Consider the following 144,179-nt stretch of genomic DNA (forward strand, 5'->3'; position numbering starts at 1 on the left):
TTCTTTCCCTCCAGCAGAAACTTTGCCACCCCACCCCACCACACATCAGCAAGGCCTTCAGCCCCAGATAAGCAACCTGCAGACAAGCAGTGGCCGCTGTACCGAACATGGAATACAGTGCAATTTAAAGGGAAGTGGGTCGCGTTTGACAGCTCCATCATACAAGTGCCCTCTCATTTTCAACCCGTTATAGATATCATGGCCATTCACCACCGGTGACTCGGCGTCGTCTAGTTTTGGGAAGGAAACAAACAGGACCCGAACAAATGCAAAAAAAAAACAAAAAAGGGATGGAGAGGAAAAGCCACGGCACTGCATCTGCGCGCACACGCTCCTGCATAATCATTATACACTTCCTATCAAAGTTCACTGCCCTTTAAACAAACAAGCACACGGGCGAAAACACAGAGCCGGGGCATTACCTGCAATGTGGTCCTCCTGCCCAAGCTCTCCCTCTCCCTCCGCAGCCGCAGCCCCGCTCGCGCTCCGGGCTCTGTGATTGAGAACGCGTGACGAAACAATCCTCGGAGAACGCGCGCGCGCGCGCCCTCCCTCCCGCACCGTTCCAAATAAAGGCCCGCCGTTCCCCGGCTGCGGCGGGAGCCAAGAGCGCGCATTCGCCAAATAAGGGTGGGTGGAGACGAGCACGAGCAAAGCTGGGGGAAAGAGGTGCCAGGCTTCTGTTGCTTGGTTGCATGCTAGCCCCTCCTATGCTCGGTTCAAGCAGAGAGTAAAAATAATTCACGTTCATAGACCCTTTCTCTTTTTGTTCTCTCATTGCAGCTGCAAATGGAAATCACCTTCTCCAGCCACACGATGAAAAAGGCGTGGTAATGGATCTTAAGGGTCCATGTTAATCACGAAATTGAGGTCAGAGAGCTCTAAACTCCTTGTGAGTCATGTTTCTGCACCATGACTGCAATTTTGGCTCCTGATGTAATGTTACTTTACTCGCAGAACCCAGAGGTTGAAAACTCCAGTGCAGTACTGAAATATTATCATTTTCTTTCTGCACTCATCCCATTTACCAACATTTGATCTGCAGCTGCTTCGATTATTCAGGTACTTGTCCAGATAGTTCTTAACAGTTGTCAGAGTCACTGCCTCCACCGTCTTCAAGATTACCTTATTGTCGTGATATTACAGAAAATTGCCTCCTGACTGCTGTAAAGCAGACAAAGAGTCACCGTTAATGTTGCCTGATGCCTCTTACAGTACGAGAGAAAGAAGCAAAAGGGAGTCCCTTCAGAATCACTGAGTGTTCATGGATTCGCCTCCAGCTTCCCCGCGGCCTCTGCAGTTGCGCAGACTCCTGTTCCATCCATTGGCAATCCGAACTCCAGATCCAAATCTCCAACACGATGAGGAAGCCTTGAGCGCCCAAGGCCCTTTAGGGGCCCTCCTTGCCCTCAGCATCCTCTCCAATACCTGGTACCCATGAGGCAATCTCCAGCAGGCCGCAGCCCGTGCAAGTCCCCCGACTGCAAGTTGCCCATACCCTGTGGAGGTCCCTCAGCCACTAATCCTCTGCCATGGTCGTCGTCCTGTAGTGTCCTTCAGCCACTGGGTCCCTCATTGATCCACTCTGCTGTGGTTACCGTCCTGTCGGGTCATCTGCTCTGCTTCTGCTTCTTCTCACCAGTGGGTGTTCTCGGTTTTGGTACCCTCCGCTGGTCCTCTGTCCCCAGATTCGGCATCCCCTTGTGGCTTCTGCTGAGCACCGGCATCGCCATCTTTGGCACAGACACGTGGTTGCAGGATTTTAATTTAAAAACATTGACAGCTTCTCCAACAGGCCATTCAATGCCTGTATGGAACTGTCTGTATTAAGCCTGGGCAGTGCTGTGTCTCCACCACACCGCTCTCCCCAGTCCGCATCAGCAGCAGTCCAGTCGTTACACCAGCTCTCGTACCTTCCTTGTTGAGCAGTGTGTTTCTCCTTAGCCCTCATCTTAAATCTACAGCCTGTGGGTTTAAGACACCTCTACCATAGGAGGGAGTTTCTTTCTATCTTTTTAGAACCTCAGGATACCCTCTGAGAAAACAAATGAGAATCAAAATCTATTTTCATGAGCATGTCACAAAATGTGTTATTTTGTGGCCGCATTACATGTGCAAAATGACTATAAATTACATTTTTTTTAAAATAATTACATTAGTCCAAAAACAAGAGTAAATGAGGTAGTGTCTGTGATTCATTGTCCATTCAGAAATCTGATGGCAGAGGGAAGAAGGAACTGTTTTGGTACCATTGGGTGTTCGTCTTTGGGCTCCTGTACCTCCATCCTGACGGTAGCAGTGAGAAAAGGGCATGGCCTGGGTGGTGAGGATCCTTGAGGAAATAAGATAATTTCTTGAGACACCGCCTCTTGTAGATTCCGTTAATGGAGTGAAGACTAATGTCCATGATGGCACTGGCCAAGTTTACAATCTTCTGCAGCCTTTTCCTGTCCTGTGTATTGGCATCTCCATACCAGACAGTGATACAACTGTCAGAATGCTCTCTGTGGTATACCTGTAGAAATCTGCAAGTCTTTGGAGACATAACAAATCTCCTCAAATTTCTCATGAAATATACCCACTGATGAGCTTTCTTCATGATTGCAACAACATGGAAGCCCCAGGATAGATTTTTAAAATGTTTAAATGTTAAGTTAATTCATTTTAATTTTAATTTTAAATTTATATTATAAATGTAGACACACAGCACAGTAACAGGCCCTTTTGGCCCACCACAAGTCTGTGCTGCCAATTTACACCCGATTGACCTACACCCCCAGTAGACTTTGAAAGGCGGGAGGAAACCAGAGCCCCCAGGAAAAACCCACGCAGACAAGGAGAGAACGTACAAACTTCTTACTGACAGCACGGGATTCGAAGCCCAGTCCTGATCGCTGATGCTGTAACAGTGTTGCGCTACTGCTATGCTAACCATGCCACCCCATGTTCAGAGCCGTTGACACCCAGGAATTTGAAGATCCTAACCCTTGGTTCACCCCTGGTTCGTGTTCTCCTGATTTCCCTCTCCTGAAGTCCACAATTACCTCCTTAGTGTGTGCCCTTCCCTTATAAAATCCCCCAATATGCATCGCCTCGCACATATCAAGATTAAATTGAATTTGCCCTTCTCCTGCCCAATTTACTAGCTAATCAATATGATTACCATCAACAATGGCTGATAGTAAATAGGATCAATGTTGTCCAAGAGTCACTCCTGTTTGGAAATCAATTTTCAAGTCCAAATTCTTCACTGAAAATCAGATTACTGGATAAAGTAATGCCTATCTTTTCTTTTCATTTTTAATCATTTGTTTTAATACCCAAGAAGATAGGAAAAGGAATGAAAAGGGAGCACAAACAGCAATGATAATAAACCCATTTTGCAATAATCCCAGAAATGATTAAAAAATAAATTTGAGACATTGTAAAAGGATTTCAATATCTCCATCAGTTGGATTATACTAATATGGCAAGACCAATATACCAATCCATCTCCCATCTTACAAGCTGCCTAAATAGGTTGAGATCTGATTGACGCTTCAAGGGATTGAGGAAGGACTCAGGCCCAAAATATTGGTAATATATCTTTACCTCCTATGGATGGTGCAGGGCCTACTGAGTTCCTCTAGCATTTCTGTGTTTTTACTACAGTCACAGCATCTGCAGACTTTCGTGCTTCACTTTGATCTGATTGATTCAGTTACCATTGGAATTGGTTTTTTATTGATAGTTTTTGCCTAAGTATTTACAAACAAACTATCTGTCTAAAATATTGATACAATTGTGCAAGAGTTAACTCAAAGAATGCAAATAAAACAGTTGATTAAATTGATCCAGTTTACAGCAGATAGACATTCAAAGGAGATCCAAACATGACTCTAAATCAGCCATTCTCAATGGGGCGCCTATGGCTTCCCTCCCCCAAACTCCAGGGGCCACAGAAGTAAAAGCCTTGTTTTCTTTTCACCTCATGCAACCTAAATATTTTTATGTTTCTTATGTAGTCTGAAAGACTAAATTACAGAAGATACCAAAACTTGACTGTTTCACAGGGAAGGGGGCCTGTAAACTTTGAGCAAAGTTCGAAGGAGGCCATAGCCAAAGAAAGGTGAAGAATGGCTCTTCTGAATGAATGTAAATTTGTTTCTCCACTAAACTGAAATTCCAGATGAGACTAGGTGTGAGAACTGATAAAGGGAATGATAATTAGTGACTAAAACAAACACCAAAATTATGAGGTGTTTAACTAGTGGTGAGACTGTGTTGATTCCATAGAGCCTGACAACACACAGTACATTGTGTGAAAACTATTTTCATTTTCACAATGAACTATATTGTTTTAAATGCAAATATTTTCCAAGCCAAATTGTTCATGAAATATAACTGCTTATCCCCTGCCAGCTGTTACATTTCAGTTCCTTGGAGCCTTCATCACACCCCGACTGGAAATCTGCACATAGTTTTGGGCACTGCGCCTCGAAATTGGGGAGAAGTTGGGAGAATGGGGTTAAATAGAAATCAGCCACGATTCAAATGGTGGAGTAGACCCGATGGGCTGAATGGCCCAATTCTTCTCCTAGGTCTTATGGCCTTATGATCTGAAAGGATACATTGGTGTCAGGTGAGATGCAGTTCAGGTACCAAAATAAAACATATTTAAAGGTTGTATACGGTTGTCAGCAAAATCATAGATAGAAATGAGGAAACAGACAGGAGGGAGACAACAACTACCTTGCAGTCAAATGTTAGTAAAATCAAGAGCTGATTGTGGACTTCAGGAGAGGGAAATCAGAAGAGCACGAAATAGTCCTCATCAAGGGGTCAGGAGTGGAAAGGATTAGGAACTTCAAGTTCCTGAGTATCAACATCTCTAAAGATTTATCCTGGGGCCTCCATGTCAATGCAATCACAAAAGGCTCGCCAGCAGCTATACTTCCTGAGATATTTGAAGAGATTTGGTATGTCACCAAAGACTCTTGCAAATTTCTACAGGTTCTGGATACCATGAAGTCCATTCTGACTGGTTGCATCACTGTCTCATATGGAGGTGCCGATGTACAGGACAGGAAAAGGCTACAGAGAGTTGTGAACTTGGCCACATGAGGTGGTATCTTAAAAAAGATGTCTCTATCCTCAAGGACCATCACCATCCAGGCCATGCTCTCTTCACGCTGCTACTATTGGGAAGGAAGTACAAGACCCTGAAGATGAACACCCAGCAGCACAAGGTCAGCTTCTTTACCTCTGCCATCAGATTTTAGAATGAACAATGAACCACAACCACAGAATTTATAGCAATATTTTTGCACCTGTAATGCTGCCACAAAGTATTTTGTGGCACGTTCATGACAATAAATTTTGAAACTGATAAATTAGATTGATATTTTCTTTCCTTCTTTTATATTGCCTTCTACTGTCATCGTAGAGCAACAAGTGTACTTTTTATTTTGATGTTGAAGCAAGAAAATTGCATCTGAAGAGGCAAAGTGTATCACTGCAATATCTCTGATTGCACCATAACATGATCTTTATCCTTAATAGTGCACAATGGAAAAGTCCTTAATATCAATAATGTGGACAGATATTTTTTAGAGATGATTACAACCTCTGCAGGAGATCAAAGCCAGGGATCCTCTGTGGTAATATATCACAGTTTTATTTTTGGTGAGTTGGTTTTCAGGTCTTCATTGGAGTTTTGAATGTATCGCAGGAGAGTGAGTGGAAGGTTCCAGAGGAATTTTAGAAAGTGACCTGGGACATCGCAAGGTCCTGGAGCTTGTGGAGATGTTTCGTTTCTGTAATTCACTAGATTTCAGAGGTCTGTGGCACCTGGTATGAAGATGAAGGAAAAATGTTTTCTGGCTGGGTAGGGACATCCAATGATGTAATGGGATTGAGGTGGACTTCAGCAAGGCAGCCATGGCTGTATCTGGTCCATTCTCTGGCACAGTGAGCACTGAGTAATTGAATACATTTGATTTAGAATTCTTTCTGACTGTAACCATCATACCTTGGGACTCCATAGCTTGCTCTATCCTTTCTTGCACACCAACCTGCCCAAAGCATTTGGCAGATTTGACTTCCTACCATTCTCTCTTCCATCATCCAGCTTCATCATGTTAGCCATCAGATGTAGCTTGAAAGTCTGTGACCTTCAACCGTGTAGCCCAGTATGACAATAACACCATCTATAAATTTGCTGAAGATACCACAGTAGTGGGTTGTATAAAGGAAGGGGATGAGTCAGTATATGGGATGGAAATTGAAAACTTGACTGAATGGCGCACCAACAACAACCTTGGACTCAATGTCACCAAAGCTAAGGAGCTGATCACTGACTTCAGGAAAGTTAGAGGTAAACAATCCAGTGATCATTGGGGAATCAAAGGTGGAGAGGGTGAGCAAATTTAGGTTCTTGGGAGTCACTATCTTGGAGGATCTTTCTTGGACCCAAACACCAATGGCATAGTGAAGAAAGCATGTCAGTGCCTCTACTTCCTCAGGAGTTTGCAGAAGTTTGGTATAACACCAGAAACCCTGGCAAATTTCTACAGAGGTTTGGTGGAAAGTGTGCTGACCAGCTGAATCATGGTCTGGTATGGGGATACCAATACCCCTAAGCGTAAAGCCCTGAAAAAGGTAGTGGACACAGCCCAGGACATCACAGGCAAAACCCTCCCCACTATTGAGTACATCTATAGGGAACGCTGCCATCAGAAAGCAGCAGCGATCACCAAGGATCTACACACTCTGTTCTCGCTGCTGCCATCAGGAAAGAGGCATAGGTGCCACAAGACTCGCACCACCAGGTTCAGGAACAGTTGCTACCCCTAGAGCATCAGACTCCTCAATGACCAACTCAATCAGAGACTTATTTAAGGACTCTTACTTCTGTATTGCACAGTCAGTTTGTTTACATTTGTTATCTGTTTACAGTTCTTTGTTTACATGTTTACACTGCAAGTTTTTTTGCAATACCAATTGGTGGTAATTCTGCTGCACCCAAGTGAACAATTTCATCTTTTCTTTTCATGCGAAAAGCCAGAAGTTCATCTTATAAAGCATTACTAAATTGGGTGCCTATTACAAACATCACTGTGGAAATGTAACAGGTGACCAATGAAAACATTCTACTTTATCACTGGCAAGGATCTGGTTCAAGTCCTCTATGTCCCAGAATTGTCATTGATGACTAATGAATAGAGAGGGATAGCACAGCACATTTCAAAGAAACTACAACAGAAAAAATGCATTTTAAAAAACAACAAGCTGAGACCATTCTGATATTAACCACCACATCTCAGCCATGTAATGACAGCCAATCACCTTTCTAATGAACATTAAATGACTACAACATAGAACAATAGAGCACAGTACAGGCCATTCAGCCCTCAATGTTGAGCCAACCCATATATCCCTTCTTAAGAAAAAGTACTAAACCAGTGGTTCTCAGGCTTTTTCTTTCCACTCTCATACCACTTTAAGTATTCCCTATGCCATAATTTCTTTGCGATTGGTAAGAGATTTCTTAAGGTGGTATGTGAGTGAAAAGAAAAAGTTTTAATCATACCTAATTGACTCATTATGTTCACGGTTTCATAACTCCAAAGGTAATGGGCCAATGACAATTTTCCTCGAGCAAAATATTTCAGTAACAATTGGGTCTGGAGCAGTGGTTCTCAATGTTCCCTTCTCACTCACATATCCTTAATAATCACAGAGCACCAATGGCATATTGGTGATTACTTAAAGTGGTATGTATGTGGAAAGAAAAAGGTTGAGAACAACTGTATTAAACGCTCCCTACCCCATAACCCTCTATTTTTCTTTCATCCATGTGTAAGTCTAAGAGTCTCTTAAATGCCCCCAATATTTCAACTTCCATCTCCATCCCGGCAAAGATTCCAGGCACCCACAACTTTCTGTGTAAAAAACTTAGCCCTGATGTCTCCCCTAAACTTTCTTTCCTTCAAGTTGTACATATGTCCTCTGGTGTTTGTTAATCCTGTCCTAGGACACAGGCAATGGCTGTCCAGCCTATCTATGCCTCTCATAATCTTGTAGACCTCTATCAAGTCTCCTCTGATCATTCTACACTCCAAAGAGAAGAGTCCCATCTCTGCTGACCTTGCCTCATAAGGCTTGCTTCCCAATCCAGACAACATCCTGGTAAATCTCCTCTGCACCCTCTCCATAGCTTCCACATTCCTTCCTATAATGTGGTGACCCCAGAACTGAACACAAAACTCTGAAGTGTGGTCTAACCAAAGATTTGTAGTTGTAACATGACCTCTACGCCTGAATTAAATCCCCTATCAATGAATCCTAGCATCCCATAGGCCTTCTTAACTATCCTATCAACCTGTGCAGCGACCTTGAGGGATGTATGGATTTGGACCCAAAGATCCCTCTGTTCATCCACACTCTTAAGTAACCAACTATTAACCATGTATTCCGCCTTTTGGTTAGTCCTTTCAAAATGCATCACCTCACACTTATCTAGATTGAAATCTATCTGCTGCTTTTCTGCCCAACTCTGCATGTTATCTATATCATCTTGTATTCTTCGACAACCTTCAGATCCATCCATGTGGTTCTATGACATTTTAGAAACATTTGGACAGGTACATGGATGGGAGGGATATGGAGGGTTATGGTTTGGTTGCAGGTCAGTGGCGCAAGGCGGCAAGTTTAGTGGGGCGGCATGGTTAGCATGGCGGTTAGTGCAACGCTATTACAGTGTCAGTGACCTGAGTTTGAATCTGGCGCTGTTTGTAATGAGTTTGTACATTCTCACCATGTTTCGTGGATTTTTTCTGGCTGCATCCTTCAAAATGTTCAGGGTTGTAGGTTAATTGGGTATAATTGGATGGCATGGGCTCATGAGCCAGAAGGGCTGTATGTCTAAATGTAAATTTAAAATAGTAGTTTGGCATAGACTAGATGGGCCAAAGAGCCTATTTCTATGCTATAATGTTCTATGGCATCCTTTGTGGACCTTGACGGTGGTGGATTGGCAGATGTTTTCAGACTGTTGGATATTATTCCTATCAATACATTGACACACTTTTAATTGCCTTTTTTTAATCACATACTGTCACAAAGTAAATCTGTCCGATTAAAGGAAGTGCAGGAAACAGAGCCCCGGAGGGTTTAAGTGAAGAGTTGGAATTAAAATCCAAGGAGTTTAAAGAGAGTGTGATGAGGAAATTGCCAGACGACTGAGATTTCCATACAACAGAATATTAGATTATTCTGAGCAAAGTCAGAATGCCTACCAGGGCACACATGGCTCCTGGAGTTCAAGGATATCTTGTGATTTTGCAGAAGAAAGATGCAGGGTAATGTATCCCTTAATGTAATACAATCCGCTGGAGGAACTGATGAAGGGTTCCAGCCTACAGCATTGATCATTCCTTATGTCCTGAGTTCTGCTGAGTTTCTCCAGCAAGTTGTTTTTCACTTCAGATTCCAGAAACTGCAGTCTCCAGATCCCTAAACATCCCTCATGAAGCCTGAAGAAATATGTACTTGATTACAGTTGTGATAAATTCATTCTGGACTTCCTCTGGCCACTTTGGTGGGCTTTAAAATCCCCCAAGGTTTCAAGAAACTTCTATGAACGATTAAATTGGTGACTCTTACAGCAGGAAGAAGCCAGTTTTGTGTAATATTCCATGTCCTGTCCTATTACATGACATCTGGAATCTTGAAATTTACTCCAGGGCTTGTCATCCAATTTGGAAAGACTGCAATATGCTGGAATTGATGAAGGGTTTGGAACCAAGAAGTCAACAATTTTTTTTTTCTCTCACTAGCTGAGTTCCTCCAGCAGATTGTTTTTGTCAACGATTGATCGAAGGAAATAGTACTGAATTATGTTACATAATTACAGACAACAAATCACATGACATTGTCTTTCTATTTATTGGAGCTCATAGGATAAGTTCTATTTTTATGCAGATTTAGACATAATAACCTCTACCTTTTGTCAAAGCTTTGCTAAATCTTTCTTGTGCCACTGGAGTTTCTAAACTATCTGTGACCACAGCTCTAAAGTCAATGCTGTGAAAGATGCATGTATAAATGCCATAATTTCTCCGGCACTTTTGGAGTTTTGGAGCATCTGGACACTCCTTGTTCACTTCTGTTATTTCTTCCTTTGTTTAAAGGCAGAAAGGTGATTTGGCCTTTCCCAGGAAATGTTATTTTGGGCATTACCATCGATTTGCATTAATTTATTTTCCCCTGAAATGCCGCAGCATTCTGTGCTTGTAAGCGGCAAAGGTATCTCACGTTGCTTCAGTGTTTCAAACGTGTGCACCAGAAATAGGTAAAAATAACCACCCATTCCAGTTTCCACCACCACCTGGCCATAGCACTATTCAGCTAATGACATGGGCATTTCCTCAGCAATGTGCTCAAGTGTGATTCTTGCAGGAAAACACAGGATAAATCTTTCTCTAAAGATCTGAAAAATATTAGAAGGTGATCAAAGTAAGAGCCGTTGCAGCAACAGGCAAGACAATGCCATGCAGCTTGATTGGAACCCCTGCCCTGAAATCACTCATTAACACAGGGGCACTTCAAGGCTGTATGCTTAGTCCCCTGATGTATTCTTTCTAGATCCATGACTGTGTAGCCAACTCAAATAAAATCTATAAATTTGCTTACATCACCACCAGTGTTGACCATATAACAGGTACAAATGCCACCAAAGAGACTTGCAAATTTCTGCAGGTGCACCGTGGAGGACATTCTGACTAGTTGCAACAGGCTGGAGATGCCAATGTACAGGACAGGAAAAGGCTACAGAGAGTTGTGAAATTGACCAGGACTATCATGGGCATCACTTCATTAAGGACATTTTACAAGAGGCAGTGTCTCAAGAAAGCAGCCTTTTTCCTCACCATTACAAGTCTCCTTGTTACCTCCTCTGGAAAGTGGAATACAAACTGATACAAAGGTTGCTCACTGCTCCTATCAAATGTGTTGCTGTGCTAGGTACAGTCAGCACACCATTTCCTAGTCAATGGTGCATCTCTGTCTGTCCCTGAGACAACAAAAGACATGGTGCATTAAGAAGAAAGAAAATGCAACCCAGGGCCTCTTATTCCAACATTTTTTGGTGTGCAAGGTTTAACATGCATTGTGTCCATGAAGAAAAATGTCTCCTGAATATCTGACCCTGTCATCACTGGAGTGCACAGACTTGGGGTTTGTGTATCTGGACTTGGGACCAAACCCACAAATATGGTTAACTGAGGTCAGAAGTGAGCTATGCTTCTCGAGTGCACAGTGGAAGTTAATGTAATGGACAAATGGCATCATCAGCTTGCATTTATATATCACCTTTCAGGTGTAAATCCACTACAAAGGCATGTAATGAGAATGCACTGCAATGTCCAGTCACATAAAAACAGACAGCCAAAATTTAGTCAAGGAGTAATTTCAGATTGAAGATGACTTTCTTCCACTGTAGTTCTTTGCATGAAATCTAATGAAATGGGGAGGGGGAATGTTAGGGGCATTGCATGCCAACTACCATAGGCTCTTGACTGACTGAGGGCCTGGTCCAATATCAAGAAGTGCTGTCAATTAGTAAAGAGTGTTAAGTGTTAAGTATTACACACATGAAACAAAAAATGCTGTAAACACAGCAGGTCAAGCAGCAGAACAGTTAACACAAATGAAGAACATTCGCTCTTACTGAGTTGGATATCCCACCAGTTATCCTTCTCTCTCCATTCATTCCAGAGCAATAGAGCAGCAACTCATCCTTACAGGGGGTGGCCAACCTTTTAATTTAGACATACAGCAAGGTAACAGGGCATTTCGGCCCACAAGTACATACCGGGGGTGTAGGTTAATTGGGCAGCATAAACTCATGGGCCGAAATGGCTTGTACCATGCTGAATATCTAAATTAAAAATTAAAAGGTTAGCCACCCCTGGAGCCTTAGAATGTCCAGATGATCCAGTTTTGAGGTAAAGCTGAAGCCAACTAGTACTAATTGAGTCCATGCCTCTGTGAGATGCATCAAGAAAGTTTAAATTATTTCCCCCCACAATATAAATGTCACCAAGCTGAAACCCCTTGCATGTTACTTAACTTTTGACACAGTCTATCAGTCTCCTTATCTCTCATTTCCTCCTCCTCCTCCTCTCTTCCTCGCACTCCCTATTACACCTCCACTTCTCCATCCCCTGCCCTGCTGGTTTCCCTCAAATTCACAGCCTTTTCCCACCTCCTGAAATACACCAGAAAATAGGAGCAGGGGTAGACTCTCCATATCTGGAAATGACTGCAGTAATTTCCATTTATTTTCCACTGGTATGGATAGAAGTCCACGAAGAGCATTCTAATGCATACTTTGGTCAACCGAAGCTTCATAACCAGCAAGACCCTATCAGAGAATTTATCCACACAAATCAATCCACATTATAACTGCAGACAAGAAATATTATCTGCCAAAATCTCTAGGAATGTCCAACACATGATAACTCTTGAACAACATACAGCAAATTCTAAAAAAGGTTGTTCGATCCACAGCAAAATTGTTATAGTTTCCACCCATACTTACAGAATAGCCACATATAGAAATCACACTTATGAAGGTTGTTTCCTTCACTCTGCATTCATTTTCACAGTAAATGTGGAGACCAATGCCCACACAAAGTGTGAATGAATCATTCATCTGCTCATTGTATAATGCTTGCGTCTTAAAATAAGTTCATTGAAAACTTGCGAAAAAAACAGGACAAATACAAATATCTTTGTCCGCATCAATGACAGGGATCTCCCAGTGGCCAACCATTTCAATTCCGTGCCCCACTCTTGCACCAACTGTCCATGGCCCCATTCACAGCTAAAGCAGGGCCACCGTAAATTGGCGGAGCAACACCTAATATTCCATCTGCGCACTCTCCAAACGGACGGCATTAACCGACTTTCTGCTAGACCACTCCCCACGCTCCCCCTCATCCCTATCCCTCTGTCTCCTTTCCTCCAATTCTTCAAACCCTTCCCTCTCCATTCCCCCAGCCATCCCTCCTCCCCCTGTTTGCTGCTGTGCCCTTCCTCCCTTATCCACCTATTACCTCCAGCCTGTGGGACTGTGCTCCTCCCCCTGATTTCCCCCCCCCCCTCAATTTTATTCAACATTTTGCTCATACCTTGATGAAGTACACTGCTGAGTTTATCCCACATTGTTTTTACAAATACCTACTGCATATCATGTCTTTCATGAACTCTGGATGTCCCCAATACTTTACAGCTAAAAAAATATTTTTGAAATGAAAATAGAAATGCTGGAGTGTCTCAGTGGGTCAGGCAGCATCTATCAAGATGGAAACAAAGTTAATATTTCAGGATGATGATCCTTCTTCAGAATGCAATAACAAGGATGTTGAATGAAAGTAATGTATTTGATTTAACCTGCAAGGTCTTAGACAAGTCTGATGAATCAGGTTGGTCAAAATGTTAAAACCCAAGGGAACCAGCTCCAGTTAACAAAAGAATGTCATATATATGTCCAATTTTATGGAGTCTGTGAGGCTGCAGGAGAGCTAGAGCTGAATCCATAGCCACTCCATGACTTTGAAGGGCTATCTTTTGTGTCCCCTTCTCTGACTGTATGAGGCAGCCAGCAATTTCTGCTGATGGCGAATCTGTCTACCTTCTGCTAGACTAAAGCAAATTTTGTCCAATATTTATTAAAAGACAATAAAGGAATTTTGAAATATGGTGTATTAAGGCAAAGATTGATAGATATCTTAATACTCAGGGTATCAAAGGTTGTGGAGAGAAGGCAGGGGAGTGCAGCTGAGTGGGAAGATGTTGGAATAGGGGAGCGGACTCGATAGGCCAAATGGCCCACTTCTGGCCATATATATCTTATGGTCTTATGGAAATAATTGACAACGTTTAATGATCAATAGACTGTTGACAGCAGGATTACCCACAGCTCATTAACAAATCATTTCATTTTCACCAAATTTAGCACATGGCACCTTTCAGATTTGCCCATTGAAGGGCCTCTAGTATTCTGCTGTGTTCCAGATCATTCGCATTGTGACAGAGATCATATGGGAAGTGTGCTGGAGCAAGGATCGAACAATCTGGTGCAGGAGGGGTGGGCAGGGGCCAAAGAGAGGATCTCAAGGGGAGGGGAAGCAGGATGCTCAAGGTGAGTGTGGCACAGGCGTTTGACCCAATTTAATTTCTTTGATCGATGGCCCCTGGGTTTGGTTGGGCAGATGATTTAAATGTTTTGATGGACTACTGAGGATATGAGCAGAGAATGGGAGAGGTTGCAGGACATTGAATATCCAGGCCCAGGTTGGATGGAATCTTTTAGCAAACAATGAAATATATCTCAATCCACCCGATTAAAACCTGTTCTCACAAAGCATTAACCCATGGTAGAATTATGTGCAAGAGCTGTCAAAAGTGTGATACATCATTTGATGTCATTGCTCATGCCAGTAACAAATATGGCCGACAGACTCCAGCTCTGACCTCACAATGGCCCACTAAAACCAACGCTTGGGCACCCTTCATGTAGACGGATGATTTTGGCTTAAATATATCAGTGGTGCAATTCAGAAATTGGAAGATAACACAAAAATTGTGATTGTTCCTGAAGAAGTAAATTTTGGACTGTGGGAAAATATCACTGGACTGGTCAGCTACATTGAAAAAATGTTAAAAAGGAATTCAGTTCTGAGAAGCATCTAGTAAGGAATTTTGAAGGGGTAATGAGGAAAGAGAATTCCCTGCAAGTGGAAGTGTGCTGAAGAATTGTTAGTGGGGCTGATTGGGAAAATGGATCAGCTTAGGGTTGGGTAGAGGGGCTGAGTTGATGGGCTGAATAGCTTATTTCTGCTCTTATGTCTTATAATTTTGTGACCTTGTGTTTTACTTAGAACAATAAACTGACTGAGGTTTATTGGACATTCACAGATTTTTGGGAATTCTAAATCAGATGAAATGCCAAGAGGTCAGTAATTTAACATGATGGGGAAGGATGAGGGGTAAGGCACTGAAGAGACCATTCTCTCACTCTGAAGGAAATGAGATTGAAATTTAGTGTCTCAAAGGTGATTGGAGCAAAGTGCTCAGGCAGAGGAGGGCAGGTTTGGTGGATGGATTTTGTAGATTCACACAGGATCTTTGATCCACTACTTCATCATGAAGGAGGTACAAAATCAGCTGGGAAATGGCTTCTTCCCACAGACAATGAGATTGATCAATGGCATTCTGAAACCTTGAGACTCTTATAATATGAAATTAGAAAATTATTCCACAATATTTATATATATATTTACATCAGTTCTGTGGCATGTATGTGATTATAATGTGCTCTGTCTTGTGTGTATAAATATGTACTGTAGTCTGGACAAAAGCTGTTTCGTTTGGTTGTAGATCAGGTGATAATAAACTTGAACTTGAATGTGAGGTATTCATAATTTTGGGTGTGAACGGTGCGGGAGGGGTTGGAGGAGAAATCAGTGACTGTCAAGTCATTTATTGCCAAGCATTTGATCAATGTTTTCTAGAGGTTTGGCGATCATTGGAGGAGTGAAGGCTGATGGACATGGAGCAGGAGTTGGGGGTCACTTCCATGCTTTCAGTGATGGAGCCAGGGTTGATATTCATGGAGGACGAGTCAGTAATCATGGTGGAAGTAATGTGTTTTTGAGATGGTGTAGGATTTGGTGAATGGGGCATGTTGTTGATTGCAGGACATTTGGCAGGCATGAAACTGGAAAGCCCAGTGTGATGGCCGGGGAGGGGCGGCAAAGGATGGTAGGGAGGATAGTGTGGGAGGGGGTTGGTTGGCTGTTATGAGTTAGCTTCAAAGATTGTGCATTCAGATCCATTTGATTATTGTACAGGTGCTTACGATGGGACCAGGTTCTGACAAACCTATCGTAAGTTGAAAAAATCATGAGTCAGACCATCGAAAGGAGGAAGAGCACTTGTATTTGCAATATTTGTTTTGGTATTTTTGCCGTGGCACACCTATAACAAACACATGGACCACCAGTGGATCATGGACCAAAGGCTTAGACATACTGGTGTAACATACTTGCCACATGTAACTTTTGGCCTGCACCCGTTTGAAGACAAATGCACATTGCAACAATATTTAGAAAGCAGCTTTCAGAATATCTCTCCCTTTGCAAAGCAGCTTTCTGGACATACGGCAGAGAAAATATAAATTTCTCCCTCAGTTATTTCTTTTAGTAACATATTTGAAAATAACTGAAATTTTTAAATTTAATAATTTTAAAACTCCAGTAGTTGAGAGAGTGATAATGATACAGCAGAAGTCAGGAATCTGGACTACCCGAGAAACTGGACTTTTTGAAAACTCTCAAAATTTAGTGGGCTTTTCTGTGTATGCGCAAGGGTCACAGGTGCACAGTGGCAACTATACATAGCAGACATATGTACAAATCCATAATAATAGATCCTAAAGTAGATAAACCTGTGGTGTGAAGAGAAGGAAGAACACATTGAAACTGAGTGACGAACTTAAAACAATTAAGAAACTAGAACATGGTGTGAGCAATACTGTTCTAATGGAAACACACAACATCAGAAAGTCTACAATATACAAAATAAAAAAGGCTACTCAAAAAAGTCTTTGGAAACAGTTATTAAATTTGTGGAACAGAACCATAGCTACAGCCTTCAAGGCATCATGCACATGCACATGGAACAGAATAATCTTATCACAAATAAATTACAAAGTCGTAAGCAAAGTGATACATGAAAGTATTGAAAGAAATCAAAAGAAGCATCAAGCCGCGCAGCAGATGCAGGAGAAGCTGCAATTTTCCCATCCACCAGCCATGCAGCAGATGCAGGATAAGCTACAAGTGTCCCATCCACCAGCCATGCAGCTGATGCAGGAGAAGTTGCAAGTGTCCCATCCACCAGCAGTGTAGCATATACAGGAGAAACTGAAAGTGTCCCATCCACCAGCCATGCAGCTGATGCAGGAGAAGTTGCAAGTGTCCCATCCACCAGCCATGCAGCAGATGCAGGAGAGGCTGCAAATGTCCCATCCACCAGCCGATCAGCTGATGCAGGAGAAGTTGCAAGTGTCCCATCCACCAGCCGTGTAGCATATACAGGAGAAACTGAAAGTGTCCCATCCACCAGCCATGCAGCAGATGCAGGAGAATCTGCAAGTATCCCATCCACCAGCCATGCAGCTGATGCAGGAGGAGTTGCAAGTGTCCCATCCACCAGCCGTGTAGCATATACAGGAGAAACTGAAAGTGTCCCATCCACCAGCCATGCAGCAGATGCAGGAGAAGCTGCAAGTGTCCCATCCACCAGCCGTGTAGCATATACAGGAGAAACTGAAAGTGTCCCATCCACCAGCCGTGCAGCAGATGCAGGAGAAGCTGCAAATGTCCCATCCACCAGTTGTGCAGCTGATGCAGGAGAGGCTGCAGGAGTCCTGTCCACCAGCCATGCAGCTGATGCAGGAGAAATCCACGTCCTTATGCTGCTGTTGCGGATGAATCTTCATCAGGTGCAGTTGCAACTTGGGTGGCCACAGAGAGGGATCTCCGAGAACCTTATGACACAGGACACGTTGACCTCTTAATTCTCCATGATCATAGGAGGATGTGAATCCGAACTTCATCTATTGGTCATCATACCTTTGTTTGGCCATTTTTGAAGGAACTGTAAAAAAAATTATTGAATACAAAATGAAGGAAAAAGAAATTTGAGATATAACCCTTTTTAGACTTTTAAAAATAGATTTGTTTTTGAGATTAAAAAAAAAATTAAAAGCCTATTATCTCAAGAAACACTGATACTACATGAAAATATAAGTTTTATGTTTGAAACACAGTGTTGCCAAAGAGTAATGGTGCTATTTCGTGGTACATCCGTTTCAAGTTAATGTCTCTTTTAAAAAAAATTTTCATGGTTTGTCTGTGTTTTAACTATAAATATATAGATCAATGTTTATTGACATAAGAATAAAAGCCTGATAACTGTACCTGTTATTATTTGACTCAAAATCTAGTCTATTTCCAAAAGTCTAAAAAAGTTATATTTTTTTAAATGAGTAATTTCCAGAGGAAATTAATATCCAAATCATGATAAGCTCATCAAATAACATAAGAAAACACTAATTTTATTGCAATTTACAAAGGGGGTTTATCTTCTGAATAATTACCATACATAACATGATCTGTTAGTTTATGTTTAATTTATTTCTATCGTGTTGGGATGATTCCTTGAACGTTAAAGGTTATTCATTTGCTCACAACAGCCAAGTAAACGTAACATATGCTACAGTCACGCAATTCCATCCAGGGTAAATCTTCAATGAAAATTTTTTGCAAAAATAATTTATATCCAGTTTTAGAGGTGAAATCTATCATGTGCCTTTTTACCTTATAAACAGGAGCCTCTTGTGTCTTGACTGAAGTGAAGAACAACAAGCTATTAGAAGACAGGAAACACACACTTCTTGTGTGGAGGACTGATGGGAACCATGACTGAGTGCAGAGTACTAAGCCACTTGTTTTAAGAGAAGGCCAGATGACCTCACTGACCTCAGTGGTAGATTGCTCGCCACGCCACCCAAGATCACCTGGGAGGGCTGAGACAAACCTCAGAGGGTTGGGAAGTCTCGGTGACCCACATGGAAACCTGTTGTGGCCATGACCCACCGGCTGATAACCACTAGTTCACAGCATCAAGCTGCTCAGTAAATAGAACAGCACAGTGGCGCAGTTGGACATGGCTGGAGGGGTGCAGAGTGGGCAGTTAGTAACATCAGCCTGTGGTGCAATGCATCCCAGATCGGCCCTGCAAAATGAAGCTAACTAACAGGCTGAGTTAAGCACAGATGAGTCAGCTGGCCTTTGCTGAAGGAAGAACTCCTCCACTTTAGCATTTCAGATGGATCTTCAGTGACTTGCAAGTTTGTTTGCAATGGAGCAGGCACAGTAGTTGGCAAATTGAAGAGAGTTTAGCTGAGAGAGGGTTGTACTAAAAAAAAAGGACACATGATCCTGGCTGAGGTTCAAGCGAGCACCATCACTTGAATCAAAGTGTATTTTGGTTGTACTTTGCAGAGTCTCTGGTATGTTGTAAAGGATGAGGTGGCTTGAAGGCCTAGTCACATTGGCGCAGAAGGAAGATATAAGAGCTTTGGCCAGGAATTCTTACCCTCCACACATTCTAAAGGAGTGCAAGTTTTATGGCAGATGACCGAAGAGCAATGTGTTTGGAAGCTTCTCCAAGGAAGTGGTCTGGCATCTTTTGCAGTGGCAGATCCATGCCTGGGCTCCCCATGGCAGTAAAAACCACCATGGCTCTCAAATTACCAAGTTCAACTTCAAGTTTATTGTCTTGTGATTGCACAAGTACAACCTGAAAAAAATAGCTTTCTCCAACCCTTGGTGCAAAACACACAGACACACAACCAGACATAACATGCATACAGACAAACAGTACACATGTAGGACAAGTATTAATATAACTAACTAAATAAATATTGTTTAGTAAATATCAGAATCTCAGATGGTTAATACAAATACTTCCTTTAGTCGTTCAGCATTCTCATGGCACGTGGGAAGAAGCGGTTTCTCAGCCTGGTGGTTCCGGCTACGGGAGTAGATGCTGTGTGCAGGGTGGTAGTGATCCAAAACAATTTTGCCTACCCTCTTCAGACATCGATTCCGGTAGCACATTGATGAGGGGGAGGGAAATTCCAGTGATCCTCTCTGCCACTCTTATGGTCCTGTGGATTGACCTCCAATCCATTTCTCTGCAGCAACTGTACCACACTGTGATGCAGCTGGCCAGGATGCTCTCAATAGAGCTCCTGTTAAAGGTTGGCAGGATGGTGGCCGGTAGCCTTGCTCATTTCAGTTCAGACTTCTCAGGAAGTGCAGTCACTGTTTCACCTTCCTGACAAGTGGGGAGATGTTGTGCGTCCTCGGCCTAATTCTAGACATCTGTGAAAGAAGTCAGCCACATCTCCAGTGGACCTCTGCATCAGGTAGCTCGAAACATTTTTCAGCTTGAAGACTAGAGATCATCAGGCAGTTCTTAAGGTGAGCCTCAACCCTTGAACACCTGACTCCTGATTGCAGTCAAGATTCCAAAAATCTAGTAAAGAACTTGTGATGATGAGATCAAGTTCAGCAGGTTCAAATGTAACGAGCCTGAATACAGATTAAGTATAAATAAAGAATCTATTAAATTTATAAATTTTGACATACAGTACAGTAACAGGCCATTTTGGCCCACGAGCCCATGCCACCCAATTACACCTGATTGACCTACATGCCTGGTACTTCAAGTAAGTATTCTTATGTTCATTAAATGCTATAAATAATTGCTATCGATCCACCATAGGAAAACTTTAAATCACCATGTCAATTCCCAGCCTCATTCCCTTGCTGACATGATCTCATCATGGTCTTATACCTTGAAACATCGGTAATATATTTTTACCTCTTATGGATGCTACGAGACCCGCTGGGTTCCTCCAGCATGTTTGTATGTTTTTACTACAATCTCAGTGTCAGCAGACTTCTGTGTTTCACTACAGCAGGCTTTAGATCAACTAGGAATTCAATTGAAATGACTGCAAAGTAATGCATTTTGGGAAGTTAAGGTCGGGCAGGAATGGTAGGGCCCTGGGGAGTGCTGTAGAACAGGGACACCAGAGAATACATAAAGTGACACAGGGTGGTGAAGAAGGTGTACAGCATGCTTGCCTTTGTTGGTCAGGGACATTGAGTACAAGAGTTGGGACATCATGTTCCAGCTGTGCAAGACGTCGGTGAGACTGCCTCTGGAGTACTGTGCGCAGTTCTGGTCACCATGCTACACAAAGGATGCAAAAGAGTATGTTGATGGCACTGGAGATCGGATAGGCTGGGACTATTTTCCCTTGTCCTGAGTGGTAACTGTATATAACTGTAACTGTTTATAAAATCATGAAAAGCAGAATAAGGTGGATGGTCACAGTCTTTTCCCAAATGGACAGTATAGGTTTAAGGTGAGAGGAGAAAGATTTAAAGGGCACTTTGGGAGCAGGGTGTTTTTTTTTAAGAAGGGCTCAGGCCCCTTCAGTTATATATCTCTACTCCTATGGACGCTGCGAGACCTGTTGGCTTAGATATTCAGTCAAAAGCAATAGGTGTGAAATATCATTCAAAAGTATCAGGCAATGGCCATCTTCAACAAAATAGAGTCTAAACACTGATCCTTGATTCTCAATGACATTACTACCACTATGATTCCCTGAGAGTGCCCACTGATTAGAACCCCCACAGCCACACAATTACAGAGGCTGCAAAATCAGGTCAAAGGCTGGGACTCCTGTGGTGAGTGACTCACCTCCTCATGCCCCAAAGCACAAGTCAAGAATGTCCGGTTGAATACAACTTAAGGTTCAAGTTTATTATCATCTGATTGTACATATGCAGCCCAACAAAATGGCATTTCTCTGAAGCAGGCACATACACACACAATAAACAGCACATCATTATTGCATATCTACATCAATATAATTTTAAATAAATACTGTGTGCTGGATGGAAAGGGACTTCTATAATTCTTTGAGCCCCATTTAAGCAACAATCCCAGTTCACGTGATTTTCTCAGCTGTTTTGATGATCCTCTGTATTGGCTTTCAGTTACTGACCCCCACAATGAAGCAGCCAATCAGGACACTCTCAACTATGCTCTTGTGTTGCCAAGATGGGGGTCAGTTGCCTTGCCGACCTCAGCCTCTTTAGGAAGTGTAGATGCTGCTGCATCTCTCAGGAATCTAATGGCATCCTGGGCAAAGCAGCCTACATAAGCCATCCCAAATATCCATTTCATCCACAAGAGAAGGACATTGCCTTCAGTGTGCACCACCTACGAAATGGACTTCTATTCTTTGCCTGGGATATTCCAGCGACATCACCAAAACTGGAACTTCTACTGCCAAAAAATGGACCAGGGGCAGCATGCCAATGAGGACGCCTCCACCTGCAGGAACCCTCCATGTCACATGTCATTCTTACTTACAATGTATTGCCATTCTTCATTCCTGATTTCAATCCTGCAGCCCCCAACCCAAAAGCATCATGGAAGTACTGTACCTTCACCAGGACTGCAGCAGTTCAGGAATGCAGCTCAAATGCATGTTGACTCTGCCTAATGCATCCCATCCTGGAAAATAAATGAAAAAATAAATCAGTTTCCAGTTGGAACTTGATCACTAGTGTAAAAAGAAATGTACATCTTACCTTTCACAAGCAACCTTTATCTTTTTGTATGAGAACCACGAAAAAAGATAGATGCTGGGATCTTGATCAAACAATGATTGAGGAACTCGTTAGCCAGGAAGCATCCATGGATAGAAAGTGTCAGTCAACATTTTATCAAGACTAAAGTAAAAAGAAGGGGGGGGGGTTTATAATGTGTATGATGGGGGCAAGAAGCTGGGGAGGAGGCAAGATTATAAAAGGTGGGAAAATGGAGAGGTAGGTAGAGGGAGAGACCCGCAGTAAGTTGGGGCAGGGGTTTGGGTGAGAGATAAAAGTAGGAACATTAGTAGGTAACTGAAATACAAAAGTCTGCTGATGCTGTGATTGTATTAAAATCAGAGTCGCTGGAGAACTCAGCCGGTCTCGCACCGTCCTCAGAAGGTATGGATATATAACTGATGTTTCGGGTCTGAGCCCTTCTTCAAGGTAATGAACTGTCAGTTATATATCTTTACCTCTAGTGAATGCTGTTGGACCTTCTACGGGACCCAGATGTAGACATGGAACTTCTCATGGGGCCCAGCCTGCCTGCATTCTTGTTGGCCAATGTGGAACTGTCCTTATTCCAAACCTACTCTGGCATCCTTCTCCAACATTTTCTTCACAGCTTAAATGACTGCATTGGTACTGCAGAACTCATGAATTTTATCACCTTCAAGATTTCTTTATTGTAATACTACAGAACCTGTAATATTATACGAAATTGCCTTCTGCCTGCCGCAAGGACAAGTATCACCATTAGTGTTGCCAACATCCCTAAAAGTAAGAGCACAAGTGTCTGTGGATTCACCTCCTGTGCTCCCGCACCCTCTGCAGCTGCAGACTCCTGTTTGATCCATTGGCCACCTAAGCTCCAGATTCAACCCTCTGATAGCACCATGAAGCCTTCAGTCCCCTGATTAATCCTGTCTTTGACACCTGCTTCCCATCAGCCAGTCTCCAGCAGCCCGGAAATCGTGCGGGTCCATCAGCTGCAAGTTGCCCACAGCCTGTGTAGGTCCTTCAGCCATGTACTCCCAATATACCTGCTCTCACCCTGCCTCCTGTTTGAACCCATCCTCTTTCCTCAATTTCCCACTCTGCCATAGTTGGAACCTTCACATACTTTACCTCACACATTAGCTATCAACTCCTGTCCTCACCAGACAGAATGAAGTTCCCATAGAGGAATTAGGGGATATGGGGAGAAGGCAGGTAGGTGGAGTTAGGTCATAAATTAGATCAGCCATGATCGTATTGAATGCCGGAGCAGGCTCGATGGGCCATTTTTGGCCTACTCCTGTTCCTACTTCCTATGTTCCTATGGTGCTCATCTTTCACCTCACTGGCCTCCACGTCCATTCTTCATTTCTACCAATTCCAACTCGATCGAACCATCAGTCCCCATCTTCCCATCTCTCCCCTCCACTTCAGCTTTCCACAGGGACCACTTTCACTGTAAAAACACAAACATGCTGGAGGAACTCAGCCAGTCCTGTAATATCCATGGGGACAAAGATACATTACCAACATTCCTGGCCTTATACCTTCGTCAAGGCATAGTAAGAAAACAAAACCGTGTCAAAGGCTGGGGAAAAAAAAAGGAAAAAATGGGAGGGGAGGAGTACCAATGAATAAACAAAAGGTATTAATTAGATAGGATAATAGGACAGAAGAGAGGAAAGGTGAGAATTGATTTAGGCTTTGTACAAGAGAAGGAAAAGGGAAGAAAGAGGGTGTTTTTATGTAGGGCCTCCACTTCATAGCTGGTTCCAATGGCAGAGAAAGATTTGCACTTATCTTTTTACAGAGCAGTGGTAAAAGGCTGCTCCAGCTTTGCTTTTATGTAGAACGATGCCTCGGTGTGTCCTCCAGAGCCGATGCAAGCGGGATGACTGTTGCCGTGGAGCCGCCCATCATCATGACGGCATAAATACACGGCAAGCAATGGCTATCTTCATTACCCGTAATCCCCCATGCAGCTGGAACCATAGGGAAACGCAGAGCAGTTCCAGCTGCATGGGGGAATTATGGGTTATGAAGTCAGCCATTGATAATTCTTCTGCCCAACCGAATCTCCGTTAAAAATATCTAGCCTACCCAATGCGATCGACCCCAGACCGGCAGCGTCTTCCTCCACTTGCTCCTGGGCACATTCGCCTTCAAGGTGGAAATGTGACAGGTCTCGACTTGACTAGGTCCTGGATCGCAGGCTGATGGTGTCATTGCGACATCATCCACCCGCCCCTAGCCAGACACGCAGCAGCTGTGTATTTATGAAGCTACCGCTGGGGCTGCCTCCTGGAAGGATTGGAGTTGTCATCTTGGAGCTGCTCCCAGAACTGTTATGAAGGTAGGGTCAGTGACGTGAGAATGGAGAACCTCCGCCTTTACAATATTTTTTTTTACTCTATAGAAGGACCTAGAGCACACATGTCAAACTCTGGCCCGCAGGCCAATTATATTTGGCCCGCAAGATCATTTCAAAAATGTATTAGAGGTGGCCCGCCCTGCAGCAAGAGCCGATACTGTTTTTTGGTAATGTCACCCCCACCATCCTCCCCCTTAATTGCACATCCTTCCCCATTGTAACACGAGAAATTGTAACATGAGAAGTCTGTCGATGTCATCAGCCGGCAAGCCAGTTGGAAGGCTCCCCGCACAACCAGTCACTTCTCCCACCTGTCGAGCGGTGCGGCGGATGGGCGAGTGCCTGTGATTTCCTGTCGGCGTGATGGGCATGGCAGGCTGCGCACGGCCCCCGGGCAGCGCGAGCCCTGCGCGACTGGCACCGGACGGCCCTTCCACAGCGCGAGCGCACTTCTCCCAGTCGCCACGGCCTTCAGCGCTTGCACCCGCGCGGACCCCAGGGATGGCTGGTTCGGCCCTGCACGTGAAGAGAGAGATGGTGGCTGTCCTCAAAGGCTGATCGGCAGCGTGCTGGGCCTGAGTGGGTGTGTAAGCAGGGGTGGGCAGAGGGTGTAGGTGAGGAGTAATGGGCAGGAGAAGTTATGGTGGTGCGAGGGGCAGTTAGAGGGAGGGATGAGTAGAAGGAGGGGTGGATACGGAAGAGGTAAAAGGGGAGGGGCAGGGTGAGTAGGGGAGGGGTGATTAGAGGGTGAGAGACGGGTAGAGGGAGGAACAGGTTGAGGGGAGAGGCAGTAGAGGGGCGTGCATAGGATGGGGTGGGTAGAGGCAGAGTGAGTGGAGTGAGGGGTGAGTAGAGGTTGGGTAAAGGACTGGTCAGATAGACGGATGGTGGGTCGAGTGTGAATAGAGGCCTAGGGCCAGAGGAGTGAGCAGGAAATGCTGAGTCCTGATGCAGGCCAAAATGGACACAGCCTGTGAATACTGACTACATCTCCAAAGGGACCAAATATGTTTCCCTCAGGTCAAGCAAAGGGTGAACTTTAGCTACGTACTCCTGACCTGTAACATTATCCTCCTAAAGTTATATCCTAAAGTTTAACAAAGAAGAGAAAACATGCAGATGTTGTTGAAAATTTTCAATAAATATTTAGTTCGGCCCTCGACTTAGTCCAAATTTTTAATTTTGGCCCTCCGTGAATTTGAGTTTGACACCCCTGACCTAGAGAGAGTGAGTCAGAGGAAATAAGATTGGATGGTTTAACAGAAACCAGAGAAGTCGGTATTAATGCCATCCAATTGGAGGGTGCCCAGATGGAAGATGAGGTGTTGTTCCTCCAATTTGTAGGTGCTCTCAGTCTGGCAGTGCAAGAGGCCATGGAGATTCATGTCAGCAAGGGAACAGGAAGGGGAAGAAATGGATGGCCACTGGGAGATCCATGTTATTGCGGCAGACAGAGCCGAGGTGCTCAATGAAGTGGTCTTCCAGTCTCTCCAATGTAGAGACCACACCAGGTGTGTTTCACACCATTTTCACTGTGACTCCTTGCACCACTCATCCCTTTCAGTACTTCGGACCACCTGTAAGCCCACAGATCACCAGATAGGGGGAGGGGGGCAGCTGGTAAGCACAAGCCCCTGCCCAGATCAATGATAGGAACTTTGCTCTGTTTTAGTGGGACATTATTGAGAATGTTTGTTTTTTCTTTCAGCCATCGTATTTACCACCTTGTTTCACCTATTATTATTTATTATATCAGCAATATTTGTTTTCAGAATCAGATTTATTGCCATGAACATGTGTGAAATTTGTTGTTTGGCAGCATCAGTGTTGTACAGAACAAGGTGCAACAATTACTCTAATTTGTTGTCTTATGAGGCAGCATTAGCAGGGTTAGAACTTTTCTCTTTGTGGTGAAGGATGGAAAGTGAGGTCTACAAGATTGTGAGGGGCATAGATAAGGTAGACTGCAAGCACCTCTTTCCCAGGACGGGAGCCAAAAATCCCAGAGGATATCTGTACAAAATGAAGGGAGGAAAGTTTAGGGGAGACAACAGGGATAAGTTGATTTTTTTAAACATAGAGTAGTGGGTGCCTGGAATGCATTGCCAAGGGTGGTGTTGGAGGCGGGAATATCAGGAGTGTTGAAGAGACTCCTAGACAGATGGGAGAAAGAAAAATAGAGGATTACCAGGTAGCAAGGGTTTCATTTTTTTTAGTAGAAATATATCAGTCAGCACTATATCGAGGGCCAAAGGGCCTAAAAATTACAATTCTGTAAATACAAGTTTTAAAAATAAATAACTAGTGCAAAAAAGATAAAAAAAGTGAGGTGGGGGGTGTCCATAGCTTCAATGTCCATTGAGAAATTTGACAGCAGAGGGCTGTTTTTGTAACATTGAGTGTGTATCTTTAGGCTCCAGTACCTCCTTCCTGATGGCAGCTGTGAGAAAAAGGCAGGAACCTGGATGGTGTGTGTTCTTTTTTTAATTTTTGTTTAAATTTTTCACGCTATAAACCATATTGACCAAGATACATACAGACATTTTTCTTCTTAAATATATAGTGTCATTTTCTCCCCCTTTCCCCCCCTCCCTCCCTCACCCCCTTCCCCATTTATTTGAAGTTCAATCTATAAGATACATTAAACCCGTTAAACAATGTTGTCACTTAATAAAAATAAACAAGAAATTTTACTGAATCAGTTCTTTTCGTTATCTTCTCCTTCTGTCATTTTAGGTGGTGGAAGTCCATGGTAGGTTTTCTCTATTGTACTTCATGTATGGCTCCCATATTTGTTCAAATATTGTAATGTTATTTCTTAAATTATGTTATTTTTTCTAATGGAATACATTTATTCATTTCTATGTACCATTGTTGTATTTTCAAGTTGTCTTCTAATTTCCAGGTTGATGTAATACATTTTTTTGCTACAGCTACGGCTATCATAACAAATCTTTTTTGTGCTCCATCCAAATCGAGTCCAAATTCTTTATTTCTTATATTACTTAGGAGGAAGATCTCTGGGTTTTTTGGTATATTGCTTTTTGTGATTTTACTTAATATCTGGTTTAGATCTTCCCAAAATTTTTTAACTTTCTCACATGTCCAAATTGCATAAATTGTTGTTCCCGTTTCCTTTTTACAGTGAAAACATCTGTCAGATACTGTTGGGTCCCATTTATTTAACTTTTGAGGTGTGATGTATAGCCTGTGTATCCAGTTATATTGTATCATGCGTAACCTTGTGTTTATTGTATTTCTCATAGTTCCGGAACATAGCTTCTCCCCTGTTTCATTCTTTATCTTTATGTTTAGATCTTGTTCCCATTTTTGTTTAGGTTTACCGTTTGTTTCCTCATTCTCCTTTTCTTGCAGTTTGATGTACATGTTTGTTACAAATTTTTTAATTATCATTGTGTCTGTAATCACATATTCAAAATTGCTTCCTTCTGGTAACCTCAGACTGTTTCCCAATTTGTCCTTCAAGTAGGTTTTCAGTTGGTGGTATGCAAACATTGTATCGTGAGTTATATTATATTTATCCTTCATTTGTTCAAAGGATAATAATTTATTTCCCGAAAAACAATTTTCTATTCTTTTGATCCCTTTTCTCTCCCATTCTCTAAAGGAAAGGTTATCTATTGTGAAAGGGATTAGCTGATTTTGCGTCAATATTAGTTTTGGTAGTTGGTAATTTGTTTTCTCCTAGCTCATAATATTTCTGTTTTGTCTTCATTATGTTCTTCTCCACGTTATATGTTTGTAGTGTTTCATATTTTATTTTTTTATCTGCCAATTCTCTTCTTTTAGTTGTATCTTCCTTTATTGCTAATTCTTTTTCTATTTCCCTTTCCAACTGTTCTGTTTCCTGATTGTAGTCCTTCTTCATCTTAGTTACATAACTTATTATTTGCCCTCTGATGAACACTTTCATTGCATCCCATAGTATAAACTTATCTTTCACTGATTCCGTATTTATTTCAAAGTACATTTTAATTTGTCGTTCAATTAATTCTCTAAAATCCTGTCTTTTAAGTAGCATGGAGTTTAATCTATACATTCTTGGTGGGATGTCCTCTAGCTCTATTGCCAATAACAGGGTTGAGTGGTCCGATAATAGTCTAGCTTTATATTCCATTTTCCTAACTCTCCCTTGAATGTGGGCTGATAACAGGAATAGGTCTATCCTTGAGTATGTTTTGTCTACCTGAATAATATGAATATTCCTTTTCCTTTGGGTGTTGTTTCCTCCATATATCCAAAAGTTGCATTTCTTGCATCGATTTAATTATAAATTTGGTTACTTTGTTCTTTCTGTTAGTTTTTTTTCCAGTTTTATCCATGTTTGAGTCCAAATTAAGGTTAAAATCCCCTCCTATTAATATGTTCCCTTGTGTATCTGCTATCTTCAAAAAGATATCTTGCATAAATTTTTGATCTTCTTCATTAGGTGAGTATACATTGAGTAAATTTCAAAATTCTGAATATATCTGACATTTTATCATTACATATCTCCCTGCTGGATCTATTATTTCCTCTTCTATTTTGATTGGTACATTTTTATTGATTAATATAGCTACTCCTCTGGTTTTTGAATTATATGATGCTGCTGTTACATGTCCTATCCAATCTCTCTTTAATTTCTTGTGATCCACTTCAGTTAGATGTGTTTCTTGTACGAATGCTATATCAATTTTTTCTTTTTTCAGTAAATTTAACAGTTTCTTCCTTTTGATTTGGTTATGTATTCCATTAATATTTAAAGTCATATAGTTCAACATAGTCATTTCATACTTTGTTTATCTTTCCTTTCCATTTCCTCATCACCACCTTCCCTTCTTATCCATTTCTGCTTTCTTTTTTTGAACACATTATAAGACAACATTTCTAAAACATAAAATATTTCCACTATTCTCATATCCAAAATTCCTTTAATCCCAATAGTCCCTCCCCTTTCTGAGTTGCCCTTTGTCCCTTGTCAGGCAACCACATCTCCCCTCTCCATTTGGATTTGCGAATCCGCTCGCAAGCGTCAACTGATTTCGCAGTGACTGTTATTCTTCCCCACCCAGCCCCCCCCGAAAAGATTTTAATCTTCATATATAACAAAGGTCACTCTCTTAATTCCCTCCTTATTCCCTTTCTTTCCCTTATTAGTTCTTACCTATACTCTATTTTATTTATATATATATATATATATATATATATATACACACATATACATATATATATCTTTTTTATATATATATACACATATATATACATACATACACACATCCATATAGTTTGTTGTCATTTTTGTTCTTGTTACATCTCTTCATCTCTCTGTCTATTTTGTAGTTGTTCTGCAAATTTTCACGCTTCTTCCGGATCTGAGAATAGTTTGCCTTGCTGCCCCGGGATAACTATTTTAAGTACCGCTGGGTATTTTAACATAAATTTATAACCTTTTTTCCATAGGGTCATTTTTGCTGCATTGAACACCTTCCTCTTCTTCAGGAGTTCAAAACTTATATCTGGATAGAAAAAAAATTTTGACCCTTGTATTCCAGTGGTTTTTTGTCTTCTCTTATTTTTTTCATTGCCTTCTCCAATATATTTTCTCTTGTTGTATATCTTAAGAATTTTACTAGAATGGATCTTGGTTTTTGTTGTGGTTGTGGTTTAGGGGCTAATGTTCTGTGTGCCCTTTCTATTTCCATTTCTTCCTGTAATTCTGGTCTTCCTAGGACCCTGGGGATCCACTCTTTTATAAATTCTTTCATATTTTTGTCTTCTTCATCTTCCTTAAGGCCCACTATCTTTATATTGTTTCTTCAATTATAATTTTCCATTATATCTATCTTCTGAGCTAACAGCTCCTGTGTCTCTAACATTTTTATCAGATTCTTCTAATTTCTTTTTTAAGTCATCTACTTCCATTTCTATGGTTGTTTCTCATTCTTCCACCTTGTCTACTCTTTTTCCTATATCTGTCATGATCATCTCTAATCTATTCACTTTTTCTTCTGTACTTTTTATTCTTCTTTTTATTTCACTGAATTCTTGTGACTGCCATTCTTTTACTGTTTCCATATATTCTTTAAAAAAATATCCATGCACTTGCCCTTCCCTTCATCTTCCATTTCTCTGTGTTCTTCCTCCTCTTCTTCTGAGTCCACTCCAGGATCTGTGTCCTTTACCTCTGTCTCTTCTGGTTTTCTGTTAGGTTGTTTGTTTTATTTTGTTGGGTATTTTTGGTCTTCTTATTTTTATTAAAAGTGTCTTGGTGTTGGTCTTCTTCCTCTGGGTTGGTCATCTGTTGTTTCTTTGATTTCTTATTTTTATTCTCTTCCTTCTTGTTCTCGTTATTTTCTATGTTTTCCTATTTTTGTCTTGCGCATCATTCGCACATGCGCGGTTGCGCACTTTTGTTTGGCTCCATGAGCCATTTTTGTAGTCCCGAGTTCGGGGTTTCCACCGACCTCAGGGAGCGGCTTCTCTCTCCACGGCGGGCCTCCTCGTACCGATAAGGCCTTCACCTTCCTCCTCTGACGTCCTTCCTTCTTTTCTTCCCGTTGTTTTTGGTTTTTCTTTCTTCATTGTCATTTTCTCCACACTTTCACTTTGTTATGGTTTCCATGTTTGTGCCTTTGTTTTTTCTCTATCTTTTTAAAATTTTTCTGGAGAGGGCTGGAGTTCCCCTACTGGCCACTACTCCGATGGTGTGTGTTCTTGATGTTAGACTGCTTTCTGGAGGCACAGCTTCTTAAAGATACTGTTATGGGGGGTGGGGGGGGGGGGAGGGGGGCGGGGTGGGAAGACTAATGCCCGTAATGCTCAAGTTTGTGACATTAATGTGGGCACCGTTCAACCAATCCAGTTCTCTGCAGCCCTAAAGCTGGGAAATATTGCATTAAAGGATCCACAATAATGGCAGATACTTGTTCTCCCGACCAGCCAAAGCATCCGAAGGGCCAACAAGTGATACCAATCTTTCCTGCATGAAAATAAATGGAAAACACCTATCTTTCCCTCCTTCCATTGGAAGGGAAGGAATGAGGTCAGCCATCCCAAAGGCTGCCAGTTCCATCTCTGTCCTGGCTCTGTGTTGCTCAATAGGAACCAAAGCCTCTTGGTCCTGGATAGTCCAATAAATAGCAACATTTACCTCAATAAATAGTAATTTTAAAATAATCATGGCATATACCTAGAAACAAGCACATAGATAAGATACTACCACAGGACAGCCCATTCAGCACTCAATATCTGTGAACACCAATCCCATCAGCCTAGACATGCTCGAAATTCCTCCTTTTCTGGATATAAATATTGATATATTTAAATTTAAACATACAGAACAGTCACAGGCCCTTCCATCCCACGAGCCTGTGCCACGCAAATACAACCTCCATACACTTTGAAGGGTGGAAGGAAACCCACGCAGACAATGGGAGAATGTACAAACTCCTTACAGACAGCGCCAGATTAGAACCCAGGTCGCTAGCCCTGTAACAGCATTGAGCTAACTGCTGAACTAACTGTGCAATCAGACACACTCCCACCACTTCCCTTAGCAGGGTGTTCAAGGCAATTACCTCACTGTGTAAAAAAAAATTGTCTCTAAAATCTTTAAACTTACTTCACCCCTCCCTCTCACCTTAAACCTACTCCACCACCCACCCCCACCTTAAACCTATGCCTTCCAGTACTTTGTATCTGCATCCTGCCATATACCTCTCACAATTTTAATCACTGCTCCTCAGCATTCTTCTCTCCAGGGAAAACAATCCACCTTGTTCAATCTCTAATCATTGAGCTACCAAGTCATTGTCAATCCAATGTGCCTCAATATTCTAGCTCAGCCTACCATGAGGGTCCTCACTGAATGCTTTACAAATCTTCATGCACACAGCATCCAGTGCTCTATCCTCAACAATCATCAACATACTCTCAACACTGACACCCTGAAGCTGACATCCAGCTCAATATCCAGTTCCTGGCATAAGTATGGTAGACAGTCAGCACCTATTTTCCCAGGGCGGGAGTAGCAAACACCAGAGGACATCTGTACCAAGTAAAGGGAGGAAGGTTTATGAGAGACGTCAGGAGTAAGTTGTTTTTAAAAAAATTTTATACAGAGTGCCTGGAATGCATTGCCATGGGTGGTGGTAGAGGCTGGAACAATAGAGGCATTTGAAAGACTCTTAGACAGAGACATGGATGAAAGAAGAGGGTTATGAGGTCGAGAGGGTTTCATTGTTTTGGTAGGAATATATGGGTCAGCACAACATCAAAGGGTCTACAATGTTCTATGTACAATAAGTCGACTTTTTAATTAATCTATAGGCAATTTGATTTAGCTTTTGTAATCAAACTTTGAAGCAACTCCTCTTACTTAAATTGAAAATGTGTACACAGTACTTTTCCCAGGACATTATTCATTAATCCACACATAATTATTTACATGTTATTGTTGTGTAGATGGCACCAATGTTGGTTCTCCAGGGAATTCTGAAAATGTTCTTCATAAAGATAACAAGAGGAAAATAATTCTCTTCAGAAAAGTAACCAATGCACGATATCTTACCATTCATCATTAAGAGGCAAATGGTTGAAATGAGTCTGTTCAGTTCTTTCAGCATGGATGCTCTTCCGACACCCAGGTTATGGGGGGGGGGGGGGTGGGTGGGTACTGTTATGATTTGGCTAACTTTAAATTTAATTTTAAATTTGGACATACAGCAGTAACAAGCCACAAGTCCATGCTGCCCAATTTACACCATTAATCTACACACCCAATAAGTTTCGAACAATGGGAGGAAACCGGAGCCCCCTGGGAAAACCATTACAGGCACAAACATACAAACACCTTACAGACAGTGCAGAATTCAAACCCCAATTCCTATCGCTGGTGTTGTAAAGGCATTGCGCTAACTGCTGTGCCAACTATGCCTGCCATAACCCCAGAATGTTTTGCGTGAAGAAATCATTCAACATCTTACTAGACAAATGCTCAACTTTCTTATGATCTATTTTCATGTAGGAATAAATTAATCAATTTCAAAAAATGCATGTGTGTAGATTGGGAATTAGCAACCAAGGCAGCCGATGGTGTTCAGATTTCAAATAAAGCACTTCAGAATGGTGCTATACAAATGCAAGGTGTTTGTTTCTTGAGTTTGTAAGTGGCCATCATCCATGTGGTCAGCAGAGGATTTGCTTTCTTCAATGCGTAGAATAGTGGTAACTTCATTTCTTGGAATTACCAAACTCCATCTCTGTGACAATTTTGACTAGCTAACCAGGTAAAATAGGCACAAAAATTGATGTAGAATATCCATAGGAACCGCATGAAATGAAAGATGTTTAAAATGGCAAATTGAATCAATTTTGTTTTCTTTCGTCTCCACTAGATTAATGGTGACCTTTTAGTGGTCCATTCAATACCTCAAATAATAAAAAAAACTGAATATTCAGAGTAAAATAACAAACATAAAACTACAGTAAAACAATTAGAATGTCATCCAACTTATTTTTTTTTATTTTGAATGTTTAGTAGAGGAGAATATTGATATATTATAAAGCAGTTTACAGTTATAGAAACATGATAGTTTACGAAGATTTGAAGAATAACTACAGTTCAGCAACATGAAAAAAAAAATCAAAAACCTTTGTTCATTTCCCTTGTAAGAAAATCTTAGATTATTTCTCCCCTATATATATATATTAAAAAAAAAATCAAAATTTAGAAAAATGACCTGTTGCAGCACATGTAAGAATAGGAACATTTAAGTCGGCAAGTGACTGAGAATTAGAAAAGAGGCAATAGAGGCAGTTAAAACAATCTACAAGCTGAATAATAGATTGAAATATTTCAACAAAAATTCAAAAGTTAAAATGTTTCAATAGTCAGAGGTCTGTATGTGTACAGCTTATAACATTACAATGGAAAAAAACACAAGTAAATATTAATTTAATATCCTAACATTGACAATTGTCAAGATAATACCATTGAATAGTGCGTCATAGAAATATTTTAAATAAACTTGGAGTCAACATTTTGAAGATTGATATAGTTTAACAATATAAACTAATACCTACTTAATAATTTATCTGCAATGAGCTGAATACATACACAGTTTTGCACTCATTTTCCCTTCTATAGTGCGCAGGATTGTAAAAACATCTACAATAAATAATTTTAAAATAGGTTTATAATAATTTTCTAAGGCACAGTTTCAACCAATGACTTAAAATTCACAATTTTCTTTGTTTTTCTTTTCTTTCAATCAATGACCAAATGGACAGATGCAATAAAACAGAAAGAGGAGCCTGTTATTGTCAGGGACTGATCTGATTTCAGAGTCTGAAGTGCTGACAGCAGCGGTTAAAGTTTCCCGAAAAGTGTGACAGGACAAGAGGGATTAAAATGTGACAGGTCATCAAACACACACAAGTGATGCGTATTTCCAGAACTGTCTGCCTTATTGATTGTCCGCACAGCTGTTCTGTGCGTTAAATCCAGATCACCTGCTCAAAGTTCCATTCATGCATATTAGAGAACAATAAACTAAAAAAAAATAAATAACTTCAGCGCCTGTCCATCAGACCACATGGTCATATGCTTTGATTGTTCGATGCCCTAGAGACTTCAGATATCCCAAATACTTTGCATAGGTCAGAGTTTTAAAAAAAGAATGACATTCAGTGCTTTAAAATTCATACGGTATTCATTACCATAGAGTAGAATTGTCTCTGTATCTCACTAACCCCCTGATGTGCACATTTCATATTTTTTTTTAGTTATTATTGCATGTTGCAGTGTTATTGCATGCAGCTCCTGCTGTTGGTACAGGCTGAAAGTATTGCAGCGATTTCCCTGATGAAGAAACAGTGTTCACAAAGCAATTATACTATGTTATATCCTGTTGTTAATGCATGTTAAGTTGCAGACTGGTTGAAGGCTTTGGACTTGTACCTTAACAGATTTTCTTGATCGTAAACAAAAAAAAAACATTTTCTGCTGTTCCATCTTCTCCTATTATGACAATATATAGCACAGTTTGCAGTAATCAAAAGCTGGAAAAATATTTTTTCTCTTATCAGAAAGTAGAATACTTTGTTAACCCCCACCCTCATGTCCATTATCTGTGTTGCGGTAACTGTAATTGGTTGGGGAGTTATGGAATAAACGGTGGCTCTCCAGATTCTAAAAGTAGTGTGCACTTTTAGTTATTTTTTAAAAATTAATGTCCCACTGTTATTGCATGCGATCTGTTTGCAGCTGCTGGGGCTGATATTGGCTGAAGGCTGCAGCTGCAGAGGCCCCGGGTGCTGCACTCGGCAGGGGTTGCTGCACCGCGTAGCTGTACCCGGCAGCGGTGACGTAACCAGCAGCCGCCGCTGCGGCCGCAGGGGAAGCAGCGTAAGGGTACTGCTCGTAGGCAGCGGCCGCGGCTGCTGCAGCCGTGGCCGCAGAATACTGCGCGTACGCAGTGCCCGTGTAGTCGATATAAGGAGACGCGGCGGCTGCAGGTTGGACGTGTGGGATGACGACTCCAGGCTGCATGAAGGCCTGAGGATAGACATAGTGAGCAGGAATCCTGTAGGGAGAAGGAAGAAAATGCCAGTAAAAAAAATTGGCTAGCTCCATTTTCAGCTCGATTTGTCCACACTTTGTTTTAAAAAAGAAAGATTCTAGATGTTATTGTGCATATATAGGGTTGCCACAATAAGGGAAGATTTAATTCTCCAACATTTACCCTCTGAATCAGCGTAACAGATTTTATGGGAATACTTGGCCAACTATGTTGTGATCAGAAATTGAAACATTTGCATATTATGTGATTTTAACACAAATATTGATATTTTTATTTTATATTGATAATTACCTGTTTCGTTTGGTTAGCAGGGTGAATGAATACTCATTCTAGCCGGAAACAAAAATAACATCAAACAAATTACAAACATTCTGCATCTCTCATGTTCCAACAGGTTTTTGGATAATTGCTGAAAATTCAGAATTCTTTCAAGTAATTTCCCTGACAATATTTCACTATCATACTGATAAACCTGTTGATATTTTTGTCTACATTTTTCACTGAAATATCATGGCAACCCTATGTAATGCTTTGCATTTCTCAGCACTCATTAATACATAATCACAGATCCACAACCCCATCACCTAATTAAAAAAAAACACAGGCAAAAAAAAACCAAACCAAATTAAAATAAAGGTACAAAACAAAGGCCACAAGGTGATAAACAAATGGTCACACTGCAAGATCACTCTACACATGTAATCTAGTGAGGCTCTCACTTGTCACCATGGGGCTTCAATAGTGGAGCCACAGACACTATTAAAAAAAACACAGCACTGAACCACAGTACATGTGCATTACATTCAGGGAAAAGGTCACAGGAAGTCCTTGGACATAACGAAAACTTAAGGACCTGGACCCCCATCAGATGGCTGCAACGATCCACCTAATGACACGCAAAAGACAAAGAAAAACACTAAAAGACAAAGATTTTTTGAGGGGGTTATGAAAAGAGAACATATCACAGTGAGGGGGAAGAACTTGACTTGCAGAGACTGAGGGAAAATTATATAATTGTTTGCTTTCAGAAAGCCAATGTGCATTACCCATCACTGAATATGGTTATATCTTCCAAGTTGCTCTACTCCCTAAAGTACCCAGAAAGGAGTTCACCAAATGGCTCCCTGCATTCCACACACAAAATTAGTGTAATGCATAACTTTCCTTCATCAAAAATGTTATTGTGGGGTATGGACTGAACTTTAAAACCCACCATTTTGGCCAGCAAAGAGCTGGATAGACACAGCTTTAAGCTAGATGAGCACCTTACTTGCAGTTTTCTTCAATCATACTGCCTTGCAGTCCTGCTTTATATATTAGAAGCAAATCAATTTCATTTCTCAATGCAGTTCACTGAAAAAATTCACTCAGCTGAATGACAAAGTCCACATCAGCTCAGGTGCTGTTGTCAGAAGCACATGGCATTCACTTTTCCAGTTTCAGGAAAACAAAGAGAGCAAGTGTCTGATTGGGAATTCGTCCAGAAATTCTTTGCATTATTCTGTGTGCAATAAAACATGGGGAAAACCATCAAATTCTGCACGTTGAGCACCAGAAGAATTGCTAGAGAAATTCGGTAGGTCAGACAGTATCCATAGGCAGTAATTTTTTGTTTAAAGACATACAGCACAGTAATGGGATCTTCCAGTCTTCAAGACCATGCTGCCCAATTACCCAAATTATCCTACAACTCCCGCAAGTTTAGAAAGGAGGGAGGAAACAAGAGAACCCAGAGGAGACTCTCACAGACACAAGGAGAATACAATACGCAAACTCCTTTTTGACAGTGCCTGATTCAAGCCTGGGTTGTCTGGCACCACACTAACTGCTGTGCTGTCCGTCAGCCAATACTTCAGGTCAAAACCCTAAAGGGTCCCAACTTGAAATGTTAACTTACCATTTCTACCCATGGATGCTCTCTGACCTATGGAATTCTTCCAGAAATTCTTTTGTTTGCTCAAGATTCCAACACCTGCAGTTTTTAAGTTTCTCTAAATTTTGCAAGTTATTGTCTGTGTAAGGAACAAACAGACACAAAATTTTCAAAAAAATCAGGTGCTTTGTGAATAAAAGATGCATGGAATCCAACGCTGGCCTGGTTCGTAAATTGTATCACTTTCTACTGGTCAATAAAAGAGATTGAAAGCATTAAGGGAAAGTCCCTTAATGTTCTTTCGATTATTTTCACAATATTACTTCTTGGAAAACAACTTTCCTAACAATGCTCAGTGGAAGTTATTAAGTACAATATCATTCTTATTTTCCAACAATAAACACTAGTTGCAATCATAAGATCATAGTGTCAATTATCAGTACACAATCTCCTAGAATCTACATGCCTATTTGCTGCAACAAAAAAAAATCCTTCAATTGTAAAAGGGCCCCTTTCATCTGGTCCACGTTTACGATGATGGAAGAGTAGCACAAGGAGTCCTACATGGAAAACTGGGATCCAATTTAGAAACAAAGACTCCTGAACCATGCCAAAAAGACCATGTACATGAACCACCGTCGTAATTCAGATTTATTGTCAAGAGTGCATCGTTACATGACATCACATACAACCCTGAGATTCTTTATCTTTTTCTACTCTTGTTTACATTAAAACTGCAGGCTGATGTTGCCTTGTTATATAGATATGGCATCTGACTTATTCCCTGTGAAGAAACATATTTTGAATAATTATTAAGGTACAGAAGAAACATATTTTGAATTATAAAGGTACAATTCTTTTGGGTTTTAAGTTACAGAAATAAAATTGTCTCAACTAAAATGGAAACATTTTTTTTTTAAAAAAAGCTCTTCACTGATCACTATCGCCTTTCCTAACATCTTTGATCAAAGAAGAGGAAGGGCAGAGCAGCCTGAAGATACCCAATGCAATCAAAGTGAGGCAATTGCAACACAAGGCAGCACTATCTTTAGTCTTCTTCCAGGCAGAATACTCCAGCACAATGTAATATCCTAGTGAGGCTTCAATAACAGCAGCAGTATTCAAATAATGTCAAGGCTGGGATTCAAACTCTGCCACTTATATAGTTACGTTATAGACACAATTAGATATTATTTATAAAAGTTAGCATTATAAAGATCTATAGTAATACATTTAGTGTTTGATTAGGTTACAGATTCACCAACTCAACCTCAGCTTTGCTCAATTATTTCCCAATAATTAGAGATAGCTGCAGGTTAACACGTGTATAAAACTAGAATTCTCTAGTTCAATAGAACGATTTTCCATCGACTAACTAAAGGTTGCTGACAGCAATCAGCAACAGTGAACAAAAAACAAGCTAAACAACAAAACGAGTTAGGATAGTTTCCAAAATAAAATGCATGTTATATTTCAATCCTCTCGTACACAATTTGAAAGTACCCAAAATAGTCAGTGGTGTTCCCTTAGAGTTCACTGGGTTTATGAAGCAGGAACACAACAATGCCAATCCTACATGTGAAGGCAAAGGGGAAATAGACATCCTTTGTAAGGACAAGTCCTTCTAAAATCTCTTAGGTTGTACCCCAAAAATAGAGGAAACTTTGTTCAGCTGCCATACTGGTCCTTATCAACCAGGTTCACTCGTGATTCTACAAAGTTATTATTTCCAAATCTTTCTAAGGCCTCACTCATTTTTCTATAACTACTACCAGCTTTATAATCCTCTCAAGATCACCTCATTCATCAGACACTGAATTCTTGATTTCCATTGCTTCAACTTTCATGCCTATAGTTCTTAAGCTTAGCTCAAGAACTGTAAGCATGAAACTCCCTAAGCTTCACTAATACTTCCCACCACACTACATTTTGCAACATATCACTACTCTATTACAATAGAATTATTGGTGCATGTTTAGCAAACATGGCACTTCATATAGCTGCTATAAGTAAATGTCTCACTTCTGATATCAAAAAAGCTGAGTCATCTCCTCAGTAATGTACCTAGTTCACGTCCAGCATTATGTTTGGTATGTCAATCCACTGGACGTTGGCCTTTGAAGTTCTACTCTTTGATCAGGGACCCACGACTCACAAGAATCTCCAAAGTGAATCTCGTAATATCTGTGGGAAAGTCTGCTCCATCACGTCGTCACAGAGAAATAGCATCCTCACAGCTGATCCATGCCTCTGTTTCCCATCCACAGTCGCTCATTAATAAACCCCAATAAAAACAGGTTTCCATTCCTCGTCTTTTCATCGTTTGACTAGCTTCTCTTTAAAAATGTGCGCTATTCAATTAATCACTCCTTGGGGTAGCAAATCCCACATTCCAATCAAGTGGTGGACAAAGTTTTGCTTTGAATTCTCCTTTAGATTTATTCCTCATATTAATGACATCTCTTCAGGCTTGACCCACAGTTGCAACAGTTATACTCATTAAACCTTTCCTCCTACTATCCTCAAGGACCTTCACCACCCAGGCCATGCCCTCTTCACACTGCTGCCATCAGGAAGACAAACATCCAGCTGTACAAAAACAGCTTCTTCCCCTCTGCCATCAGATTTCTGATTGGACAACGAATCACAGACACTACCTCACTTTTTCTTTTCTTTTACACCAATCCATCTATTTATTTATTTATGGGAATGCAACTTGTAGCAATTTGGCACAAGTAATGCACTATTGACACTGCTGCAAAACAACAAATTTCATGGCACACGTTCATGACAATAAATTCTGATTCTGAAGTCAGGTTACCACTCACTCTTCTGTTCTGTGGAGAAAAATAGTTTAAGGCTCGTCATTCCCCCCCCCCCCCACCCACACAAACAATTTCTTAATTCTGGCATTGGTTGAGTTTCTCCCCCCCCACCCCATCTCCTCGAATGGTTCAAATCTCTTTAGAATGTGGAAATCTATACTCCCAAGTGTACTTTCAACTTGTTAGTACAAAAATTACCTCTCCACTTTGCATTCTGTCCCCACAACAAATAAACCCATGTTTGGTTGCATTATTTTAAAATAGTGGCTTTATGAAACCATATTGTTACTTTACTCAGTAAAAATTATATATTTCATCTTTATTCTTTCTGCCAAAATATTTTGCCTTGCATTTGTCTATTTTGAAATTCAGTTGCCAATTATATAATTTTTTGCATTTTTTGTGTATTTCTGATGATCTGTCACCAATCTCATCTGTCTGAACAAACTGCAATTCCTGAATCAAAATGTTATTTATTTTACAAAATGATAGAAGCCAATTCCAGCCATTTAAACCCAAGCTGCCCAATTACACCCGAATGTTTTTGGAAGGTGGAGGAAGCCGGAGCACCTGGAGGAAACACACGCAGGTCATGGGGAGAACGTACAAATTCCTTACAGACAATGCTGGATTCAAACAATGGTTCGCTGGGGTTCTAATTGCCCATGTACACAGCAGTTTTGCATCATTTGTGTGAGACTAAGCAACTCAGCATAACCTGTTCTCAGTGCCATTCCCCACTTTCTATTCATTGCTGATCTGTCACCCACATCAAATACTGCAAAGTCAAACCACAGAGGAGGCCTCCTAAAGGGATACGAACCATGAGGTAGAGAATTAAGTTCCAATGTTCCTGATCATCCCACATTACGGAAAAGAATCAGTCGCCCACCCAGTATGATATCCTGCATCATCAACAATAACATACTATTGCAGATACCAAGGAGCAAAACAGAAAGTGTCAATAGTATTTAATGTAAACAAATACTTGTTGCAGAAAACAGGTAATTTGTTGACAGATGTAAAGAAAATGTTACTGGCATTCCCTACTGAAAACTGACATTTTAAACAATATATTTTCTGTGGTACGTAATGTACATGTACAAATAATGCCCAGTGCATTATCCGAGAAGTTACTGCAGACTTTATGCTTTAATCACTGAATTTTCTATGGCAGGTGACAATTTTAAGCTTATATTTCACAACTTGTGAGAAGTAACTTGTTTGTAGTCAATAAGTGGTAATTAAGACAAATTAATTAGAATCCATCTTTTTCCATGGGCATAAATATTGAACTATTGAGTTCGAGCACAAGCACACAGCAGCTCATTTATGCTCCACAGTCACCTCTTTCTACTCTAGATCAATCAACATTCTCTTCTATTGCTATATAACTAAATCATCCCCAAATACTTCCGAGTGGTGGCAAATTTCATATTCTCTCCATGAAGTAAAATAGAATCCCCTTAATTCCTGATGCATACTTTAATAACTATCATAATGCCCTCTGGAATTAGAGTCTCTACAAGAAGTAGTATCTATAAAATCATTAATCTCATCTTCAAGGGGGAAAAAGCCGATTGTTCATTCCTCCTGAAGCTTACAAAATCTTAATTCTGGTATTATCATTGTAAATATTTTTCCTCTTTTGTTGTCAGTATATTTTTTGCTGTGCACATCAACATTGGGCAGAACATTTGGTATGAGTTGCTGTTGTGTTAAGATGTATTTAAAAAAAAGAGCCCTTTATCAGATACTGGTGAGTCTATTTGTGTTGAGACATGGGCGAGAGTTGTTGGACTTTTGCTTGAAACCCACTAAAAACAGAACAGGTGCTGGAATGTGAAACCCGAGCCCCTGAGGGTCATTCTCCTTTAAACTCAAGGGAATTCAGCACACTCCCAAGCCTGTGCCATTTCAGGCTGGCTGACTGACAAGACAGGCTGCAGTATGACTCCCTACTCTATTTTTAATTTTCAGCTGAAGGGATCTATCAAAAGAGGAATATCTGAACAAGGTAAAGTGAGCAACTTTCCTTACATACATAACCCACAAGGATCACAACCAAAAACTGTTCGATCTGCAATTGTCAAACATGTTACTGTAAAAAAAAGTCAATTCTACAATTGCAACATGATCCAGTTGGATCTGGTCTCACCAAATTCTGCGCATGGTTGTTATTGGGAAGAAGAATAAAATTTTGATGTGATCTAAAGAATTGGATACCAAGTATTTTAATCAAATAATTGTTGCAAGTTAGATTGATTTGGACAGATGGCCTGATGAAAAAGATCTTGTGTTGAATTGGATCTGAACATAAAAATTAGATGAGACCTTCGGATCACTGCATATAATGAAATAACCACTCCACCTTTTTAAAACTTAAAGCCACTTGCTATTTTCCATCTGTATCATTGCTTTACTCATTCATTATTTACTGAATTCATTGTTTATAGATCATCATTTATTCATGGGGGGGACAGATTAGAAGACTGAAAATAGGTGTATAGTTCTTTCAAATGTACACCTGACCAACAACTTTTATTATGGGCTTGCAGATGCTCACATTTTATATTCTGCTATTCTTAAACAATGTTAAAAAGTCATGGAACATGATATAGCTGCCCAAAACTTACTGGTAAAAAAAAATAATTTTTCCCTTGCATGTGTTCTACCTTTTATGAGATAATATTTGTGTAGACTATTTAAATGAATGCATAGCTCAAGGCTACAAAATATATATTTTTTTTAAAAAACTGTCAAATCCATTGGTCCAACCACTGAAGTGCTACAGGATGCGCTGAATTATCTTTACAATAATGAGATATTGTGCCTAAACTAGAATTGGACAGACCAATGTTTAAAAAAGTCTTTAGGAAATGTAGCACTTGGAAATCATGCTTAATTATGATATTGTGAATAATGATCAATTATTGTATCCAAGACTTCATAGAACATACAGTGAATGCACTTGTGTTAACAAAATAAAAAAAACAACCAAACCAAAATAAAAATTAAGAAACATGGCAACATGCACGCAAAGAGTGGATTTGGTAATAAAAAAAAGTCACACAAAGATTTAGCACTCACTACAACCCAGAAACTGAATTGTTAAACTGGAAATCAGGCTACAGCAACAAAGCAAAATAAAGTGGGTCCCCCTTGCTCACAATGGCAAAACAAATCAACACTCTTGAACAAAGAAAACTCCCGAAAAGTCCTCACTACAGCTCTCTTCATTAAAAAAAGCACGCAGTTTACTCGTTGAGCTCTAAACACCACTTCATTAAAAGTCAAAAAGCACACGCAGCTCTATTACACTTGAAGAAATAACGTACATGCAACAGTTAATCACCATTTTTAGCTTGTTTGAGTGTTTGAGTCTACTGGTTACAGTTTAAGATCTGCTCATTCGGTAACTATTCCACCTCATATCATCAAATCCTTCTCTCATCATCATGTTATCTTAACTGTAAACGATCCCTGTCAGATCAGAAAGAAATACATATAATTGAGTCAAGCCAAAAGGAGGCAAAGTCGACCTGTTAAAATAAGTACATAAACACCGTTGTACAGCACCAAGGCTTTGCGTCCGGGTGGTCGAACGGAATCGCTTTCAGAACTTGACTCGTTGAGAAGTTGCACAGCACAATACTGTGGATGTAGTTTTCTCTTTCTACAAGCTTTAAGCTGATCATTAAAAGATGCTAAACTACATCCGTCCTGTGACAGAGTGAGAATAGCAGAGCTAAATAATCACTTTCTAGATGACTTTCATTTACAGTGCTGCATTGAGCAAGGCAAGTCGAATTAACCGCAGGTCTGTGGAGTTGGAAGACATTAGAAGTGGAACGGAAAGCGGGTAACTGCAGCGGGAGGAGGGGGTCGGCACTCACCCATAAGGCCGGGGCACAAAAGCGGGGTGAATCTGCTGTACTCCGAAAGCGAAACCTGTCGAGACAACCAGATGCACGCGGTTACAAGGCTGCAGGCACCGAATTCACATCAGTGCCCAGATTCATTTGCTGACCCGAATGAAAAGACAAAACGTTCTTTCCCTACTCAGGACGTTTGGGGTTGAAGCCGGCTTTGTTTTTTTCCCCAATTGGTTGAATGAGGGTTGCTGCTCTGCATCCACCCCTCTGCTCACTCACCTGGTTGCATGATGCGGGGCTTCGCCCCCAGGTACGCCAGGTTAACGTTAGCCTTTCTGCCGTCGATGATGGGATTGGGGTCTTTGCATGCCCGCTCCGCCGCCGCCCGGTCTGCCATGGTCACCTGGATACAAGGTAGAGGAACCGGGGGAGGAGGAACAAACCCGGCGTCAGTAAACACAAGCAGAGCAACAAGGCTCAGGCAGCTGCTGAACCTTCAACCCGCCCCCTTATTACTGAGCGGGCTACTTACAAAACCGTAGCCGCGGGACTTGCCGGTCTGCCGGTCGGTGATGACCACCGCCTCCTCGATGTCGCCGAAGACCTCGAAGTACTTGCGGAGCGACGCGTCGGTGGTGTGGTAGGGCAGGCCGCCGACGAAGATCTTGGTGAAGGTGGTGTCCTTCTGAGTGGTGTGCATCTCGCTCCCGGAGCAGGCTGCAACGAGCACAGCAGGGAGGAAGGGAGGGGAAGGAGGGAGGGGGGGGGGGGAGGAGAGATTTCAATGCACCCTCCCTGCCCCGTGAAATCAACGTGAGGTAAATCAAATGCAAACCACGACTGCAGGTTCCAATGCACTTGTCCCGGCCGCACGTAATCTGCTCTTCCCCGGCGCTGCCCCGGGCTCTTTAAGTGCCTGTCGCCGGTCTGCCTGCTCCTGCCAATCACTGGCCGGTAGCCACGCCCCGTGGTGGCCCCGCCTTCCCTCGTGCTGACCACGCTCCGTGGCCATTCGCCTTGCCCCTCAAAGCAGCACGTCACTCAGCTAAAGCCCCGCCCGTCCGCTGTCAATCATTGGGCCGTGGTGTGGCAAGAGCGGAGCTTCGAGATCAGGTCGGGGAAGGGAGTTTGGGTTCTTAGGCTACAGGGTGAGAGGAGTGGGGGCAGTTTGGAGACATATCACCCGCATCTTTAGCAAAGAGCTGGGACCCGTGTGACCTGATAGAATTCAGTTGGAGACAAAGCGCGACTCGAAACGCAGTCGAACTCAAAATGAGTGTTGCAGCACCTTGGCTACAGAGGATTTGATGAATGTTAACAAAGACGCTGCAGTCGGAGGCAACCTCCGCTTTCTTCCTCTACTGAGTTAGACAAGCAGTAATGCAAAAAAGGTCAAAATAATCCTTCTGATTAAACAAGGATTGCTTCTAAACTGGAGGCAGCAAGATGAGAATTGCACGACGAAGTTTAATGGTCTTCTCAACCTTATTGAAGCCAACGTCCACAATTCTTTTTCTCCCACTGTGGTTGCTGAGTTTTCCAGCAGATTTTTTTTTGCTCCACCCTTCAGCACCTGCAGTCACATCTCTCTCTCTCTCTCTCCAGCCCATGTGGGCTCCCAGTGGATCAATCTCCTCATAACACACACAATCGCTGGAGAAACTCCGCCGGTCTCGCAGCATCCACCGGAGCAAGGTATGAGACATGTGTCTGAATGAATGGCTGAGGCTAAGGGTAGAAAGGGAGAGGGAGGAGTATAGACCACAGACAAAGGGTAACTCGTCCACCACATCTCTGCGTTCATTCTCAAGCCACAAATTAGATGCCCAAGCCTCTCCAGAGGTTAAGTATTAAGAGCTCCTCGACGGTGGCATTACGATTGGCCGTTCAACCACAGAAAAAAACAAATACCACATCTCATTGATGAGTGGCCATGAATGATTGGAGTTTTGCTATATGCTTCTCCATAAACCCATCGAGCAATGGACACACAAGTGCATGTCCTTAGTTAAGAAGAACAGCATGGTGGCAGAGTGTAGATGAACAAGAAGTGGTCTCAACTGCAAAGATTGGATGTAGAAAGGATGCTTTTCACAGGGCTACCCCATTTAGGACTTAAACAAAGATAAATTCTACACTTTAAAAAAACCTCTCGACAATGGAGGGCTCATCCATCGAGTTCAGTCATAACAGATTGATGGATTTTAGTGGAGTGAAAGATTTAAGGTTAGATTTGGAAAGTGTACGGCCATCACTTTGGTAGAAAAAAAATAAACGGGCAGACTATTTTCTAAATGGGGATAAAATTGAAAATGCCCAAACACAAAGGGACCTGGAAGTTCTTGTGCAGGATAGCCTGAAGGTAAACTTGCAGGTTGAGTCAGAGGTGAAGAAGGCAAATGAAACGCTGGCATTCATTTCAAGAGGAACAGAATACAGGGATATGATTTGAGGCTTTATAACACACTGGTGAGCCCTCACGGAGCATTATGAGCAGTTTTGGGCACTTCATTTAAGAAAGGATGTGCTGATGTCAGAGGAGGTTCATAAGGAGGAACGTTTGACAGCTCTTGGCCTGTACTCATGGAATTTAGAAGAATGATGGGGGGTGGGAAGAAAATCTCTTTGAAGCTTTTCTAATGTTGAAAACCCTGGACAGAGAGGAGGTGGAAAGGTTGTTTCCCATAGTGGGAGAGTCTAAGACAAGAGGGCACAACTTTAAAATAGAACAGAGATGTGTATGAATTTCTTGAGCCAGTGGGTGACAAAACAGGCTGTTCTGGAGGCCTGATCATTGAGTGTATTTAAAGGAGATAGATAGGTTCTTTATTAGCCAGGGCATCATAGGTTATGGGGAGAAGGCCGGGCAGTGGGGCTGAGTGGAGAAATGGATCAGCTCATGATTAAATGGCGGGGCAAACTCGATGAGCTGAATAGCCTATTTCTGCTCTGATAGGTTATGGTTTAGATATATGGCAGAAACTATTGGGTGAAGTCAGCAGGTCCAAGAGATATTTGTTCTCCAGATTTCAACATCTGCAGTCTCTCATGTCATCAGTCAGGAAGGGAGTAAATCAGACATGATATAAAGGAATGGTAGATCAGGGGTGAGGGTCAACTCTTATTATTTATATGATCACATTTGTCCTTCAAGTAATTAACTTCCATCCAAATAATCAGTGCCACATTAACTACAGGAATGACTATCAAAAGTAGTTTAAATAGACAGCAGATTTTAAATGTAGATGTACAGCATGGTAACAGGCCCTTCTAGCCCATGAGCCATTGCCATCCAAATACCCCAATTAACCTGCAAACTGGCCCCCCCATACATTTTGAAAGGTGGGAGGAAACTAGAGATATGGGAGGAAACACACGCAGACACGTGGGGGAACATACAAACTCCTTACGTAGAGCGCCAGATTCAAACTCGGGTCACTGGTGGTGTAATAGCATTGCACTAAATGCTACGATTACCATTCTGCACCAATCTTGATGATCTGGATGTCACGTCATTCATCACTAAATATTGAAAGGAATGTTTTCAATGTAAGCCTTTGGTAAAGAGGCATGTCAGCTGAGAGGCAGATACTCAGTGGATTACTGCCCAACTTCCACAAGGCTTCTTCCTCATTATATCATAAAGGCATCTTGCAACGTAGCCCTTGATCTGTCTACAGTCAAAGAAAAGAAATTAACCTGCAAGCACAAAACGCCATCAGGACCAACACAATGATCTGTATTTGTTTAACAAAAAAAATGACCATCCAACAGAAGTGGATGTGAATACTATTTTGGGGTATCCACTGAGAATTCCAAGTCTAGCCATCTTCAGCTGCTTCATCCACACCCCTTCTTCACTAGGTGAAAAGCTTACTGATAATTGTACAGCATTCATTTCAATTCACAACCCCTCAACAAATGAAACAGTCGGCAACTCCACACAGCACAATGTAGCTAACATTCAAGGTTGGGCTATTCATGACAAAGTGGCAGGTAATAACCACCAATGGTTTGAAACTTAACCCGACTGGCCTCGAAACAATGGCTACAAGAGCAGAAAATTCTGTGGTAAGTGACATAATTTATGATTCCTTGTTCATCAATGATAAAACGCAGAATGTGCTGCAACCCCATCATGCTTGAATGTTAAAAATCAATACCACTCTAACAACGTTGCCTACTTCAATCCCATTATCTCCACTATTACAACATTAACCCTTCCACCAATGACATATCATGCCTGCAGCGTGTACAACCTTGTATGTCGCGCAACACAGAAATGAGCTGTGGCATCTCTGACAGTACTTCCTGTACCAGTAGTCTATACAACTTGGAATGAATGGAGAAGCTCCCAAACACATGTTCCTCTCCATGCCATACAGAATGCAGAATTGGTAATACATCACCATTCCTCTGTTCTTGCCAGAACAAAAATCTTGGAAACCTATCCAACATGGATTATAGTGGTTTAGAAAAGTATCATCACCAGCAATTTCTCACCAGCAATTTCTCAATAAGGGCCCCAGCACATAAAAGCCTCATTTTTACACTGCATAATAATTTTTTTCCACTTTTAAAAAATATATACAGGTATGGAAGAAACCAACAAAACTTGACTGCTTCACAGGAAGGGTGCCCATAAACTTTGAGCAGAGTCCTAGGGGAGGGGGACATAGACAAAAAAAAAAGTTGAGAATGGCTGAATTAGAGACAATAGATGCTGGTCCTGTCACAAATGCCCATATCCTGCCAATTATTGTTTATTTTCAATGTGTACAAAGATACATGGAAAAGCTTGGCTTTGTGCACCAGCTCACAAAAAGACCATTCTTCTGCATAATTTTGGATCCACAAAACAGAAATATTCACAATAAACTATCAAATCTGCTTCATTGCTATGTAAGGGAGCTTCTCAAGGCAAACTGGCTGACAGATTTCCTACATTACTACACATTCAAAGTCCTTGGTTTTGCTATTCTGACATTGAGAAAGTCTTTTATGGACCATTGTTTGCTGAGGATAGCCAGGAGTTGAACCACAAACACGCTCACCAGATTTCAGCAAGAGAAAAAATATACACAAAATGACTCAATGGCCAAATGCAAGGGCAGCTCTTCACAGAAACCCAATGTGTCATCACAAATTGGATGCCACCATCTCCAATCCAGTATTGTAGCGAATGTGGATGTGATAACTTGGAAAAGATTATCCATTTTTTGTGGAAGTGAACCCAACTAATTAAAATCAGAATTTATTGTCGTGAACATGTCACAAAATTCGTTGTTTTGCGTAGTATTAAAGCACAAATATTGCTGTAAGTTACATTTCAAAAATAAATAAATAGTGCAACAGTGAGGTCATGTCTGTGGTTCATTGTCCATTCAGAAATCTGATGGCAGAGGGGAAGAAACTGTCCTTGTGTCACTGGGTGTTCGTCTTCAGGCTCCTATACCTCCTTCCTGATGGTAGCAGTGTGAAGAGGGCATGGACAGGGTGGTGAGGATCCTTGAGGATAGAGGCTGCCTCTTGCAGATGAAGTAAAGACTGGTGCCCATGATGTTACTGGCTGAGTTAACAACTCTGGCGTTGTTTCCTGTTCTCTGCATTGACATCTCCATACCAGACAACCCAACAAAATGCTCTCAATGGTACATCTAGAAATATTGAGTCTTTGGTGACATACCAAACCTTCTCAAACTCCTCACATAACCATATAACTCTTTACAGCACAAGGGCCAGTTCGGCCCTTCTAGACTATGCCGAACAATTTCTCCCACTGTCCCACATTCGGCCCATAACCCTCCATACCTCTCCCATCCATATACTTATCCAACTTTTTTCCTTAAATATTAACATTGATCTCGCTTCTACCACCTCTGCCTGAAGTTCATTCCATACCCACCCTCTGCATAAAGAAATTCCCCCTCATGTTTCCCCTAAACTTTTCCCCTTTTACTCTCAATCCTTGCCCTCTTATTTTACACTCTCAATGGAAAAAGTCTACCCACATTGACTATTTGCCCCCCTTATAATTTTGAATACTTCTATCAAATCACCCCTCAACCTTCTATGCACCAGGGAATAAAATCCCAGCCTACTTAACCTTTCTCTGTAACTCAAACCCTGAAACCCAGTCAAACCTCCTCTGCACTCTCTCTATTCTGTTTATATTCTTCCTGTAATTCGGTGACCAAAATTGCGCACAATATTCCAAATTTGGCCTCCCAACTCCTGTACTCAGTACTCTCATTTATGAAACCCAACATACCAAATGTCTTCTTCACCACCCTATCTACATGTGAATTACGTACCATGACTCCTAAAACCCTCTGTTCCACTGCACTCTTCAATTGTCTAACATTTAACATGTATGACCAGTTTTGATTAGTCCTACCAAAATGTAACACTTCACATTTATCAGTATTAAACTTCATCTGCCATCTTCCAACCCACTCTTCTAACTTTCCTATAATCACCCTGTAAGCTTTGATAATCTTCACTGTCCACAATACCACCAATCTTTGTATCATATGCAAATTTACTAATCCAATTTGCCACCCGATCATCTAGATCACGCACGTCAAACTCTGGCCCGCGGGCCAAATTTGGCCCGTGATATAATTATATTTGGCCTGCAAGATCATTTCAAAAATGTATTAGAGATGGCCCGCTGGCTGCCGCGCCAGTATAGTGCATGCACAGTAATACAACAAATCCCAGAATGCATTGGCGTCAGCCTGCTAATTGCCCCCACCTCCTCTGTTTACGTTGCAGGGTCTCACCATGGACTCTGGTTTTGGGGCCTGGCCGGTGTCAGGGGAAGCCAAGGCCGCTTCCCAGCGCCCAGAACCGGAGGCCTCAGGCCTGACCTCGCCAGGACCGTTGCCCACTCCACCTCCCTGCCGCAGGCCGATCCGCGACTCACGGTGACGGGGCCGCTGATCCGCCAAGATGCCGCCCTGCAGCGAGAGCCGATGCTCCCGCACTGTCATTGTCCAACCCGATCGCCCGCAAACCCTGCCCTCCCGCACACAGGCCTGAGTAAGTATTATGAAGTTTAATCTCAGGATAAAACGATCTTCCAATAGTTTCATGTCACAGTGATAATATATTCCTGGTTAAAAATGGTCCTGCACCTGGATACAAGCTCATTAGGCATAAAACTTGAAAAGTGTGTAAATCAAAGGATATTTGTACCAATGGAAAAAGGGCATGGCAAATAACCCTGCTAGAGTTCATGCCCACAATCAGTCACCCATTTGATTGTTTCAGGAATCATGTTATTCTCCCACATTCTCAATAGCCCTCAGATTTTACTATTCGACAGCATACTAGCAACATTTGACAAATCCTCTATAGAGAAATATTATTTATTGAATATTTTATTTCTCATTTGTTAATGCTTCTGGAAAGAGTTTATCCAAAACTATTATTAAACATTTATTTTAATAAGAAAAAGTTTAACATTACATATGTTGAAAGAAGAGAAAACATGCAGATGTTGTTGAAAATTTTCAATAAATATTTAGTTCGGCCCTCGACTTAGTCCAAGTTTTTAATTTTGGCCCTCCGTGAATATGAGTTTGACACCCCTGATCTAGATCATTAATATATATGACAAACAGCAGTGGACCCAGAACTGATCCCTGAGGTACTCCACTAATCATCTGCCTCCAATTCAACAATTTTCCTCCACTACTCTCTTGCATCTCCCATCCAACCATTCTTGAATCCATTTCACTACTTCATCACTCGAGGCGATGCGCAAGCCGGAGGCGATGCGCAAGCCGGAGGCGATGCGCAAGCCGGAGGCGATGCTTCCACCTTCCTTACTAACCTCTCATGAGGAACCTTGTCAAAAGCCTCACTAAATTCCAAATGGACAACATCCACCGCCTTCCCCTCAGCAACCTCTTTAGTAACTTCCTCGAAAAACGCTACAAGATTTATTAGACATGATCTAACATGTACAAAACCATGTTGACTACTCCAAATCAATCCCTGCCCTTCCAAATAGTTGTAAATACCATCTCTAAGTACACTTTCCATGAATTTACCTACCACTGACATCAGACTTACAGGCTTATAATTACCAGGTTTACTTTTGGATCCTTTTTTGAACAGTGGAATAACACGAGCCACCCTCCAGTCCTCCGGCACCTCTCCCGTGGCCAGTGACATTTTAAATATTTCTGTCAACCCCCCCCCCACTATGTGTTCACTAACCTCCCTCAGGGTCCTAGGGAATATTTTGTCAGGACCTGGAGATTTATCCACCTTGATCTTTTTTTCCATATATCCAACACTATCTCCTCATTAATCCTTTTTATTCATGACCTCCCTACCATATTTCTTCACTTCATCTGGCTCAATATTCTTTTCCTTAGTGAATACTGAAGAAAAAAAATCATTTAAAATTTCTCCTATCTCCTCTGACATCTCACAGAGCCTTTCCCCCGATCTTCAAGGGGCCCCAATTTTATCCCTCACTATTCTTTTAATGTACCTATAGAAACCTTGAATTTATTTTTACTTTGCCTGTCAAAGCAGTTTCATATTTCCTTATAGCTTTTCTAATTTCTTTCTTAAGATTTTTTTAAAACACTCCTTATATTCCTCAAGCATTTCACCTATTTCCTGCTGTTTTTACCTAGTGTTCACATCCCTCTTCCTCCGAACCAAGTTCCCAATACCTTTTGAAAACCAAGACTCCCTATAGTTTCTAGCCTTTCCTTTAATCATCACAGGTACATACCAACTTTGTGCTCTCAAAATTTCTTCTTTGAACATCCTCCATTTATCTGCTACATCCTTCCCTGAAAATATTTTATTCTAATCCTCACCCTCCAAATCTTTTCTTTTTTTTTTAAACTTTATTTATTCATTCAAAATACAGATAAGTAACATATATAACAATAAACTAAACATGAACATTTTATATATATATAAAAAAAATATATATAAATATATATATAAATATATATATAAAAGAAAAAAGAAAGAGAACCCCCCCTTTCAGCCAACTCTCCAAAGGAGAGCCATAAAGAGAGAAAAAAATAATTAAGCATACATATTAAAATCTAATCAATGTAAATCAAAATGTAAATATTTTGAATGTAACAACCACTTATTAATAAAAAAACTAGTTATCATGCAAAACATACACAATTTTTTTCCATTATTAAACAATATTTCATCTCATTATGCCATCTATTAATATCAATCATATTTGTATCTTTCCACGTACTAGCAATACATTTTTTTGCTACATATAATGCTAAATATACAAAAGCAAGTTGAAATTTATCTAATCCCAAACCTTTCAGAGGTTGCAAACTACCCAATAAAAATACTGTCGGATCTAAAGGTATTTTAATCTTATACAGGTATTCCAGAAACAATTGTACTTTCTTCCAAAAAGATTGTGTATATATATATTAGCTTTTCAGGTGTTAAGTATAATTGATGTAAAAAATTATAGTTAATCATTGCATTACGTGCATTTATCAGTCAAGTTACACGATCATAACAAATATCTGACCAATCATCCTCGGAAAAAATAAAACCAATTTCCGCTTCCCATTTACCTTTAGATTTATCCCAACCCTTTTTATCCATACCATCCTGTAATATTTGATACATAACTGAAATATAACCCTTCTCTGATACCTTCATAAGAAAAGTCTCAAATTTAGTCATTTCAGGTAAAATCATATCTCTACCAAACACATGCTTTACCAAGGATCGAATTTGATAATAAAGAAACAAAGAATTCTTATCAATACCATAACTGTCCCTCATCTGATCAAAAGATAAAAATTTACCTTCTTTAAAACAATCTCGCAGATTTTCCACACCTTTAAATCTCCAATATAATAAACTTCGATTATGTATTGAGAAAGAAATAAGTTGATTATTTTACAACGGAGTCAAGGCCGACAATTCACCACTAGAACCTATTGTTTTCTTTTTCTTTGTCCATAGCTTCATTAAATGTTTTAATATAGGCACATTATATTGCTGTAACAAATTTACATTCCATCTAAACAAAAATTGATGTATTTCAAATGCAAAAATATTTGCCATCTCAATTTTGGCCCAACTAGGGGGCTGTTCCAAATCCATCAATGAACTAATAAATTTAAATTGGGCTGCTTCATAATAATTTTGAAAATGTAGTAAACGTAGTCCCCTAGGTCATATTTCCAAGTTAATTTATTCAAGGCTACTCTTGAAAATTTACCGCTCCATAAAAACTCCCTAACCATTTTATTACGGAATAGATTGAAATAAATATTGTATACGTGAAAAAAATATTCATCTTAATTGTATTTATTCTACCCAATAAATTAATAGGCAGATCTTTCCATTTACATCAAATCAGTTTTAATTTTTTTAAATTAACGGAACATAATTTAATTTATATAAAGATTGATAATTAACATTCATGATTATACCCAAATACTTAATTCGATCCATCCATTTCAAATTAAGAATGTTTTTATAAGCTGAATAATCTCCTTCACTTACCGGTAATATTTCACTTTTTTCCCCAATTAACTTTATATCCAGAAAGACATCCATATTGTATTAAACACTCCTTCAAGTGCAAAACTGACTGAGCTGGGTTTATTAAATACACCAATACGTCATCAGCAAATAAATTAATTTTATACTCCTCACCTAACCCTTTAATACCCTGTATCTGTGTATTTTGTCTTATCAACTGTGCCAAAGGTTCGATCACTAACACAAATAAAGCTGGTGATAAAGGACAACCTTGACGAGTAGATCGGGTCAGTTTAAACGGTTCCGAAATCAAACCATTCGTCAATACTCTAGCTACCGGTTTACTATATAAAGCCTTAATCCAACCAATAAAAAAAGGACCAAACTTAAATTTCTTCTCCAAATCTTTTCTCATCCCCTCAAAATTTGCTTTCTTCCAATCAAGAATCTCAACCTTTGGCCCATTTCTATACTTTTCCATTACTAGCCTATAAGTTAAAAGTATTGTGATCACTAGACCCAAAGTGTTCCCCAACACAAACCTCTTTCACCTGACCTATCTCGTTCTCCAGTTGGTTTTTCTACATACAGATTAAGAAAACTTTCCTGAACACACTTAAACTCTAACCCATCCAGCCCTCTTACTGTATGGGAGTCACAGGTAATGTGCGTAAAGTTGAAATCTCCCATAACTACCACCTTGTTTATTACACATATATGCAATCCCTCAGCCCATTTGGTGGTCTATAATACACTCCTATTAATGTTTTCATGCTTCTGCCATTCCTCATTTCTACCCAAATAGCCTCGCTGGATGATCCCTCCAAACCTTCCTGCCACAGCATTGCTCTAATGTTCTCTCTAATAAGCAATCCAACTCCTCCTCCCTTTATTCTGCCCCCCCCCCACCCTGTTTTATCATGCCTAAAACAACAGAATCCTGGAATATTTAACTGCCAAACATGCCCAAGTTTCACTGATGGCCACAATATTGTATTTCCATGTGGCCATCCATGCCTAAAGCTCATCCTCCTTATTTATTGGACTTGAGAGATTGTCCTCCACATATATTCCTTTGGTTACCATCTTTCCCTCCTGTATTTTTTACATTCTGTTCCCTCCCAGTCTAGGTGTTTTTCCTCCTCACTCTTCATACATTCTGATTCCCACCCTCCTGCCAAACTAGTTTAAACCCTCCCCACCAGGATATTGGTCCTCCTCCAGTTCAAGTGCAGCCCATCCCTTTTGTACAGGTCTGACTTTCCCCAGAAGAGATCCCAATGATCCAGAAATCTAAACCCCTGCTCCCTGCCCCAGCTCCTGAGCCACACATTCATCCTCCATAACTTCCTATTTCTACCTTCACTAGCACATGGCACAGGTAGCAACCCCAAGATTGCTTTTCAACTTCTTCCCTAACTCTACATAATCCCTCTTCAGGATCTCATCCCCACTTCTAACTACGTGAATTCGCCCATCGTTATTGAATGAAGATCTACTGGGACCAATGCCCGAAGAAGGCGCACAAAATCAGTGAACCGGTGCAGACTCGAAAGGCCAACATGGCCTGTTTCCACTCCGTAAATGGTTATATGGTTATGGTTACGTCACTGGTCCCCACACGGACCATGACTTCTGGCTGTTTGCTCTCCTCTCTAGAATGCTGTGGACTTGATCAGACACATCCCTGACCCTGGCACCTGGGAGGTAACATACCAACTGAGAGCCCTGAACTCATCCAGCAAACCTCCTATCTGCTCCCCAACCAGCGAGTCTCCATTTACAAGAGCCCATCTCTTTTCCCCCACTTCCCTTCTGAGCCAAGGGTCCAGCTCCTATGCCAGACCACTGTGACGTCCCCCGCAAATCATCCCTCCTAACAGTATCCAAAGCAGTATACTTGTTGTTGAGGGGAACAGCTGCAGGGGTACTCTGCACTCCTTGTCCTCCCCTTTCCTCACAGACACCCATTTCCCTGACTCCTGTCTGCTAGGGTTGACTGCCTTCCAATAACTCTTATCTATCACAGCCTCTGCCTCCCTTATGATCCACAGTCCAGTGAGCTGCAACTCCAGTTCCCTAACACTGTCTCCCAGGAGTTCTAACTGGATGCACCTTTTGCAGGTGTAGTCATCAGGAACATCTGTGCTGTCCCTGACCTCCCACAATCAGATCCCAACTGCCTCCATCACCTGCCTCTTTATTTAAATTAGAGTAATTAACAGACTTACCAAACCTTACTTCACAGGGAGCTCTTCCTCAGCTTTTTGAGTCAAAGCTTCAGTACCCCACTCCTTCCCTGATCCACGTACTCGCTGGCCACTCCTTTATCTTACCCTCTGTAGTGTGTCGAATGACACACCCTCCTTTTATTGGGCCTCTACCAATTAACTACCCAATTACTGTCTCCCACAAATCAATTCCTAGCTGTCTCTCTTTTAAACTACCCACCAACCTTCCACTCAGTCTCCGAAAATGAAAACCTGACTCCACAAGCACTCACTCTTTTAAACTATTCACCAACCACTCGCTCCTCCCACTTGGCCTCCGAAAATGAATTATAGCTGCCGGCAAGCCTTCTTTACGATTATATTGATGTGGAGGCTCCAGGACAGAGATGTCGATACCCAGGAATTTGAAGTTCTTGACCCTCACCACTGGTGATCCCTCGATGAGGAATGGTTCATGTTCCCTCCTGGTCCATAATCAACTCTTTGGTTTTGTTCACGTTGAATGCAAGGTTGTGGTGGCATGACTCAACAAGCTGATCTATCCCTCTCCTGTATGCTTCCTCATTGCTGCCTGAGATTCTGCCGATGATGGTGGTGTCATCGGCAAATTTGTAAATGGCATTTGAATTGTGCCTAGCCTCACAGTCATGGGTGTAGAGCAAATAGAATAGTGGGCTAAGCACACATTGTTGAGGTGCGCCTGTGTTGATAGTCCATGAAAAGGAGGCGTTATTTCCGATTCGTACTGACTGACAAATCTAAATTGCTAAAAGGTATCAGTGGCATTTGTGGAGGAAAAGGGGTGATTCATGTTTCAGATCATTTAATTATTGCTCCATATTCCTGCAAATGTAGTTCCGTGTTCCCTGATTGATCTATAAGGTTGTGGAAGGCAATCATTGCAATCACACCTTGTTCACTTATGTGTTTGATAATGAGATCTGACTGTATGAATGAGAAAAGAAACTACTAGATTAGCTGCAAACAGAATGCAGTGGCTTACTTACAAGATCAAGAGATTCATAAATCAAAGAGGTAGCATTAGAGCCTTCAACAAATTATGATTTCCCATGTTGAAGAATAGCACTGGTTCAATTTTAAATACAGCTTTAAATATCAAAATGCCCTGTTGCTTCTTTTTTCAATAGATTATGCCCAAGACATTCCACATTTTCTGCTTTATGATAGACCAACCAGATAACAGCACAAAACAGGGCTCATTTCCATTTGTTTAGATTTGGAAATGCAATATAGGTGAAGACCAAGAAGTACAAGACTGAAATGTGGAATTGTTTTTGAATTGGTTCTTTTTTTCAAAATAAATTAAAGTTGAACCAGACTTTTGGTCACATATCCCAGTTTCTCCTTAAGTGGCTTGCTTTTTTGTTTGCTAACACTCCTGTAGGCTCTTGGGATGTTCTATTATGTTAAAGGTGCTATATAAATGTAAATTAATGCTGTTACCTGGTACTTTTTCCTTGCTGAAATTAAATTCTTCATTAAAGTAAGTTTTTCTGAAAAGTTTAACATTTCTAAATAATTAAATTATTAATAATAATGTAAATAAAATCAGAATTGTATTTTTCATCTTTATATGCAATTATAATTATTAATTTTAATGTTTTGAGGTTAGCACAATGCTGTTACAGTGCCAGCGACCTGGGTTCAAATCCAGCACTGTTTGTAAGTTGTTTACATGTTCTCACTGTGTCTGGTTGGGTTTTATCCCACCCTTCAAAACGTACAGGGTGTTGTTGGTAATTGGGTATTTGAGCAGCATGGGCAATAACGTTCTTAAAAAGGGTGCAAGGATGGAAAATAGATGTACCTGTAATTAAAAAGGGGACAGCTTTGAAGCAGAGCCATGCAGGGAAAAATTAATGACCATGGAGGAGAGTGAAGAAGTCAGAGAATCGGATTTTGCAACACAAAAGTGCATGGCATTTGCACAAGCACAGTGCAGTCAGCGAGTGGAATAAATAAGATGTCCTTGTAACACCTATTAATGTCTCAGAGATTCCCTATAATATTGACATAGAAACAATGCATATGTAGCATATATGCTGTATATCTAAAAAAAAATTAAAATCTCATCCTTTCCATAAAGTCAGGCATTTTGTCCGCTGGTGATCTGGTCAAGTGTATTTGGAAGGAACAAATGAAGAATTTATTAGCAAATAAGAGAATTGTGCATACTGACTGAAGGGAAGGAAAATGTTGAGGGAACAAGTTTTATAATCTAGTTTTCAATTAAAAGGTGTAATTAAATCAAGTAGTTATTTTTCCAGTGGTTTTTCAATAGAGAAAAAAAGTTTATTGATGATTCTGAAATTAGTGAGAAAAAAGAAAATCAGAAAAACCTAAGAAATAGTAAGAAATCAATGATAGTTTTCCAAATTCCACCATGAATTGTTAATTAATACAAAGGAAAGGGAAGATGGCAGGAGAAGGGATTTGATGACATTCAGTGGAGTTTGAAGACAGGAATGAGAGGCTGGATGCTGAGAATATTAAATGAATGACAGGAAGGGGAAAGAATAGAAGGATTGGAGTGTATGGTCCAATGGGGAAAATGCTTGGGCAGCAACTTGCTCAAAAGGGGTGGAAGGATGGAAAATAGACATAGAGTTAAAAAAGGGGATGGCTTTGAACGACCATGGAGGTGAGTGAAGAAGTCAGAGAATCATATTTTGCAACACATAAGTGCATTGCATTTGTACAAGCATGGTGTAGTCAGTGAGTAGAATAAATAAGATGTCCTTGTAACAGCTATTAATGTCTTAGTGATTCCCAATAATACTGACATACATACAGTTAGAAATAGAAACAATGCATGCCTAACAAATTGACAAATTAAATATAGTAAAAGGCACTTTTGGCTCACAAGCCTGTGCTGTCCAATTACACCCAACTAACCTGCAACTCCATACATTTTGGAGGATGGATGAAACCAAAACACCCAGTGAAAGCTCACACAGACAGGGGGAGAACATACAAACTCCTTACAGACAGCGTGGGATTCAAGCCTAGGTCACTGGTGCAGCAGCAGTAGTGTGGCAACTACTAGGCGCACTGCGCTGCCCCATTGCAAAGACAGACCTCATGTGAAGGGTAAAAATAAAATGAGAGTTTTTACAAAATGATTTTATATATATTTATTTTGGATCACTACATACATATGTATTTGTGTGTAGGGTGTATTGTGTGTCTGTGTGTTGTGGAGAAATGCTATTTCGTCAGGTTGCATAGATGTATGTACAATCAGATGGTGATAAAACTTGAACCACAGCAACAATGGGAGACCCTGGGAACACTGTTCAGCAAAGGGGAAACTATCGTGGCCACAGGGCAGACAAATGGGAAATTAAATGAGTTTTAAATTAAATGGTTTTAGAGACTCCAAGGCAAGTTTTTTGGGAGAAGGCCAGCAAGATTTTTTTTAGATAAGAGTGATATGGAGCGGCCAGAGGAACAACCAGGAGGTGTCACCAAAGACTTGCACATTTCTACAGGTGTACCGAGGAGAGCATTCTGACTGGTTACAGGTGTTTGTGGAATTTGTTGTTGAGGAGTCCAATGGTATGACATCAGAAACCCTGGTAAATTTCTACAGACATGTGGTGGAAAGTGTGCTAACCAGCTGCATCACAGTCTGGTATGGGGTCACCAATACCCCAGAATGTAAAGCCCTCCAAAAGCCCAATACATCACAGGGAAAACCCTCCCCACTATTGAGTACATCTACAGAGAACGCCGCTGTTGGAGAGCAGCAGCAATCATCAAAGACCCTCACCACCCAGCACCCGTTCTGTTCTCACTGCTGCTATGAGCAAAGAGCTATAGGTGCCACAAGACTCACACCACCAGGTTCAGGAACAGCTGGTACCCCTTCACCTTCAGACTCCTCAAGAACAAACTTAATCAGGGATCCAGACTCTTATTTATTGATTTTCTTTTTGTTCTCTCTGTATTGCACAGTCAGTTTGTTTACATTCATTATCTGTTTACAGTTATTTGTTTGTTTACATGTTTACACAATGCACAATTTATTTTTTGCACTACCAATTAATGGTAATTCTGCCATGCCCACAGGAAGAAGGAATCTCAGTTGTATGTGATGTCAAGTATGTACTCTGACAAGAAACCTGAATCACTGTCTGGTGTGGAGATGCCAATGCAGAGGCCAGGAAAAGACTATAGAGAGTCATAAACCCGCCAGCGCCATCATGGGCATTAGTCTTCACTCCTTTAAGGATATATACAAGAGGTGGTGACTCAAGAAATAAGCCTCTATCTTTAAAAACCCACACCACCCAGGCCATGCCCTCTTCTCACTCCTACCATCAGGAAGGAGGTACAGGAAGACCAACATCCAATGGTACAGAAAAACTTCTTTCCCTCCGCCATCAGATTTCTAAATGCACAATGAACCACAGACACTTCCTCACTTCTTTTTGCACTAATTTATATTTTTAATGTAATTTATAGCAACCGTGATTCTTTGCCTCCCCTCCTAGGTCGGTCCATACTGCCCGGACCGGGGCCGAGGCCGCCGCAGTTCACCCTGTGCCTGGATTGGGGCCGCCGCCTCCCACTCTCTGCCCGGATCGGGGCCTTCGCCTGCCCCACTCGACCGAGGCCGGGGCCGCCGTCTCCCCCTTGCTCCTGCCCGTATCAGGGCCGCCGCCGTCTACCCTTCGCCCGGACCGGGGCCGGGGCCGCTGCTGCTCTCCCTGTGCCTGGACTGGGGCCGCCGCCTCCCACTCCCTGCCCGGACCGGGGCCTCCGCCTGCCTCACTCGACCGAGGCCGGGGCCGCCGTCTCCCCCTTGCTCCTGCCCGTATCGGGGCCGCCGCCGTCTACCCTTCGCCCGGACCGGGGCCGGGGCCGCTGCTGCCCTCCCTGTGCCTGGACTGGGGCCGCCGCCTCCCACTCCCTGCCCGGACCGGGGCCTCCGCCTGCCTCACTCGACCGAGGCCGGGGCCGCCGTCTCCCCCTTGCTCCTGCCCGTATCGGGGCCGCCGCCGTCTACCCTTCGCCCGGACCGGGGCCGGGGCCGCTGCTGCTCTCCCTGTGCCTGGACTGGGGCCGCCGCCTCCCACTCCCTGCCCGGACCGGGGCCTCCGCCTGCCTCACTCGACCGAGGCCGGGGCCGCCGTCTCCCCCTTGCTCCTGCCCGTATCGGGGCCGCCGCCGTCTACCCTTCGCCCGGACCGGGGCCGGGGCCGCTGCTGCTCTCCCTGTGCCTGGACTGGGGCCTCCAGCCCGGGTAAGAAACCTGCATAGGAGAAGGCCACTCCGATATAAAACCTACGACCCAAGGACCTCGCTGCCACGTCCCAGCTTGCTCGGCCACGGCACACGAACCATGGGTGTAAAGGGTGGGGCCAGTACTGCGCGCACTGCACTCCACCTAAAAGCTCCTTTGCGCAGGCCCGAGGACAGGTCCACGTCCTCCCCCTCCACGTCCTCCCCCTCAAAAGATGCTCACAAACTCAAGCTAGCATGCTGGAACATCAGAACCATGCTAGACAAGGTTGACAGCCACCGACCTGAACGTCGGTCTGCCCTCATTGCACATGAACTCCTCAGACTTGACATCGACATAGCCGCTCTCAGTGAAGTCCGCCTGGCAGATGTAGGCAGCCTCCAAGAACGCGGCGCGGGCTACACACTCTACTGGTCTGGCAAGCCTTCGGATGAACGACGCCTATCTGGTGTAGGCTTCATGGTCAAGAGCTTCATTGCCTCCAAACTCGAAAACCTTCCGACAGGCCTCTCGGACCGAATCATGTCCATGCGACTCCCACTTCAAAACAAGCGTCACATCACCCTCATCAGTGTCTATGCTCCAACCCTCCAGGCGGAACCAGCAGAAAAGAACAAGTTCTACACCGACCTGCGCAACCTCATCCAACGTACCCCTACAGCCGACAAGGTTGTCATCCTGGGCGACTTCAACGCTCGTGTCGGCAAAGACTCAGAAACCTGGCCAGGAATCCTGGGCAAGCATGGCGTCGGCAAGTGCAACGACAATGGGCGCCTCCTGTTGGAGCTCTGCGCAGAACAGCGACTTGTCATTACAAACACCCTTTTTCAGCAGAGGGACAGCCTTAAGACCACCTGGATGCATCCCCGATCCAAACACTGGCACCTCCTGGACTACATCCTGGTGCGAGAAAGTGACAAACAAGATGTGCTCCACACCAGGGTCATGCCTAGCACGGAATGCCACACTGACCACCGGCTGGTTCGCTGCAAGCTCAACCTTCACTTCAAGCCAAAGCCCAGGAACAATAAAGACCCCAGAAAGAGGTTCAATGTTGGAAAACTGCAGTCAGACGAAGCGAGAGGAAACTTCCAGGCAAACCTCAAAGCAAAGCTCGACGTTGCAACCCGCCTCACGGACCCGTCCCCTGAAACCCTCTGGGATCAGTTGAAGACTACCATACTGCAATCCACTGAAGAGGTACTGGGCTTCTCCTCCAGGAAAAACAAGGACTGGTTTGACGAAAACAGCCAGGAAATCCAGGAGCTGCTGGCAAAGAAGCGAGCTGCCCACCAGGCTCACCTTACAAAGCCGTCCTGTCCAGAGAAGAAACAAGCCTTCCGTCGCGCATGCAGCCATCTTCAGCGCAAACTCCGGGAGATCCAAAATGAGTGGTGGACTAGCCTCGCCAAACGAACACAGCTCAGCGCGGACATTGGCGACTTCAGGGGTTTCTACGAGGCTCTAAAGGCTGTGTACGGCCCCTCACCCCAAGTCCAAAGCCCGCTGCGCAGCTCAGACGGCAAAGTCCTCCTCAGCGACAAGATCTCCATCCTCAACCGATGGTCAGAACACTTCCAATCTCTTTTCAGTGCCAACCGCTCAGTCCAAGATTCCGCCCTGCTCCAGCTCCCTCAACAGCCCCTAAGGCTAGAGCTGGATGAGGTTCCCACCCTGGATGAGACATATAAGGCAATCGAACAACTGAAAAGTGGCAAAGCAGCAGGTATGGATGGAATCCCCCCAGAAGTCTGGAAGGCTGGCGGCAAAACTCTGCATGCCAAACTGCATGAGTTTTTCAAGCTTTGTTGGGACCAAGGTAAACTGCCTCAGGATCTTCGTGATGCCACCATCATCACCCTGTACAAAAACAAAGGCGAGAAATCAGACTGCTCAAACTACAGGGGAATCACGTTGCTCTCCATTGCAGGCAAAATCTTCGCTAGGATTCTACTAAATAGAATAATACCTAGTGTCGCCGAGAATATTCTCCCAGAATCACAGTGCGGCTTTCGCGCAAACAGAGGAACCACTGACATGGTCTTTGCCCTCAGACAGCTCCAAGAAAAGTGCAGAGAACAAAACAAAGGACTCTACATCACCTTTGTTGACCTCACCAAAGCCTTCGACACCGTGAGCAGGAAAGGGCTTTGGAAAATACTAGAGCGCATCGGATGTCCCCCAAAGTTCCTCAACATGATTATCCAACTGCACGAAAACCAACAAGGTCGGGTCAGATACAGCAATGAGCTCTCTGAACCCTTCTCCATTAACAATGGCGTGAAGCAAGGCTGTGTTCTGGCACCAACCCTCTTTTCAATCTTCTTCAGCATGATGCTGAACCAAGCCATGAAAGACCCCAACAATGAAGACGCTGTTTACATCCGGTACCGCACGGATGGCAGTCTCTTCAATCTGAGGCGCCTGCAAGCTCACACCAAGACACAAGAGAAACTTGTCCGTGAACTACTCTTTGCAGATGATGCCGCTTTAGTTGCCCATTCAGAGCCAGCTCTTCAGCGCTTGACGTCCTGCTTTGCGGAAACTGCCAAAATGTTTGGCCTGGAAGTCAGCCTGAAGAAAACTGAGGTCCTCCATCAGCCAGCTCCCCACCATGACTACCAGCCCCCCCACATCTCCATCGGGCACACAAAACTCAAAACGGTCAACCAGTTTACCTATCTCGGCTGCACCATTTCATCAGATGCAAGGATCGACAATGAGATAGACAACAGACTCGCCAAGGCAAATAGCGCCTTTGGAAGACTACACAAAAGAGTCTGGAAAAACAACCAACTGAAAAACCTCACAAAGATAAGCGTATACAGAGCCGTTGTCATACCCACACTCCTGTTCGGCTCCGAATCATGGGTCCTCTACCGGCACCACCTACGGCTCCTAGAACGCTTCCACCAGCGTTGTCTCCGCTCCATCCTCAACATCCATTGGAGCGCTTACACCCCTAACGTCGAAGTAATCGAGATGGCAGAGGTCGACAGCATCGAGTCCACGCTTATGAAGATCCAGCTGCGATGGATGGGTCACGTCTCCAGAATGGAGGACCATCGCCTTCCCAAGATCGTATTATATGGCGAGCTCTCCACTGGCCACCGTGACAGAGGTGCACCAAAGAAAAGGTACAAGGACTGCCTAAAGAAATCTCTTGGTGCCTGCCACATTGACCACCGCCAGTGGGCTGATAACGCCTCAAACCGTGCATCTTGGCGCCTCACAGTTTGGCGGGCAGCAACCTCCTTTGAAGAAGACCGCAGAGCCCACCTCACTGACAAAAGGCAAAGGAGGAAAAACCCAACACCCAACCCCAACCAACCAATTTTCCCTTGCAACCGCTGCAATCATGTCTGCCTGTCCCGCATCGGACTTGTCAGCCACAAACGAGCCTGCAGCTGACGTGGACTTTTTACCCCCTCCATAAATCTTCGTCTGCGAAGCCAAGCCAAAGAAAAAAAGAAAGAAAAGATTCTTTGCATATAGTGGGACAGCAGGAGCTCCTTACATCTTCACCAATACATCAACAAACATGCTGCAGTCAGATAGTGCAACATTTGCATGTCATTGGACTGTGGAAATGGCAGGATTTTTCTGTTGTTGCGTTATAGTTTGGTGAGAACAAGATCCAGAGAAGTATTCAAAATCACTACTCAGATATCAGCAGTTTTCTTTAGAACCTTAGTTGTATAAATTCAGTTGTGCAACCCTATCAGTTCATGCATGGCAGTGTTTAAGCGACAAATAACAAATTGAAACTGGTGCCGAGGATGTACCTATGCCAATGGTACATAGGAGTGCAAGAGAAACTGAAGGCACAATGGCACAAGTGGAGCTGCCATCTGGTCAGTTCTGACCTCTGATGCTATCTATCCGTGTGGAGTTTGCATATTCTTCTCACTGAGTTTTTCTCCCACATCCAGAGATACGATGAAGGCAGATTAATTGGTCACTGTAAATTGCCTCCATGTTGTAGGTAATAGAATGTGAAGGGAGGGGGTGAATGGATGGGGGGGGGGGGGGCGGTAGAGGAAATGGAATAGGATGCTTATAGAATTAGTGTGAATAGGGAACCCTTGGTGGTCCAAATACCCTGAAATAGAGAAAGTCACTTTTGTAAAAGAGTTCAGAAGTGTTCAGCTCCTTAATAAAGTGTAAAGTGAATTATACTTTGTTTATCAAATTAACACATTTGAGGGTTGTAAACTCAGCCAGTGTGATCAAGGCATTAATATTCACTCCATTAAGGATATCTTTAAGAAGAGATGTCTCAAGAAAGCAGCCTCTATCCTCAATGACCTTACCAACCAGGCCATGCCCTCTTCTCACTGCTACCATCGGGAAGGAGATACAGGAGCCTGAAGACAAACACCCAATGGTACAAAAACAGCTTCTTCCCCTCCTCCTTCAGATTTCTGAATGGACAATGAAACTCCAGACACTACTCGCTTTTTTTGCACTAATTATTTATTCTTAAATATTGTATTTATGGAACTGTAATTTATACAAATTTGCACCTGTATACCCAATCCTGCTACTGTTAACCAATTTTGTGACACGTTCATGACAATAAACCCGATTCTGATTCAGAAGTTATAGGGTTGTTTCAATCCTGTGTCAATCCTTTTTAGAGGGCTACAAAGTTGGAACTCAGAATCAGTGCGTGCATTAGTTTGGATTGTGAAAGGGCAGAGTGGACTGCAATTCAGAGCGGCTCCTCTGACCACTTGACCTGAACTCAACAGAAGGCATTCTGCACAATGGCATCACTAGGATTGGTGTCACCTTTGCAGTAACTCATGGTGTCACCCTGCTGCCCCCCTCCCCCCCACCCCATGGATCTTTTCCATACCAGACCATACAGAATTCTTAGCAATATTCTTTGTACTACTGTTACTTGTAAATCATAATTCCTGTGTATCACTAAGTGCAATGGCAATAATAGTGAGATAAAGAACTAGCAACATTTAAATTACACCTTTAAATAACAATATCATTTGCACAGCAGCAACAAAAATAACAGTGCGTGCTTGTAGCACGTACAGATGAAACCATGCGATTCAAAGGATTATTGTAATTGGGTTATAATGACAGCTTTGAACGGAGCACATTAGAAGGTTCAAAAAGTAAATTAGCATAGAGTTTTAGCCTTGTAGGTATATTGATACATGTAAGCTGGGCTTATGAAAAATGTTTTTGCTATGACTAACTACAGGGATATTTTTATAAAAAAATAATAAATTTCTGCTGAAATACTGAACAAAGATTTCATAGATCATTTTGGTGTCACCCCTCTGATGGTGTCACCTGGTGCAGTCCATACCAAACCCCCCCCCCCCCCCCCCCCCAGTAACACCAGTGATTCTGCAATGACCCAAGCAGGAAGGTCAGGTACACTTTGCAAACAGTCTTCCGTCTTCATGCTTGCCATAAATAGATGAAGAGGGTGCAATTTAGGGGGAACTTTAAGCAACAATTCTTCACTTAGACAGTGTTTGGCACATGGAACAAGCTGCCAGCTAAAGTGGGGGAAGTAGGCAAATTAACTGGCTTAAAGAAAAAACTTGGATAACGACATGGATGGAAAGGGGGGGGGGGGTCCTGGAGGGTATGGGCAAATGCAGGTACATTGTTCAGCATGGACAAGCTGGTCCTATGGGCCTGATTCTGCACTAAAAACACTGAAATGCTGGAGGAAATCAGTAGCTCTCACAGCATTCATAAGGAAATAAAGATATATTACCGATGTTTCGAGCCTGGTCCCTTCCACCTACTGAGTTCTTCGGCATTTGTGTGTGATTTTACTGCAATTGCATCATCTACAGACTTTCATGTTTCACTCTGCCTCATTATTCTGCACTGCAATCCTACGAACCAAAGCATGGGATTGGCCATATGCCTGGCCCCAATCTTCAAAAAAATACTAAAGTCGTGAGGGTGAATTACTTTTAATTTTGAAATTTTCATTCACATGGAATAGATTTTTTGAACAATTTATGTTTTTTTCTATTGTTTTGTAAAAATATATGAGCAGGAGAAGGCAATTCAGCCCTTTCTGACACATCAAAAGTTCCAAACCACATCCCTGCTCACTCCCCATCCTTTTGCTTCCAGAAATCTATCCACTTCCCTATTGAGAATATTCAACCACTTGCCCTTTACAGCTGTGTAGTAGCACATTTCATGGGTTCACCACCTGCTGGGTGAAGACATTTCTTCTCACTACAGTCCTGAATAAAATGCTCTGAAATCCGAGACACTGGCCACTTGTTCTAGTCCCCCAGTTAGTTGGAATATCCCCCTTCACATCTGTTCTGTCCCAGTCAGAATCCTGTAAGTTTCTTTCAGATTCCCTCTCATTCTTCCTAATTTCAAGTGAATACAAATCGAGCTCATTGTTTCCTTTGATATGATGTGTCCCATCCCAGGTTTCAGTCTGGTGAAATTTCACTGCATTTCCTCAATGTCAGTACATCTTTTTTCTTGGATAAGGAGATAAATAGTAAATTACGTACCTGAGTGAAGGTTAATGGGGTGTAAATTGGGCAGCATGGACTCATGGGGCTGAATTGGCCTGTTACAATGCTATATGCATCACACAGCTTGTTGACACCTGCATGTTCGTAATCAGTGAATGGTTAACAAGAACATCCTAATTTTTTTGTGTATCAATATTTCCTGATGTTACACCATTTAAATGGTGGTTTTCTGCTTTAATAACGTGGATAACTTCACATTTATGCACATTATACTGCAGTACCCATTTTTTTGCTCACCTCAATTGAAATCACCTCATCAGCTCTTTGCATCTGCCTCAATTCATAATCCCACCCAGTTTAGTACTGTCAGCAACTAGGAGATATTGTGGTTGGTTCGCTCATCCAAATCAGAAATATGTCCCGAACTGCTGAGGTTTAAACACTGAATCTTGTAGTAGCTCACTTGACAGAATCAGAATTTATTATCATGAATAAGTCACAAAATTTGGTATTTTGTGGCAGCGTTATAGTGCAAACATTCATATTATAAACCATCATACAACAATAAATATTAAAAAAGTGCATTTGGTTCATTGATTATTCAGGAATCTGATGGCAGTGGGGAAATGCCATACTGGAGTGAAAAAAGGACCAATTTATTCCAAAACAAATGTGCTGGAGAAACTCAGCAGGTCATGTAGCATCCATAGGAAGTAAAGTACATTACCTTTACTCACCTGACATAAAGGACCCAGGTCCAAACATTGGTTAGCCTTTACTTCCTATGGATGCTGTGTGACCTGCTGAGTTTCTCCAGCACATTTGTGCATTTCATACAACCCCAACATGGATATTCTTGTTTAATTCCATTTATTCCAACTCTGTTTCCTGTTCCTCTGAATGTTTTTAATCACCAATGATACTAGGAAACTGACAAAGGACTTCAAAGGGACTGGAAGGCCATCAGATAGTCTGTGAGCAGGGCCTTGGTTTCCACACCAGTGGCCTCGTCACCGCTTGCAGATGGCTACATCTCATAGAGCAGCCACACATCTGGCAGGATGTTGGGAGTCATGCAGATGCAAAAGGCAAGTGGAATTGCAGATATCCAGCAGGAGGCAGGCATGAGATCTAAACAGCATGATTCAGTCCACTGTTCTATTAAAAGAACTAGCTGGACCATCATTCTTAAATCAAGTGCCGCTGAACAACTAAAGAACAGAGCACAGTACAGGCCCTTCAGCCCTCGATGTTATGCTGAACTATATATTCCTACCAAAAAAAACTAAACCCTCCCTACCTTATAACCTGTATTTTTTCTTTCATCCATGTGCCTGACTAGAGTCTCTTAAATTCCCCTATTATTCCAGCCTCACCCTTGGCAAGGCATTCCAGGCACCCACAGCTCTCAGTATAAAAACTTTACGTCTGATGTCTCCCCTAAACTTTCCACCCTTCACTTTGTGACATAACTGACAAGAAAATTCAACTCAAGTAATTGAGCACTCACAATTTCACATTTTATCTTGTCTGCAAAATTGTGACAGCAGTAGAAATGGCATCAAGGAACGGTAAATAATTTTGACCAATATGAGGTTCATATACGACTGCAATTGACAGTCACAGAGCAGCAGTGATGGCTAAAACTACAGAGACTAAACATGTGGGCAAGACTGGCACAGCGCTAGAGAAAAAGTACACGAGTTTGAAAACATGCATCACTAGTAGATTCAAGTTTTGTTCCCACTGACAGCCTTTTGACTGATGATGGCTTTGCATGGTTTCAATTGAACGTTTTTATCTATAACATTTTTATTTTGCATTACCTGCTGTACTTAAATATGTGTTGACTTGTCTGGATAGCATGCAGAAGGTTTTACCACTACATTTTGAAAAATGCAACAATAAACAAATTCAATGAAGATGTAATGTAAGCCATTCATTATGCATACACCACATCTTAGAGATGGTATATACAACTACTTGGAAAGACAGGGATTGATTCAGAGAAGTCAGCTTGGTTTTGTACGTGGTAGATCACGTCTAACAAACCTTATAGTAGTTTTTAAAGAAGGTTACTAAAAACATTGATATGGGGAATCCGGTGGATGTTGTCTATTTGGACTTTAGTGAGGCTTTTGATAAGGTTCCCCATAAGAGGTTAATAAGGAAGATGGAAGCATTTGGTATTAATGATGAAGTAGTGAAATCGAGTCAAGAATAGTTGGATGAGGGTAGTGGTGGAAAATTGTTTGTCGAATTGGAGGCTGATGTTGAGTGGAGTGCCTCAGGGACCGGTACAGGATCCACTGCTGTTTGTCATATATATTAACAATCTGGATGATAGGGTGACAAATTGGACAAATTTGCAGATGATACAAAGGTTGGCGGTGTTGTGGACAGTGAGGAAGATTATCAAAACTTACAGGATGATATAGGGCAGTTAGAAGATTGGACTGAAAGATGGCAGATGGAGTTTAATACTGATAAATGTGAGCTGCTACATTTTGGTAGGACTAATCAAAACAGGTCATACATGTTAAATGTTAGACAATTGAGGAGTGCAGTGGAACAAAGGGATTTAGGAGTCATGGTACATAATTCACATGTAGATAGGGTGGTGAAGAAGACATTTGGTATGTTGGCTTTCATAAATCAGAGTACTGAGTACAGGAGTTGGGATGTTATGTTGAAGTTCCATAAGGAATTGGTGAGGCCAAATTTGGAATTTTGTGTGCAGTTTTGGTCGCCAAATTACTGGAAGGATATAAACATTGTTGAGAGAGTGCAGAGGAGATTTACGGGAATGTTGCCGGGGTTTCAGGGTTTGAGTTTCAGGGAAAGGTTGAGCAGGCTGGGACTTTATTCCCTGGAGCATAGAATGTTGAGGGGTGATTTGATAGAGGTATTCAAAATTATAAGGGGGAAAGATAGAGTCAATGTGGACAGGTTTTTTTCCACTGAGAGTGGGGGGAGATTCAAACAAAATGGCATGGATTGAGAGTAAAAGGGGAAAAATTTAAGGGAAATATAAGGGGGAATTTCTTCACGCAGAGGGTGGTGTGGTTATGGAATGAACTTCCAGCACTGGAGGTACAAATGAGATTGATGTTAATATTCAAGGATAGGTTGGATAGGTATATAGACGGGAGAGATGCGGAGGGTTATGGGCCAAATGCAGGTCAGTGGGACTAGGTGGGAGATGATGTTCAGCATAGACTAGTAGGTCCAAACTGGCCTGTTTCAGTGCTGTAAACGGTTATATGGTTATAAAATCAGTGAATTCTCCACTTGTTGAAAAACAGGACATCTTTGGCAGTCCAGTCGAGTGCCTGCCGAAAATTGTTCCATAGTGTGGGTAAGTGGTTGGGGAACTCGGAAGGGAATTGCTGGGCAGTTGAGGGAAAATAGATAGTGGGGAAATGTGTGGGAAAAGGGGGTTGATGGGATTACTTTTGGAGTCATAATGGACTGAATATCTTCTTGCTGGTCCTGAGGAAATGTATTGTCGATATGCAAGTCTAAAACCAATGGAACACCTGTGGTTCAATTTCTTCACAATACCCAATACTGAAGTATGAACAGTGGTGAACTGGGCTCAACATTGCACTTGGACAGCAAGCAGCAATGGAGCATGATTTCAAAGTACAGACAAATGGTCAAAACGAGGAATCAGTGTGGTATACGCAAATGTTTTATTTATGTGTGGTTAGATACGGGTGTAAATAAGATGCTTATGCTTTAGCTGTTCTCAGTGTCTCTTAATGATTAATTATCTACAGTTAGAATGAAAAACTACACAACCACTGGTCTTTGGCAATTATGTCATTGAAATAGTTGCCTTCTGGGAACTAGACTGAAGGCTCATTTCACATGCAGTTCTTGGAACATAAAGGCAAAAAAGACTTTCAACACATCAATCTACACAAGGTCTCAAAGGTGAAAGGCGTGTGTCTAAACTAATGTTGAGCTGAATCACATGCTGATGAATATTTGCTCTATTACCAAATGAAAACAGATGTGAAGAGTCCCGATATTGAAAAAGTTTTCATGAAGTGCAGTGACTCATTCCAATTCGGGGCCAGATCACGCTGAAGGTGAAATTGTGTATCACACAATTCTCTGTCTACACTTTGCAACCATATCTGACCTCCCCTTTACCCCTGAACTCACCAGTTTGCAATTTACCTTGCTTACCACTAAGTCAGGATATCCCATAATAATCTAAGCAGAGGTGATCAGTGGTTTTCAAACTTTTTCTTTCCACTCATATTTCATTTTAAGTATTCCCTATGCCATTGATGCTCTGCGATTAGTAAGGGATTACGTAAGGTGTATGTGAGATGAAAGAAAAAGTTTGAAAACCACTGTTTTCATCATCAACTTGTTATGTGCACGGTTTCAGAACTCCAAAGGAAATGGGCCAATTACAATTTTTCTCAAGCAAAATATTTCAGTAACAATTGGGTCCAGAGCAGTGATTCTCAGCCCTTCCCTTCCCTCTCACATACCACCTTAAGCAATCCCTTACTAATCAAAGAACATCAATGGCATAGGGATTACTTAAGGTGGTATGTGAGTTGAAAGAAAACAGTTTGAAAACCACTGGTGTATGGTATGGAAACAGGCCCTTCAGTCCAGCTCATCCATGCTAAGTGGTCCATCTAAGTTTTATGCCACTCATTCAGTTGTGGGCTGCTGATTTCCATGGGGGGGGGGGGGAGGATGGGGATGGGCAGGGGGGAGGATGGGGATGGGCAGGGGGGAGGATGGGGATGGGCAGGGGGGAGGATGGGGATGGGCAGGGGGGAGGATGGGGATGGGCAGGGGGGAGGATGGGGATGGGCAGGGGGGAGGATGGGGATGGGCAGGGGGGAGGATGGGGATGGGCAGGGGGGAATAGTGAAGGCAAGACATCTGCTTTACTTTCAAGCTTTTCGTTCTCAATATATAGTTATCAGAGACATTGGAAACAGTGGGAAGTCCTAACGATCATAAGCTAGTCAGATGCCAGGCCAATGCTTACAAGCAGGAATCTGGGCACCCATGGTTTACAGGAGCCACAAGGCCTCAACAAAATTGACACAGATGCAAGATCAGCCTGGGGAAAGACTGCAAGGAACAGGCCAGGTCCAAAGTGAAAGATTGCGCTCCTAGTATTATTAGGACAGTGCTTTTCTTAATTTAATCCTTCACAGGGGTGGCAGAGTGAGGGCGATGCCACTGCCGCACTAGATACACGGATTCGAATCCGGCGCTGTCTGCAGGGAGTTTGTAGGTTCTCCAAGTGTCTGCGTGGGTTTCCTCCTACGCTCCAAAAAAAAAGTATGGGGTTAATTTGAGTGGGTTTTAAAGGCCGGAATCGACTTCTACAGTGCTGTAAATAAAATTTAAAAATAAGAACGCCGATGCTCCTAGCAATGCTGCCATTTATTACCCATCCATAATTGCTCCAAGCTCAGAAGACGGCCTGGAAACACGCGTGGAGTCCAGGCAAGGACTTGGGATAAACTGGATGGGCTGTTACAGGAAGGGATAGTGGGAGTGGGTGGGGTCAGCCTTTCCCTCGCATGGACGCTGCGCGACCCTCTGGAGTTCCTGCAGCATTTGAGTGCTGCTACAATCACGGCGTCTGCAGACTTTCTTCTTGGAACAACTTCTGGCTTATTGAATCACTTGTGGCAACTCATCCACTGCCCAGCAAGACCCCCCCCCACCCCACCCCTCCTGTGTTTGTTATCAACGAGACAACAGATTTCACCACACGTTCGCTCTGTTTGCAGCGTTCCTTCGATGCAGTGAGGTTGGTGGGATTGACGTGATGTTCCAAATCACATCGGCGTTGAACTATCTCGGCTCGCGTCATTGTGCCAATTAATAAATACTCGTGCTTCTGCGGAATTAAACCCCCGATTAATGATCTATAAGAATTTAGGCCGATCCTCCCCCATCGATAACCATTACCGTAACTCAGGTGCACTCGCCCTGCCGAAGTTTGAGAGTGGTCTCAAGGTCTTCCACGGGTGATCCGGGTTGTTGAGCGTCCTTGCGCGGCGGTGCAGCCGGGATATCCCAGGAGCGGCTCACAGCGCAGACCGGGCCTTGCGGCAGCCCGCTCGCTGCACGTCGTGTGCCAGCGGCTGGTCTCTTTTATCAGAGACGGGCGCGCCTGCCTTTCTGCACTTGACAAGCTTGGCAAATGTTGTCCCGCGGGATAGCGCCGGAATGCAATGCTTTCAGTCCGGCCTGACCCTCCAGATAACGAGGAGCCCGGCCCCACTGCTTCAAGGCGCTGCCACACGGACAAACGGGAGGTCGCAGCTGGCATTATCGGTTGACAGGCAGGCGGTGAAATGACCAGCAGCCCAGTTTCAAACGACTGCCTTGCAACCGTGGCATGTCACTTTCTGGACGAACACAGATGCAAGGTCAGCCCGTGGAAACGCTGCAAGGCGCAGGGCCAGGTCCAAAGTGAAGCAGTGATCTAGTATTATTAGACCAGTGGAAAACTCGTGACCCCGCGAGTGAATACAACGTCTCCCTCATCGCGATCTGAAATGGACAACTCCTTACAGCGACTGTCTGGCTCCAAATTCTTGAGAAACAGTTCCAGCAAGGATCTCTCACACTGGCCTTTGCCCGCAGAACTACATTTTGTACAAATCCCAAAGAACAAACTTACAGGGAAATATTATTGGGGGGGGGGGGTGATCTAAAATCTTGGCAAGTGAGAACTTCTTTCTCCCAGAGGTACTTCAATCAAGAATTTAGATGGCTATATCACTAGAGGTATTTAAAGTGCAAGTAGATTTTAAAAAAATCAGAACTGGCACAGAAGAGGAAATGTGGTCTGATCCAGCCAGGTCAGCCACTGTCAGGTTGAATGCTGGGGCAGGTTAGAGGGACCGAGTGGCCTCCTCTTCCTTCCTAGATGTGGGGATTTACTGGGATTATGCTGAAGGGTGTACTCTAAACCAGCCATTCTCAACCTTTGTTTGGTTATGGACCCCCTAAGACTCTGCCGATAGCTTATCACAGCCACCACCCCCATCCCCACCCTCTTTCCAGTGAAGCAGTCAAATTTTGGTTCCTTCCCTACCAAATACACAAAAATACTTACGTGAGGTGAAAAGAAAGCAAGGCTTTTATTTAAATGTGCTGTGGCCCATGGAGAGTGAGGGCCCTAGGGCCCCAGTTGAGAATAGCTACTCTAGACGAGAATTTTTAGAGGACCCATTCCATCTCCTGACCCATCCAGTGCAACAGGCATGAGAAATGATGGGGATAATCAGACTTCACCAAAACATAGAGTCCGAGTTGGAAAAAGGCCATTGGAACCAACCTGCCCACATCGTCTAGCAAAGCTCATCTCATTTGTCTGCACTCAATTCATATTCCAAACCATCCCTAACTATGTAACTCTCTAAGATGTCTTGTTACCTTTGCCTTGACATGCACATCCCCTGGCCTTTCAGAAGATCCAGCAGGGGAATGGATCTTGGATTACACTGGACAACAAATTTTTTCAAAAGGTTTGCTTCCTGGAAAAAAAATTGGGGATTATGATAGAGAACTTCAAGCTGAACACAAAGATAATTTCAGATTTGCTGTATCGGATAGGAAGTTAGAGAAACATTAAATTAACTTTTTGAGTTTAGCATGTGTAATTGCTTAATGATGCTGACACATTGTGTTAGTTCAACTGACCTAAAAATGTTTTGCTGCCGATTATCATTTGTACTCAGCATCTGATGCCTCTTGTGTCAGTGTCCAACAATAGTTGGCCAGTATTGATGGATTCTAGTTTCTCTGATACCACTTTTCCATGGTTGCAATGTCCTGGTGAATCCTTTCACCGTGTTCGTCACTGACTGCACCAAGATCAGCAGGGAAGTCCAAGTGTGAATGCAGAAAATGAATTTTCAATGATGTGTTGTACTTCATGGTTTTGTATGCTTGAGGCATCATTGAAAATAAGACAAATCACAAAAATAGAATATATCTAAAAAAAATGTACATGATAGGAACACCTTAAGTTGATTTTTGTGATCAGCAGTCCAAAATCCATAAAATACACCCAAAAGTACTTAGGAAGCAAAATCTTCATTGTCCAGTGTTTTCAGAGGAGAGGAAAGCCATCCATGGGACAAAGGGATGGTGAGGGCTGTGAGCAAAGCCACTGGCTTCTTCTTGTATTCCAAAATGTAGTTTCCAGTCAGTTCCCCAGCTGGTCAAGTGGAAATGTTTAGCCCATTTTGGGTCTTGTTCAAAATGTTGTTATTTGAACAAGAACCATTTGAAGAGATCTTTGCCAGCACTGCTTCTTGGGAATATAGAACCGGGGGTCACTGCTTTAAAGATAAGACTTGCCCATCTGAGACAAGATGAAATATTTTCATTTGTGGCTCACGAGCCTCTAGAACACCCCTCCTCAAAGAGTGGTGGAAGCAGAATGTTTTTAAGGCAGGTGGAACAAGGAAGACAATGCAGTACTGAGGTTATATTCAGAGGATATACCCAGTAACTGTTGGAGCAGACACAAGGGACTGAGTGGCCTACTCATTTTCTTAATCCCTATGTTATTTTGGTCATTGACTCATTCACTGAGAAGGCAAACAAGACACTACTGGAGGAACTCAGTTGGCAGGAGCATCTGTTGAGGTAACTACATGGTTTGCATTCCAGCTCAAACCCCTGCATTAGAATGGAGATACACTCTCGGCCCTGATGCTGGGGCTTGATCCAAAATGTTGGCTATCCCTTTGTCTCCACAGATTCTACTTGATCTGTTGAGCTCCTCTAGCAGTGCTTCAGAATCCAATGTCTGTAGTCTCATGTCCCAATTTGTTCATACCAAGATGCTCCATCTCACAGAACCTCCTTCCAGCCCAAGATGATATCCATATGAAGATGGTCAGCCCTCTGCTGAGTACTTCAGTAAGAAGTATCTCAGGGATGTTAAAATGAAGCCAGAATGAATGGCTACTGAACTTAGATATATTACACTTCCTCAGGACAACAGAGACATGTAAACAGTGCAAATAATGGGACCATTTGCACAAACTCAGATCCATACAATCTTCAACAACTCACAATGACTCACAAAGGAAGCTTCTGTGGGCCTCTGTCATCAATGGTATCAAGCCACCAATAGATAACAGTGAGGCCTACTGGTGCAATACACAAAGGTGCTAGGGAATCACAGCAGATCACGCAGTAACTGATGTTTCAGGCCTGGGCCCTTCGTCAGGTACAAGCAAAAAAAGGTAGGTACTTGAATAAAAAGGTGGAGAGGCATCTGCCTATTTTTGCTTATACCTCCCCCCTCCCTTTTAATTCAGGTGCCTGGCTGTTTTTGCTCATACCCTGACAAAGGGGCCAGGCCTGAAATGTTGGTTACCCCTTACTTTATATGGATGATGCATAAGCCTGCTGAATTTCTCCAGCATACTTTGGTATTGCACTCAACTCCAGCATCTTTAGACTTTTTTTGTTGAACTCAAGAAGGCGCGCCAGGACAAGTTTTGCTAATAACTCTGAATCAAAAATTATTGTCATGAATATGTCACAAAATCTGTTGTTTTGTGCAATAAATTTGCTATAAATGATATTTTAAAAATAAATAAATTAGTACAAAAATAAGAGAAAGTGAGGTAGTGTCTGTGGTTCATTGTCCATTCAGAAATCTGATGGCGGAGTGGAAGGATCTGTTCGTGTGCCATTGGCTACTCATTTTCAGGCTCTTGTACATTCCTCCTGATGGCAGCAGTGAGAAGAGGGCAGGGCCTGAGTGGTTAGGACCCTTGATGATGGAGGCTACTTTCTTGAGACACTACCTCTTCTAAATGTCCTTAATAGAGTGAAGACTGGTGCCCATGTTGATGCTGGCCAAGTTCCAAACTCTCTGTAGTTTTTTCCTCTCCTGTGCATTGGCACCTCCATATCAGATAGCAATGTAACTAGTCAGAATACTCCCCATGGTACATCTGTAGAAATTTCCAAGCATCTTTGGCGACATACCAAATCTCCTAATAAAATTAGCCACTGGTGAGACTTCTTCATGATTGCATCGAACATGGAGCCCCAAGGACAGATCCACAGAGACGTTGACACCCAGGAACTTTAAATCCTTAACCTTTTCCATTGTTGATTTCTCATTGAGGACTGGTTTGTGTTTTGATATCCCCCTCCTGGAGTCCACAATCAATTCCTTAGTATTGCTGACATTGAGTGCAAGGTTGTTGATGTGACCTATCTCCCTCCTGTATGCTTCCTCAATGCCGTCCATGGCAAATGAAATACAACGTCAGAAAGTGTACAGTCATGTGCATTGGTAGAAGAAACAAACTGGCAGATCATTTTCTAAATGGGGAGAACATTGAAAATTCCCAGATGCCAACAAACTTAGTTGCATCAGAAAAATTTGTAGACTACTACAAGGCTTAGCTTTGTCAAAAATAATGTGGACAGCCATCACTCAGTGCTGATTTATCCAAAGGAGAAGTGGCCACTCTCATCATCATGCGGCTGAAGGCTTTAGAACTATACAAGGTGCCATTATTGTAGATCACAATCCAAGCTGGATTAACCACATTAAAGTTGTAGATTTTATTATCAATTGGAACTGCCCAAGCTCAGCTAACATTAGTACTGAAATCAGCAACTCACTATGTGTGGAATACTAGTGTGAAACTTTGTTACCACTTGCCTTGCATTTGTTCACTACATGCAATGTTTCCAGTTCAGTGTGAAATATCGCTATCTTAACTTCATTTGGAATTGACAACAAAAGACCATCAGATCATCAGAGGAGCAATAAAAACTATCAGATTAAGCTCTGCAACACTCTCTACACAACCCTTCCCCCAAATCCAGCTTAATGCCTCTCAATCTATATTTTAGTAATTGCTCCCTCTCATTGTCTACTATCATTTATATTTAGACCCTCATATTTATATAATATGGGTCTCTTTTATATGGTGTATCAGTAATTTAGATTATGGAATGAATGGTTTTGTGGTCAAGCTTGCAGATGATATGAAGGTAGGTGGAGGGGCAGGTAGTGTTTTAAGGAAACAGGGAAGGACTTCTTAAGACAGATGAAGAAAATGGGCAGAGAAGTGGCAGCAAATGAAATACGATGTCAGAGAGTACACAGTCATACACTTTGGTAGAAGAAACAAACAGGCAGACATTTTCTGAATGGGGAGAAAATTAAAAATTCCCAGATGGAAAGGGAACTAGGAATCCTTGTGCAGGATAACTTGAAGGCAAAATTCCAGGTTGAGTCATTAGTGAAGAAAGCAAATGCAATGCTGGTATTTATTGCAAGAGGAAAAAGAACACAAGAGCAGTGATGTGATGTTGAGGCTTTAAAAGGCATTGGTGAGACCTCACTTGGAGTATTGTGAGCAGTTTTGGTGTCCTCATTTAAGAAAGAATGTGCTGACTAGAGAGGGTTCAAAGGAGGTTCACAAGGATGATTCTGGGAATGAAAGGGTTATCATATGAGAAATGTTTGATGCCTCTTGGCCTGTACTTATTGGAATTCACTGAAAATTTTTGAATATTAAGTCATGGACAGAGTAGATGTAGAAAGGTTGTTTCCTTTGGTGGGAAAGTCTAGGACAAGAGGGCACAACTTCTGGATTGAAGGGCGTACAATTTGAACAGAGATGTGGATAAATTTATTTTGTCAGCGAGTAGTGAATCTGTGGAATTTGTTGCCTTAGGTGGACGTGGAAGCCAAGTCATTGGGTGTATTTAAGGCCAAGAATGTTAAGTTCTTGATTAGTCAGGGCATCACAGGTTATGGGAGTGAAGGCCAGGCAGTGGGGCTGAGTGTGGAAAATGGATCAGCTTGTGATTAAGTGCTGTGGTAGACATGATAGGCTAAATAGCCCATTTCTGTTCTTATATTTATGGTTTTATAATGTCAAAACAAATTTACACAGTTGTGCCATTAATTGGAAGATTATATTTAGTAATATGTTGACAGCCTGGGGAAAACAAAACATACACACCTGTTTTCTCAGTACAAGTTCTGATTAGATTTGGGCAATTATCAAGATCAAGATTCAATTTATTGTCATAGTAATAAAACAGTGTCATATTACATGAAATTTCTTTTTGCCTGCTACAAGGCAGACAGATTCACCACCAGCAGGAATTGCCTAAGCACCTCTCACAGTCAGAGAGAGAGAAGCAAAATAGATATCTTCGTACATTTGTTGTTCATTTTCATTTGTAATTGAAAAAAATAAGGACAAGAATGTGAATTTATTCTTCAGTTAATGCAATTTTAAAATAAATCAAGTAATAGAATAGAGGAAACAACTACTTTAACAATAGTCCATCGTGGTTACAGATTATTTCATAGATTTAGAACTATAGAATGTAACTTGTGGATTATAGAAATACTCAGGGGAACCATGTGGTGCATCAAAGGCCAATTTAGAGTTTTTTCCAAACCCCAGCCCATGTTTGCTTTTTGTAAGTCTGAGACAGACAAACCTACCAGTACAATATTGCACAACAGCAAACAAAATTTCCCCAGGGTTATTTGAACTTTCTTCTACAATGGTAATTATGGGACTGTCTTTCATATTAAATTCTGAATAGTCCTTAAAGTTCATAACAAATGCATTTTTTTCAAACTACTGGTGGTCTTTATGCATATTCATTATATAATAATTAAATGTTTCAGAAGAGCACATCTTTTCAAATGCTGCATCTTTCTTAGGCTGAATTCAAATAAGTATCCTAACACTGCGAGGATCTTAAATCTTGTTTCTCATTATATTTGGCTAGCAAGCACATAACTTTCTCCAAGACCACACTTATATGGTTTAGATGGTTCCTCCATTAAGGGATATTGGCCCATCTGTGGAATTTGTTACATTGAGTAATTTTTCAATATAAATACTTCAGATCAGTTTACACTGCTCACATTTTTAAGATGTTTATTTTAATGCCACTTAGATTTTTAGTCCTTCTGATAGAGGACATATTAGTTGTTCTGCTGTGTTTCATTGTTTTAACATGCAAATCTTCTAGCAAGCTACTTCGAACTGATTTTAAACATTTGGTTGTATCAGAACATTCACAAAAGCCTGAAGTTGAAAGAGAACAATTAATCTCCTATCAACTTGACCATGGAAAGAACCTTCAAGTTGCATTGCTTTTGGCGATGCAGTTTTGGTTAAAATGACACCAAGTTAAAGAAGGCAGAGACTGGTGGGCCAAAGAGCCTGTTTTCTGTGCTGTGATTCTTCGGGGCCCAAAGCTTGGGTAAAGAGTCCAGTTTTAGTCAGTGGGAAGAGGAGGTTTAGGAAGAAACTCAGCTCTGGTGAAGAGGCAAGCAGCAGTTGTGGAATGAACAGAAAGATGTACAAAAGGCGAGATTTTGAAAATGCAGAGATGAGAAATGAAGCAATTCCACCCAATTAAAACAATACCCAGTTTTGTTCACTCTGCATGCTTTATGATTGATGTGGGTTGCATCCATTTTAAATGTCCTGTAAATTTTCAGTGAGGACAAAGATGGTCCACCAGACTGTGACAAGACACTTCTGACACCAAAGCACGTGGTCTAAATGAGGCCAAAATGACCTTGGCTGGAGTTTGATCTTCAGGTGGAAGACAGCTCAAAGAACTTCCCTGGAATGTTCCAGGTCTGCATGGAAGGGCTGCAGAAAAAAAGTTGCAAGCTTTTTACACTGTACAACAAAAGTTGATTTAGAGTGTGGATTTGCTCCGTCTATTTTAATACAGAGGCGAAAATGGTCTCACTTGAATTATTTGATCAATGGGGTTCCGAAATACTCCAATTTTTCATTGGACGGAGGCGTGCAACTGTCGGTTAGATTGACGCTATCTTCTTTAAAGCAGACACGGCTCGTCCCTTCAATGGACAATAAAAAGAGGGCAGAATGAAGTAGAGACCGCAGGCTGATGCGCCCGAACCGACCTCGTCGCCAAGCACTTGGTTTGTTTTTGGATGGGAAGATATATACATTCCAAAAAAAGCTACAATCCTCAACGTTAAAGGCTGACACCAACCCGATGCGAAGATATTGACACCGATACAGGGACTGATCCAGCGATATTGAGGGAAACCGGTTTTGCTTGATCCGCTGCGACTCGCGTCCAGGTCCGGCGCTCAGGCCGAGCGGCGGACACCTCGGCCCGGCTGCAGCTGCGGGGTCGCCAGGAAGTTCGGGACAACCTCCAGCCCCCACGTTCACCAGGTTTCCCAGCCAGGACCGACTGGCCCCTGAACCTCAAGCCACTCCACTAAACGTGACTATTTAACCTTTACACTCATGTTTCGGGCTAATGGAGCGTGGTGGAGATGACATTTGCTTTAGAAGGTGTGTGTGGTGGAGGAGGTGGTCGCCCACTGAGGTGATTGTCGAGCGGTGGGCGATCTCTCCGACTTGGCCAATACGGCTCACGACACTTTTGCTTTCTGTCGCTGCGGCTATAAATGCGAACTCACCCGATGCTGGAAGCGGGCTGATTCCCGACAGTGTTACCCGATCGGGCTGTAACCGGACGCCTCTTATTCATTAGCTCCAAATGCGCCTCGCATGGCTCGGGAGTCGCGGTGTCATGTGGCTGGCGGGCTGCCCCTGCCCTCCACCAGCCCACTTCCCCGTGTGGAGCCGGAGCTCGGGGGGGGGGGGTGGCGGGAGGGGAGGAACAGGACTCGCAGCGCCCCCTGCCGAGAACTCCGCCACCTGAAAGCAGCCGGTGCGCCAACATCCTCAGCTCCGCCTTCTTGCAAACATTGCCCTCTGCCTGGACCAATTCATGACGATGAGAGGATTTGCCCGTGCAGCACCTCTCCCCCCCCTCATCCTCTGCTCTCATGACCTTATGGGGCAGCAGTTTGGCAAAGAATTCTTTGAATCACTTGGGTTTTAATCTAATGTGGACGCTCTGCAGATGTTCCAGGCATCTCCGTGAGCCAGTCTGATTAGATCAGACGGAATGGCGTTTAAAAGGCACGCCCAACTCTTCATTTTCTAAAAACATTTCTGACTGCCGATTGTTGCAGATTCCCTCTTGTCCTCTCTGACCAATCTTCATAATTTGGAAGGACAGTCGGACCCACCTCCCCCCCCTCACCAGTGTGAAAAGGCTGCAGATATGTGGGTGGGGAATCGTGGATGGTGTGCGGAGTGGTGGGTGGACAGTGATGGGGAGGTGGTGATAAAGATGGATAGGGGTGGGTAGTGATTGGTGGGTGGTGATGGGTAGGGGTGATAGAGATGAGAAGGGGTGGATAGTGATTGGTGGGTGGTGATGAGTAGGGGTGGATAGTGATTGGTGGGTGGTGATGGGTAGGGATGATAGAGATGGGTAGGGGTGGATAGTGATTGGTGGGTGGTGATGGGTAGAGGTGGGTGGTGATTGGTGGGTGGTGATGGATAGGGGTGGGTGGTGATTGGTGGGTGGTGATGGATAGGGGTAGGTAGTGATGGGTAGGAGGTGATGGGTAGGGGTGGATAATGATTGGTGGGTGGTGATGGGTAGGGGTGATACAGATGGGTAGGGAGTGATAGAGATGGATGGGATGGATAGTGATGGGTGGGGTGCGTGGTGATGGGTAGGGGTGATAGTGACGGGTGAGGGTTTGATTGTGATTGGTGGGTGGTGATGGGTAGGGGGTGGATAGTGATTGGTGGGTGGTGATGGGTAGGGGTGATAGAGATGAGAAGGGGTGGATAGTGATTGGTGGGTGGTGATGGGTAGGGGTGATAGAGATGAGTAGGGGTGGATAGTGATTGGTGGGTGGTGATGGGTAGGGATGATAGAGATGGGTAGGGGTGGGTAGTGATTGGTGGGTGGTGATGGGTAGAGGTGGGTGGTGATTGGTGGGTGGTGATGGATAGGGGTGGGTGGTGATTGGTGGGTGGTGATGGATAGGGGTAGGTAGTGATGGGTAGGAGGTGGGTGGTGATGGGTAGGGGTGGATAATGATTGGTGGGTGGTGATGGGTAGGGGTGATACAGATGGGTAGGGAGTGATAGAGATGGATGGGATGGATAGTGATGGGTGGGGTGCGTGGTGATGGGTAGGGGTGATAGTGACGGGTGAGGGTTTGATTGTGATTGGTGGGTGGTGATGGGTAGGGGGTGGATAGTGATTGGTGGGTGGTGATGGGTAGGGGTGATAGAGATGAGAAGGGGTGGATAGTGATTGGTGGGTGGTGATGGGTAGGGGTGATAGTGATGAGTAGGGGTGGATAGTGATTGGTGGGTGGTGATGGGTAGGGATGATAGAGATGGATAGGGGTGGGTGGTGATTGGTGGGTGGTGATGGATAGGGGTAGGTAGTGATGGGTAGGAGGTGATGGGTAGGGGTGGATAATGATTGGTGGGTGGTGATGGGTAGGGGTGATACAGATGGGTAGGGAGTGATAGAGATGGATGGGATGGATAGTGATGGGTGGGGTGCGTGGTGATGGGTAGGGGTGATAGTGACGGGTGAGGGTTTGATTGTGATTGGTGGGTGGTGATGGGTAGGGGGTGGATAGTGATTGGTGGGTGGTGATGGGTAGGGGTGATAGAGATGAGAAGGGGTGGATAGTGATTGGTGGGTGGTGATGGGTAGGGGTGATAGAGATGAGTAGGGGTGGATAGTGATTGGTGGGTGGTGATGGGTAGGGATGATAGAGATGGGTAGGGGTGGGTAGTGATTGGTGGGTGGTGATGGATAGGGGTGGGTGGTGATTGGTGGGTGGTGATGGATAGGGGTAGGTAGTGATGGGTAGGAGGTGATGGGTAGGGGTGGATAATGATTGGTGGGTGGTGATGGGTAGGGGTGATACAGATGGGTAGGGAGTGATAGAGATGGATGGGATGGATAGTGATGGGTGGGGTGCGTGGTGATGGGTAGGGGTGATAGTGACGGGTGAGGGTTTGATTGTGATTGGTGGGTGGTGATGGGTAGGGGGTGGATAGTGATTGGTGGGGTGCTGATGGATAGAGGTGATAGCGATGGGTATGAGTGGATAGTGATTGGTGGGTGGTGCTGAGTAGGGGTGATAGGGATGGGTAGGGTGTGATTGTGATAGATACGGAGTGGAGAGTGATGAGTGGGTGGGTGAGGTGGTGAATGTTCGATACTGGTGCTGGTTGTTGGTAGATGGGTAGGTAATACTTCATTAAACACTGAGGGAATGCTGCAATGCTGTAGGAGTGGTCCTTCTCGTGCTCTCCACAATTGATTCATCAATTCAAAGAAAAACAGTGGAATTCCACCTACCTGTCAAACGTGTCTAAACCCAACTTTCCGAGCAAGAATATTACCAGCCCTCAAGAAACTCAAAAACTATGTCATGAAACATAACAAATATATAAAATCATGCCATTTAAAATAAATGCAACAATACAGAATTTCTAACACAGATTTATTAAACAGAAATCTACAAAAAAGGCTTTTATTATTCAATGCTTTCATTATTAATACAGTAAAACCCTTGGTATCCAATACCTATGGGGATTAGAAAATGTTGGAAAGGTGCTTTTTCCGGTTCCTCAAGATATCCTCTTACAAGACCTAACTAATGTACCTACATTAAGAACAAACAGTTTAAAAGACAAAATTCTACACTGCACTTACACTGAACAAATTTCACTTGCATAAAAATGTAAACCTTAAAGCATTTTACTTTATTTTCAGTCACATTCTTGGAAAATATTTACTGTCGTTGCATCTGCTGGTTCCTTCCCATCCAATGAGCTGCCCGAAAGATGAACATAGATAATTAACCCCTTCCCCTCCTCAAGTTTACAGATAAAGCCTTTGACCGGGGCAACTCTTACTAAGCAGGGATAAGGAGACACTTTAAGAGAGTCATCTCAACGGCGAGCAGCATCATCATGGGCGACGCCATCGCTGTTTCAAACAACTTTATTCAAACAGCTGCAACAAGCCAAGAATGACCAGGGCACTCCGCTGGCTGAATATTACCAAAATGTTATGCATTACTTCAGAGAACATTTACAATTTTAAATTTACATATTTTTACTTAATATTTTAATTTTAAAAATTTATTTTCCTCAATTTTTTGCTGGTTGCTTGAGGCTACTGATTGCATTAATTCTGGATATTGAGGGGGGTTTTACTGTATAATAACATGTAGCATGACATTACCAATGTCATGAACATATTTTAATTTAGGCCACTAATAAAGTCCCAGGAAGTGGAAAGGCAATGTCTGGTAGATCAAGGTCCTTTCACTGAAATGCAGAATGATCAGGCTCTGTGGGGCCAAAAGATGAGTCCATGATGACTCTAATAACCTATCACTGTGTTGCAAAATAGGATTGATAAGCCAAATGAAATTCCTTGTCAATGCCTACAAGGCCCAATAATTTTTTTTTTATTCTTAAGGTATAAGTATAATTTCTGTTCATGCTGTTTATTGTTTTTGTTCCTTTTTTAGATGGGACAGCGTTAAAGGTAAAAGCGATCTACAAAGACATAATGGTGGAGAGGACCTTGCAGTTCTATAATTCTGACTTTTTATCTCAATGTTATTCTGGAAGTTTATATTTCAAGTTTTTTTTAATATTTTATTTATTAGAAAACAAAGTAATAACCACACTTACAAATTTAAATTATTAACAATTTGTCAAAAACTTTCATGGTTACATAGAGAAAAATCCTAAAAGAACTACAAGATATCCTAAAGAGAAAAAAGTCTAACCACCCCATCCCCCATCAATCCCTCCCTTTAACCAAATTCTGCCCCTCTACTCCCCAAGGGAAAAGGAAACTAAAAAGAAATAAGGAGAATAACTTCAATCATTCATCCACTATACAGAGCGGAGGTCCAGCTGTACTCACAACCAGTCTCATATTTTCAAGTTCGAATAATCCAAATATGGACACCATTTTTAAATGTATAATATTGATCTCTTAAATTATGTTAACTTCCCCATTGGTATACAAGACCTCATTTCTGAATGCCATCTTTGTAAATTAAGCTCCATCTGATCTTTCCATTATCTTTCCATCTTTCCTTGCTACAGCTAAAGCCAATCTCAAAAATGCCATTTGGAATTTATCTAATTTGTTGAACAAAGCCATTTCAGTATCTTCCCCAATTAAAAAGATCTTTGGGTCCAGAGAAAATTGTATTTTCAGGATATTCTGCAAACAATCTCTTAATCTAGCCCAAAAACACTTAACTTTATGGCAAGACCAAACTGAATGCAAAAAGGTACCCTTCTGCTCATTACAACAAAAACACAAATCTGAAACTCTCAGTTTATAACGTTTCAAACACTCTAGAGTTAAATATAATTGATGTATAAAATTATAAGTCACCAACACTAACTAACTTTGTCATAGTGTCTCTGTTAATCTTCCTCCAACTATCCATATCAAACTGAATTCCCAAATCCTTCTCCCATTTAAGTCGTGATTTATGCAGATCAATCTTAGGCATTTTCTGTTGTAATAATTTATACATTTTTGAAATAAACCCTTTCTTTCCTCCATCTCGAATCAATACTTCAAATAATGATTCTTTAGGTAAATCCAAATGTCTCCCTAAACAATCATACAACATTGATTTAAGTTGATAATAACATAAGAGAATATTATTAGGAATTTGATATTTTTCCTTCAACCTATCCAATGTCAAAAAACGACACCTCAAAACAGTCATTTATCATTCTAATTCATTTCTGTTTCCAAATTTTAAGGAGGTTATTATCCATCATAAAAGGTAAACTCTTATTCTGAAGTAAAGGAGTATGTCTAGATAATCTACTTGACATTCCTTTAGTTTTACTGACCTCCTCCCACATACTTATCAAATGAAACAAAACTGAAGATTTACAACTATTAATAGTTTTACTCATCCACATAAATAAAATGATCCCTGCTAACCTCTCCAATTCTCTTCAATTCAATATCTAACCAAGTAACAGAACTATCTAAATCAAACATTCTATTAATAATTTTCAATTGAGCTGCCTTAAAATAATTCACAAAATTTGGTATCTGCATACCACCTAATTCGTATTTCCAAGTTAATTTATGCACAGAAATATGCGCCAACTTTCCCTTCCATAAAAATTTCCTCACCAAAACATTTAAATCCTTGAAAAATCTATTTGTTATCTTACGAGGTATATTCTGAAAAACATTGTAATCTAGGAAATATATTCATTTTTATGCAATTCACTCTTCCTACCAATGTTAATGGTAAATCCTCTTTTATTGCAGACAATAATGGTAAATAATTCAAATCTACGAGTTGATTTATATTTTTGTTCACTTTAATACCTAAATACTTAATACAATTTGACCATTTAAATCCTGCTATGCATTTACATTCAGAATAATCTGCTTCTGACAACAGCATAAAATCACTCTTATTCCAATTCACTTTATACTAGATATCTCCTCATACTGTAACAATCTTTCCAGCAATACCTTCAAAGGTATTTTTTGGTCAATCAAATATACCAATACATCATCTGCAAATAAACTGATTTTATATTCCTTTGAATCTGACATAATTCCCTTTATTCTATCTTCTTGCCTTATTGCTTGTGCTGAAGGTCTAATCACCAATGCGAACAAAGCCGAAGACAGAGGACAGCCTTGTCTAGTAGATTGTTCTATTTCAAAAGAATCTGATAAAACTCCATTAGTTATTACTCTCACCTTAGGCTGTTTATATATAGCCTTAAACCAATTAATAAACATTGTTCCAAACCTAAATTTTTCAAAAACCTTCAATAAAAATCCCCATTCTACCCTATCAAAAGCTTTTTCTGCATCCAATGATAAGATCAAAAGTAAATGGGCTTCGCCCCTAGAAACATTAATCAAACTAATCAATTTAACCACATTATCCGCTGAATATCTCCCTTTAATAAAACCAGTTTGATCAACATGAATCAAATTTGGTAAATACTGCACTAACTTGTTTGCCAACACCTTAATCAAAATCTTATAATCAACATTCAATAACAAAATTGGCCTATAAGATCCCAGGTTTAACAGATCTTTATCCTTTTTAAGAATCGCCATAATAATTGCTTGAGAAAACGATTCCGGTACCAATTGCGTATCCAATACTTGTTGAAGAACTTGCTCAAAAACCAGAAAAACTCAGCTTTGGAATTTTTTTATAAAGTTCTACTGTAAACCCATCCTCCCCTGGAGATTTACTATTAGGGATTGAGTTCAAAACCGATCTAAGTTCTCTCAAACCAATAGGTCCCTAGTCTAGTCATTCAGTTTTGGCAGCTGTAGTCTACTTAAAAATGCCTCTATTTTACCCTAATCCTGCCTTACATCAGAGGTATACAATTTCCTATAAAATTCTTTGAACTGTTCATTAATATCTTGCGATCTATATGATACCCCTGAATTTGTCCTCACTGCCTTTATTCTTCTTGACATCTGTTGGGATTTCAACTGCCATGCCAGTACCTTATATGCGTTTTATCTCCTAACTCATAATATTTCTGATTAGATCATTGTATTAACCTTTCAACTCTATAAGTTTGTAACGTACTATATTCCAATTTCAAGGCATCTAGTTTGGTTCTCTCCTCCTTATGCATTTTCTCCTTTTGTAACTCTTTTTCTAAAACTGTAATTTCCTGTTCCAACTTTTCTGATTCAGCTAAATACTGTTTTTTCAATCTAACTGTCCTCTCAAAAATGCTTTAAATGCATCCCACAATATAAACTTAATAGTAACTGAATCTCTATTTATGTCCAAAAACTGTTGAATTTGTTCCATTATAAACTTACAAAACCCGTCATCTTTTATCAATGACGGGGTAAACCTCCAGCAATAAGAAGGTTGCACCATTTCAGTCCCAGCATACGTCAACATTAGAGAATGATCAAATAATAGCCTAGCTTCATATTCCATTAATTGAGTCGACATTAAAAAAAGTTGATTCTAAAATAAGTATCGTATTGAGCTGAATAATATGAATAATCTTTCTCTTTTACATTCATTTTCCTCCATACATCAATTAAATTCAATTCTTTCATCAAAAACAATAACTTAGCCATTTTTTTCTTATGTACAAGTTTGCCTGATTTATCCATCACTGGATCCAAACAACAATTAAAATCTTCCCCCTGTTATCGTATGATCTTTTGATTCTGACATATTATGAAAAAAATCCTTCATCATCAACATTTGGTGCATAAATATTAGCCAAAGTCCAGGATTCTGCAAAAATTTTACAATTAACTATCACATTTCAAGTTAAATCATTTAATTTGTTTACAATATTCTGTATTGTTTGTATAATATAGCAGGAATATTGTTAATAAAGTAAACAACAAGTAATAAATGGTCTTTGGTCTTTAACAGTTTTCAATTTAGTGAAACCATGATAAATATCGAGCTGCTTTAATATCAGTAACTGATACATGATATCATTAGGAAGTGAAACCAAATACATAAATTCAATATCCACTTAAATTAAACAATACTGCAGTTTCCATGGTGCTAATTCTAAAAAAGTAACCTTAAACTCAGGACTGCTCTATATTTAATTAGCAAGGCCATAAATCAATATTGGAAGCTGATTTCTACTGTGTGGCCTTTCAGGTATTCATAAGATTTAGTCAGTAACACCTGAGTTAAAAGATCAAAGGTTATAAATGATTTTGACTGCTCAAGGCCATGCTGTTGTAAATGTTTGGACATCTGTGTGTGTTTACAGATTGTGACATATTAACTTTGGGGATAACAATTAAGAATACATGGCTGGGAAACCCAAATATTCTGACAATTTAAATTAATTGACAGAAAATCACTCATAATTGTATTCCTTTATCTAAATGTCTTTCAATTCCTCCAATCTTTTTGTTTAGATTCAGAAATAGGATATAAACAGTGCTGTGAGCCCACTCTTAATTCCCTATACTAAATTCCTCTTGATACAATGATTGGCTATCTTCCTGAACCATTATACCTTTTTGATGAAGGTACTGTCATACTATTATTGGGGAATTTGGACCAGATACGATGAAGGATCATAAACCTATCTTAAAATTGTTTCTTGGAAGGTGCTTTTGAATTGGCCCAGACGAGTAAGTGCATTGAATTTGTAGGTGATGTAGACAGTTGACATGATGTGTTGGTGATGGAGGGAGGAAATTCTTAGGATGGTGGATGGGGTGCCAATCAAATGAGCTGCTCTTCCTGGATAGATTGAGATTTTGTGTAAGATACACTCATCCAAGCAGGTGAAGATTTTCATCACTCACCTGGCTCAGGCTATGTAGATGGTGGAACTGTTTCAGTATGTCAAATGAGTCAATCAGCAAAAAATATCAAGTTTTAGCTGACTCTTGTATCCACACTATTTCTATGAATTGTCCAGCTATATTTCTCATTAATTGTAACCCCAAAATGCTGAACATACTGGAAATGTCAATTCCATTAAACATCATGCAGATACAGGGAGAATGTACAAACTCCTTATCGACAGCAAGGGATTTGAACCCCAATCTGGTCCCAATTGCTTGCACTGACCGCTACGCCAACCATTATGTTATATATACACAGGCTTTAGGCTGGCAGGTTCATTGATGAAGCTTATGAAGATGGTTGGGCCTAAGATAGTTTCGTGAATTCCTCTGTAATGTTGTCCTGATCTGGAATAACTGACCTAAGCAACCACCAGTATCTTCTTGTGTACGAGAATTGACTTCAGCTTCAATAAGGTCTACTAGCATATCAAGTAAAATTTGTTCAAATTGCCTTGGCAATAGCTAGAAAATGTATTTCTATAATTTGGAATCCAGATACTGATTTGGGAAGGGATAGATGGCACGCAGAAATTCGGAGTTGTATTCCATTTGAGAAAATTACTTACAATTTAAGAGATAAATTTCATACATTTTGTGAAATATGGAGCCCATATTTACAAACTGTTGGTATTAAAATTTAAATGAATCTCAAACAGTCCCTTTCTCTTATAGGTCTCTTAGAATATATATATCTATAAGTATTGGAAAGTGAAGTGTTCCTGTTGTGGTTTTCTTGTCCCTCTTCTTTCTTTTTTACTTTGTAGGGGGTTGGGGGAGGGGGTGGGGCATTTATAGGAGGTTTTTCTTTCTTTTGTATTTCTTTACTTTCTTTTTTATAAAATGCCACATGTACTTGGATTAAGTTTGAAATATTGTGATATGTTTGCTAAGTGGTTTTATATCAAAGAAAATATAAAGAAAATAAGCTATACCAGCTTTTTGCCATTCTTGCTCAACTACAGCCCTGAGTCAAGGGTATCCCATCTCACCTCTTGAGATTATCTCTTTTATCTGTGTTTGGATCAAGTCTCTAATGACACCTGAAGCTGTAAACTGGTATGCTGGTCATTGGTGAATAAGCCATGAGGACTGGGACTCTGTTCATCACTTGAGAACTGAACCTTTAATTTCCTCATCTGCAGAGCTCAATCAGTGTGGATCAACACATCACCTCCTCCTTGCTATCCATTAACACAGGGGTACCCCAAGGATGTGTGTAGTCCTCTTGTCTATTCTCTATACACCCAAGTTCGGCTCCAACACAATTTATAGATTCACTAACACCACCACTGTTGTTGGCTGAATAGTGGGAAATGATGAATGAGAAGGAAATGATGAATGAGAATACAGAATGGAGAATGAGAATCTGGTTGGGTGGTGCCAGAACAGCAAGCTTGTTCTCAACATCACCAAGACCAAGGAGCTTACTGTGGACTTTAGGAAATAGAAGCCAAGGACCTAAATACATGTCTTCATTGATGGGATGGAGGTGGAGAGAGTAATTTCTTCAAATTCCTAGAAGTCTACATATGAAGGGGAGCACGGTTGGTGTAGCAGTTAGTGCAATGTTGTTATAATACCAACGATTTGGACAGGGTTCGAATCCCACTTTGTCTGTAAGGAGTTTGTATGTACTCACACCATGTCTGTGTGGGTTTACCCTGGGGGCTCCAGTTTCCTCCCATCTTTCAAAATGTACCGGGGGTTGTAGGTCAATTGGGTATAATTGGGCAGCATGGGCTGAAAGGGCCTATTACCGTGCTGTATCTCTAAATTTAAAGTAACTGGCAGAAGGCACTCCAACACCTTCACTTTCTAAGAAGTCTGAGGAATACTCTTGTAATTCCATTACATGTCATCGAATACTCTTAAACTTATACAGGTGTCCTGTGAAAATTATACTAATAGTTGCATCATGGTCTGGTTTGCTCACATTAATGCAGAAGGCTGCAGAAACCGGCAAACCTTGTCAAGGCTATCATAGGCACTGCCTCCTGTCCATTAAAGATAACAATGTGAGAGTCAAGAAGGCAGCCAACATCATAAAGTATCCCCATCACCCTGGTCACAATCTCTTATTGCTGCTACCTTGAAGCAGAAGGCACAGAAGCTTGACGTTCAGCTCAAGAACAGTTTTTATCCAACACCTAACAGGCGCATGAATCTTCCCAGCCTATCAAATTGGCTATCAGATGCTGCTTTTATTATTTAGCACACAGAGATGCAATTAAGCAAGTTGTTGCAATATCTTTAAATGCACCGTAATTCGTTGAATGCAGAAAAGGAAGAACCATTTATATATTCCCTTTTTTCAAAAATGCTATGCAGCATCAAAAGTACCAAATTCTTCAATTTCAGGTAGCCCACTTCCCCTCTATTCCTTTCTCTTTCCTTTTGATCTACCCAGGTCCTCTTACACATCCCCTTCTTTCCAAATCCCCCCTGTCCTCTGTTACCCACTTTCTTCCCCCTTCCTCACTGACTCCATCCATACAACCCGTCTCCCCCCATTGTTCCCATTTGCCCACCATCCCTCCTTCACTCTTTCCTTTTTTATCAGATTCCATCATCTCCACTCTTCCTCCCCCACTTGACTGTCTGCCATTCTGCTCACCTGGATCCACCTATCGCTTGGCAGCTATTGCCCCATCCCCTTTCATCAGATACTATTTATTGTCATATAATAAAACAGAAATGTAATACAGATACTTCCCGACATATGTCTGAGTCCTGTTCCGACTGACTGGTTGCATTTCGAAATGGACGTGTTGGAAATTTACTGTATCCATTTTACCATTTGTCCATTGGGAGTGGGGTGATAGGATCAGTGCGGGCTGTCAGGAGAGAGCGGGGCAGTGGGATTGGGGTGGGGGCTGTGGTGTCGTAAGGAAGTGGGGTGGTGGGATCGGTGAGGGGGATGGTTGTGGGCTGTTGGGAGGGAGCAGGGTGGTGGGATCAGGGTGGGGACTGAGCAGGACCAGTACGATAGATGGTAGTGATGCTAATTTATGATGTTAATTTATACAGTATTTTTTTGCTCATATATACAGTTGGTCTTAAGTCTGGGAGAGTCTGTATTACACAAAATTGCCTTTAGTCTGCTGTAATGTAATTAGCATTGCCCGGCGCCCCTTACAGTCAAATAAAGAGAAGCAAAAGAGAGTTCCTCCAGAGTCACTGAGTGTCTGTGGATTTGTCTCCTTGCCCCTGCAGCCTCTACAACGCAAGACTCCAGTTCAGTTCAAATCATCTGCAACCAGAGGCCAGTTCCAAATCTCCAACATGATGAACCCATCTGAGTCCAGGGTCCTTTGGGAACCCTTCTTGCTCTCAGCATTCTCTTCAATCCCGGATCCGATACCCAGTTCTCATGAGCCAGTCTCCAGCAGCCCATAGCCTGATGTGAGCCCTTTAACCTCAAGTCTCCAGCAGCCCACAGCCTGGTGTGAGCCCTTTAACCGCAAGTCACCAGCAGCCTTTGTGGGTTCCTCGCCCACATTGCTAACAGCTCCCCACCTATGTGTGTTTACTGCAGCTGTGGAGCGCCTCGCTGCTCTGCCACCATGGTCACTGTCCTTAGGGTCATCTTTGCTGCTTCTCCATCTTAATGGGGGTGATCTCCCTGTTCCTGGTGTCCTGCACCAGTCTGCTGCTCCCCAGAGTCTGAACCCCTTGAACACAGGCACCATCATCTTGGGTTCAGAATCATGGTTGCAAGATTTTAAAATAAAACACTGTTGGCTTCTTTAACAGGATGTTTAAAGACATTGGCAGTAGAATTGGGCAGTAGGACCCTGTGAGGGAGTGCTGTATCTCTGCTCCCTGCTCTCCCTGGGTCTGCATTATAGCAGCTCTGGCAGCTCTGCAATTTTTTTTTGAATGTTAAGATTTTTATTGTCATCAACAAATTTGGAAGCCAAAAATTGTATATACCCTTTTTCAAAATTATCTCCAAAATGAGTCCCCCCAAAATTTCAAGCCCTAGCTATAACGTCTTGACTATTATCTACAACAGTGCAATTATGATCAGAACTTCATAAAATTTGGGAGTTTTAGTTATGATCTCATTTCCTTGTATGAAATATTAATATTTTTCTACATTTCAAAATAATGCTTCTGTTCAATTTATAATTGTACAGACATCATATTTTTACCATCTGGTACAAGTTTATGGACTTCATCGTGATAAGGGTTTCGTAAGAAGATCCTCTGTTTTAAATTATGCCTTTTATTCTGTTTACATTTTATGGAACAAAGTTGAAAACAATCTTAAAAACAGGAATTGATTTCTGTGTTTGATTGTATGACAAAAAAATCACCCATAGCAGAAATTTCATGCAAAAATATCAGTGTTTCCTCACAGTGGAAACTTCAGGCAACATCTCGCACTGTCTGTAAGGAGTTTGTATGTTCTCCCTGTCCCTGTGTCTGTGTCTCCAGGGGGCTCTAGTTTCCTCCCAACATTCAAAAAACATACCAGAGGTGTAGGTTAATGGGGTGTAAATTGGGCGGCACGGACTTGTGGGCCGAAATCGCCTGTTACCGTGCTGTTATGTCTAAATTTAAAAAAAATTAATAATCAGTAACTGGGGTGCAAACTGTAGCCAAAAAAGTAAGACATAAATATAAACCTACCTTTGCAATCTGCTGCAAATTTGATGAAGATGTTCAGATTGACCCAATAATTTTAAAGTTAAATAATTTCATACCTTTGTAAAATAAAATCCAAATATTCATCATTAACATCTTAAAATGCTGCACGGTAGTTTATTTTGACTGAGCATTTGGTATTCACCTGCACACTAGATATTATCATGGGAACTTGGTGAGGCTTAATTCAGCAAGTAAATCTTCACCGCTTCAAGTACCCTTTCCAAATTCTACTTTAATATTTCCAAAACACTAAATCTATATAAAAGTAAATGTTACCCTCTTTACTGAGTTTACAATCTGACAGACTGTGTTGAAACATGAATTTATTGCTCTACTTTATAAACATTGTTGTGCTGTATTGAATGGTGTTTAGTGAAGTTTAAAAGATCTTTGCAGAAAATGTTTCACAGATCTTTCACTACACTAGCATTTTAAGATCATCTCCCTCCAACACCATCAGTTTTAAGTTTATTATTAAAGGTTTATACATTAGAGATCCAACTTGCTGTAAACTCTTCCTCTGCCTCCACCCCAAGAACAATTCCACCAGTTTATCAATGTGGAAAGGTCTAAAGCTACATTTTGCATCAAAGATTCATTTCAAGCTCAATCACACACATTTGGTTTTAAGTTGGCAGACAATAACAGCTAATCTATCAGTAATTAATAAGAAAGTTACAAATTATAGGACAATTACAATTATTTCCAGCTGGGCCCTTGAACATGAAGGAAAACATCTAAAATTTGCTAGTGTCAAAAATCAATAGTTGTTCACAGTACAGAAAATATGTCAAGTTTATTTTCCAAAATTTAATTCCTCTTTTACAATTCTATATTCTCTTCTCTTTTCGTTGCCGTTTTGAAAAACTGGCGACCCAGGTAGGAGGTAGTTAGATTTTTTGGTTAGATTTTTTCCACTTCCTATTTTGCATTTAATATAACCATACAGATGAGACCCTTGAAGAGTTACACCCATGATAACCACAGCCAACCATTTCAGTTTAAAGGAAAGGAATGTACTGAAGACAAAAATGACCCACATGATGGGACAGATGACTAATCCTAGCCAAAAGATTTTGGATTCAGCTTCTGAAGAGATTTTCTTTCCTTTTCTTGAGGGCTTCTTGGACTCAAAGACCCAATGACTCTTTCCATCATCATCAACCTGGTTCCACCAACGTAACCCGACCAGTAGCCTTACCAGTGACACTTTTTTTTACAGTCCAGAAGTCACAAGATAGAAGCAAAATTATTGTCACAAAGCAGGCAATAAAGCTAACTGCTCAGGAATTCACAAAGAAGGTAGACAACAATTGCACTAATTTGGAAAATCAGATGGAAGAAAGATGCCACTGGATGTAGGATCTTCTTTTTCTTTGGTCTTCGCAGCCCCTTGTCCTCAGCGTCAAAGAGCGACACCTCTTCCGCGTCGTTGCTCCGCCATTGACAGCACTTCCTCACCACATGTCTCCTGTTTACCACCCCATTTTTTTTCTTTATACTTCCTACCTCTCCTCTATTCTTTCAGTCCAGGTGCAGTATCTCAACTAAAAATGTCCATTTCCCTCTCCAAATGCCTCCTGACCTGTTGCGTCCCTCTAGTAGATAGATCTTTGCCCTGGCATCTGAGATCCCTTGGGTCACTACTTTTAAAGTCAAGTCACTGTGACAAGGTTGGTAACTACAATAAAACCCCTGGTATCTGGCACTTAAGGGGCTTGGTAGAGCCGTATAACTGTATTTTCCAGTTGGTTGAGACTTGCTCTTACAGTGCCTAATTAATACACCTGCATTAAGAATAAATAGTTTAAAAGACAAAAATACTTTACCATACTTACACTGAACAAACTTCACTTGAATGAATATATAAACCTTAAAGCATTTCACTTTATTTTCAGTCGCATTCTTTGAAAACATTTAACCATCGCTGCATCTGCAGGTTCCTCCCCCTCCACAGATCCGCCCGAAAGATGAACAATAACATTATAGATAGTTACATACATATAACTAGTGTAGAGGAAAGACACAACCAAACTACCTGCCATCCCTTGACCTGATGCAGGTATGGCAATAAGATTAATTAAGAAGAAACACAGTAAAACAATGGTCTGTTAGTATGCTCACAAAAGCCCCACATCTGTTATGGGCAGACATTTTGATACTGATTCTCCAGCATCAGCTCTGGCCTGTGTTCTGGACTGGAGTTTGGGCTCATTCCTTGGGGAAAGGAGATCCAGCTGCTTCAATTGTTGGGCTTTATACCCCCCCTGGTGGTCAGTGGGACCAGCCCAGTTACACCCAAAATAGAGCAGGCAATTAACAGAGCCAGTGGTGACCTGTGTGGTTTTTTTCAAAAGGCTATTTACAAGGTGAGTGCTCAGCCTGGGTAGTCTTGACCTTGATTGACAGATGTGGTGCCTTCCAATCAGGTTCTTGCCGTAGTGGTTGCATGACCCTGCACACTACACAGGGCAACTCTGACTAAGCAGGGATAAGGAGACAGTTTGAAAGTCACCCCAATGGTGAGTGCCACTTCATCCTGGGCGACGCCATTCAAACAGCTGCTACGAGCAAAGCACGACCAAGGCACTCCGCTGGTTGAATATTTGAGCCCATCTTCACCAAAGGTTGATGTGTTACTTCAGAGAACATTAACTTTTACAATATTAAACTTGCATATATCTAGTGTTTTATTTATTTTTAAAAAAAATTCACACAGGTAACAGGCTATTTCGGTCCACAAGCCTGTGGTGCCCAATTTATATCCAATTAACCTACATCCCAACCCCCTATATGTTTTGAATTATGGGAAGAAACTGGAGACCCCAAGGAAAACCCATGCAGACATGGGAAAATTTACAAACTCCTTACAGACAGTGTGGGATTTGAACTCCAGACCTGATCACTGGTGCTGTAAAGGCATTGCCCTAACTGCTACGCCAACCATACTGCCCCTTTTCAAAATTTATTTTCATCCATATTTTTGCTGGTTGCTTGAATTTTAGATTCCATGGGTTTTCTTTTTCTTTGGCTTGGCTTTGCGGACGAAGATTTATGGAGAGGTATCTTCACGTCTGCTGCAGGCTCGTTGGTGACTGACAAGTCTGATGCGGGACAGGGAGGCACGGTTGCAGTGGTTGCAAGGGAAAATTGGTTGGTTGGGGTTGGGTGTTGGGTTTTTCCTCCTTTGTCTTTTGTCAGTGAGGTGGGCTCTGTGGTCTTCTTCAAAGAAGGTTGCTGCCTGCCGAACTGTGAGGCGCCAAGATGCACGGTTGGAGGCGATATCAGCCCACTGGCAGTGGTCAATGTGGCAGGCACCAAGAGATTTCTTTAAACAGTCCTTGTACCTCTTCTTTGGTGCACTTCTGTCTCAGTGGCCAGTGGAGAGCTCGCAATATAACATGATCTTGGGAACGCGATGGTCCTCCATTCTGGAGATGTGACCCACCCAGCGCAGTTGGGTCTTCAGCAGCATGGATTCGATGCTTGCGGACTCTGCCAGTTCGAGTACTTCGATGTTGGTGATGAAGTCACTCCAATGAATGTTGAGGATGGAGCAGAGACAGCGCAGATGGAAGCGTTCTAGGAGCCGTAGGTGATGCCGGTAGAGGACTCATGATTCGGAGCCGAACAGGAGCGTGGGTATGACAACGGCTCTGTACATGCTGATCTATGTGTGTTTCTTCAGGTGGTTTTTTTTCCAGACTCTTTTGTGTAGTCTTCCAAAGGCGCTATTTGCCTTGGTGAGTCTGTTGTCTATCTCTTTGTCGATCCTTGCATCAGATGAAATGGTGCAGCTGAGGTAGGTAAACTGGTTGACCATTTTGAGTTCTGTGTGCCCGATGGAGATGTGGGGGGGGGTGGGGGCTGGTAGTTATGGTGGGGAGCTGGCTGATGGAGGACCTCAGTTTTCTTCAAGCTGACTTCCAGGCCAAACATTTTGGCAGTTTCCGCAAAACAGGACGTCATGCGCTGGAGAGCTGGCTCTGAATGGACAACTAAAGCGGCATCGTCTGCAGAGTAGTTCACGGACAATTTGCTCTTGTGTCTTGGTGTGAGCTTGCAGGCGCCTCAGATTGAAGAGACTGCCATCCGTGCGGTACCGGATGTAAACACCATCTTCATTGTTGAGGTCTTTCATGGCTTGTTTCAGCATCATGCTGAAGAAGATAGTAAAGAGGGTTGGTGTGAGGACGCAGCCTTGCTTCAGGCCGTTGTCAATGGAGAAGGGTTCGGAGAGCTCACTGCTGTATCTGACCTGACCTTGTTGGTTTTCGTGCAGTTGGATAATCATGTTGAGGAACTTTGGGGGGCATCCAAGGCGCTCTAGTATTTGCCAAAGCCCTTTCCTGATCACAGTGTCAAAGGCTTTGGTGAGGTCAACAAAGGTGATGTAGAGTCCTTTGTTTTGTTCTCTGGACTTTTCTTGGAGCTGTCTGAGGGCAAAGACCATGTCAGTAATTCCTCTGTTTACTGTATTAGCAAAGAACATGATTCCCCAAACAATAAGGTAAATGATAATGGCCAAAGCATTGTGATAACCTCCACTCATCTTCATATAAGGGGGTTTGACATCAACCTAAAAGGGAATGTGGGGCCTTTAGTTAACCAACCATAAAGGGTTGCACAAACTTGGAGGCATTGCTTGGGTTTTTGATCTGAATCCAGTACAGTGGCCTGTATGCGAGCAAACCAACTAAACTTCAGCGAAAATCAAATCTTTCCTGTCAGGTGTCTGGTGTTAGCTCTGAAGAATCTGATAGCATTGTTCAAGGCTACGTGCTGAATGAGCAATGCCCCAATGAACAAAATCACTGGGTTAAAATCTTGCCCCTTTGGTTTCATTGACACCAAGAAATAAAAATTTTTTACTATCATGTAGGATTCTAAAACTTTTCACTAACAGCTTAACTGTTAGAATCAAAGCTCTAATTGAGTACTACATTAACAAAATGAAATTGTTGGAAATCAGACATGCAGCCAAATCTAAAGCAGGAAATCTTGCAAGTAACAGAGTTATAGGAAAACCAGTAAACACAGCACAAAAGGGACGCATAAGCTTATCTAGAATGGAGAGGCTTGCAAGTCTCCACTGATCTTTGGATGTCTGGTGAATCTGCGGGGGGAGTCTACTGCATCTGGTGCTACGGAAGTGGTTTCCTGTACATTGGAGAGACTGGGAGATCGCTTTGTTGCGCACCTCAGCTCTGTCCGCCGCAATATCAAAGATCCCCCCAGTGGCCACCCATTTCAATTCCATTCCCTTGCTGACATGTCTGTCCATGGTCTCATGCACTGCCAGACTAAGACCACCCGCAAATTGGAGGAACAGCACCTCATCTTCCGACAGGGCAGCATCTAACCGGATGGCATTAAGGTTGACCTCTCCAGTTTCTGTTAAGAAATTTCCCTCACCCCCACCCCCCCCCCACCCCCTTCCCTGTCTCCTTTGCTCTAGTTCTGTCTCTCTTTCTCTCTTTTCCCTCGGTCTCCTTTCTGAGAACCAAAATCAATTCTCAACTTTCCTCTTATCACATCCACTTGACACCTTTTGTTTGTTGGTCTGGACTCCTCCCTCTCTCATTCTTCCCCCTTTCTCTCTCAGTCTTGATTGAGATGCCTGCCTGCTTTTTGCTTAGACCTTAAAGAAAGGTTTAATGGTTCATTGTATCATGTGTTTTGGTTACATCCTTCTCAATTTTTGGGAAGGGTAGTTCATGCACTATCTTTAGTTCTTAATATTAATTTGGCTTCATCTCTTTTTATTGCCTTTTTTGGAATACTTTAGGCCCAATGATCCGATACTGAATTCTTCACAATCCCATTTAGTAGCTTTTGCTTCCCTGATTGCCAGAAGGGTCATACTAATGAGGGGAAAAGATGCTGCCCCTCCCACTCACTCTAATGGCCATCTGATAATGACGGCTTGTTTGTCTTTAGAAAAAAAATTAATGTTCCATTACTGTAATGAATGTAAACTTCATTTCTTTATGGGGTTCTTTCCTTAATTATTTCCCAAATTTGTATGCTTAACTAATTTTTGATTCTTGACCTCATTGTTTATTTACTTATTTCATTATCAGATAGTGGATTATGTATTTTACCAACAGCCTTTGCAGGTAAGAGGTCGATTTTGTAGATTAGTCAGTTTCTTTTTTTTCTTTTTGCATGTACTTTTTAAAAATGTAACATAGGTTTTAGCATAAAAATTTGATTCTTGTTTTATTTATCTACAGTATGTAACATTTGCTAAATGAAATTAATATAAATTTTGTAAAAGAAAGAATGAAGGATTCAGACCCGAAGTACCGGTAAATATCTTTACCTCCTATGGACACTGCGAGACCAGCTGAGTTCCTCCAACATTTCTGTGTGTTTTTAGTACAATCTCAGTGTCTGCAGACTTTCATGCTTCACTTCACCTTTGGATGTCTGCTTGAGAAAATTTTCAATTTTGTTCTGAAGGGTAATGGCCACACTGGGACTAATAGAACAATTTTAGAGATGAGAAAATTAGCTGCAGAGAGAAACTATTATTAAGAAATGGCCTTTAATACAAATTATAGCTCCACGTGACTCTGCGTTTCAAAATTAATTGATTGTTATTGCATTTAATTGCACCCCATGCACAATCATAGAATGTTTGAATCAAGCTGAGCCAAGCTGGAGATCAACCAATGCCTTTGATGCCGACTAGGTCAAAATCTGCTCACAAAGAAAGGCATGCAAAATATTCTGTTATATGTCCTCAGCACCTCCTAAAGCTCTCTACAGCTAATTACTCACTTCTGAATGGTCATGCAGGAAAGTTCCACAACTCTAAAGAGATAAGGAACAAGTGATCCATCTTTAAGTCTTTATTACCTCCCCCCACTTTTAAGACACTCATGAAACCAATCACTTTAGCCAAGATTTTGTCCTGTCTTTACTTGACCTTGCATAATATAACATAAAAGTTTGCCTAATAACATTCCTGAAACTGAAAGCTGCTGAGGGCTCCTCAAGGATTTTGCACACCTCTTTAAACGATGATCCAAGAGATCACATCAACAGTGGGGGGTGGGGGGGTGGGGGGGGGGAGAAGACCCAGTAATTGTCTCTGCTGCTCTCATGGTCCTTCACATTGACCTCCGATCTGATGCTTTATAACAACCATACCACACTCCGATACAGCCGGCCAGGATGCTCTTGAGTGGCCGGTAGCCTTACCAACTTCAGTCTTCTCAGGTGGTACATTTGAAGTTATACCTTCCCTAACAAGTGGGAAGATCTTGTGTGTCCACAATAGGTCACTTCTTAAGTGGACTCCGAGGAACTTGGTGGTCTCTACTCTCTCCACCATCAGGTATTAATGTGCAGCAAACGGTGGTCATTCCTGGTCCTCCTGAAGTCCACAATCCTTGTCCATGCTGAGATTCAGGTTATTAATTCTCCCATTATATCACGAGATTTATCACCTTGTCTCTGTAGTGTGACTTGTCATTTTTGCTGATGAGGTACAAAACTTAAAAGAAGGTGCCACAGACTCGAAGTGTGGTAAACAAGCCATTGACATCAATCAAATCACTCTTTCAAAAAGCTGACATAGGCATGATGGGCCAAATGGCCTCATACTGTGCTCCATGTATCCATGATTCTAACTAAAGCAAACTCCATGCACTTCTCCAATCTCTGTAACTTTATCGTCCCTTGAGTCTTTTGTCAAAAAACATGAAACTCTTTCCTCATAAATTACAACGGACTTCATGTGAATGTCCTGACTCTCGTCTTTATCTCCCACCATTTTTCTTGATCAGTTCACAGAAAAATTTATTTTGCAACCAGATTCATCCCTCGAGTGGAGTGACTATCTGGGAATTTCAAAGGGCAGGTTAGGTCAACCACCTTGCTTTGGCCTGGAATCGCATGTAAACCAGACAAGCTAAGGGCAGGAGATTTCTTTCTATGAACAATATTAGTGAAAAGACAAGATTTTATAACAATCTGATGTCCTAAGCTTGCTAATACTCACACCTCATTTCCCTCCATAGATGTTGCCTGACCTGCTGAGTTCCAGCATCTGTGGTTACTTGTGCCTACATTTAATTGTTACTAAATTAATTTTGTTCCTTGAATTTAATTTTCCCAGTTTCTGTGATGGGCACACACATCTGCTCATTGGTCCAGGTGTCTGGCTATTGGCCTATCAAATTTAAACACAGTTTTAACACAGGGATGATGAGTCAGCATGCAAGAGGGAGATTGAAAACTTGGCTGAATGGTGCACTCAATGTCACCAAAGTCAAGGAGCTGATTGTGGGCTTCAGGAGGGGAAAACCAGAGATGTACACCCCAGTGATCAGGGTGGGATCAGAGATAGAGAGGGCAAGCAAATTTAAAATTCCTGGGAGTCACCATCTCAGAGGACCTTTCCTGGACCGAACACACGAATGTCATCGTGAAGAAAACACATCAGTGCCTCTACTTCGTCATGAGTTTGCGGAGATTTGGTGTGACATCAAAAACCTTGGCATACCTCTATAGATGTGTAGTGAAATGAGTGCTGACCAGCTAAATAATGGTCTGGTATAGGGGGCACCGCTACCTCTAAAGCAGAAAGCCCTGCAAAAGGTAGTGGACACAGCTGAAGACATCACAGGGAAAACTCTCCTCACCATCAAGACAATTTGCATGAGACACTGCTGTCGGAGTGCAGCAGCAATCATCAAGGACCCGCACCACCCAGGACATGTTCGGATAGGAGCCACAGGACTCATATCACCAGATTCAGTAACAGATGGTACCCCTCCACCATCAGACCCCTAAACAATAAACTCAATCAGGGACTCATTTAAGGACTCTGCATATTATTCATTATCGAATATTCATTTTCTGTATTGCAGTCAGTTTGTTTACATTTCCTTCTTTATTTAAATGTTTCTCTTTGCATAAGTATCTTTTTCTGAGTAAAGTTTTTTTCCCCACAACCAATAAGTGGTAAAGCAGGAAAAAAGAATCTCATTGTTGTATGTGATTTTTGTTCTGTATCTCAAATTTTTTTTCACAGTGATCTGTGAATTCTGTAAGGATGAATTTCCATTTCAGAGCTGCTGAAATGTTGGGGGCTGCCTGTAGGAAAATCCCATCTTTGGGCGTACAAATCGTTCAAAGTTTTTGAAAGGTTGTGGTGCTACCTTTAATGTATGTAGGTACTATCTGGGCTGGCCCACTCCATGAACCTGTGACTCCTCCCTCCCAGATATCTCTATAAAGGCTGTTACGCCCAAACCCCTCCCTCAGTACCTGCCTCGGAACTGGGTCAGCAACATGCAAGCTGTGCTGACACTTTAAGGTGATTAAAGCCTATTAATCGTAATTATTTGTCTGATTGTGGTTGTTTGGTAGTACAATTTAATCACCTTAATTTTTGACAAGATAATACGGGTAGATAAATTAGACACTGACTCTAAGGCTCAGGAGGCCTCAACTAAATTCGACCAGTGGGTGCTTTGCCTCAACATATTCATGAAGTGAATATGATAAGAGGGAAGTGCTCTTTACTCAGGTCAGCTGCCAGATTTTCCAAGCAATGAGAGACTTTGCTACTTACTCTGAGGCGATAGAATTCCTGCAGAAGCAGTACTGGGCCCTGCCGAACATCATATACGCATGATTCCTCCTGGGCAGCTAAAAACAAGCACCAGGTGAGTCGATCGATGAATACATGGGGGCACTGTGGCAGCTAGGGCAAACCTGCAACTGCTGAGAAGTCTTTGTGGCTGTCCACCTCGAAGGCCTAATACGGGACACGGGCATGGCTGGATTCAGCTCTGGCTACATCAGAAAGACATTACTAGAGAAGGGCAATCGGAGCCTGCAGGAAGTAGTGGGCTTGACTAAATCACTGGAGACAGCGCAACGAAGCGCCAAAGCATTCTCTTCAGGAATCACGGCCGCCACGTAGGGGATGCGGGCACCACCATCTTGGGACACAGAGTCCAACGTCACTGCCACCGCCATCGAGTGCCAGAAGTGCTACTTCTGCGGGCACAGAAAGCACCCCCGGAAGAGCTGCCCAGCATGAAGAGCCACATGCTCTGCTTGCGGGAAGAGAGGGCACTAGGCGAAAGTGTGGAGATCCCAACCTTCCTCCAGCAGCGCCACATGCGCCCGACAGCCTCCACCATCTTGGACCACCCCATTTCTTGCTTCACCTCAGGCGTCATATCTGGTGGCCGGATACGGATCAGTGTGGCCCTAGGAATGACAACTCAGGGCGGCACAGGACATGGGGGCAACCATCTTGGAGAGTGCTCCCGAACCAACATAGTAGCAACTCAGACAGCAGCCAGACACTTGCCTCCATCGTCCTTGACCAAGACAGCCTGCACCAACCGGCCAAAGCCATGATGAGCGTCGAGGTAAATGGCCGCCTTACAAACTGTTTAATTGACACAGAAAGCACCAAGAGCTTCACCCACCTGGGTACTGTACAGCAATACTCCCTCGTAGTAACCCTGACACAAAGTCTCCTTGGTCTTCCAATCCCACTCAGCCGAGATCACTGCCTACTGCAACGTGACGCTGTCTGTGCGGGGCATGGAGTACAGGAACTTTAAACTCCTGATCGTGCCGCATCTCTGAGCGTCAGTCATACTGGGACTGGATTTCCACTGCCAGCTACAGAGTGTCAGCATGTAGTTTAATGGCCCCCACCCATCCCTCACAGTCTGCAACACCCAACTCTTGAACCGGCTGACACCACCCCACCCCCCCAAACATGACCTGTGGCCTCTCTACTCTCCGGGTCCCACCACCACCACCCCTCCCCCACGGCTGCAAGCTGGTAGATGGTACAGCCCCAGGGGCAGAGCATTTATTAAAGCAGAGGTCAAATGGCTCCTAGCAGAAGGGGTCATAGAACCCAGCACCAGCCCATGGAGACCCCAAGTAGTGGTGGTAAAGAGCACAGAGAAACAACACATGGTCATTGACTACAATCAGACCATAAACCGCTTCACCCTACTACTTCCCCATATTGTCGACATGGTCAATGAGATCACCCAGTTCTGGGTTTTCTTGACCATTGACCTCAAGTCAGCTTACCACCAGCTACCAATCTGGCCAGAATATAGGCTATACACTGCCTTCGAGGGGGACGGCTGTCTTCAACCACTTCCTCCACATCCTTTTTAGTGTCACCAATGGGGTTTCTGTCTTCCAGAGGGAGATGGACCACATACTCGACAACTATTGACTCAAGGCCACATTTCCCTACAAGGACAATGTGATCATCTTCAGCCATGACCAGCAGGACTATGACACCAACCTCCACGAGCTTCGCTAGGCAGCCAAAAGCCCCAATCTGACATATAATCAAAAGAGTGTGTCTTTAGCACTTTAAGGCTGGACATCCTTGGCTCTATGGTGGAGAATGGCATCATTGGTCAGACCCGGACCGCATGTGCCCCCCTGTTGGACCCTCAAGGCCCTGAAAAGGTGCTTTGGGATTCTTTTCCTATTATGCCCAGTGGATCCCCAATTATGTGGACAAAGCCCACCCCCTGGTGAAATTGGCCACTTTCTCCCTGTTGGCAGAAGTCCAAATGGCATTCACATGCATCAAGGGTGATATCGCCAAGGCAGCAATGTATGCCGAAGATTAATCCATCCCCTTCCAGGTGGAGAGTGATATGTCCAACTTCACCTTGGCCACCACGCTTAACCATGCAGTCAGGCCTGTTGCATTATTTTCCAGATCCCTCCAGGGCCCTGAGCTCCGGCACTCAGCCATCGAGAAAGAGGCCCAAGCCATGGTGGAAGCTGAGTGCCATTGGAGGCACTACCTGGCCGGACAACTGTTCACCTGCTGACTGACCAACATGCAGTTGCTTTTATGTTCAACAACAAACAGCGGGGAAAATTAAGAACAACACTTACAACTACAATATCTGGTACCAGCCTGGGAAACTCAATGAGCCTTCTGATGCCCTGTCCCAGTGGACATGCGCTAATGCACAGCTGGATCATCTCCAAGTCCTCCACAATAACCTCTACCACCCTGGAGTCACCAGGCCCTGGAGTCACCAGGCTCTACCACTTTGTTAGAGCCTGCATCCTCCCCTACTCAGTCCAAGACATCAGGGAGTTAACTCACAACTGCCTGGTCTGCACCAAGTGCAAACCCCAGTTCTATTGGCCAGACAAAACCCATCTTATCAAAGCCACCCGCCCCTTCAAGCAGCTGAGCATGGACTTTAATGGACCTCTCCCGTCCACCAACAGGAATGTATAGTTCCTTAACATTGTGGATGAGTACTCTTGGTTTCCCTTCGCCCTGCCCAGATATGACCACGGCCATGGTCATAAAAGTGCTATGTGGCATCTTCGCTCTGTTTGAGTACCCCTTCAATATCCATAGTGACTGGGGGATGGGGTGGGGGTTCTCCTTTATGAGTGAGGAGCAGCGGCAGTACCTGTTGGCCAAGGGCATAGCACGAGCAGGACCATGGGCTATAACCCCTGAGGGAACGGGCAGGTAGAGAGGGAAAATGCCACCATTTGGAGGGCAGTTCTCTTACCCCTTAAATCAAAAGGACAGACCCCCTGACACAATCCATGCTACTAGGTCCCTTCTCTAAATGGCCATGAACCTAACACCACATGAAAAGCTCTTTTTCTTCCCCAGGAATTCAGCAACCAGAACCATACTACCATCCTGGCTGATGAACCCTGGCCCTGTGCTGCTTCAAAGGTACATCAGACACCACAAAACTGACCCTCTGGTTGAAAAGATCCACCTCCTCCACGCCAACCCCCAATATGCCTATCTGGAGTATCAGGATGGTCGACAGGACATCATCTCCATCTGGGACCTGGCACATAGAGGAGACCCCTCATCTTTCCCCAGTAACCCCAACCAACCGGTACCACTATCTGCACCTGAATTCACGCCCCAACTCCAACCGACCTGAATAACACCACAGTACCAACTCCACCACCCCACCCCAGTTGCATAGGTCACCACCCAGGAACTGACGGCTGTGCCTCAGCAGACCCTGCGACAGTCTCAGAGATAGGTGAGACCACTGGACAGACTGAATCTGTTAGAGACTTTACAGTATTGCAAAGCTACAACAAACACTAAACCATGTCACCCCACAAGACTCTGGACACAGTTTATAGCAGCCATTGGAAAGTAATAGTGGACAATTAATAACAAACATGGGGAAAATAGCATGGGAACAAAATACACACACATGCAATGAACAAGGAAAAGTCACTCTGATGCCCCACCACCCTTTGACTCAGTGCAAGTACGGTTCTATGCTACAATGGACACTAATTAAAGGATCCCAACCCTTTTAACAGTGCACATCTTACCAGCACCCTTCCACATTTCTAGGCCTGGAGTGAAGCAGGATAGTCCCAAGATGGCAAAGAGAGAGAACAAAGAATACATGGCACTTTAATAGAGTGTCCAGTCCAGGTTGTTAGCAGGATCAAATGCCAGGAGCCAATGGTTCAAGGCCAAGTACAGGTAGGGTGGAGAGTCCTGTCCAGGTAATTTACATGGACCCAACAGCAAGGTGTGCACTAATGGGTGGGGCAGAACCAAACCTTGATTGGCAGCTGGTGTGTTCCAACTAGGTAGGGGGCAGTGCTGTCACATGACAGCCACAACCTTTCCCAATACAACTCTACGTTAGATTTTGGAACTTGCAATGTAATTTCTAGGCTGCAAAGGTAAGAACACTATCGTGGACACACAAGATCGCCTCACTTGTCATGAAGGAATAACAGTGACTGTATTTCCTGAGAAGACTAAGGACAAGCAAGGCTACCAGTCACCATGATGTCAATTTTCTCCAGGAGCTCTATCAAGAGTGTCCTGACCAGATGCATCACAATGTGATTGCTGCAGAGAAATAGATCAGAGGTCAATCAGAAGGACCAGAAGAGTGGCAGAAAGGATCAGTGTGATCTCCCCCATCTCCCCATATTGATAAAATCTACCAGGATTATTCTCTGAAGAGGGTGTGCAAAATCACTGAAGATCCCCAGAACCCCACATGTAGCAATTTTCAGCTTTGCCCGTTGGGAAAGAGATACAGGAGTATCAAAGCCAAAACCACAGATTGAGAAACAGCTTCTTCCCAATATTTACTGTATATGTATCATTTGTCTGTATGTGCGTTATGTCTGGTTATGTGTCTGCATGTTTTGCACTGAGGAACTGAGAATACTGCTTCATTGAATTGTACATGTACGACTAGATGATAATAAACATCAACTTCAACACAAGGTACCAGGAAAGCAGAAAAAAGCCTCCACAAGTCAGGCAGCTTCTCTGGAGGAATCTTTTCCTGCTAAAAGGTTATTGACCAGGAGTTTTAACTGTGTTTTTCTTTCTCCACAGATGCTACCTGACCTGCTGAGCTTTTTCAGCATCTTCTGTTTTTAGAACTTTGAGGCTTTAATACTTTACATTAATGTTTGGTTTCATAAATAGTCAATTACTTGCACTTGTTTACATTCACTATTAATTCTGCCTGTTTTAATTTTAATTCAATTTTATGGTACTATCAAATATTCTGAATTTCTGGCTGTATTAAAGATACAAGCTCCATGATGGTGTGAAAAAAAAAATGCAGAGTGTAACAACAGAGCTATCTAGCCATCAGAGACTGTGTTAAGTCACGCATCTTGCTAATTGACAACATCTAATTGTTTACGGACAAAAAGACCTAAGTATATGTTACAGAAAGAGAACTCTGTAGCTCAGAATGGGCCCTTCAGCCCATGATGTAGTGCCAATTTACATAAACCTACTCCACAGCAATCTAAACGTACCCAGCCACACACCCATAAACCTCTATTTTTCTTGCATCCATGTACCTGTCCAGGAGACTTTTAAATGTCCCATTGTACCAGCTTTCACCACCAAACTCAGCAATGCATTCCAGGCACCCACTAGTCTCTGGAAACAATCATAATCTTGATGTGATGCCACAAAAAAAATCAAATTGTCAATCCTCATCCACTTAATTGTAATGTTAAAACTGTGTAACATCATGCAATAGAGACCAAGAGTTGGTAGGAGGGCAATATTTACCAGGACATTATCTAAAAAAAGCTTAACAGTGTGTATTTATTTTTGTTATAAAGTGTAGCAATCAATTTTTAGACTAGTAGGCATAGGAGCAGAAAAAGGCTATTCAGCCCATCGAGTTTTCCCCACCAGTTGATCATGAGCTGAATCATTTTCCCCATTCAGCCCCATAACCTTTGATGCCCTGGCCAATCAAGAAACTATTAAGCTCTGCCTTAAATACACCCAATAACTTGACCTCCACAACAAAATCCACAGAATTACCACCTTCTGGCTAAAGGAATTACTCTACATCTGTTAAATGGGTGCCCTTCAATCCTGAAATTGTGCCCTCTTGACTCACACCATGGGAAACAACCTTTCTCCATCTATTCTGCCCACTCCTATCAACATTCAAAATGTTTCAATGAGATACCCCCTCATTCTCCTAAATTCCAATAAATATGGCCAAGAGCCTTCAAACGCTCTTCATATGATAACCCTTTCATTCCCAGAATCAACCTTCTGAACCCTTTTCAATGTCAGCACATCCTTTCTTTAATGTGGAGCCCAAAGCTGCTCACAATACTTCAAATAAGGTCTCACCATTTCCTTACAAAGCTTCAACATCATATCCATGCTCTTATATTCTATTCCTCTTTAAATGAATGCCATCTTCTTCACCATTGACTCTACAGGCAAGTTTACCTTCAAGCTATCCTGCACGAGGACTTCCAGGTCTCTTGACATCTGGGTATTTTCATTTTTTTTCCCCCGTATAGAAAACAATCTGCCCATTTATTTTCTTCTACCAAAGTACATGACTTTTAAACCTTGTATTTCATTTGGCCACTTCTCTGCCCATTCTCCTAATCTAAGTCCTTCTGCAGCCTCCCTGTTTCCTCAACACTAACTGCTTCTCCACCTACCTTTGTATCAACTGCAAACTTGGCCACAAAGCCATTCAATCTATAACATAAATCATTAATATATAGCATAAAAAGAAACCCAACACCGACCCCTGAGGAATGCCACTAGCAGCTGGCAGCTAGTCAGAATATTATCCCTGTATTTTGACTCTCTGTTTCCTGCCAATCAGCCAATGCTCTGCCCATGCTAGTATGTTTCCTTTCATTCCTTTGTCTCCTATCTTGTTAAGTTGCCTCATGTGCAGCATCTTGTCAAAGGCCTTCTGAAAGTCCAAATACACAACATTTACTGTATATCCTTTATCCAGCCTATTTGTCACTTCTTCAAAGAATTCCAATAGGTTTGTCAAGCAAGATTTTCCCTTAAGGAAACCTATGGCCTTTCTTGTCATGTGGCCCCAAGTATGCCGTAACCTCATCATTAACAATCAACTCCAACATCTTCCCAACTACTGACATCAGGTTTATGGGTCTATAATTTCCTTTCAGCTGCCTCCCTCCCTTCTTGAATAGTGGGGTGACATTTGCAATTTTCCAGTCCTCTGGGGCCATGGCAGAATTTATTGATTCCTGAAAGATCATTATCAATGCCTCCACAATCTCTACCGCTACTTCTTTCAGAACTCGAGAGTGCAATCCATCCGGTCTGGGAGATTTATCCACCCTTAGACCATTCAGCTTTCTGAGGATCTTCTCCTTTGAAATAATAACTGCACTCACTTCCCTTCCCTGATACCATTTGACACAGCTAATGTCTATCATTTTGAAGGCTGATGCAAAATCTCATTTAGTTCCTCTGCCATCTTCTTGTCTCCCATTATTATTCCTCCATTGTCCTTTTCTAGTGGTCCTGTATTTATTCTCACTTCTCTTTTACTCTTTACATATTCAACAAAGCTTTTTGCATCTTCTGATATTATTTGCTCTTCTACCTTCACACTTCATTTTTTCCTTCTTTATGAGTTTTTTTTAGTTAACCTGCAAATTTTTAATAAATTTTCTCAATCCTCTATCTTTCCACTAATTTTTGTTCCCTTGTATGCCCTCCCTTTTGCTTTTATGTTGGCTTTGACTTCCCTTTTCAGTCACAGTTGTGACATTTTTCCATTTGAATATTTCCCCTTATGGTATGTAATTATCCTGCACCTTCCTCATATCTTGCAGAAACTCCATCCATTGCTGCTCTGCTGCATTCTCTACCAGTTCTACAGTTCTGTAGAACTGTGTCCTTTTCAGTTTTTGGCTGTGATCTGCTTGGATTTCATGACAGATAAGGGAAGAGATTCAGTGATCAGATTCACATGGAACTCTCATTGTGTGCTTCATTCTGCATCGTTGCCCTGGATAACACATCAGTTAACATGATAAGTTTCCCTGGCATGTACACCAATTCAAAGCTTCATCATCAGTCTTTGGATTCTTGGCAACAATTCACTGAGATTTTTCTTGATTATTGCTATTAATGAGTTGTGATTTGTCTCTGCAACGAATGTTGGTAAACCATATACATAACTGTGGAATTTCTCAAATCCATAGACCAGACCTAGACACTCTTTTTCGATCTGTGCATATCGACATTCAGATATTGTAATCGTCCTTGATGTGTATGCTACTGGCCTCCAATCTTGTCCTATAGTAAGTAGTATGGCACCTATTTCAACTTTTGAAGCATCCATTAATATTTTTGTCTTTCTGGATACATCAAAGGAGGTCAAAAGCACTGGTTCATTAGTTAGAACGGTCTTCAGTCATCCCCATTCTTCCTCGTGGTTGTCTGTCTACTTGAATTCACATTTGTCCTGTAACAACTTCCCTAGGTACATTCTTTTGGAAGACAGGTTTGCTGTGAATTTACCAATGAAATTGATCATTCCGAGGACTCTCAATATGCCTTTTTGTCAGTGGGTCTGGGCATCTCTAAAATTGCTTTAATCTTGTTCTTGTCTAACTCCACACCTACCTCTGATAATTTATCTCCCAAAAAGTTGATTTCCTTCACACCAAACTGACATTTTTCTCTAACTTTAATCCATACTTCTGGATGTGTTGTAGCACTTTGATGAGCCTCTCATTGTGTGGATCCCCATAGGATCATGTCATCCATATACACACATACCCCATTTATGCCTTCTATGATGTGCTCCAGTGTCCTGTTCAACACTTCCAGAGCTGAGGAAATACCAGAAGGCATCCTCGTACAAGAGTATCAGCCAAACAGTGTATTAAATGTTCAGTATTTTGCACCATCTCCATGCGGTTTTATTTGATAGAAACCCTGGAATGCATCAATTTAGTGAAAAACTTTACACTGGCCATCTCACTTATAATTTCATCCCTGGTTGGAATCTGATAATGTTCCCTCTTTAATATTGGCATTCAAGTCTTTTGGGTCCATGCACTTGCATAGGTCACCATTCTTCTTTTTGATGCACATCATTGAATTCACCCACTCTGTGGGCTCCCCCACTTTCTTTATGAGCCCTAGTGCCGTATTTGGTTAAGTATCTACTTGAGATTTTCATTTAGTGGAGCTGGAACCAGCCTTGCGGCATGCACTACTGGCTGTATGTTCTCCTTTAACTGTATCTTATAGGTGAATGGTGGAACTCCAAATTCCTTGAAGATACTGTGAAATTGATCCAATCATTCTATGCATGGACACTGTTAATGTGATACACCCTCTTGACTAGGTCTAAGTTTTCACGTCTATCTGAGACTACTGTGAACCTGAAGTGGTGCTCTTTATCTTTAATTTTCTCCTTGAGTTTACATGTACTTTTCATATTGATGCTCTGACCATTGTATGCTTTGAGCAGGACAGGGTTTGGATGAATGTACGGCTTTATCTTCATTGCCCCGATGTCACACTCAGAGATCAAATTGACCTTTTCCCCTGTGACTAACTTGAAAGGAATATTTGTTCCATTTGTATGCAATGTTGTAGTCCATTTATCCTGCTTGACAATGTTAATTTCCTGCACCACCTTGCCCACGAAAATTGTATCACAATGTCCTCTATACAGTGTCTTCTATAGTGTGTTCACTTTTACTTCTGTTTAGTTTCCCTTTCGGAAAACATTGCTTTGCATAGCGATTCTGCCCTTTACACTTGTTACAGACTTTCCCAATAGCTGGACATTGCTTTGGTGCATGCTTAGTGCCACATCCTTCACAATTTAATGTCTCTCCATCTTTTTTTTGGTTTCTGTATCTCATTTTTTGTTTATGCGTGTGTGTGTGTGTGTGTGTGTGTGTGTGTGTGTGTGTGTGTGTGTGTGTGTGTGTGTGTGTGTGTGTGTGTGTGTGTGTGTGTGTGCGTGCGTGCGTGTGTGTGTGTGTCCAGACACTGTGGTTACGACTATGCCTTCATTTTCACTGGCTTTTACACTAGCACTGAATTTTTTTTCACATGTTGCAGAGGTAATTCACTGTCGTGTCATACCTTCTCAGCTCCAGCTAAGGTAAGCTCTGTCTCTTGCACCAACCTCTCTCTCACTTCCTTATCATTAATTCCAAACACAATTTGATCACAGATCATTGAATCTTCCACCAATCCAAAATTGCATGCTCTTGCTTTTAATTTTAAGTCTGTTAAAAAAGTATCAAAGTGCTCTCCCTGCAGCTGCATGCATGAATGAACCACATACCTCTCGAAGGTTTCATTTTACTTTGGTGAACAATGTTCATCAAACATCTTGATAACCTTGTCGAATTTGCTCTGGTCTTCTGCCTCGGCAAAAATAAATGTGTTGAAAACCTCTAGTGCTTGAGGTCCCAGCATAGTAAGTAGCAGTGTATCTGGTTCGCTATTGATTCCAATGGCTTGCAGGTACAGCATAAACCTTTGCTTAAATAGCCTCCACTCATGGTTGACATTTCCAGTCCATTTTACAGCATTAGGAGTTTTTAAACTCTCCATATTTTCTCTACTGATACTGACTGTAACTCACTATGCACACTGTGGAATTTTTTTTTTCTTTACTCCTGTGCACAGCAGAACTAGGCTGTTTCTTCCACTCCTGGTACCATGTGATGTTTCTTTTATAACAATAAACGGGTTCTTTTCAAATCAGCTAGATTTATTAACTATGCAAACAGCACTGAGACAGAACACACACAGACCAGACCTCATGTAGAGGCATCCATCTTAAATCTACCCAAGATGCAACAGTCCCAGAGGCTACACACTCTGGCTCCAACTCCTCATTGTAGGACTCTATCACTACAAACTGAGATACCAACAGTTTTCCCCTTCTAAAATCTTATCACCCAACCTTTGCCAACTGTGGTGATCTTTGTTATTTGTCATTTCTTAAACTCACAGAACTTAGACTGTGGTGAATCATAGCTGTTGGAAGAAGTTTTAAATTAAAAAAAAAATTTAGACATACACCTCATTAACAAGCCCTTCTGGCCCAATAACTCAATTAATCTACAACCCCCAAGCATTTTCAAAGGCGGAAGGTAAACTGAGCTCTCAGAGGAAACCCACGAAGACACAAGGAGAATGTACAAACTCCTTACATACAGCGCAGGAATCAAACCCAGATCACTGGTGTTGTAATAGTATTGTGCTAATTGCTACACTAATCGTGGTGCCTTTAAATCTTCCATCTTTTGTGCTTTTTTTGGCCTTCTTTGTAACAGCCACATATAATATAAGACCAAAAATATCATAGACAATCTTTATTGACTCAGATTAATTCTTTTCACAAAGGCTTGGTGGTAGGCTTTGGCAATTCTGAGTTTGAGACAATGCAACATGGTGTTGCAATAGAAAGCAAAATCCCCAGCCATAACGAGCAAGTCATCTGGCAATTAATGCATGATTTGATTCAGCTTTTGTTCACTCTTATGCTCACAGCTGATCTTGTAGTCAAATAATGGCAATCATCTAATTCCACGACCTCACAGCTGTCCTCACAATTGAACCTGCACTCCTGCTGGTTTGGCCAGACCCCTTCCATCCACTTCATCTTGTTTGTCTTTTCACTTTGACACTTCTTGCCGGACGACTTTCTGTTTGATTGTTATTTTCTCAACCACTTCTGCAGGGTTGGGTAGTGTCTCCTTTCCTGTAGATTGGTCTTCAATTAACAACACTGAAGAGTTAAACTTATTCATTCTTTCCTTTAACTTGTTTTCTTCCATCTAAAACAAACATCACTTTAAAAAAAATTAAATACTGAGTTTATTCGAAGCAATTCCAAATATCACTTGGACTCCCTCAGCTCATACCATCAAAAATGCAATAAAGATAAATAATACAATAACCTAGGGGAAAAAAAAATATTTGCAGGGGCAGACCCTGATCTGATGGGAGTGCATAATAAAAACACAAAGATGCTGGAGGAACTCAGCAGGTCTTGCAGCAATGCTGAGCTCCTCCAGCATCTGTGTTTTGACTACAATCACAGTCGGCAGAGGTTTGTGTTTCACTCAAATGCATAACATAATTACTAGTGAGTGAATTCCTTGAGAAGACATGATAAAGGGCCTCCAATTTTTTTAATAGTAAAATTCTCTTGCAGAGAAAGCTGGGAAGTGACTCCTTTGTAAAATTCCACAATCTAAACCACATACTTTTATTCTTCTTTGGCTTTGCTTCGCGGACGAAGATTTATGGAGGGGTAAATGTCCACGTCAGCTGCAGGCTCATTTGTGGTTGACAAGTCTGATGCAGGACAGGCAGACACGGTTGCAGGGGAAAATTGGTTGGTTGGGGTTGGGTGTTGGGTTTTTCAGATTGCAGCTTCAGTATTCATTTAAAGTTAGCAACATTCAATTGCCATATCCTATGGCAGAGAACTGACAGGACAAACATTGTCTTTCTACTATTTTATATTTCTGTGATTCTTGGGGAAGTTTCTTTGGTGTGGTATTGGTGGAATGTTATGTTACTTGTCCAGGGGCTCTGTCAATCTTACACCAATACACAGCAGGAAGCTGGAGGAACCCAGCCCAATTTATAAATGTCTCTTCCACAGATTTCACAAAAGCAGGGCAGATGAAGCATATTAGGTGAGCCCCGACGGAGTTCCGGCAAGGAATGCGACTTCAAGAGGCCTGGACACAGTGAGACCCAGAGAGTCCCGAAGGTGGGGCCCGACAGTGAGACCTGACAAACTGAAAAATCAGTGAATGTTGATTTCTTACAGTCCTGTTGAGTTCCTCCAGAATAAGATTTGCTGGTAGTGTAGTGTATCACAAATTTCAGTGATCTCCTGGAGCTCTGCTTGACTGCCATGAGGGAGTCAGGGAGGAATTTTTCAAAGTTTTGTGCAATTGGCCAAAACAGGTTTTTTTTAAATCTTTTTTTTTGTTGCCTCCCCCAAGAGTTAGACTACCAGTATATTAGGGCAGAGAGTTGTGAAAATTCATAAGGAACAGTAGTGTCAGATAGAGAAAAAGCGATAGAAGGAGATAATTAGAGAGTGTTAGTGAGACAGTGAGTTAGAGAGTTGGACATGGCAGTCAAGGTAAGGGAATGCTCTTCTTGTGGATGTGGGTTGTCAGGGAAGCCAGCAGTATCCCTGATAGCTTTATCTGTGAGATGTGCATCCAGCTGCAGCTCCTGGGCTGTTATCAACATTGTTGCTAGGTTGCCTCTCTCTCTCTGCAATTGTTTTGACTTTAGCTGCCTGTTTATTTGCAGGCCAACTATGCTTTAGAAGTGGACATTAAACTTTGATATGTCCTTCTGTTTTGCAATAGTTGCATTTAGAATTTTTGAAGAAGCAGTTTTCTGGTCGGTGGTTGTATTTTCAACAACGGAAGCACTGTTGGCGGGAGACCTCCTGACCAGTAGGTCTGGTTGACCCACATCCAAGTTTTTATCTGCCATTTCAGAGCTGCAGGGAGTCGTGTATGCAATTTGTAGCATAACATCTTCATCCATTGTTAACAATTTTTGCCTTGCTTGGCGATTTGCCAGACCCATCACTAATCTGTCTTGCAGTGCCTGTTTGCGCAAGATGCCAGGTATTCACTTACTGTTTCTCCTGGTCCTTGTCTCCTTTCATAGAATTGTTGCCTTTCTGCCATAACTGGTGTTTGGAGCTTAAATGGTTCCTTAAAGCTGTGCATAATTTGTTGAATGTCTTCATCCCTGGATCCTCCAGGGACAGCAAGTCGTAAGGAGGTTGAATATTTTGCTCCCCATTATACTGAGGAAGAGGGCACGTTTGTGGTTTACTGGACCTTCCACAATATTGTGGGCTAAGCAGTAGTGGTTAAACTGTTCTACGTAGTTATCCCAACTTTGAATTTCCCGAACTTGCCCTCCGCCATCTTGGTACACATTCACCTTGATCTTTTTGGCGGAAATTTGTTGGGATTGTTAGATAGTCGTTTTCTTTCTCACAGTTGGTATATGGAGTATGTGTAGGGTTCGTTTCGTTCCTCGTTGCCACTGTTGTGTATGCACTCACACAATTAAGACTCAGACCAGATGCTTTCTTTTTTAAAAAAACTTTATTTAATATTTTCCAAACAAAAACTCTTACAAAGTCCATTATATAAAAATTAGAACTACAACTATCCCACCCCCTCCCCCCCAACAGACCCCACAAGGGAAGCATTAAAGAAAATATTTATCACAGTATAAGATATTACTAAATTCATACATTTCAAATAAGGTGACCACATCTTAACAAAAAAAAATCATAATTATCATGCAGATTATATGTTATTTTTTTCCATATAAATACAGAACCTTAACTCATTATGCCAACGATTTACATTTATCTCAACTTCATCTTTCTAAGAAGTTGCACACATTTACGCGCTACTGTCAATGCTAAACACAGAAATGCTGTTTGAAACTTAACTAACCCCAAGTCCATAAATGGAACAATATAACCCAACAAAATTTTTTTAGGATCTAATAAAAATTGAATTTTAAATAAATTTTGAAGAAATTCCCTAATTTTATACCAAAATGATTGAAATTTATCACAAAGCCAAACAGAATGTAAAAAAGTTCCAACACATAATCCACATCTAAAACATAACTCTGAGTTACTAAATCCATATTTTCTCAATTTCTCAAGGGTTAAATTTAACTGATGCAAAAAATTATAATTAATCACACTGTATCTTACATTAAACAATTTATTCACACCCTCAAAACACTATTTCCTAGTCGGTCTGATCGATATCACAAATTAAATTATTTTCCCATTTAATCCTAGATTTATCTAAATTTATTTTATTCATAGTATCCTGTAACAACGCATACATCTCCAAAATAAAACCCTTATCTGAAAAATGAGAAATCATAAACTCAAATTTCATTAACTTGGGAATTTTCATTTCTCTTCCAAAATTTTCTTTCACAAAGGCTCTAATTTGATAATAAACAAAGAATTCCCTGAAATTCCAAATTTCTCTCTAAGTTGGTTAAATGATAAAAATTTACCATCTTCAAAACAATCCTGCAATAACTTTATTCCTTTAATCTGCCAATTTCTTAACAATCTATTATTACATGTGAAAGGAATTAATTTATTTTGATATATTGGAGCCTGAACCAATATTTTACCTATTGAACCTATTAATAAGTTCCTTTTAGTCAACCAGATACTTTCTTATCCTTTACTTCTATTAGACTAACATGGCTACTGACACACAGGGATTTATATATATATATATATATATATATATATATATATGGAGGGTGTATATTTATATACTGAGGGTGGGCTTATACCCAACACTGGATTTAAACTAGATTTACAGTGGGAGGGAAAGCAGAGTGTTAAGAGTAGATAGTGAAGTGGAAAAGAATAAAGGTCATGAGAGTACTGCATGTATAGACAGAAATCAAAGGTTTGTAAGTGATAGAAATGTTCTCAGGTGTATTTATTTCAATGCATGGAGTACTGTAGGAAAGGTAGACAAGATTAGCACGTGGATTGGCATGTGGGATTATGACATTATTGCTATTAGTGAGACTTGGTTGTAGGAGGAGCAAGAAGGGCAGCTCAATGTTCCGGTGTTCCGTTGCTTCAGATGTGATAGAGGGGAAGGGATGAAAGGTGGAGGAGAGTCAGGGAAGATATCACAGCTGTGCTTAGATGGAACAGCACAGAGGGCTTGACTACAGAGGCCATATGGGTAGAGTTGAGAAACCCATACGATAGGGTTGTATTATAGACCGCCCAATAGTCAGAGAGAATTGAAGGCACAAAGCTGTAAAGAGATAGCAGATTGATGTAAGAAACTGAAAATTGTGATAGGATAGCTTGGAGTTCATGAAATGTGTTCAGGAAAGTTTTCTAAATCAACATATAGAGGTACCAATGAGAGAGGATGCAATACTTGATCTCCTATTAGGGAACCAGACAGGGCAGGAGACAGAGTATGTATGGGCAAACATTCTGGGTCCAGTGACCATTATGTCATTAGTTTCAAGTTAATTATGGTTAAGGATAGGTCTGATCCTTGAGTTGAGATTCTAAATTGGAGAAAGGCCAATTTTGTGGAAATGAGAAAGGATCTTGGAGGAGTGGATTGGATAAGTTGTTTTCTGGCAAGGACGTGGCCTGTAAGTGGATGCCCTTCAAAGGCGAAACTTTGAAAGTGCAGAGTTTGCATGTTCCTATTAGGATTAAAGGCAAAGTTAACTTATAGGGAACCTTGGTTTTCAAGGCGATCTGGTTAAGAAGAGTGTTTTGGATGTGGACAAGAGATAGATACTTTTTTTCATTTGACTTGGACTTGTTCTAAAGTTAAGAATTTTTGGATACAAGTTAAGTTGTTTTTGGAGCAAGTATTAAAAGTGAGTTTACCGTTTGATCCAATGTTGTTTTTATTAGGGGACATTAAGCTGATTGCTTTAGGATTGAGATTGACTATGTAACAAATTGAATTTTTACATTTAGGTTTGGCTGTTTCTAAAAAAAAATTTTGGCTATTACTTGGAAATCTGATTTAGTTTTAGGAATGCAAAGATGGCATGTTGAAATGAAATCCTGTATTCTTTTAGAAAATATAACATATAATTTGAGGGATAAATATCATTTTTTTGTAAAATTATGGAGCCCATATTTAAAAATTCTTGGATGTCTTGGTCTCCGCAGCTAAAACATTGATTTTTGTTGTCTTTAAAGTGATGATCTTCTTTTTTCTTTCTTAGGGAGAGGAGGGAGGGTGTTAGTGGGGTGGATGAGGGAATTGGGGGGGGGTGGTTTACTTAATTATATGATATCTGTATGAATATGTTATAATTAATGTTGTATGATTTAAAATTATAAATAAAAATAAAAGAATAAGAGAGAGGTATATAGCAAGTATAGGCAACAAGGAGCAAATGAGGTACTTGGAGACAATAGAATATGTAAGCAAATACTTAAGAAGGAAATTAAGAAGTCAAAAAAAAGACAATGTGAAGGTAAACCTGAAAGAGTTCTACAAGTATGTCACGAATAAAAGGAGAGTAAGGGACAAAAATTGAAGATCAGTGTGGTTGTCTATGTGTGGAGCCTCACAAGATGGGGAAGATCTTAAATAGTTATTTTGCATCAGTATTTACTCAAGAATCTAGCATAGTATATAAGGAAGGAAGGGAAATAAGCAGTAGTGGCATGGAACTTATGAAGATTAAAGAGGATGAGGTGCTTGCTGTCTTACAGCAAATAAAGGTAGATAAATCTCCCCAGACCTGATATGGTATTCCTTGGGATCTTGAGGGAGACGAATGTAGAAATTGTAGGGACCCTGGCAGAAATATTTATATGCTGGTGAATTGGAGGGTAGCTCATGTTGTTCCATTGTTTAAAAAAGGCTCCAAAAGTAAACCAAGAAATTACAGGCCAGGGAGCCTGATGTCAGCGTAGGTAAATTATTGGAGGGTGTTCTAAGAGATCAGGTATACAAGTATTTGGACAGCCAAGGGGATGATTAAAGATAGGCAGCATGGCTTTGTGCATGGTAGGTCATGTTTAACCTTATAGAGTTTTTCGAGGAGCTTACCAAGAAAGTTGATGAAGGAAAAACTGTGCATGCTATCTACATGGACTTTAGTAAGGCCCTTGACAAGGTCCTACACAGGAGGCTTGTCCAGAAGGTTCAGACACTAGGTATCCATGGAGCCTGTGATTAATGGTGTGCCTCGAGGATTAGTGCAGGGACCATTGTTGTTTATTGTCTAAATTCATGATCTGGATGATAATGTTTAAAATTAGATCAGCATGTTTGCTGGTGAAACTAAGATTGAAGGTGTTGTGATTAGTGAGGAAGGTTTTCAAAGCTTGCAAAGGAATCTGGACCAACTGGAAATATGGGCTAGAAGGTGGCAGATGGAATTTAATGCAGAGAAATGTGAGGTGTTGCATTTTAAAAGGACAAACCAGGGTAGGACACACACAGTAAATGGTAGGGCACTGAGGAGTGTGGAGGAACAAAGGGAGCTGGGAATTCAGATACATAAGTCCCTGAAAGTGGCATTACAGGTAGACAGGATGGTGAAGAAAGCTTTTGCCATCTTGGCCTTCATAAATCAAAGTATTGAGTACAGGAGTTGGGATGTTATGGTGAGGTTGTACAAGATATTGGTGATGTCAAATTTGGAGTATTGTGTGCAGTTCTGGTCGCCAAACTACGGGAAGAATATCAGTAAGATTGAAAGAGTGCAGAGAAGATTTACTCGGATGTTGCTGGGAAAGATTAAACAGGTTAGGACTCTATTCCTTGGAGTGTAGAAGAAAGAGGGGAGATTTAATAGAGGTTTACAACCTGCATTTACTCTGCAAGTAAATGCAAGTAGGCTCTTTCCACTTAGATTAAGAGAGAAAAAATACAAGAAGACATGGTTTTAGGGTGAAAGGGGAAAGGTTTGGGGAAAATTAGGGGGAACTTTTTCACTCAGAGAGTGATGGGAGTGTGGAAAGAGTTGCCATCTGACTTAGTAAATGCGGGCTCACTCTTAAGTTTTAAAACTAAACTTAATAGATACATGGATAGGTCTGGAGGGTTATAGAATGCGTGAAGGTCAGCGGGACTAGCGATACATTGTTTTTGGCACAGACTAGAAAGGCCTATTTTCTGTACTGTAGTGTTCTATGGTGTATTTGAAATGCTGTTCTTCCATCTCAGTTCAAATTGGACGTATTAAATAAAATTTTTCTTTCTCTGTTGCAGATTGTTTGTCAACAAATAGGATAGATGTAGCCTAAAGGTTCTAGAAGGCATACGCCTCTGGGATATAATGAATTTTGATTCACTGAATAATCAGTCAAATAGTCCATAGCAATGAAACTCAAAAACTGCAATGCTAGAATTTTGAGCAGACAATGAAATGTTGCAGCAAATCTGATGTTGGTACTCTGTTAAAGATAATTGAGGTGCATATTTGCCAAAAAGGACATGAAAGTTTCATATTTATCACGTTCTTATTGTTGGCAAAAGGCAAAAGTCTCGATATATAACAACAAAAATTTCTGTGAGTAGGAATTGATATATTCATTGGCAATTTTTTGAAAATACAACAATTTACCAGTCAATTAGCTGCACCAATTCTCACATTTACATGGTCATTTTTTTGTGAAAAATTATTAAACTCACATATTGGTTGTTACCCTATCTCTTTTCTCTTCTGCTGCCATCATTTTATTTTCAAAGTCCTCTAATGTAACATAGGTTTGTTTAATTGTTTCATTCCGTAACTTTTTGAGTATGGATGGAAACTTCTTATGGACTCTTTCAGTTGACTTCACGTCAAACTAATGCGATAATAAGCAACATTGCCACATGGAAATGAATTTCAAAGAACCAAGATAAATCAATATTTAAGAGATTATACTATTTATCAAGCAATATTTCTGTATTTTTATCTATCTATTTATTTATTTAATATTTATTTTTATTTTTGTTTGCATGTGTGTGCATGTTTTTGCACAAAGCAGCAGAGAACACTGTTTCTTTGGCTTGCACTTCTGCAGTCGGATGATAATGAACTTGAAGGTGAAAACAAATTATGCAAAAGTAAAAAGTAGAATATTGAAGCAATGGAATAATTCCTAATTAGACTAGACGATCATAAGACATAGGAGCAGACATTGGCTATTCTGCCCATTGAGTCTGCCCCGTCATTCAATTATGAGCTGATTTATTTTTTCCCTCAGACCCACTTCTCCTCATAACCTTTGATGCCTCGGTTAATCAAGAACCTGTCAATCTCTGCCTTAAATTGACTCCCACAACTGCCTGTGGCAACAAATTCCATAGAAGAAATTCCTCTGCATCTCTGTTCATGCAAGTTTACCCTTCAGTCCTAAAGTTGTGCCCTCTTGTGCTAGAATCTTCCACCATGGGAAACAACCCTTCAATATCTACTCTGTCCACATCTTTCAACATTTGAAATGCTTCAATAAGATACCCCCCTCCCCCCAATTCTCCTAATTTCCAACAAGTACAGGCCAAGAGTTGTCAAACGTTCCTCATATAACCCTTTCATTCCCGGAATCATCTTTCTGAACCTCCTCTGAATCCTCTCCAACGTCAGTACATCCTTTCTTAAATGAAGAGTCTAAACCTGTTCACAATATTCCAACTGAGGTCTCACCAGTGCCTTATGAAGCCTCAACATCACATCCCTGCTCTTATATTCTATACCTGTTGAAACAAATGCCAGTGTTGCATTTGTCTTCTTCACCACCAACTCAACCTATGTTTACTTTCAGGTTATCCTGCACGAGGACTCCCAGTTCCCCTTGCATCTGGGTATTTTCAATTTTCTCCCCATTTAAAAAATAGTCTGGCCATTTTTTCTTCTACCAACATTAAGATGTTAACTGTAAATTATACTCATCTAGAGCAAGAGGTACACACATTCTTGGTCATGTCTGCTTCATAAGGGGACAAGTGGTTAAGTGACTCAATGTTGGAACATTGCCCATCTGTCTTTTAAGCTATTCCATCAGAAATCAGAAAGCATTTAGTGTATGATTGGAGCCACAGGTACTAAAAATAAAATAGTGCAAGCCATGCCCATCATAGCAAAAGGAAAACTAAGAGGGACTGAAATTCTCTGAAAAATGATGAATCCATGGGATGGAAAGGAATGTAACAGTGAGTGTTCCCATCAGATAAAGTGATTGGAATAGAAAGTGGCATAAATGCAATGAGCACTAATTCTGAAAATTAAGTAGGGCAGTGTGTTCCTTGAGGAGTTAGGAAATATTTGTGAGAAGAGAAAAATTGTCTTAGTTCAACACCAGCTACAACCTGGAAAACATGAAGTGAATTTAAATGGCAGTTAATAGGTTAACATATGATTGCTTCACAATTTATATTGCCAGAGGGCCAAAGGGTGGAAATGTTCTCTTTGACCCACAGGCATTGTACAGGAAATGGAAAGGCGATCAGAGATTCATCAGGTGTAATGCAGTTAGAGAACTAGAAATAATTCAAAACCATGATTTAGGCATGTAACCTAAAAAAAAATTAAAGAAGTGAGGGGTGCGGAAGTGATATTTCATGATTCAAAGGAACAATGCTGGCAATGCTCCTCAGGACATTGGAAAGGCTTTCAACTTCAAAAATTAAGCAAGTTATCATCACTTGTTCAGAGCAATTATTGGCATGCAAGGTTACTCAGCTAGAGCTGTTTTCCTTCTGTTCCTTATATTAAGAAAGTCATTGTATTAAGATGATTCAATAGTGAAATACAAAACATTTTCATGTTTCCAAGTGCAGTGCACAGAAAATAACACATACCAGAGTACCATGGATCTGCTGCTATTCTTCATTGTGAGTCTGATTTAAGATCCCTTGAACTAAAAGTTCTTATAGAATCTCTCCCAGGCTTCATTTATTGTTCCATTCTTTCTCAGCAAGCTGCTTGCTGTGAGGGCTAAATCTGGATAAAGAAATAAAATGATAAGGAAATAAGTTCAATTTGTGCTCAATATTTAAGATTGGCAGGTAAGCGCTGCGCCACTCATTGCTCTTTTGAATGTGCCGTCATTTTTGGAATGGGTATGAAAGCTGAATTACAGCTGTACAAATTTGCTAATGGCAATTTGCTGAAGATCGACAGCAAACGTTTATCCATGTTTCAAATCCTGGGAGAATAAAGCATGGGCATATGGCATTACTGGAAGTTGTCAACAATCATTGGACAGCACAATATATTTCATTGATTCAAACAATGCAACTGTTTTTGCTCAGTTAGTACACTGGCCATCTATTGGTGCTGCCCTTTCTACATGGGAAACCTGATGGGAGGAGGGATCTGTTGTGTGATGCATGAAACTGTTTTGATTAAATCCACCTTGTACGACATAGGATAAATGATCTAAATTGTGATGCTTTATCAAATTACACGATCCCTGCGTGGGCTTAAACACCAGAATTAGTGCACAGTTGGCATAGTGTTTAGCGTAACACCTTGACAGCGCCAGAGATCAGGACTGGGGTTTGAAACCCACGCTATCTGTAAGGAGTTTGTACGTTCTCCACATGTCTGTGTGGGTTTTCCCCAGGGGCCTCCGGTTTCCTCCCACCGTTCAAAACATACAGGGGGTCATAGGTTAATTGAGTGTAAATTGAGCATGTTACAAGCCCAGAGGATCCCAAAACCCAGCAACAATAGATATTCACCAAGACAAATGTTGCCTTTTGTAAAGAATAATCCATTAGTGAAGACTTTTGGGTACTCGCCAAAGCTTTTGCACAGGCTCTTGGCCCCGACATGTCTAGCATGAGCAGAGCTCCAGTATTTTAAATAAGATCTGTTTTAAAGTGTTTGTATGTGACTTACACTAAAAAACACCTCCCCTAATTTATCTCCCAAAAACATATCTATATACAATGCAAACACAACATAATCTGTCACAGGCGGCACAGACTTGTGGTTCGAAATGACCTGTTACCATGTGTTAGGTCTGCTTTGTTCATGAATGAGTGAGTCAAACACCAGACTGAGTCGAAATCAAGGTTCTTTGTTCTTTATTACCGGATTGTAACACTTGCAACTAACAGTGTTAGTTGGAGAAGGCGCATTCTGCCGTTATCAGCAAGTGGTGTTTTTTTTATACCTCAGGATACGTACTTAGTAAATTATCATACCATTACATTGTCCAATGAATAAACTGTTGCTATCCTTCTCTGTTAGTCTGCTGCACATCATTCTTGTTAGTGCAAAGCTTATCTTGAGTGTACAAGGTCACATCTGCATTCTGTTACTCCTTAGTACTGGGTGACTCCTTCTCCGGTCCCATCTCATGATGTTTTTACCTTACACATGCTGTATATCTAAATTTAAAAAAAATTAATTACATTTTTTAAAATAAAATTTAAATTCAGATAGTTTATTGCAAAACAGATCAAATCCATGTTGTGTTTGAAATGAGGGCTTTGTAGAGACAAAGTGCAACAGAATATTATCCTTTATGCTGGAAATGAGAATTCAAATCCAATTTGGATTGAAAGAACTAACTTCTTTTTTGTACAATGATGTTCTGGAAGGGATAAGTCTCTCCACTCAGCCCATGTCTACAAATCTGGGCAAGCCTTGACAGTAATTAGGCAACCACATTCAGAAAGGCCACTGGTAAAGATGGTACAGGAATTGCTAGTGGCATTCAGTTTAGTGGAACATGTTGATCACAGTTTAAATAGAATGTCACCAAACTGGGGAATGGTAGTGAAGTTGAGTTAAGGAGGAGATTGGGGTGATAGGAATGAAAGGAATTCAGGTAGTAAAATTTTATTTCACATTCTGTGAGTATTTAGAGATTATTGGTCCAAAGCTCTTTTGCACCTCAGCAACAATCTCAAGTTCAAGTGAAACACAAAAGTCTGCAGATGCTTTGATTGTAGTGAAAATGAAATGGTGGGGGATCTCAGTGGATTTTGCAATGTTCATAGAAGAGAAAGAAATATACAAGCAACATTTCAGGCCTGAACTCTGCTTCAAGCTCTGTCCTCCTCCCCCTGTCATTTCTTTACTTCTCCCCATCCATTTAATTCAGGCACCTGCGTGCTTTTTACTCCTGCGTTGAAAGCTTACAGTTATGCCTTCAACGCAATAGTGCCAATAAACTTATTCTCAGACTCTGAGACTTTGGCCAAAGCACAGCCTCTGCAACTGGATCCATGACTGCCTAACGTGCAGACCACCATTAGTGCAGTTTTGTGACAGTACCTCCTTCAAGATCATCCTTGTAAGGCTGTGTACTCAACTCCGTAACATACTGAACACTCTTGACTGCATGGCCAAACACCACTCCAATTATTTACAAATTCACCACCACATGTTAAATATCAAATTCTTCACAACCAGAGTTAACCAGAAACCATGGTTGGATGCAGAGATCCAGACCCTTCTCAGAGCTCATTATGCTGCCTTCAGGACAGGGGGCAGGATGGCAATAAGATCAGCCAGGACTCAACACTCCCGTGCAATTTGGAAGGCAAAGCAAGAGTACGCACACAAGATCCACAGACGGTTGTGCGACATGGGCGACACAAGGCGCATGAGGCAAAAGATCAAGACTATAATAGATCACAAGTCAACCAAGTGAACTAAAGACAATGATGCCTCCCTTCTGGACAGACTGAACACCTTATATGCACATGCTGATGAGAAGAATAGAATGATGCCAAAGAAAGCTCTGTGTCCCCCTGATGAATGGGCCCCCTGCATAGCCGTGGCCGAGGTGAGGAGAACCCTATCCAAGGTGAACCCACACAAGGCGGTGGGACCAGACAACATACCTGGTCACCCATTTTAATGGACCCCTTTTAGAAATCCATCCACATAACATTGTCCTTATCAAACCTTCTTGTTATCCTTTCTTGTTTTCCTTTATTAATCCACACTTGTCTCAATAACTAACTGTTGACTTTGTTCTACAGTATTGATAACAGCGGTTTGTTCAGCATTGAAGAGTGCCAGAATGAAATGAACTGCAGAAGCATGCAACCTTAAAACCAAGGAGCAGATATGTTGATATCTAACATATGATGTAAGAAGAAAGAAATGTATAGCAGGTATAGGGAACATGGAGCAAATGAGGTACTTGAGGAGTATTTAAAAAATGCCAGAATAAATTCAAGAAGGAAATCAGGAAGGTTAAAAGAGGGAGGAGTCACGTGATGGAGTAGTGGCCGGACGGTGAACTCCAGCCCTCTCCAGAAAAGTCGGGAAAAACAAGAGAAAATACAAAGGCACAGAAATACAAGTTAAAGAAAAGTGAGTATAAAGGTGGAAAGAAGATGGAGACAAAAGAAGAAAAATCAAAATCAGCGGTAAGAAGAGAGGAAGAGAAGACAACGGAGGAAAAAGGTGAAGGCCTTACCTGTCCGAAGAGGCCCGCTGTGGAGAGAGGAGCCCACTACCTCAGGTCGGTAGAAAAAGAACTACAACAATGGCTCACAGAGCCGAGTAAAAGTGCGCAACCGCGCATGAAAAAAAACACACCGACGGGAGGGGGTACCAGCTGGGGAGTCGATCTCCACAGTCGGCAACGACAGCTGCAGAACACCTGCAGCAAGAAGAGACCACAGAAGACAATAGAAACAAGAAAGAAGAGAAGGAAAGGGCACCAAAGAAACAACAGATGGCCAACCCAGAGGAAGAAGAAGAGGAAGAATACAGTGAAATAGATAAAGGGAAAGGCAAGGTAAAGGATATACTTGCTCTTGTTAGAGGATACATGGAGTCATTTAAAGAATGGCAAACACAGGAATTCAATGATTTAAGAAGAAGAATAAACAACACAGAAGAGAAAGTGAATAAAATAGATATGACCTTAACAGAAATGGGGAAAAAAATGGACAAGATGGAAGAACGGGCAGTAGCAGCAGAAATGGAGGTAGAAGACTTAAAAAAGAAATTGGAGGAATCTAATAAAAAAACTAAAGAGACACAAGAACTACTAGCTCAAAAAATAGATATAATGGAAAATTATAACAGAAGAAATAACATAAAGATAGTGGGCCTTAAGGAAGATGAAGAAGGCAAGAATATGAGGGAGTTTATAAAAGAGTGGATCCCTAAGACCCTAGGATGTCCAGAACTACAGCAAGAAATGGAAATAGAAAGGGCACATAGAGCATTGGCCTCTAAACCACAACCACAACAAAAACCAAGATATATTGTAGTAAAATTCCTAAGATATACTACAAGAGAAAAGGTACTGGAGAAGACAATGGAAAAAGTAAGAGAGGGCAACAAACCACTGGAGTATAAAGGGCAAAAAATCTTCATTTATCCAGATATAAGTTTTGAACTCCTAAAGAAGAGAAAAGAGTTCAATACAGCAAAGGCAATTTTATGGAAGAAAGGGTATAAATTTACACTGAAGCATCCTGCGGTATTGAAAATATTTATTCCAGGACAACAAAACAGACTGTTCTCGGATCCAGAAGAAGCACGAAAATTTGCAGAACAATTACAAAAATAGACTGAGGGATGAAGACGGGTAATGAGAGTAAAAATGATCACGATTGATATGTATGTGGGTAAAGACAAAAATAGACTGAGGGATGAAGACGGGTAATGAGGGTAAAAATGACCACGATTGATATGTATGCGGGTAAAGAGGTATAAGAGTGAATAGAGACAATGGGCATACGTGAAAGTATCTGTAATTAGAGGAAAACATAGATAGTATAGACAAGAATTAATAAGGGAAGGTAATGGAATAGAGAGAATAAGGAGGGAATTAAAAGAGTGACCTTTGTGACATATGAAAAGTGAAATCTTTTCTGGGGGGGGCTGGGTGGGGGAAAAGAGCGGTCACTGCAAAATCAGTTGACGCTTGCGAGTGGATTCGCAAATCCAAATGGAGAGGGGAGATGTGGTTGTCCGACAAGGGATAAAGGACAACTCAGGAGGGGAAGGGGAGATTGGGGATAAAGAAGATAGAAATAGGAGAATAAGGAAAATGTTGGATGTTGTAGGAATGTTGTCTGGTAAAGAGTTGAAAATAAGAAAACAGAAATGGAAAAGGAGGAAAGGTAATGATGGAAAAACGGAAAGAGAAGATAAACAAAATATAAAATGGCTATGCTGAACTATATGACTTTAAATATTAATGGAATACATAACCAAATTAAAAGGAAGAAACTACTAAATTTACTGAAAAAGGAAAAAATAGATATAGCATTTGTCCAAGAAACACACTTAACTGAATTGGAGCACAAGAAATTAAAGAGAGATTGGGTAGGACATGTAACAGCAGCATCGTATAATTCAAAAGCAAGAGGAGTGGCTATATTAATTAGCAAAAATGTGCCATTTAAAATAGAAGAGGAAATAATAGATCCAGCAGGGAGATATGTTATGATAAAATCTCAGATATATTCGGAGCTTTGGAATCTACTTAATATATATTCACCTAACGAAGAAGATCAAAAGTTTATGCAAGATATCTTTTTGAAGGTAGCTAATACGCAAGGGAACACACTAATAGGAGGGGATTTCAACCTGAATTTGGATCCAAATATGGATAAAACGGGGAAAAAAATTAACAGGAAGAACAAAGTAACCAAATTTATAATTAAATCAATGCAAGAAATGAAACTTGTGGACATATGGAGGAAACAAAACCCAAAAGAAAAGGAATACTCATACTACTTGACTAGACATAAAACATACTCAAGAATAGACCTATTTTTGTTATCAGCTAGTATGCAGGATAGAGTAAGAAAAACATAATATAAAGCGAGAATGCTATCGGACCATTCACCCTTAATACTGACAGTAAAGCTAGAGGACATCCCTCCAAGAATGTATAGATGGAGATTAAACCCCATGCTACTAAAAAGACAGGATTTTAGAGAATTTATTGAAAAACAATTAAAAATGTACTTTGAAGTAAATACGGAATCAGTGGAAGATAAGTTTATACTATGGGACGCAATGAAAGCATTCATTAGAGGACAAATAATAAGTTATGCAACCAAGATGAAGAAGGACTATAATCAGGAAACAGAGCAGTTGGAAAGGGAAATAGTAAACATAGAAAAAAAATTAGCAATAAAGGAAGATACAACCAAAAGAAGAGAATTGGCGGATAAAAAAATAAAATATGAAACATTACAAACATATAAGGTGGAGAAGAATATAATGAAGACAAAACAGAAATATTATGAACTAGGTGAAAAAACACACAAAATCTTAGCATGGCAGCTTAAGACAGAGCAAACTAAGAAAATGGTATTGGCAACAAGGAAAAAAGACAAACAAATTACATATAATCCAAAAGAAATTAAGGAAAACTTCAGAGAATTCTATGAACAATTATACCGAACTGAAAACGAAGGGAAAGAAGGGAAAATAGATGAATTTTTGACTAAAATTGAACTACCAAAACTACAAATAGAGGAACAAAATAAATTAACAGAACCATTTGGAACAGTAGAAATACAAGAGATAATAAAAAAATCACCAAATAATAAGACACCAGGAGAGGATGGACTCCCAATAGAATTCTACAAAACATTTAAAGATCTATTAATACCGCCCCTCCTGGATGTAATCAACCAGATTGATGAGACACAAAACTTACCAGATTCATGTAAAACAGCAATAATTACAGTGATACTAAAACAAGGGAAAGATCCACTCTCACCAGCGTCATATAGACCAATATCTCTGCTAAACACAGATTATAAGATAATAGCTAAACTATTAGCAAACAGATAAGCAGAACAGGTACCGAAAATGGTAAATTTAGACCAAACTGGATTTATCAAAAAAAGACGCACAACAGACAATATTTGTAAATTTATTAACTTAATTCATGCAGTAGAAGGGAATAAAGCACCTGCAGTAGCAGTTGCTTTAGACGCAGAGAAGGCCTTCGACAGAGTAGAATGGAATTACTTGTTCAAAGTATTGCAAAAATTCAGTTTACCGGAGAAGTATATTAATTGGATTAAAGCATTATATAAGGGACCGTTAGCGAAAGTGACAGTAAATGGACATGTATCAAAGCAATTTAACTTAAGCAGGTCAACGCGGCAGGGATGCCCACTATCATCATTATTGTTTGCGCTAGCTATAGAACCACTAGCAGAATCGATAAGAATAGATAATAATATAAAAGGAATAAAAATAAAAGACAGGGAATATAAAATCAGTCTATTTGCGGATGATGTGATAGTGTACTTAACAGAACCAGAACTATCAATAAAAGAACTATATAAGAAATTGAAGGAATATGGAGAAGTGTCGGGATACAAGATAAACGTAAATAAAAGTGAAGCAATGCCTATGAATAACGCGGATTACTCAAAATTTAAGAAGGAATCCCCATTCAGATGGCAAATGCAGGCAATAAGATACATAGGTGTACAAATAAACAAAAATCTAGGCCAATTATATAAACTCAATTACAATCCACTAATGAAAAAATTACAGGACGATTTAGAGCATTGGAAAGAGCTACCACTAACACTGATAGGAAGGATAAACTGTATTAAAATGAACATTTTTCCAAGGATACTATACTTATTTCAGGCATTGCCAATACAACTGACAGAAAAATTCTTCAAAGAGTTAAAGAAAATAATAAGGAAATTTTTATGGAGGGGGGGAAACCGAGGATAGCACTAGATAAATTAACAGAATGGTATAAGCAAGGAGGCTTACAATTGCCAAACTTCAAAAATTATTATAGAGCCGCACAATTAAGGTACCTATCAGATTTTTATCAAACAAGGGAAAAACCAGACTGGACGAGATTAGAATTAGATAAAATAGGGGGAAAGATACCTGAACACATATTATATAAATGGGACGAAAAATTGGTACAACATAGAACTTCTCCAGTATTACACCATCTCCTCAATATATGGAAGAAGATTCATGTAGAAAGAAATAAAACAAATTATCAATTACCAAAACTAATATTGATGCAAAATAAGCTACTCCCTTTTACAATAGACAACCTTTCCTTTAGAAAATGGGAAAAAAAAGGGATTAAAAGAATAGAAAATTGTTTTTCAGGAAGTAGATTCTTATCCTTTGAACAAATGAGAGATAAGTACAATATAACTGGAGATACAGCGCTGGCATATTACCAACTGAGATCCTACTTGAAAGATAAATTAGGAAGCAATTTGAGTTTACCAGAGGGAAGTAACCTTGAATATGTGATTACAGATACAATGTTAATCAAAAGATTTATTACAAATATGTATATTAAACTGCAAGAAAAGGAGAATGAGGAAACAAATGGTAAAACTAAACAAAAATGGGAACAAGATTTAAATATAAAGATAAAAAAGGAAACATGGGAGAAATTATGTTCTGGAACGATGAGAAATACAATAAATACGAGGCTGCGTATGATACAATATAATTGGTTACACAGACTATACATTACACCGCAAAAGTTAAATAAATGGGACCCAACAGTATCTGATAGATGTTTTCGATGTAAAAAAGAAAGGGGAACAACAATTCATGCAATCTGGACATGTGAGAGAGTAGAAAAATTTTGGGATGATCTCAATCAGATATTAAATAAAATAACAGAAAACAATATACCAAAGAATCCAGAGATCTTTCTCCTAAGTAACATAAAAAATAAAGAATTTGGAATTGACTTGGAAGATGCACAAAAAAGATTTGTTAAGATAGCCCTAGCCGTAGCAAAAAAATGTATTATGTCAACCTGGAAATTGGAAGATAATTTGAAAATACAACAATGGTATATAGAAATGAATAAATGTATTCCATTAGAAAAAATAACATATAGTTTAAGAAATAATATTGAAATATTCGAACAAGTATGGGAGCCTTACATTAAATACAATAGCGAAAACCTACCGGGGACAAACATTACCTAAGTTGATGGAAGGAAAAGGAAAGAAAAGAATGGACTCTGTAGAATTTCTGGTGTATTTTTGTTGAATGACAACATTGTCTGATTGAATTAATGCAACCTAGATTGTATACCTAAAATGGATGAGAGGGGGGTGGGTGGGGGGGTGGCTTGGGAGGAGGGGGGGGGGAGAAAAAGTCACTGTAAATGTGTGAAAAAGAAAAAGTGTATATCATGGCTATTGTAATTTATGGTGTGAAAAATAAAAAATTTAAAAAAAAAGGAAGGTTAAAAGAAATCATGAAGTTGCTTAGACAAGCAATGTGAAAGAAAATCCTAAGGGCTTCTACAAATATATTAAGAGCAAAAGAATTGTAAGGGACTAAATTGGTCCCCTTGAAGATCAGAATGGTTGGCTATGTATGGAGCCATAAGAAATGGGAGAGATTTTACATGGCTATTTTGCATCAGTATCTACTCAGAAAACTGGCACAGAGTCATGGGAAGTAAGGAAAACAAGCAGTGAGCTCATAGAACTGTTACAGATTAAGGAGGATGTAGTGCTTGCTGTATTAAAGCAAATCTTCTTTGGCTTGGCTTCGCGGACGAAGATTTATGGAGGGGTAATGTCCACGTCAGCTGCAGGCTCGTTTGTGGCTGACAAGTCTGATGCGGGACAGGCAGACACAGTTGCAGCGGTTGCAAGGGAAAATTGGCTGGTTGGGGTTGGGTGTTGGGTTTTTCCTCCTTTGTCTTTTGTCAGTGAGGTGGGCTCTGCGGTCTTCTTCAAAGGAGGTTGCAGCCCGCCGAACTGTGAGGCGTCAAGATGCACGGTTTGAGGCGATATCAGCCCATTGGTGGTGGTCAATGTGGCAGGCACCAAGAGATTTCTTTAGGCAGTCCTTGTACCTCTTCTTTGGTGCACCTCTGTCACAGTGGCCAGTGGAGAGCTCGCCATATAACACGATCTTGGGAAGGCGATGGTCCTCCATTCTGGAGACGTGACCTACCCAGCGCAGTTGGATCTTCAGCAACGTGGATTCGATGCTGTTGGCCTCTGCCATCTCGAGTACTTTGATGTTAGGGATGAAGTCGCTCCAATGAATGTTGAGGATGGAGCGGAGTCAACGCTGGTTGAAATGTTCTAGGAGCCGTAGGTGATGATGGTAGAGGACCCATGATTCGAGGATGGAGTGTGGGTATGACAACGGCTCTGTATACGCTAATCTTTGTGAGGTTTTTCAGCTGGTTGTTTTTCCAGACTCTTTTGTGTAGTCTTCCAAAGGCGCTATTTGCCTTGGTGAGTCTGTTGTCTATCTCGTTGTCGATCCTTGCATCCGATGAAATGGTGCAGCCGAGATAGGTAAACTGGTTGACCGTTTTGAGTTTTGTGTGCCCGATGGAGATGTGGGGGGTGCTGGTAGTTATGGTGGGGAGCTGGCTGATGGAGGACCTCAGTGTTCTTCAGGCTGGATAAATCCCCAGGGCCTGACAAGGTATTCCCTCCAACCTTGAGGAAGGCTGGTCTAGAAATTTCATGGGCCTTGGAAGAAATATTTAAAATATTTAACAGAAAAGATGCCAGAGAATTGGAGGGTAGCTCATGTTGTTCCGTTGTTTAAAAAAGGCTCCAAAGGTAACCCAGGAAATAATTGGCTGGTGAGCCTGATGTCAGTAGTAGGTAAATTATTGGAAGGTGTTCTAAAAGATTGGATATACAAGAATTTGGATAGCCAGGGACTGATTAGGGATAGTTAACATGGTTTTGTGTGTGTGTTTGTGTGTGTGTGTGTGTGTGTGTGTGTGTGTGTGTGTGTGTGTGTGTGTGTGTGTGTGTGTGTGTGTGTGTGTGTGTGTGTGTGTGTGTGTGTTAGTGTGTGTGTGTGTGTGAGTGTGTGTGTGTGTGAAATCATATTTAACCAATCTGATAGAGTTTTTCAAGGAGTTAACTGGAAAGATGATGAAGGAAAAGCTGTGTATGTTGTCTACATGGACTTTATTAAAGCTTTTGACAAGTTTCCACATGGGAGGTTAATCAGGTAAGTTCAAATGCTCAGTATTCATGGTAAGGTAGTAAAGTGGATTTGATATTGGCTAGATGGGAAGAGGAACAGTATGGTGGTGAATGATTGCTTCTCAGACTAGAGGGCTGTGACTATTGGTGTGCCTTGGGAATCAGTGCTAGGTCCATTGTTGCTTGTCATCTATATCGACAATTTAGATAATAATGTAGTAAATTGGATCAGCAAGTTTGCAGATGACACAAAGATTGGAGGTGTTGTGGACGGCAAGAAAGGCTTTCAAAGCTCCTAGAGGGATCTGGCTGTAAAATGGCAGATGGCGTTTCTTGCAGACAAATGTGAGGTGTTGTATTTTGAAATAACAAACCAAGGTAGAATTAGAATCAGAATCAGAATTTATTGTCGTGAACATGTCATGAAATTTGTTGTTTTGCGGCAGCATCACAAACATTTACATAAATTTTAAAATAAATTTTTAAAAAAATAGTGCAAGGAAAAGTCAAACTAAGGCAGTATCTGCGGTTCATTGTTCATTCAGGAATCTGATGGCAGAAGGAAATTAGCTGTCCTTGTACCAATGAGCCCTCATCTTCAGGCTCCTGTACCTTTTTCCTGATGGTAGCAGAGTGAAGAGGGCATGGCCTGGGTAGTGGGATCCTTGAGGATAGAGGCTGCTTTCTTCAGATACCGTCTCTTGTAGATGTCCTCGATGGAGTGAAGTTTAATGGCTATGGTATTGCAGACCAAGTTAACAACCCTCTGGAGTTTTTTTTCCCTCTTCTGAGCTTTGGGTCCTCTGTACCAGACAGTGAAGCAACCACTCAGAATGTTCTCCATGATACACCTGTAGAAGATTTCAAGAGTCTTCAGTGACATACTGAATCTCCACAAACACCTCACGAAGTATAGCCACTGGCGAGCCTTGTTCATGATTACATCAACATGGAGGATCCAGGACAGATCTTTGGAGATGTTAACATCCAGGAATTTGAAGTTCCTGATCCTCTCCACTGCTGAACCCTCAATGGGGACTGGCTCGAGTTCTCCTGACTTCCTCCTAAAGTCCACAAAAATCTCCTTGGTTTTGCTGACATTGAGTGCAAGGTTGTTGTCGTGACACCACTCAACGAGCTGATCCGTCTCCCTCCTGGACGCTTCCTCATTGCTGTTTGCGATTTTTAATTTAAAAAAGATTAAACCTACAGCACTGTAACAGGCCAATTCATCTACAAGTTCGTGCCGCCAAAATTACGCCCCATTAATCTATGTATGGTATTAGTCAGTTTTTGAAGGGTGGGAGGAAACTGGAGCCCCTGGAAAAAATGCACACAGACATGGGGAGAACGGATAAACTTCTTACAGAAAGCACAGTTTTCAAACCCGGTCTGGGCCCAATCACTGGTACTGTAAAGGCATTGTGCTAACTGCTACGTCAACCATGCCAACAACCATGGTGTCATTGGCAAATTTGTAGATAGCATTGGAATTGAGCCTTGTCACACAGTCAGGAGAGGTGCATGTGGATTGGAGGGTGACTAATGTTCTGCCGCTTTTTAAGAAGGAAGGGAGAGAACAGGCAATTACAGACCGGTTAGCATGACGTCAGAAGTGTGGAAGATATTATAATCTATTCAAAAAGAAGAAATTACAGAACACTTTGACAAAAATAATGGTATCATTAACAGGCAGCATGGATTTCTGAAGGGAAAATCACGCTCGACTAATCTTCTGAAATGTTTCGAGGATGTGACGAGGTGGATGGACACGGGAGAGCCAGTGGATGTGGTATACTTGGACTTTCAGAAGGCTTTTGATAAGGGCCCACACAGGAGATTAGTAGGCAAAATCAGAGAGCATAGTATTGGGGGTAGGCTGCTAACATAGATAGAAAATTGGTTGACAGACAGGAAACAAAGAGTTGGGATTAACGGGTCACTTTCAGGATGGCAGAATGTGACAAGTTGGGTCCCGCAGGGCTTGGTGCTAGGTCCTCAGTTATTTATCATATATATTAATGATTTAGATAAGGGGATTATAAATAACATAAGCAAATTTGCAGATGACATGAAACTGGGTGGCAGTGTGAAGTGTGAGGAGGATGTCAGGAAAATGCAGGGGGACTTGGACAGGTTAGGTGAGTTGACAGATGCATGCAAGATGCATAATTGTGAGGTTATCCATCTTGGTGGCAGGATCAGGAAGGCTGATTATTATTTAAATGGAATCAAGTTAGGGAGTGGGGATGTGCAATGTAATCTAGGTGTACTTGTACATCAGTCACTAAAAGCTAGCATGTAGGTTCAACAAGCTGTGAAAAAGGCAAATGGCATGTTGGCCTTCATAAAAAGGGGAATATAGATGTCCTTCTGCAGTTGTACAGGGCCCTGGTGAGACCACACCTGGAGTATTGTGTCCAGTTCTGGTCTCCAAATTTGAGGAAGGATATTCTCACTATTGAGGGAGTGCAGCATAGATTCACAAGGTTAGTTCCAGGGATGGCGAGATTGATGTATGGATAAACTGGGGTTGTATACGTTCATATTTAGAAGGATGAGGGGAGATATGATTGAGGTATATAAGATTATTAAGGGATTGGACACGATATAAACTGATTACACGTTCCCAATATTGGGGGAGACTAGGACTAGAGGCTATAGTTAAGAATACAGGGAAGGCCCTTTAGGACAGAGATGAGAATTTTTTTTACCCAGTGCTGTTGGCCTGTTGAATGCTTTGCCACAGAGGATGGTAGAGGTGGATTCTCTGGATAACTTTAAGAGGGAGTTAGATAAGGTTCTTGTGGACAGGGGAATTAAGGGTTAAGGGGAGAAGTCAGGAACAGGGTAATGATGTGGAAAATCAACCATGATCTAAATGAATGGTGGTGCTCACTCAATGGGCCAAATGGCCTGCTCCAGCACCTATTGTCTATTGTCTAACATACTCAGTAAATGATTAGGCACTGAGGATTGCAGTAGAAGAGGGATCTGGGAATGCAGATACATAATTTCCTGAAAGTGAATTTGAAACTGAAAGTCACAGGTAGATAGGGTTGTCAAGAGAGTATTTGACATGTAAGGCTTCATAAATCAAAGTATTGAGTATAAGAGTTGGAATGTTATGGAAAAGTGTATAAGATGTTGGTGAGCCCAAATTTGGAATTTTTGTGTGCAGTTTTGGTCACCTAACTACAGGAAAGATATCAATAAAATTGAAAGAGTTACTATGTTGCCAGGACTTCAGAAATGAGTTACAGGGAAAGGTGAAACAGATTAGGACTTTATTCCCTTGAGCATAGAAGAATGAGGAGATATTTGATAGATGTATACAAAATTCTGAGGGGTGTAAATAGAGTAAATGCAAGTAGGCTTTTTTCCCACTGAGGGTAGGTAAGGTACGAACCAGAGGACATGGGTTAATGGAAGGAGAAAGGTTTAGAGGAAATATTAGGGGGCACTTCTTCACACAGAGAGTGGTGGGAGTACGGAATGAGCTGCCATCTGAAGTGATGAATGTGGGCTGAATTTTCATATTTAAGAAAAACTTGGACAGGTACATGGAAAGGAGGAGTATGGACTGGGTGCAGGTCAGTGAGACTAAGCAGAATAATAATTTGGCACACTTTATAAGGGCTGAATGGCCTCTTTTCTGTGCTGTAGTGTTTTATGGTTGTTTGGTTCTATATCCTATTCCTCTAGATATGAACGCCAACATTGCCTTTGTCTTCTTCCCCACCAATTCAACTTGGAGGTGAACCTTTAGGGTTATCTGCACAAGGACTTACAAGTGTCTTTATAATCTGAATTTTGAATTTTCTCCCCATCCAAATAATAGTCTGCCCTTTTTATTGCTTCTACCAAAGAGCATGACTGCACACTTTTCAATAGTATATTTTATTTTCCCTTAAGGACGCATGGTGACTTTGGCCTATCTTGTCATGCAGTAAACATTCTTTTAAAAAAAAATTATTTAATTGTTTGTATAATTACAGAAAAAATCCAATGAATAAAACTTTAATCAAATATTCATATCCAATGATTCAAAAAATACTTTTATATTTTTTCTCCCCAACCCCCTCCCACCCAAAAGAGAAAGAAAACAAATAAACACCTATCATTTTATATACAATAATATTAGCATGTACAGTCATTAATTATTATTAAAATTACTGATTAAGAGGAGTGGATAAGGTAGAAGAGGTGGATGGACAATTATCCATAAAATCCATATATGGTTTCCAAATACTATAAAAATTTTCAACTCAATTCCTTAAACTATACGTAATTTTTTTCCAAATATATACAATTTTGCATCTTATTATACAACTACTTAATAACACTTCTCTATATTCTTTCCATGATATCGCTAGACATTTCTTTGCAGTTGCTATTGCAGTACTTAAAAAATTTTCTTGATATTTGTCCACTTTCAAATTTATATCCTTTTCATATATATCCCCAAGTAAAAATATTCTTTGATCCTTTGGTATCTTTATCTTCATAATTTGTTCTAATAATTAACTCAGTTCATTCCAAAACCTTACTACTTTTTCACAGGACCATATTGAATGCAAAAAAAATCCCAATTTCTTTCATACATTGAAAAGACATTTATTTGAGTAATTAGAATCGTCCATTTAACTTACAATTGATGAAGATGAATTGATGAAGATAATATATTCAATCATTTGATATCTAACATTTACTGTATTCATAACACTTTCATGACATAATTTCGACCAAATCTCTCCTGTATTTTTAAATCTTTCTCCCATCGCATTTTTGATTATATAAATCTTTTCTTCTTTGCAGTTTCTTGTAATTGTATATACGTATTAGTAATAAATTTCTTAACAACAAATGTACCTGTTATTATATCTTCAAATTGACTTTGTTTATGGAGTCTCAAATCTGCTCCCAGTCTCTTTTTCAAATACATTTTTTATTGATAATATGCAAAAATTGTATTATTATGCATATTATATTTATCTTTTAATTGATCACAAGTTAAGAAAAAAAGATCCTAAAAAAACAACCTTTATCCTCTGTAACCTTTGCTCTACTAATTGTAAATAAAGAACTAT

The 144,179-nt window shown here is 41.3% G+C and overlaps 1 protein-coding gene, 1 long non-coding RNA gene and 1 pseudogene across 7 annotated transcripts; 1 reads left to right on the forward strand and 2 right to left on the reverse strand.

Annotated features, from left to right (window-relative positions):
- The first annotated feature begins 554 nt into the window (after positions 1-554).
- LOC138748401 (uncharacterized) lies at positions 555-43,297 on the forward strand. 3 transcript variants are annotated; one of them, XR_011347995.1, is made up of 4 exons: positions 555-630; positions 784-870; positions 958-1,062; positions 42,927-43,297. It is a non-coding gene; the product is annotated as an uncharacterized lncRNA (long non-coding RNA). The 3 variants fall into 3 exon arrangements; XR_011347998.1 differs by lacking the exon at positions 42,927-43,297 and adding an exon at positions 18,443-18,724; XR_011347996.1 differs by lacking the exon at positions 42,927-43,297 and adding an exon at positions 5,139-5,280.
- On the reverse strand, positions 34,167-83,993 carry LOC138748390 (RNA-binding protein 24). Of its 4 annotated transcripts, XM_069908504.1 has the most exons (6): positions 83,822-83,993; positions 76,762-76,862; positions 45,354-45,538; positions 45,101-45,224; positions 44,843-44,897; positions 34,167-36,251 (listed from the first exon to the last, which is right to left on the reverse strand). In XM_069908504.1, exons 3-6 carry the CDS (start codon positions 45,519-45,521, stop codon positions 35,909-35,911), a joined length of 690 nt encoding a protein of 229 aa, XP_069764605.1. In that variant the 5' UTR covers positions 45,522-45,538; positions 76,762-76,862; positions 83,822-83,993; the 3' UTR covers positions 34,167-35,908. The 4 variants fall into 4 exon arrangements, with proteins under 4 accessions (XP_069764605.1, XP_069764615.1, XP_069764594.1 ...); XM_069908514.1 differs by lacking the exon at positions 76,762-76,862; XM_069908493.1 differs by lacking the exons at positions 76,762-76,862; positions 83,822-83,993 and adding an exon at positions 75,286-75,829.
- A 13,892-nt stretch (positions 83,994-97,885) lies between these two features.
- LOC138757592 (uncharacterized) lies at positions 97,886-104,635 on the reverse strand (annotated as a pseudogene).
- Between the last annotated feature and the right edge of the window lie 39,544 nt (positions 104,636-144,179).

The sequence above is a fragment of the Narcine bancroftii genome, chromosome 1 (assembly GCF_036971445.1).
Source record: "Narcine bancroftii isolate sNarBan1 chromosome 1, sNarBan1.hap1, whole genome shotgun sequence".
In the NCBI taxonomy this organism is placed as follows: Eukaryota; Metazoa; Chordata; class Chondrichthyes; order Torpediniformes; family Narcinidae; genus Narcine; species Narcine bancroftii.

Excerpts from the sequence above, each read along its gene's own strand:
- LOC138748390 (XM_069908514.1), bottom strand. The coding sequence starts at position 45,521 with ATGCACACCACTCAGAAGGACACCACCTTCACCAAGATCTTCGTCGGC. Across the intron at positions 44,898-45,100 it reads GCCCCGCATCATGCAACCAG|GTTTCGCTTTCGGAGTACAG; the intron begins GTGAGTGAGCAG and ends TTGTCTCGACAG. Across the intron at positions 36,252-44,842 it reads TTTGTGCCCCGGCCTTATGG|GATTCCTGCTCACTATGTCT; the intron begins GTGAGTGCCGAC and ends TTCTCCCTACAG.